General features: G+C 44.8%; 1 protein-coding gene across 2 annotated transcripts; it reads right to left on the bottom strand.

The window, feature by feature from the left end:
• Positions 1 to 23,168: 23,168 nt before the first annotated feature.
• PSD3 (pleckstrin and Sec7 domain containing 3) lies at positions 23,169 to 130,205 on the bottom strand (the record flags this gene model as incomplete). Of its 2 annotated transcripts, XM_082301004.1 has the most annotated exons (16): positions 23,169 to 23,381; positions 29,685 to 29,828; positions 32,948 to 33,092; positions 33,936 to 34,093; positions 39,823 to 39,893; positions 42,341 to 42,534; positions 50,384 to 50,427; positions 72,965 to 73,054; positions 76,660 to 76,718; positions 79,663 to 79,775; positions 88,833 to 88,913; positions 89,018 to 89,224; positions 102,145 to 102,525; positions 103,957 to 105,021; positions 117,875 to 117,987; positions 130,185 to 130,205. In XM_082301004.1, the coding sequence occupies 16 exons, from the start codon at positions 130,203 to 130,205 to the stop codon at positions 23,169 to 23,171; spliced, it is 3,099 nt and encodes a 1,032-aa protein (XP_082157130.1). The 2 variants fall into 2 exon arrangements, with proteins under 2 accessions (XP_082157130.1, XP_082157131.1); XM_082301005.1 differs by lacking the exons at positions 72,965 to 73,054; positions 76,660 to 76,718; positions 79,663 to 79,775; ... (4 more) ...; positions 117,875 to 117,987; positions 130,185 to 130,205 and adding an exon at positions 61,100 to 61,258.
• Between the last annotated feature and the right edge of the window lie 13,974 nt (positions 130,206 to 144,179).

Genomic DNA, 144,179 nt, shown 5'->3' with positions numbered 1-144,179 from the left:
CATTTAGGCATGGGCTAAAATTACATTGAAGCCAAAGGAGTTGAAGTCATCCAGAATCAGCAGCCAGAATCATTGTAATAAAATAATTTATCCATGACAGAAAGTGGATTTAGGCAGTGGTTTAGAAGAGATGGATTCATTTTCCCTCTCTGCCATATTATTTCCTGCATGGGCTAACACTCCTGGACATAATAGGATGTGTACCTCATAGCCTAGTTGCTCTAATGCTACTTCAAGTCATTGGTGGTGCAAGATGAACCATGCCTAAATGTACTGCTTCATTTCAGGTCCAGTTACACCCTTCCAGGAGATGGACTGGGCATCTGACTACAGTAATGTCTTAAGTCACCTAAACTTAAATTAAATCCATATCATACAGAGAGTGCAGGTTAGCAGTGTTTGCATACTGCCAGGATAATAAAGCAGTATGGTACTAGAGAAAACACAAAGACCCTCATGAGCAATGGAGAAAGTACAAAAAACCCTCCCTGGATGCAGAGGGAAGAGGAGCAGAAAAATCCCCCTTTTCCTTGCCCACATGGCAACCTGGCAGAGCCGTGGCTCACCAGAGCTGCAGCAGAGCCCTCCACTCAGCATCACCATCCAGGCCCTGGGTGATGTACCTTACACACACCCATCTCCAGCAAAGGCACTGACTCTCAAGAGCATTTAGGCACAAGCTCCTCACGTTTAAACAACTGTCTGCTTCTTGACAGCATGTCGTGGGTAACCCAAAATGTTACTGTACTCCCTACCTACCTGTGCCCAAAAATTTTTAGTCTCTCTAAGATCCTGCAGCCAGGAAATGGAACTGGTGGAACTGGGTGGGGACAGGGGGCTGGTACTGTGGGTGCTTTTAAAGTCTGCTCAGGCAAGCAGCTCGGCTTCTTGTGCCACGTGATTTTTGCTTTTTCACTTATATTTACTCGTATTATATTCATTCCTTATTGGTGAAAAGGGATTGGCTGAACCTGTAAACGGAGGCGGCTTATTTGAGACTGTTCTCCTTTAAATTGTCTAAAACCAAGACATAACATTATGGGCATGAAAATTCAGGCTATTCCCCCAATACTACCTCTGCCCAGCTGTTCTGCCCAACAGTCTACCAATCTTGTTCACCTGTGAGGCTTGCCAATGTACTGCCTTGTGCTGACATTTACAGATGTGCTGAACTGCCGACAGACTGAGCACAGCACCTACTGCAGTTCAGGAACTCACTTATGATCTGGCAACACCTAATTAATTCCAGGAGGGAGATGACATCAGCTGCAAGCTATCAAGTATGCGTCTCCCACTGAGAGACCAAAAATCATGCATGTAGAGACTTCTCCAGACAAAACTGATTGCTTCTCATCCAGCCTTTACGAACAGCCAAGCATGGGCTCACACTGATTCCTTTGCTGCCACGTATTTTTCCTGAATTTGGGAAAAGATTTCAGTTATGATGCAAGAACAAGATCTGCATACCTCAGTTCTTTGGAAAAAACAGGAATAATTAGTTCAGCACAGTGCCAGCAGAAATAATATCACCCACATATTTTCATCGCTGAGGGCAAGAAGAAGCTCAGGGTCATCCATCTGGAGCAAATTCACTCAGAGACCACCATGGAGCCCAGAAAAATTGCAGTTCTGCTCTGGCTATCAGCACCAACTATTAAGAGCAGTTTTTTTGCCTCTGCAAAGTCTCTGCAGAGAGGCAAGGGGCAGGACAAGAATTGTAGCTCTGCACCCCATGTGAAGGACACCAAAGGTGTAATAACTGTGTCTGAGAACACTGTCCTTTAATGCCCATGAGTAGGAACATCGAGAAAACTAGAATGGGCATTTCAGGCTAAAATCAAAGCAGATGCCTGGTACTGAGAAATGGGGAGAGCTCAATCTGTTTAGCTCTTCAAGAAATAACTAAATAGGCCATGACGGCAGTGCAAAAGCACCGCTGCAGGACAGAAAATTCTTGATCCTGACAGGCTGTTTAATCAAGCAGAGAAAGGTACAATGGGAACCAATGGCTGGAGATGGAAGTCAGATATTTACCATGGGTTTAGAAATATTTATAAAATGAAGGAGAAATTAACCATTTGTGGGAGGTAACAAGTACAGCATATTTAGACCCCTTCTGGGAGAGCAAAGCTTGCTTGGCTTATCCATGCACATAGATACTGACATGCACACTATTGAGGCAATGCAGGCAATGCAGTGCAAGTCTAAATAGTATCACAGCACCTCCATTGCACCTTCCTCACCTTTGATTTCCTTCACATTATGCACCACGGGAAGTGAGTGAGGCTGGACTAGTTCAGTAGCACCACTACCAGCAAGTTTCTGTTTAGCCATTACAGACCACTGGAGCACTTTTCAGTTACAGCATGCCATCTTCTTAAGGGAATTTTTTCATTTCTCTTCTCTCCTCCTTTTTTAAAAGGCTAGGACACCTCCTGGAGCCCTGGAGTCTTATTCATGGTTTTTTTGCTCATGGCTCTTGCTATGCTTTCCAAACTTCTGCTCTTATGAGAGCAAAGCTTCATTCCCAGTTCAGCCCTAACAAGTGAGAGAAGGACACCTTCAGCTAATTTACATCTAAGTGAGCATTTGTCAGAGTAAAGAATAAAGGTCTTACTGTGCATAATGGTTCCTGTGGCAGCACTAATCAATAGCTGCTTGATGGATTGCCTGCCAGGAGTCTTTCAGGCACATCATTTCAGCTGCTAGACTTTCTGCTTGCTCACTGCTTAACAAAATAAATAGACATGAATCATGGTATTTAACATAAAGCTCCAACTCAGAATCAAAGCTGCTTAAAATGCACAGTGGTTTGCCCCACTCCATCCTTCCTTTCCCTTTGCTCACAAACAATGTTAAGTCACAGCTTTTCTGGAATAGGCATAAAGCTTGAATGATAACCTCTTCACCAAGGACTGCCTTTTCTTCTGCAATCAGTGATTGCATCCCCAATACAGCATTCCATTCCTCATTGCCTTCTGAAACAGGAGCCATTTGGAGAGAAAAGAATGGAGATGTATGTCTGTGTGGCTGATGGGAGGCTGATATTTCACATATGGCTTTCTTAGCTGCTGTGATGCAACAGCACAAACTGTTCCCTCTGCTCCTGCACTCCCTGTGCTACAAATCTGTGTGAAAGCTCCCACCACTGAACTGTCCCCACGTGCAACTGCATCAGATTTGAAAATATAAGAAGCAACAAGGAGACGGGTTTTTCAGAAGCAATTGGCTTCTCAATAATGAATAAGTGTTTGGCTCCCCAGAAACTCCCATTTCTATTCAGATACATAGTTTGTTGCAGATTTTTCTTAATCTGACTTTTAAATGGATAACTTTTTTTTGAAACCCTATATGCCTACAGCCCACTAATAGCCTCAGAAAGGGTGAATAATCATAGCATCAATTTTTTTTTGGCCAAAGAGCAACATCCAGCTCCATCTAGCAAGTTCTACCCCCTCTTTTATCTTGCCAACCCCATCAACACCCTGTGGCACAACTTGATCAGGTGGGAAGCTTGAAGTGAGGCAGGATGCATATTCAGGCTCTGAGTAATGAGTCATGCCTTGCTGGCACCAACACCAGCAAAAGACTTCCAGGCCAAGGCTTGGAGGAAAGGATGGAGGTGCCTGTGTTTCTCTCATCCACCTCCTGCTTGACCTTGTCCCTGCACTCTTTGTAAGTCTCCCCTCCTGCTCCCTCATCCTCTGACAGCCAGGAAAACTTGTCATGCTCCTCTGATCCAGATTTCTTCATAGCACTGAGTTTTGATTCTTGCCCACTTCTCAGTGCTTCAGCCCATTCTGCCTTTCAAGCCCTTTCATGGCAGACTTCCCTTGCCACTCTCCCAGAGCAGCACCATCCCTTGGACTGTAACCAGGATTTTTGTATTCTGGCAGGACATTTTGAGCTCTGCTCTGGCACATTTAAGAGGCCTTTTCCTCTCCCTCCCCACAGACATCCACGGCCGGAGTCACCAATCCCTCATCCCTGCCATGCCAAACAGGCCCATGCAGCCACACAGAAGGTGAGGTGATCTGCTGCTGGGGAGCATCAGCCACTACTGCTCTGATCCTTCTGACTCTTCCAGCAGCACCGGCAGAGCAGCACAGGCAAGTGCCAGGCAGGGTACTCATTCTGTGAATGCTGCAGATCACACAGTCTCCTCCCTGCCTGGCAGCTGAGCATGGGGAAAATTTCCCAGCCCTATGCAGCTCAGGGCAGGTAAGAGGGTGCCACTAGTGGGGGAGCTAACAGGAAGAAATTTGGGGGCTGAATACTGGAGCATCAAAAAGGATGTATCCCAGTAATCTGGGCTCAGATGAGAGCAGACATCTGAGCAAGAGAGCATTGCAGCTGTGCACCCACAGAGAGAGTCCAGGTAGCTGGGAAATCCACAGAAGAGTGATGAAGAGTTCGGTAGGAAAGAGGGGCTGCACCCTGTTGCAGCTCAGGGTTTTGGAGCAGAGCACTACATGCTGGCGTGCTGTGGGGCAGCAGACACACTACCTGGATGTTCCTGGGGACATGTTTAGTGCTGGGGGCAATGTTATTTTGGAAAGTCATGGGGGAAATCTGACTTGGAAAAGTTGATGGGTTACAGACATAGCTCAAGTCCACAAAGGGGCAAGAGGGACTTTCAGCTTGAAAGCTCTTCCTCTGCAACCACACTTCACCATCCTCCACTTACGTGGGAGGCAGTCCGGGGATGCACATGGATAGCCCGTAAGAGCATAGCACTGGGAGATGTCAGAACTATGCATTTTCATCCTGCTGGGTGGAGTTCTTCTCTTGTTTTTGAAAGTGCTACAAATACCTTATGGCTACATGGTGTATGAAGAGCACAGCAAGCATGGCACCTCTTTTTCAAGTGAAAAGCACTTTAACTAGGCACAAGATGGGTCCCTTGAGATATTTCCAAGCTTTCCAAGCTCAATTGTGTGGGAACTACAGGGTGATGTTTTCTGGAGCAGCCTTTGCGAAAGCTGGGACTGCACTAAAGCACAGAGTGCAGTCACTCAGCTAATCTGTTATCATCATGCAATGACAGATAAGGACCAGTAATAATAACCCCATCCAGCACTTTGCAGGCTGAGCAGTGCTGGATCTATCACATTATCAACAAGGTCATTCTTAACCATAGTATCAGGGATATTTTTTTATTTGCATCTCCCAAGGAAAAAATCTTGCATTCAAAACACTTTGTTATAGTTTTGGGAAATCCTTCTGTTTCCAGTATCCTTGTCCCTCTTCCTCAGCTTAGTTGTCATCTGACATATCCACATTTAATAATTTCTGCGTTAGCGCATTCTTTAAATTATACATAAAGAATTCAAAAACAAACAGAGAATAATTTGAATATTTCATGTTAAAACTAAATGCTTTATGACTGCTTATAGAGTGAAATTAATAAGGAGACTGTGCCATTGCTGTATAATTTACGCCATGCTTAAGTAGAAAACCAGAAAGGCTCTAGGGCTTAGCTTTGTTTGAAGTTGTGCTTTCCTTTTCTTATGTGGCAGGATGGAAATGCTAGGGCAGAACAGCTAGGGCAGAGCTAACCTCCACCCTCAATCAAAACAGCTCCTGTTTTTGTTTATTGTGAGTAAAACCAGCTTTAAGAACAGTTATCAGAAACAATCATCTGATCAGGGGCAAATAGCCACAGTGTGCCTGTTTCTTTATCTTTGTTTTTCCCTCTTTCCTAACTATTTTGTCTGCTAATATTCAAGCTCAGCAGCCAGTCAGTGTGCCCTGACCCTGCAACAGCAGACCCAAACAGCGAAAGTCCAAAAAACCTCTCACCCTTGAATTTCAGCTTGGGCATAAATCTTTGGAACAAATCTGCAGTCTGGAGGCATAGGAGGCCTACACATTGCTTAGCATAGCAGAACTCTGAACTCAGATGATGACTGAAGCACAGGTGACCACAAATATATCTGTTCATTCTACTGCTTGGTCTGAAAATGGGGTTTTGCACTGAGCTAAGACAGCTGCACATATGCTAGAGGTGTTTGTCAGAATTGCAGAGATTCAGCCAGTTGCTGAAGCCTTGCCTGATGACAATTCATAATTAAACAAGCTGAGAGCAATAATGAAGGGCAAGACTAGGAAGGTATGATCTTCATAATGGAGGTGAAGTTGTCAGAGTACTGGAGGTAGCTAAAAAAGGAGTGTGACACAAAGTGATTCACTGCTTTTTCTGGAAGAGGGGAAATCACCTTCCAGATGTGCTCAGAAATTCCTGTGTGACCCTGTTACTTAGGCTTTATGTGCTTTATTTTCCCTGCAGAGGACATAAGGACAATAGCTTGCGGAGAAGATACAACATGATGTGGTCAGAACAACAGTAAAAGCACTAAGGGGCACAGACAAGCAAAGAATTACATCCTCCAATGACACCAGTAATACCAGCAGGCAGAACAGTAACAGTAAAATCCACAGCAGCATTACAACATTCAAGGTGAGACAGTGCAAGGACTGCAGAAACTCACCAGGCCTCAAGGTGTACATGCTGAGGAAAAATGGAATAAAAGTTGTACTTCAACACAAGGTACCTGAAGGGAAAAGGAGGGGCATGGACTTTTTTTCTCCCTTCTCATTTTAGTGTCCTTTAGCAAAATCAGGGTTCCATGGAGTGGAATGAGAAACCTGAAAATCCCACTACATGGGGCTGGATTTGGTTTTCTTCATCTTTTAAAAGCCATTTACATGAGAGACAGACGGAGCAAATGAACAGGGGAAGTTTTTGGGGCTTGGCACCCCACCGAATCTACAGTTTTTTCCCCAAAATGCTCAATTTTCAGCTGATGAAAGCTAGTAGATATTCTCTGCCTTTAGCACATTAGTGATTATTCCTTGAACTTGTGGGAGCTAGGGTCAGTTGCTCCCACTGTGATTTAAGCAGCCAGAATTTTTAAGTCAAAATCCTTAATGCTTGAATCAAGTGGATATTTAAACCCCTGAAATTCAAGGAATCAGCCTTGGTGAGTCAGAGGGAAAAGACTGCTCCTTTGATTGATCACATTAGTGACTCAAAGCCAAGTACACGTTTGAACAAGCTAAACTGTCCCCAGGGCTCATAAAACACCGTGCCAGGTGTTTTGCATTAAAGTGGTACCAGTCTCTGAAAGCCAAGCAGCTTGCAAATCATAAGAATTAATACTTATTGGTATTGAATGTACACAGCCAAAACCCCTACCCTGAAGTATAGGCAGAACTGTCAGGCACACATGCAGCTCTAGCCCTGGTCTGCTCCTGGGGCAGCTGAGTATGAAACCTCTCGGGCTCTTGGGCACAGAGGCAGATCACAGTGCAGCTGTGCTGGAGCAGATAGCTCCTACCAGGAGCACCAGCCCCTTCTCTGTAATCATGAGAGGCTGAGCCCCTGACTGCACCGTCAGCACATACGAGACCCTGCAGGACTTTTGCACCTCCTAACGCTTGGCAAAGAGGCCCTGTCAGTCAGGCTGCACACTGAACTAAACATCAAGACACGTTTGATGAATCACAAGTGCAGCAGGAACCCAGAGGGCTGCAAAATACCTCCAGAGACTTGTTTGTGCCAGATTTCCTAAGAAGTTTGAATTAGCTAAAGTTGTGAATCAAATTTCTGTGGAATTTAAAAAAGAGATTGAGCTTTTATGGCCATATTTTGAGAAGAGCATTATTTTGCCTTGCTCTGGAAGCCACATGGAAGCCACCCTGCCTCTGAACTGGGAGGTCCACACCAGTGTTCAGTGCAGTGGAGCTCACCCATTTTAAAAGCAGAATTACCTCTCTTGAGGTGTAGCTATCCAGTCAAACCCTTTATGGTGACATCAGACACGGGAGTGGGGCAACATTGACTCAGAGCAGAGCCCAGCCATTATGTTCATGAAAATTGTCTCCACTGAATGCCTGCTGTGGCTCCAAAGGTTGAACAACTCACCTTCCTGTGTATTGTTGAGCCCTAAGAGAAACGATGAAAAACCAAATGAAAAGTGAGCAAGTCAGTGTAAACCAAGAGTGCCCACCATGACAGGCAGACACATATCCTGGGAACAATGCAACAGCCCCCAGTCTTCACACACATGGCAGTGTAAATGCTACAGCTGTGAGATCTAAGCACCAGATTGATTAGAAATGTGACGTCTCAAATCCCCCAGCTCCAGCGCTTGTCAGCCCAGTGCCCCAGGATGGAAAAGGGCAGAGAAGCTCACTGAAATAAAGCCCTACCTCAAGTCATAGATGGAGCACCCAAGAAGGCTGAAGCTGGACCAGAAGAATGTGTTTTACTGGCTGACTGGGTTCTTCACAGAAGAGGTTTCCCATATACATGCAAAAATTTCCTTTATGTTGCTGCAGCCTAGCATTTTGGTCTCTTGAGCACCTCCACTGCATTCAGAGGGTAATGTGCTCACCAGCAGGGGAACAAGCAGATGGGATTATGTACCTTGAGCAGCTACCTCTGTGGCTTCACACGTCTTCTCAGTTCCCAAAGTTGGATGTTCAGACCCCAAAATGGATCTAGTGAAGGATGGCCAGAAAACTAGCATGAAAGGAATTTGGAGAGAAGAAGAAAGCAGCAGCAAAGGAGAACACAGCTCTCCACGGTTTCAATGTACCAGGTCCCCATCATCTGCCTACATTTTGCCCACACACCGTTTAATCAGTATGCCAGGGAGCCTGGCTCCCTGCCAGTGGGAATGCAGATTCTGACAATTTGTCCAAAGTGCAGTCAAAAACCGCAGCTAAAAGGAAAGAGCACTGCATTTTTTAATTCCAAGTGTGTATGTATATGGACTTTTTTCCCCCATGAAACAATTACAACCTCTAACTGCCGCCCACACTTCAGTTGCCTAAGAAACGCAGCGTGGGTATGGCTGTGGTAACAGGACTCGGGTTTTACACCATTCTTGCTATCATTGGCTGGCTGCAAGGCCCCCACAAAACTGTCCCAGCAGCCAGACATGGAAAGTATTCCTGTCCTAGGCACAGACCACAGCAAATTCCTGTCAAGATGAGCATCTCTAGTGTCTTTATTACTCAGATAATTATGCTGCTAATGGCATTGGCTCCATCCACCCCTGTCTCAGTACTTGTACTTACAGGGTGCTCAGCACAGTTCAGCCCAGGATGGGATGGGATGGAACAGGAAGCAGAGCACACCAAAAGCTGGGTATCACACATGCACTTCTGACTGGAGAGGAGCATCTTCCACACCCACCCTCATAGCAGCATCCCTGCCACAACCTTGATCAAAATAATTTCTATTCAAAGGACAGGGCACATGTCTGTGCTGAAGACTGCACTTGCGACAAGGGTTCAGCAACACATGTCTTGGTTTACAAGTCCTGACTGGAATTACCCTGAAAAGAGGGAGCGTACCTTTTTGGACAGTGAGGAGACATTTGGGCATTGAGGAGAAGGTTGCGCAAGCTGACTAAAAATATTCACCTTCCAAAGAGTTGATGGAGCCTATCTACACTGCACTTCTGAGCGAGATACAGCAGAAAGATGATTTCTGGCTGAACAAAAAACATTTTCTTGGAGAGGAAGAAAGCAAACCATACCCACCCACCTAAACCACTTATTTTGAACAATCTTAGTATAGCGATGATGGAAAATGGGCTTCAGCTTGCTTTTCTTTCTGTCCTTTCTGCAAAGACACACCCCATCCAACAGAGAGTGCACAACCCCAGGGATGCTGCTGTCTTCCAAGCTACCAGGTGCAGGAAGGAGTATCTACCTTGGCTAACTCTGAGTAGTTTCCCCTGAAGGCCAGTGCACAGCATGCTGTTCTGACCCTATGGCAAGCCCTGGCAGTGTTCAAAATGCCTCTGCAAAGAATGGGGGAATAAGAACATTTCACCAAAAGAGCACTCTGATAAAGGGAAGGGTTAGGCAACATTCACAAGAGGCTGCTCCCCTCCTATTAATGGATTGTCGTTTCCAAGTGATAACTGAATCTGTGTACTGTTCAGTTGCCTCCCATGCTTTTTCTTTACAGTCTTGTTCAGTTTTTGTCTTGTCTCTGGCTTTCAAACAAATACTCTCCCCTCGGGCAAGGCCTCCTTGCAATCTTCTTTCCCACAGAGTTTTCAGTTTTTGATGCTATATTCTGCTTCCTTCCACAGACTTCTACCCATCTGTACATCTCCCCAACATTTTAAAACTGCACATCATAAAGATAAAGGCCCTTCAGTACCTTTGCACATACAGACAGTGTTAGCTGAGACAACAATGCTCGTGCACTATGGAAGTCCTTCCCTGAGATTTTAACTCACAGACCTCGCTTTCCCAGCATGTAATTTTTATGGCGTTTGCATTCTCAAGATTCATCCTATTTAGCTTGTGGCCTGTGGTCACTGGCATAATTCAAATATTTACAAACATTCCTGCAAACGTCCTTACAATGGTCAATGTGCTGAGGCTGAAGCAAGTTAAAACTAGGTAAGAAATGTTCTTTCCCCCAGTATAACTGTTACTTCAGGAAGCAACTCCCTGCATTTAGATTGCAAGATCAAGATGTAAGTGCTACAACAAAATTACAGGCTTTAGTGATTAAGCAACACAGTACTAAGGAACTGGTCAATCTATTAAGTAATCAATATACTGATTATCAAACAAACACACCACTGCTGCTAATCTGAAATTATGCTATTTTCCACCTTATTATACACAATTATAAAAGTGCTTATTTCACACTCTTAAATCTTATGAATCACATACATCAACTGTTCACTTACAAATCCATCACTTTTCCTCTTTACATGACGTATCACCACAGTGGAAATCTATCCCTCTGAAGCCCACCCTCTCACAGCAAGTTTTTCAGACACCGTTGTGAAGGGAATTCCTGGTCGATCAGGTTGCAAATCAGTGACGCATCTGCAGGCACCTGCACTCCTCCTTTCAGAAGGCTCCCTCTTCCTTTGTTTTTAATCTGATTTTTTTGCCTTATTCATCACTGTTTCTATATCCTGGAACAATCTTTTTGCCACTCCTGTGCCTCCCCTTCTCTGCCCAGGTTCCTCCCTAAGACATACCCTTAGTTTATCCTCATTGGCCAAATTCAGCAAAATCTGTACCAAAGTCTGGACTTCCCAAGGTTGTTATTGGAGCAAACGCAGCCTATTACTGATACACCTGGCCTGGGAAGAGGGGACCAAAACACACCCATGAACTTCCAGTTCGTAACAGCAACACATTACCTTCCACATTTTCCAAGGCAAATAACTTAGTCTTGATTCCTTCACCTGATCCCAGTTTAGGTCCTTGTCTTTGCATCTTCTTGTGAAGAGCAGACCAGCGAAATGAAAACCCGCATCATTTATGCACTGATCTATCAAAAAACTAGCTGTAGAATGGGACCAGAAGAGATGTCCTAAGATGAACGTGCTATGACACAGCAAACCCGGCAAGATGGCTAGCTGTTGTGCAGTAACTCATATTTTCTAGGATGGCCCTTTTTCTGGGACAAACAGCTAGCATAGTGGCTGACATAATTTCTTCTGAGAAACATCAATTTAGTAGCAAACACGGAAAGAAACAGACGGAATGTGGAATGACCTGACAAATGAGAACCAGGGTTATCATCACATGATTCCTCTTCCAGCTCTACCTTAAAAGCAACTGGGTATTTTTGCCCTTACCTTACACATTAGGAGGCCACTGCAGTAGATTAGTGCTCTGACAGGTAAGAACTTTATTCTCATTTCCAATCTAGAGATAACCATGACAATTTCAGACCAAACTGTGCATCACTTTGGGCTAAGTCTCTTTCTTGTGATACATTATTTATAAATACCCAAAGAGATGTGTAGTTGCTGCAGACTGGAGGTTTCTCCTGCATACACAAACTAACCCTTTCAGTCTTCCTCGATAATTATATTCTGTACTTGAACTGAAAACGGACAACGAAGAGAATATAAATGCATCTGTCTTTCACTTTGCACCTGTTCTGTCATTTTGTTCTAGCTTATTGCATTGTGAGTAACGTGACGTGACTAATGATTCCAGGTAGAAAAATCACCAGAAAATGCCCAGCGTTGACTCTGTCAGCTAGGAAGAAAAAATAAGAAAAGATGTGGTGAGCAGTACTGACATTAACATTCAGACACAATTCAAACATTCATTTGGGCTTAGAGGAGGCATTTAATACATCTTTTTAAAATACTCCCATCCATCCTTACCAGCACTTTGTTTAGTCTTTTCATTAAAGACATATAAATCCAGAAGCATGCATTGGAATCAAAAATACCAAGTGATCTGAAGCAACCAGGCTGGAACAACAATGAAAAAATCTCATAGCCCAAGGCATAGTGTGAAAAAACAAACAAACACAGAACTACCTCAGGTGTGAAAGTCTTACCATTCATCTAACGGCAGCACACTGAAAAAAATATAAAGAAACAATCACCTCAAGATAGTCAAACATTCACAGAAATCTTAGTAAGAAACACGTCTTCTTTACTATTGTCTCCAAGCACAAGCTCCTAGCCCTGTTGTGAAGTTTGGGCATGCCCTACATGTATTGGACACATTCTCTCCATTTGCCTTGTGACTCACTCTCCACACAGTGTACTAACTTCCCATGTTGAACTTTGTACAACCCAAGAACTGCAAGCACAAGGCTGTTTGTTGTACCGACTATTTCTCGTTATTTTGGATAGCTGTAGTTTCTTAACCACTCCCACCCTTGCCTTTTTGCACTCCATCATTTTCTTTAGTGTCTGACTCTTCTGCCTTTCGTGGGTCCTTCTTCCCATCCACCATGTCAGTAGCAATTCCCAGCCTCAACAATTTTGAGATCAACTCCCAATCATTTCTGAACAGCTGTTGGCTGCAGCCTCTTCTGGTCCATGTGCTGGTAAACCCATTTTAAATCAGTTAATTCTCTTCTTGCTGTCTCTTCACAGCAAGCAGTGGTAGCTCTGCAGGCTACACACCCTGAAACAGCTGGAATGGATACCACCTAGATGCAGAAGGAAGAGAGCTCCAGCTGCCCTCACACAGGACTAATGTGCACACAATGCCACTGGTTCCATGGGTTAGCCCCAACCACAGGTCAGATCCAGACTGTAAGGCAGACAGTACATGTATGTACACAGCTAAGGAAAACCTTGAAACTACTTAGACTGCCAGGAGCCAGAAGCAGGACTGTCAGCCACTGTAAAGCCACTTTCATGTTCTTACTTGTAGAACAACTGTCAGGGCTCAAATAAAAAACATTCAGCTGCAGAACGTGAAATACATTTGGTTTATTTCTTTCTAAAGTTTGTACATATACATATATCATTATACATATGTGAGATCCTTCAATAGGGTTGCTTGAGTTCAATGACATAAAAATTATTGGAAAGCTTGCAGGCTCATTGTTGCCCGTAAGCAACATTTATTCCAACTTATAAAAACACAGAGGAACAGAGTTATAGTCAGGAACATGGACACAAGAGAAGTCTACTTTATATCTCACAGTTTCAATACATCAAAGGCAAATTATTTGTCTGTATACTGTAGGCTTACTTTATCAGCAATGATAAAATAGAGGAAAATATTTATGTACAGTCACCTCAAGTGAAAAATAAAGCAATGTAAACTTAAATTCCAAAATATTATTTTAAATGATATAACAATATCCCCAAAAGTCCTTCTTCCAAGGGGAAGAGGACTGATTAAGTGCCTTCATTTATCAGGAAATGATCATTCTAGTACCAGATACATGAAGCAGAATAAGGGAGGGCATCCTGTGATACCTGTAGAAAAGAGTGACAACTCTGCTTCAGGAAAGCATCTCTGTGTAAGCAAGTGTATGTTTGAGTCCTTATGGACATCAGCAGCGCATGGAAAAATCTCCCATGAACCAGGGCTTGACTTAAGTCAGCACAGCTCTGACTCCAACCACCCAGTATGCTTTTCTGGCCATGCCTATTCCCAGGGACAAAACAGGGTGTCCTGGTGGTAGGACAGCATCAAACCTGAGATGATGACCTCCTCAAGAGTCAGAACAGCAAGTTCCATGCTGCTGGAAAAGATTTAATGGCTACCTAAATGTTGTTGCTTCACAGCAGACCAAGAAGTTACCGCAAAGCAGTGAGACTGGGACTGTGTCTCTACTATGTTACATGAAAAACACTCCAGCAATTCAGTGATGAGAGTAAACTGAATTCAAGGTTACCAGAAAGAAGGTTTCTACACATCACAAAAGCAATAGGAGACCACCCAGAGGAAAGGTCTTGCAAGGACTGCTGTCAAGCCCTGTAAGGTTAGTTCTGCACACAAGAGATGTATAAGGTGTATGTACACGCATGTGCAAAATGTTTTACTGCACTACCACTGCTGAGAATTATGCTTCCCATATGGCTACCAAGCAACATCGTCTGAAAATTCAGTCCTCTTTCTCAGCCTAAGGGAAAACAACATAGCAACAGTTCAGGTGGAGGGTAAATGACACTTCTTAACTGTGACTCTGAAACTGACCGTACTCAGCCACATCTTCCCATCACCATGGGGGGGCAGGAAAGTCAAGGGGCGAAGCCCAATACCTGAAAAAGGATTACAGGACTACAGCTTGCCCAAAGCAAGGTGATGGGGTGTTCCCCTTCATTTCATTCTGAGCAGTTCACTTGCGTCTCGGTTCTGTATGACACAATCACTCTGGCTGTGGTCCAGTGAAGCACAAAGGCATAGTTCCACTGAAGTTGCTCAAGTGCTTCAAGCTAACTGCATGATAAACAGTTTTATGACTCCAGCTAAGAATCACACCCTCAGGCTTTGCTCTCTCTTTCCAAGAATAATGCAGATCACACTACTGTTGCCCTGACTAGAGCGCAATAGGAAAACCCACTGGGTTTCCCTATGTCATTTTACTCAGACCAGCAACTTGTTAGAAGGTTGTTTAATGCTCCCAAGGGAAACCTTGGGATGCCCAAGAGAGGTATTTCAGCCCTGCTGCTCTTTTCCCTGCTGATGAGCCACTCTTCAGGAAATTTGTACGTTGCAGAAAAAAAAAACCCTCACTACTGCTGTACGGCTGTATCTGCAGGAGACATCACAGGCACCTGTCCTTCTTGGACACTTTGGACATGATGTCCCTTTGCTGAATTTTCACAGAGCAAGGTCAACATTTTCAGAAGTAAAGCTGTGTATTAGATCCCCAGAGCATGATTTTCAGAAGAAGTCAGCATGGATGCTCCTGGTACAGGCACCAGCTGACATAAACAGGGAGAAAGTCAGCCCAGTGTTAAGCTAGCAGAAAATCCCACCCACTAACTCTTGCTTAGACTCTCAAGTATATGTCTTGCTTTCAACATGCAGAACAACAGGCAGCCCCTGGTGGACAACACACGAAGATCAAGGCAGCTCAAAGGATACCTTTAATCTGCAAAGCTCTGATAGCTGTTTAAACTCATTTGAGAACAATCAGAACAACAAGCAACCTAACAATGTTTGCAGCTGCTGAAGTGCTTTGACCAAAATAAGCCTCAGAAAAGAACAGCAGGCTTTGTAATGCTGAGCCATAGAAGCCATACTTTACTTAGGAAATACATACAGACATCTATAGGCATCACTTAAACATGTTCACCAGGTAATCTAAGCCTCAGAGTGTACCTCACACAGAGAGTAGTGACTTAAAGGTTTTTAAACAGCCAAAAAACTCTGTCCTTTCAGCCAAATTATAATTCTAGACTCGAATAAGAGGACACAGTTGTCATGAATATGTACAAATTTTAAAAAAAAACCCAACCACAACCCACCCCTGCTTTCATCCTACAGTCTTTCAGAATTTGACAGCTCTGAGCATGAGGTTTTTGTCAGAGTGTGAGTTAAGACTTATATTACCAACAGAGTTTGCCCTGTGCAGTGACACAGACTTGATAGCATTGGTCTCCCTTCTCCCAGAAAGAGGCTAAGGTGAGTTGGAGGATTTCATGTGATACAAGTCTCCATGGCAGCTTAGCTAGCTGCTCTGTCACTACACCATAATACTCACTTGGCCCAAACTGAAACCTGGCCTGTTTAGACAAAATGTATCTTCTCATCCTGGTCTCATTTAGATGAAATTACAGACAGGACCACTGCTATAGAGTGCCTACATAAACAGCGGCTTATGTCGGAGAAAAATCCTGCCCTTGCGGCTTGTAGCACTTTCAGTGCTTGCATTGCTAGGTGTGTGCCTTTACTGGTCCAAATAAACCTCTGGCCTGTACCCCAGCTGGTTCCTGGCCCAGATTTAAAAGCACAGGCCATGGGAAGTCCCTCACTGTTTAAACATTTATAATTTTTATGGAATAATTAAGTGTTCAAAGGCAGAGAAGAGATAACGCTTTGGGGATTAGCCTAAATTTGCTCCTTCTGACTACAAGGGCAAAGTCAGGCCATTGGTGCAGGCTTTGGGAAAGTTCTTGCTTGCATTTGGTAAACGAAGGGCTCTAATAAATAACTAAAACCCAACCTTAATGCAGCTAACAAAATGTATGAGCAAGGGACATTCTCTCAGGCAAGGCTGGGCCTGCCTCCTTTCAGTGTTCAACTGGATGCTGCTATCAGCAGAGCAGATACTCCCAGGTGGCATTCAGACTTTTTCCAAAGACCTGTCCTCCTTGCTCTCATGAAAACCAGTCTCCTCACAAAAAGACTGCGGTACCCCTGGATAAGGGTGCTGCTATCACAAGGGGGAAAAGCAGCAGGTGTTAGGGACAGTTCCTCAAGCAGCACAGACTAGAGGGAAACGGGAGGGGAAGGGGAGGGAGAGGAGAGGAGAGGAGAGGAGAGGAGAGGAGAGGAGAGGAGAGGAGAGGAGAGGAGAGGAGAGGAGAGGAGAGGAGAGGAGAGGAGAGGAGAGGAGAGGAGAGGAGAGGAGAGGAGAGGAGAGGAGAGGAGAGGAGAGGAGAGGAGAGGAGAGGAGAGGAGAGGAGAGGAGAGGAGAGGAGAGGAGAGGAGAGGAGAGGAGAGGAGAGGAGAGGAGAGGAGAGGAGAGGAGAGGAGAGGAGAGGAGAGGAGAGGAGAGGAGAGGAGAGGAGAGGAGAGGAGAGGAGAGGAGAGGAGAGGAGAGGAGAGGAGAGGAGAGGAGAGGAGAGGAGAGGAGAGGAGAGGAGAGGAGAGGAGAGGAGAGGAGAGGAGAGGAGAGGAGAGGAGAGGAGAGGAGAGGAGAGGAGAGGAGAGGAGAGGAGAGGAGAGGAGAGGAGAGGAGAGGAGAGGAGAGGAGAGGAGAGGAGAGGAGAGGAGAGGAGAGGAGAGGAGAGGAGAGGAGAGGAGAGGAGAGGAGAGGAGAGGAGAGGAGAGGAGAGGAGAGGAGAGGAGAGGAGAGGAGAGGAGAGGAGAGGAGAGGAGAGGAGAGGAGAGGAGAGGAGAGGAGAGGAGAGGAGAGGAGAGGAGAGGAGAGGAGAGGAGCATTCTGCTTCTATATGCACTAAAAATATCCTTTAAAAGGCACAAGCTGCAGACTAGCTCTTTCTGAGACAGCTTCTATGGTTCATCCCTCTAGGCAGCCTAGATACCAGATGTTGAGAACACATGCTGGGGAGCAATGATTGTGCTCTGGTGAAAAATGTGGACTTCTTAACTGCCCCCTCAGAGCAGATGTGACATCCCAGAGCCTGGGGAGAGCAATACTGGAGAAAATTTAAACAAACAGCAAGATGAAAGATTGCTTGACATAAGATGTGTATACTGCCTTTGCCCCTGCAGAAGCAGCCAGCATTTCCAACAACCTGGATACTAGAAGAGTAGGAATGTTGCAAGCGTCTGGTCTGAGTGTGGGAGGGGGAGCTTTGCATCCCTGCAGCATATGACTACAGGATCATGGCAGTCTAAAACTTGGTCTCACACCTCCCAGCTATAACTGTGGCTGGAAACACAGGCTACCGACAAGCAGAGTGAAAAAGCTGTTCACAGGGTTATCCATTCAATGCAGCACTGCTTCAGAGCAGGTTTTCTCAATGCAAGATGGGAGAGTCAAATTTTCTGGATTTCTGCAAGCATGGAAGGAAACAGACCTGTTATACAGAAGCAGCTGAGGTGCTAAGATGACAGACAAGAGCAGCTTGACAGAAAAGGAGGAGGAGCTGTCAGACTAACTGCAATAAGACCAAAATTCATTTAGAAATGGAGAATGCAAACACAGTAAGCAGTATGCCATCTGCAGAGAAAAGCCTTTCCCACTTTCAAGGAGAACATTGTCATGCAATGCCTCCAAAAAGCCTGATGATAACCCTGTCATCTCTGACCTTCTCCGCTGCCATAATCACCTCCTTACCAAATGGCCTGCTCTAGTCAAGCAAGAACCTCATTTCCCCACTGGAGAAAAGCAAGAATTTTGGCTTTTTCAAGCAGGAAAAGCAACCAGCGGTGTTACCCAAAGGCACTGGAGCTGTGAAAAGTCACTGAACAATTCCAGTCTCTGGAGGTCTGCTAGGCCAAACTCCTCCCCAAAGCAGGGCTGTGCTGAGCAATGCTCCCTAGGAAAGCCCCTTAACATGGACAGACTGCAACCTGGGAGCAGGCAGGACCAGAGGGCAAGTATTTTAGTGATGAGCTGTTACTAACCATTAGAAAATTTCTGGTAACCATTTACAAGTGACTGGCTACAGATGAAAAACTCTCTGGGTCGGCAACACAGCTGAACAGCATTCCCACACAACTATGCTGCATTAATCACTCTGCTGGCTGACTTATCTCTCTACATCAATTGAAGACACAACATAAATACTGGATTTAGAAGCTGTAGGCATGTTCACTGGTTCATGCGTAATTTATCTGCAAGATGCACACAAACACACAGTCAGTCCAGGGAGTCTCTTTCACAGCCACTAATCAACAAAAACCATCTCAACCAGTCCCCTGCATCCTGCTGACTCATGGAGAAGAGTGTGGTTTTGGCTTCAGGAGAGTATCTCACCTGCTTTGCTTGCTGAGTGGGGAGAGGGGAAGGCAATTTTCCCCTTCTCCATCAGCTCTCTGCTGTCAGGTGCAGATCAGTGAGGCCCTTTCCTGTCTCTCCTTCCTTAGCTGGGGATAGTAGATGCTTCAGCCCCTGCAGGGTGTGCAAACCAGCAATACTTCAGAGCAGGGTGGGTCCCTCTAGAACCACTGTCTGTGCATTAAGAAAGGAGAAGCAAGGAGGTGTTGGCCCCAATCCTGCTCCCCTCTTTGCATCCCCACTCTCTACATGCAGGCAGAGGCTTTGCCTGAGCGATGATAGCACACTGGAGCAGGGAGGGTGACAGGGAAGGATGACACCTCCCTGCATCACCAATGCAAAGGCTCTCTTGCACACATGCTCATGGCAGCCAGCCAGTAACTCCTGCTTGCACTGAGCACACCCAGCAAGCTGCAGGCTGCTCCAGCAATTTGCAGCTCAAGTCCCAGGCTGCAAACAGAGCTCCTGAGTCTCTGCAGTCAAGCACTGATTCCTCCTAAAGGCAAACATTTCAGCAAAGAAGGGAAGAGTGCAGGGTACCATACAAAACTACCTGGTCAGACTCTCAATGGTGCTACTCAAGGAGATGCACCACTTAGACCTCCTGAGAACCTGCCCCACCCTTTATAGTATCATTAGGAGGAAAAGTCAAATTACAGTACTGATTGGTAGATGATCCTCTCCCAAGGGAGGGAAGGAGTCTAAGATTTTCACAAGATCACAAATTTTTTTTTCATCTCCAAAGTGTGCATTTCTACATGGGTGCCTGGGATGCTTATAAACTGTAAAGTAACAGAGGAAAATGGCATTAATTAAAACTGGAGCAGAAACTATAAATTCTGGGTAAACTAATCAGCATGCCTCAGCAGTCTCAGCAAGAGTGCTCTAAGCTCAACAAATGTTTAATGACAAAAAAAGGCAGTGAGAAACTGCATTTGATACACCCAGATGAGACCTAAAAAAACCCCCTAATCTGTTTACAAGTATATATGGAAATAGGTAATAAATAATGAAAAAAATTATCTTTTTTGCAGTTCACTTTTTGATTTTTCCTATTGCTTCAAATCATCTATTTTGCAATGACTTTGAAGAGGAATTATCCAGTTTCTGTGTCAAAGCTGGAAAATGCATTTAACAGGAGTAATTTCTTTTTGAGCTCAGCAATTTAACTGGAATTTTCAGCAACCAAAATATTTTAAAAGCCAGGGAAGACGGAAGTTAAATGTCACCTCTTTGCCTTTTGAAGCACTGCACTCCATAACCACAAGAGGTTTGCCAAGCATGTTCTAGCCTGCCTTCAAAAAGATCTAGTCAACCCAAACTTGACAGCCAAGCAGGGTCATTTACAGATCTGCACCTTTTTTGAGTTTTGTTTCTGCTGCATGTATCCTATTGTCATAAAAGACTGTACTGGTTCTGGCCAGGACAGGGTTACATTTCACAGTAGCCAGGCAGGGCCATGGCTTGGACCTGAAAGTTATTCTATACCACCTCATGTCATTTTCCAGGAACAGGGGAAGATGTCCCTTCTGGGTCAGGGTATTGGAAAGTGAGAGGTTGGGTATTGTTGGGCTCTGTGTGGTGAGTGTTCTCGTACACTCTGTTATTAATACTGTTGCTGTCACCGTTCATTTTCTTATCTCATTACTATTTCCAGTAAATTGTTCATATCTCAGCCTATGATCTTTGCCTTTTATGCCTCCAATTCTCCTCTCCAGCCCACTGCAAGGATGGGGAGGGGGAGGAGGGAACTTGCAGGCAAGGACCATGTAATTTGGACAGTCTCAGTGGGAACACTAAATTGGGGAATACCACCACTTAATCGTAAGAGACAGGTCAAGTTTTCTTCCCAAATGTGCATTCAGCGTTCCCCAGTTGAATTTCTTCTCTCTGTTCTGCTTCTTTATCTTCAACCTCCAAAGCATGGCAAACAGCTGCAGGGATCTGTCTTTGTTTCTGCTCCATGAGCTGTTGATCTGCCACTCTAAATTACTCCAAACAATCCCTCCCAGTGAGGACTAGCATGCATCCCTACACTGAGTCTCCCCACACAACAAGCTGCACCACGTCACTTTGGCTCCAGCAGCAGAAGGCATCTCTCTTCTTCAGGAAGAGAACTAAATGTTAACTCCACCTTAGTAGGAATGCACAACTTCTAAAGCCCCAGCACTTGGAAGTGCTGCCAACTTCTATTCAGGACTCTGCAGCTTTTAGCAACGTTGCCAAGGTTAGGAGCCAACCTTCTGACTTTTAGCACAGAGCGGCCACTCTCAGTGGCAGATGCCAGATGGATGCGCATTCCAACACCACTCGTGAAAACAGTCTCATTGATTTTGCCGCCAGGCTGCAGCTGCAAGGATCAATTTGCTCCAAAACCTCACATCTGAGAGTGCAACATCTTTGTTAACAGCCAACAGTCAGCACAACATCAGGAAAGCTCTTGCATGGTGGTACTCGGTGGGGGAGGCAAGTCATGTGGTGCCTGTTAAGGGTCTTTTCTCTGATCACTCTTCAGTTCTAACCACTGGACTGGCAGCCCAATAAGCTAGATGAATTGACTTGGACCCTTGGGAAGCCTGACAGAGCACACATCCACTCAGGTGGCAATTTTTTTGATGTGTGGCCCTTTGACTACTTGGGCTAAAAACACCAGTGCATTTCTAAACAGTCCTTGCATTGATCTGGACATTTCTATATGCATTAAGAATTGCATTCATCAAGAAGGCTATCCTGTGCCAGGCACAATAGAAAGAACAGCAAGAAACAATTTGCAACTGGCCCTCAACATTATCTCCCCCAAGGTGCTCTATGGGAAAGGCCAGTTTGGTTGTACAACTCCATATATGGAAAGGGCAACACAAAGTGGGAGAGACCTGTCCAAGCTCACCCTGTGGGCCAGTATCAAACCCGAGACTAAAACTCAGGTAACAGGTTAGGTAACAGGACAGCCAGCACTCTCTGCAGACCCATGACACTGAGCCATGACAAGAGGGGCTGGGAAATTTATTTCTATGTCATCTTTCTGCTCTCTGTGCCTGAAAACTGCTGGCCACCCCAAGGGTCTATGGCACAAACAGTGGGCTTTCAGGTGGGAAAAGATCTACCCGTAGTGGTCTCTCCCCGTCCTGTGCTCCCCTGGAAAGCCTGGCACAGGGTATGCAGGAACTGTGAGGAGGCACCAGCCTCTTCCACCTATATGTGAGCTAAAGAAGGAAAATGGAGAACTGAGGAGAATCCCTTTCTGAAGAAAAAAGGCAAAGTGCTTTGTCACTATGAGAGGAATTGAAAGCGGCTCTCTGTGCACACCAACAAGGAAACCCCTGGAAGGGGAAGCAACAGGACACAATATATCATAAGGCTCTATATAGCAGCTAAGTGAGAGCGTATAGTTAAAAACTACACAGAGGCCCCTTGTCTTTAATATATATAATTAATATATAATGCTAATGGCTGACATCTACAGCAGCCTTCTCTGCAAATAAATGTGAAGCCCAGATAGCCATTCCAACTGGGTAATCCCTAATCTTCGTAACTGCAGAGACAGCATGGGTTTGGATGCCTTCCAGCCTGCAAACTCAGGAGAAGGCTCTCTGCTTGGAAGGAAGCAAACAAATTATTCCAATGCCGTCATCCCAGCATTGCCAGAGGTTTCCAGGTTTCTTTCCTTCGCACTCGTGTGTCCAGGGTCAATGCAGTAACAATAAGCAACAGTGACTATTTACTGTACCACCTGCTGCTAAGTACCAGTACAAACATGCCCCACATTGTCAGGAAACTAGTGTTCCCAGCACCTTAGCCTCTATCAGCCTTCTGCAGCTGCATGTTTGCACAGCTTTTCTCAGAGCTACAGCTCACATTCACAGCACTGCAGCACTTGTCCAGTTATTTTTCCCACCCACCACGTAAATAAAGTGACAAGTGACTTGAGAGATGAAAGCCACATGCCGATGGGAGGAGATAAATGGGGAAGGGACAGAATAAACGTCACAGCGCTCTACCCCTTCCCCAGCTCCTTTAGAAACAGAACAACACAAAGAAGTCCCGATGCTTCAACTGCTAAATGATAAATTAACAAAGCAAAGCAAAGCAGGAGCAAAGACATCTCCCACAATCTGCACAGAAACAGCAAAATATACAATAGAAAATGTCACTAACACCCCATTCAGGCAGATGCACTTATTTTTTGTGAATGACAGGTTATTAAATGAAAAAATTTTGACCACCGGTACTTTGCTGCATGGCTGTTCCCCTAGTTGTCATTTCCACCTTAAGTGACCTTCTGCTTAATGCTGGGTGTTTCTGGTCTGTAGTCCTTCCTCTCCGACACATTGCGTTTCACCTTGGCACTAACTGGAGACTCCTGATTCAAAGAAGGACTTGAGTGGGATTTCTTCAGTCCTGGCGCATCGTTCTCTCCTCCGCTCAGCAGCTCCTTCACCCCTTCTTTCAGGAGGCCAACATAAATCTCATAGCGATTTTTCTGGGAAATGAAAAGAAAGGCCCAAATCAGTCTGGAAGAAATTCTGCAGGAGCACTTGAGAGATCACCTGAGTAACTTAATGCTTTCTGCTGGCCTTGAAAGCCAGGAGCCCAATATGTATGCGAACAATGGTGCCTAATGTGGATATGAACAACAGTGGCTAATGTAAATTAAACAAAGAAGATTTCAGGCAGACTGAGTCCTGGGATGCTGTGTAATTAGAGGCACTCAGTTCTGCAGCACACAAATTCCAATGCTCTGCTGAGTGGTGGCTCCCGTTCCAAATAACACCACCGAATGAAAGCTTGCTACCTTAGTCATGCTGAGACCTAAGCTGTGCTCATACATACTGACATCTTATGTGCTCAGGCAGGCATGGAGATAAAGTTCACTAAACTAAGGGACAACAAAAATCCTGCTCTGGTTGTCTACAGCTCTCCTGTGCAACCCTCCACTCCCACCAGCAGGTCCTGCTTTTCCAGCTTTTCTTATCCACAGTGGAGAAACCAAAGCAGGGTCTAACTTCAGACTGTACCAGCATGGCCACCACTAGGCACCTGAGAGAATCTTCTGAAAGGCCAGACCTTGACAAAAAGGAGCAGATGAGAGGGCTATGACAGCAGCATGGCATGTTGCCCTGCTAGGTCACTCACAGGGAATGACGAAGGTTGCTGTCTGTATTTTTCAAACGGAAAAAGTTCCCTTTACTGTGGCCCATGCCCACTTGTTCTATTCCTTGTCTGCACTTTTCCCTCTCCAACAGGAAGATTTTGCTCTGTTTGCCACAATCATTCACCAAGAAACAACTCAGCAAGGAAGAAAATGAGGGTACGGTAACAGAAGAATCCTGCAGGGTCTCAAAAACAGATGTTGGGGCAGGAGGTCCTGCGAACAGAGCAATCCACTTCACAGGATTTATTTAATAACCTGCCCCTGATATATCCACTAAAGATATGGTGCAGGCATTGTAATTAGAGAGATGTCAGTGTGCTGGGGGTGAGGGAAGGTGGATGTAAACATCCGTACTGATTGTTAATTTATATTTCAAAGTGGCAAAACAGCAGCCAAATTATTATGCTCCTGAAAGAGGAAAAAGTATTTAAATTTTTTTTTCTGTTTTCTAATAATATAATAAAGTTCTAAGAAAAACATTTATTTTAGGGCAGGAAGTCAAAAAGCTTGGTAATCACTTTGAAGTGTGGAATATAAAGGGGGGAAAAACAAGAAGAGAACGTGACTGGCTTTTGAGAGTCCTTTGAATAAACAAACCCTCATAGAGGAGAATCATAACAGAATCCACCTACAAATTAAATAAGTAAGCATTCCTATGACTTCCATATCTGGAGCTGCAGCTCCACAATGTGAGAGACAAACACATGAAGCAGGTAAGATGTGTCATTTAATAGAAATGGAAATGGAAACAGCAAGAAGAACCCTGATGATGATGCACTGAGCTGATGGATGATTCATCACAAAATGAACCAGACACTTCTGCAAAAGGCCAGCCAGTGCTCTTAGCTTGGCAACAGCATCATAGCATAAAATTCAGAGGGGGACTTTACTGCCGTATGGATTTCTGCTTTATACTGGTCCAGTAAACACCACCAGAGTCTCAAGACTCGGCAATCAGAATGGAAATCTAGGACCTACATGTGTACAAATGGCCATGTTTCCCTGGCCTTTGTGAGCCCTTGGTTTCTATTACAATTAATCAGTGCATTTCTACTTAGATTTCAAGCACAACAAATTTGGTCGTTCAGTGACCTGACATTTGAAGTTAGGTAAAAGCTGGTGGGAATTTTGCCTTCAAAGAAATTAATTTGGAAATTTCTGTCAAGAAATAAAACCACAGAAGTTGAAACCATTCAAAAGCTTCTGCAACATTATCCCTGAAGAATGAATGCATATACTAAAGAAGGATGAGGTAGCCACACACCAGTGTTCTGGCTTCACCTCTCATCTGACAGCACTCAGAAGATCTTTCTCTAACTATAAATTTTCTGCAACTAGCAACAATTTTTTTTACAGTCTGATGCAGTACCTCCTCAGAGAGCAGGCAATGAGAACTATTTCTTCTCTGGTGTGTATAAGCAAAGACACCATCAAAAAGAAATGCTACTGGCTGCATACCTGAACAAGGACCTCCTGGTTCACCTCCCCTCCATCTCATTTGTCTTTCATCAGGAACAAGAATGAAGGGATCACCGGTGTACGAACAGAAAGGAATTGTAAGGACCTACAGAAAAGGAAAATGGCTTCTTCCTTCCTAATGATATTATGTTGCTACCTTAGGGACTCACAGGCTCTTTTGGTTTGTTTCTCAAGATGTATCAACATGGCCTTTTGCACACAGACACCCGGTTTGGTCTGAAGTCTCAGTCTGAAAGAGACAGCTACAAAATCCTACCTCACCTCTCACCATCTCCATCCAACCCTGACAGGACATTATTCTAAAGGCAAGGTTTCCATTCACAAAGTTTCCATTCACAATTTTCATACAGCTCAACATTTCGGTTTGGTTTGGGTTTTTTTACTGCCTCACAGAATAATACAATAAACTGAGTTGGAAGGGGCCCACAGGGATCATCCAGTCCAATTTCTGGCCCTGCACAGCATCATCCCCAAGAGTCACACCATGTGGCTGAGAGCATTGTCCAAATGCCTCTTGAGCTCTGTCAGGCTGGTGCTGTGACCACTTCCCTGGGGAGCCTGTTCCAGTGCCCAGCCACCCCCTGGGTGAAGAACCTTTTCCTAATACCCAGCCTAAACCTTCCCCGACACAGCTTCAGGCCATTCCCATGGGTCATCACAGACAGATCAGTGCCTGCCCCTCCTCTTCTCCTCACAAGAAAGTGGTAGACTGCAATGAGGTCTCCTTCAGTCTCCTCCAGGCTGAACAAACCAAGGGACTTCAGATGCTCCTCATATGGACCTGCCCCTAAGGCCCTTCACAATCTTCACTGCCCTCCTTCAGGAGCTTTTGGGCTTTATATCTTTCTTATACTTAGGGGTCCAGAACTGCCCCCAGCCCTTGAAGTGAGGTCACCCCAGTGCAGAGCAGAGCAGGACAATCCCCTCCCTTGCCTGGCTGGCGATGCTGTGCTTGATGCCCCCCAGTTCACAGTTGGCCCTCCTGGCTGCCAGGGCACTGCTGACTCATGTTCAACTTGCCCTTGACCAGGACTCCTTGACCAGGTCCCTTTCCACGGCACTGCTATCCACTGTCTCGTTCCCAGGCTGTCCATACAAGCCACGTTGCCCCAACCCAGATGCAGTATCCAGCACTTGCCCTTGTTAAACTTCATACAGGTGGTGACTTCCCAGTCCTGTAACTTGTAAAGGTCTCTCTGCAGGGCCTCCTTGCCTTCAAGGGAGTAAACAGCTTCCTCCAGTTCTGTATTATCTGCAAACTTGCCTAGTACCCCTTCCATTCCCATGTCCAAGTCATTTATGAAGATCTTGAACAGCACAGGGCCAAGGATGGAGCCCTGTGGAATCCCACCAGTGACAGGTCACCAGTCTCATGTCACCCCATTCACTGTAACCCTTTGTGCTCAACCCCTGAGCCAGCTGCTCACCCACCACAGGATGTCTTTATCCAGCTGTGGACTGGACATTTTCCCCAGAAGAGTCCTGGGAGAGACAGCATTGAAAGCTTTATGAAATCAAAAAATATAGTAATAACTGACTTCCCCTGATCAGCTAGGTGGGTTACCCTCTCATAAAAGGAAATTTGGTTGGACAAGCAGGACTTTCCTCTCATGAAGCTGTGCTGGCTGTGACGATGGCTGCAATGTCCTCCAGATGTTTTTCAATACCTCCCAGAATAATGTTCTCCGTAACTTTACCAGGCACTGAAGTGAGATTGACAGACATGTAGTTTCTAGTGTCATCCTTTTTGCCCTTATTGAAAATTGGGAAAACACTAGGCAGTTTCCAGACAACTGGGATCTCTTCAGACAGTTCAAACATCATTGAGAGAAGTTTTGCAATGACATCAGACAGCTCTTTGAGGTTTCTTGGATGAATCTCAATAGGTCCCATATATTTGTAGGGATCCAGCTGGCGCAGCTGATCTCACACAACTTCAAGGTTAACCAGGACCTGAACATTCTCACAGTCTTGGTCCTCTAGCTCAGTGCATTGACATCCCCCTGGTCTGTCATGCATGAGGATGAAGACAGAGGCAAAGACTGCATTAAACACCTCTGCCTTGTCCATGTCCCTGTTTGCAAGATGACCATCCTCATCCTGTAACAAGCTGATGTTATTCCTACACTGCCTTTTACTATTAATATATTTTAAAAAACTCTTCTTATTGTCCCCCACAGTTCCGGCCAGCTGCAACTCCAATTGAAATTTGGCCACGTGAATTTTCTTGCTACAGTGGTGAGCAGCATCTCTGTATTCCTCCCATGTCACCTGACCTTGCTTTCACTCAGCATACACCTTCCTTTTTTTGCCTTAGCTCCGGAAGAAGATCCCAATTAGCCTTCTGCCTCATCTGTTTGACTTCTAGCATTTTGGAATTGCCCCCTCTCAAGGCCCTTGGAAGGGTGTCTTGATAGTTCAACATGGCCTGTGAAATCTGTGCTAAATGTGAAGGTAACACAGCATTGCACACCAGCACTCTGAATTACCATTTTTCACACATAAGTGAAGCTGTTGCCACAATGTGCCTGCTTAGATAATCATTCCTGCAGAGCTGATCACTTATCTCAACTGCACAGCTCAAATGCTGTTTGAGACTCTCACTAGTGAAGATGACACCTTTTGTTTCCTGGGCTACACTGGTTCTGATTTGTACTGAGGTACCTGAGGAATATCTCAAAAGATCACCATGTTAACACTGACAGGAAACAGAAAAAAACCCCACAACAATCTACTCCCCCATCAATCTTCCTAAAAACATCTAATACTCCAGCCTACATTTCATCCTAACTCACCAAGCTTCTAAAAGTGATAGAAAATAAACTTTATGTCAAGAACCCAAAGCTAAGAAACTCGTTGATCTTCCAAGTTTTACAAGATCCCCTCCAGAGAGAAAGTGTGTGGCTTACTCTGTACATCTGAGTGCTCTGTTCAAAACTGACACTGTGCCATTGATGACAACCCTTTGATCTCAATTGTTCAGCCAAACCACCTCACTGTCAACCTCCTAATCCACTTCATCAGCAATGTCAGCATTCTTGCCAAAGTGAAGAACAAACAACATCCACTGCTATCCCCTCAGCCATCACACCAAACATCTTGTCCTAAAAGACTATCATGTTGGTCAGGTAATGACTCCTCCTTCACAGAGCCATGTTGATTGACTGCTATGGAAAAGTGAAACTCAACACAGTGGTTACAACCTTCTGCAAAAGCAGAAGTATGCAATGAGTTAAGTGCAGGAATAAAAAGAGTCCCTCTAACAGAAACTGATAGCATGGGGCAGAAGGCTTACTTCAGTTCTGGAGGTTTGTGCTCTGTTGCCTCCAGCATCAGCTCTGGAGGTCTCATCTGTCTTATCTGCTCTTCCTCTTTTTCAGACTACATATTTTCCTTGCCAGGCAGTGCCTATTTAGAGTAGGATCCTTTCAGACCCAAGGCAACACTGACTCGCAGTCCTGGGGGAAAAAGCTCAAAGGTGTAGTCATAACAAGTACCAGACATCTGCTGGGTTGCCGATTCATTCCCACATAGTCCTACAATGTGGCAGACACCATTACGGATAAAAGCTGATGTCAGATACTCAAAACAATCTCCTAATGCATCTGCCTAAGCTGCACCACTCAATCCTGTGATCTTTAATTCTACTCTTTTCCTTCTCATCTTGACATCCATCTCAGTGGTATACAACACAAATGGCTCTGATGAGGCAGCCATGTCTATGACAATAATTTTAGCCTATCAGTTCTTTCAGAACTTACCAGTGGAAGACAATTACCATGATCTCCATTACTGCAGAATGCAATAATTCTCTAGAGACTTGAGGTTTCAGTACACTAGGCAACAGTTTTACAACATGAGACAACTTCGTGCATGAAGATCTTATAATCTCTTCAAACAGATACATCAGGAAGGACAGGGGTCTCATTTCTATCCTCCATGTTACAGACTACGAGCTAAATTCAGAGCTAAGGAAGTTCTCATCAGAAAGAAACAGCCACATTCCAGCTTCTGCAATTGCTGTGACTTTTCTGTCTAGTAAGAACACACTCCTTAGGGAAGTAAAGTGAAAAATGGAGAACTTCAGGACTGTAACCCAAATATAGACCACCCACACTCAAGAAGTAAAGTAATAATGTGTCCCATACATACCTCAAACTCCAGATAGTGATCCTTCAGTTTGTAATCATCTACCTCCTTGCCTTTGAGCTTCTTGTCAGGAGGATAGGAGCGATGTTCAGCAAGCTCAGTGGAAATCTGCTTCAGCTTAGCTTCATGGGACTTCAGCTGTTCATCCTTCAGAAACATATTATGTACTTAAGTAACAGAATCTAAAATATCCATTAAGCAAAGAAAAATACAGAGGTTCCTGTACAATAATACCTCATAGCTTCTGTTTCTTATACTGGTAAGATCTGTTATCCCAGAGCTCTGTCACCAACAGCTCTCTCAAAGGCACTCAAAGTGGCCAAGCTTGCAGAAAAAACTCAGCAGCCAGCAGATGCCACTGGGAAGGAGAGCAAACCTGTCATCCCTCGCCTTGCTGTGAGCAACAGAAGCAGCTTGCTGCCGAGCATTACTGACAACATGACACTTTTGCTCTAATAAAATTTTTGGTAAATTAATTAAGACTGTTGTGTATGCAGACAAGCCAAAGGCAGAATGAGACAGGCAAACATCCTGCCTCAGGTCTTTGCAATGTAAAAATAGTTCCTTCCAGGACAGAAGAGACATGGAGTCAGTGCCCCTCCTTCTATTTCTGCACTGCCAAAAGATCTCTGGTGTGTGGTTTCTACTTATTTAGAACAATACAGTACATTCAGAAGAGGAAGGGCTGTCCAGACCCCAAAAGGTATCTCATTTTGCTAAGCTGCTACCAGCTTTTATCCCACTGTGCAATTGGAGAAAGTGAGGCACTGCTACTCCCACTTTCTAGGCTATTTCCTTTATCATAATCCCAGGCCCACTCACTTCCTCCAGTCCATCTGTCAGCTAACCTTCCCTCATCTCAGGTTTCCATCTCCTGCAGGATAGCCTTCTGTCCATTTTTAGGCTTGAATCTGAAATTACGTTTGAATTAGGTAAGTCCAAAATAAATACATAATCATGCAGATATTGGTGAATTAGCCAAGAGGTAGTACCCAGGTCAGCTCCTGTGTAGTCACCTCGCCTCAGAGGAGGGAACAGCTGCCAGTGTTGTCCCTCAGTGGTGTGCCCCTGAGTGCAGCCCACAGCTTCAAACCTAGCTCAGACAAACCTGCTCTGCACTGAGTCACACTGGGGACTGAGCCTCTTGGCTCACTGAGCTGGAGCTGTGGAAAACAGCAGAAAGGGGGAAAACTTCTACAGATTATGATAGCTAAGCCCCAGCTAATCTTGTGTTTCAGCTCTTTTGCAGGAGAACTGAAGAAAGAAACATGTGGGATAATTTGCCTCCGCCTAAACATGGTAGGGCTGAAACCACTTGCTACTGATTGCCAAAAATTCTTGTTGCTCTTAGTTACTACCCTAGATGTGCATGCTCTCTCATTAGTGCCCAATCATCCTTTACAATGCGCTGATTCCCTGGTCCCAGGGACATCCTGTGGTAGTGGTTCTACAGTCTGATGACAGGAGGTCTTTGAGCAGCTATTAATACAGCACTTGTCATTTCCAGGGCACCGGCTTTGGGGCTTTTCTATGTGCTGCGCATTCTCAGAAAAAAAGAAAAAAACCAACACCCTAGTAGATCTTTTCTAGACTGGTTGTTCCTTTATATATAGCTTTGTCACATCCCTCTTTGGTTGGACTAACCAAGATCAGATACTGCTCTGCTTTTGAAAGAAAACCTGGTACAATGATCTTGCACAACCTGTCATCATGTCCAACCTCTCTTCCTCACCCATATTAGGTCCTCACTGCACCCTGACTTCTGGCTGACCAGGAACAGACCTTCTGAAGTAGTGTCCATCATGATTCATCCCATAAAATGCTAAACAGCAACCACAGGGATTTGACAATTTGTATTTTTTTTGTCTGCCAAATGAGAAACAGCCTGCTGGCAGCTTTTCCACACTGACAGATGAAAGCAGACATGTTTCTGCTTGCCTTTGAATTTATCTACTTTGAACGCTTAACATTCTTCTGCCTGTCTAAAACAGCTTATCTTATTCCACTTTTCGTGTCACTCCTTCTTCAAGATACAAACCACAGGGCTGTGATCTATCCTCTTCCTTCCCAGATTAAACGGAAACAATGATACTAGGAAACAATGTGCTAAATGGAACAATCGCACAGAACAACAGTGAGTAAAAAAGCTTCCTTTGCTGACTGGGGGTAAATTATGGAAGCCCCATACTGTATTTTAAAAAAGGTATGCATAAGCAAAAGGTAAAACCACAAGGATGAGACAAGTTACTGTTATTCTTTACATAACATGCTTCAAACTTTAACCCAGAACAGAAGACGGTAAGTCGGTCACCACATTGTAAGAAGAAAGGCTACTGTCATGGAGAGAGAAAAAGCAGGGGCAACCTAAAAAAAACCCACACCCTTAGAGAAACACAGATTTTGAGACAGTGGTTTCTAAGGATAGTTAGCTATCAATAGTAAGCTATGAAGATGGTAAAAAAAGAACCCCAACAAATGCATTTAAGAAGAAATCCAGCATGGGCAGATCACTTTAAAAGCTACAGGAGGATGTCACTCTGTTAAAACCTGATCAATGCCATCAGTATCATGTTCCTGCCAGTGAAGGAGGAATTCCAGGCATGCACTGCATCTCCCAAAGTACAAAAAGCTATGGGCACAAGCATCTGACACAGCCAGTCTGGGACAAGCAGAAATATGTGAGTTTGTGCAAGAAGTAGTAGAGCTGTGCAACTCCCTGCCACAGGATGCTAAAAGCTTGTGTGATCACAAGAAAGACCAAAGACATTCATATAAGACACATTTTTAAAATATATATTACAAAGGAAACCCTATAGCTGGTAAATGGAGTCTGGAAAATCTAATGGGAGAAATATAATTGATGCTTGTCTGCTGCATCAGCTTTCACCTTTATCAACTTGGTAAGCCAAAGACCAGGAGTATGTCTACTTCTTCTGAAATGAGTGGCTTTCGTGAACACTCAAATTCAAAAAAAACCCATGAATCAGTATTTGAAATGTCCTCTGCAGGGCCATAAGCACAAGAAGAAAATTCTTTATCTGGTACTATTTCCTTAAAAAATATGAACCAATTGTATTTGAGTCCGTTCCTTCTCTCCCCACACTTCCAATCTTCCACGAGGAAATGAGCAGAGATTTATTATGCAAGTCTTCTCCTCCTAGGACTGCTAGTGGCAACAGCTATAAAACAGTGACAAGGACCACCACCCAGTCTCCAGCCAGAAAGAGAAATCATCATCACCTACCCTCTATATAAAAATGTCTCACCTGAGATAGCTTTGTCGTGGTGGCTGGCAGGAGTGGGCGACTGAACTTCTTCTGAGAGCCAATTGCTGCTGGAAATGGTGGTGCAGAGAAGACAGCAGCCACACAGTTAATCTTGTTGATCCAGGTCTGCATTTCTTCTTGGCTCCTGGGGAAGAAACATGTATTAAGTACTTGTTGGCTCAGCCTCTTCTACTTCTTTCTGCCCCTTCTACAGCATTTTAGAAGTGACAATAACCAAAACTGGACGAGTCCTAAAGTCTGCTCTATATTCCTGCCTATGTTTGCGAGCAGTTAATGCTAAGTAACTCAGTCACAGGCTGGCTTGTGGTTAGATCCACACCTCACCCTAGCAGACATCTTCTCCTAATCCAATACCAATAACACAGGTGGCAGAGCCAACCAATGCCCTGATTCAGACATATGTCCTAAGGTCTCAGTTGTGCTGGATATCACAGATCTCTAGGAGGTTTCATATGGATCTCAGTAGAGAAGAGCTCAGAAGCAAAAGGCAGGTCATCTGTTTTGTCTGGATATCACAGCATGAAAAACTTAATCAAATCATTCTTGTATTAAGTAGTAACTTTGTTTCTAACCACAGCATATCTTCTAAAAGACATCCGGCTAGGACCTGATGACATCAGGAGACAGGCAATCCAAGACTGTCTTTGGTCATTTGCTTCACTGATTAATCACCCTGACTGTTGTAAGTTTGTGCCTTGTTTCCAAATTGAATTTTCTGGAGCTTCAGCTTCTAGCTGCTGCATCTTGTTATGCCTCTCTCAGCTAGATTAAAAAGCCTCTTAAAAACTGATGTTTGTTTCTCATGCACTACTTGTGCACTCTAATCACATCACTACTTAATCTTATTTCTGATCAAATAAACAGATTGAACCTTTTAAGCCTCTGCTTTAACTTGTCCAGGCAGGAATTCACCCCTCCTTCAGCACTGCTTTCTTTCCTCAATGAGTGGCATGAGGAGAGCACTTACTGGGCTTGGAAAAGCAGGACTCTCCAATCTGCTGTTTTAAGCTTGAGGACATTGGGTTTCTTCTCATAGTCTGTTGCCTTGGATGCCAGTGCATGGTGCACACTAACCGCATTCTTCAGATCTTCCTCTGACAAAGCCTTTTCTGGCTTGTATTCATCCTGCAGGAGATAGCAGGGGGAAAACGGCATTTTATTTCTGCATGTGATACTCCTTTTTCCTTAGCCTAGGGAAAAACCTTGTTCCACAGTTCAGAAATAGTAATAAAGTATATGAACAGAGTGCAACCTAACTTGTGCACCTGCAGTTCCCACTACCTTTAACATGTTTCCCTTTCTCTTTCTTTCTCTGTTTTGATGTCTTTCCAGGGCAGAGAAGTAGTTCCACTACCTGCTTGACAAGAAGAGATATAAGAAGGAAGTATTTGACTATGACAACAGCTGTGGATTATTTGTCTTCATTTCAAGAATCTGTCATAATCAGCCTCCACTGCTCAGCTACTTGGGTTCTCAGCCTCTGCTGCCTGATTTTAACTTTTCTCAACCAGCTACCTTTGTATGTTTTCCTAGGCAAGCCCTCAGACACTGTAGAAGCCTCCTCACCAGTGTCCACGAAGCAAATTACAGCAAACTCCCTTAAATCTCTCTGATGAGGGTCTACAAATGGCAAGCACAGCTCTGTCTGGGTTTCTGACACAATAACAGTACCACTCCTAACACCAGATGACAAAAACAGGGAGTCAAACTTCCCTTGTGTTGCAAGCATCAGCCTGGAAGCAGTCTTTGATCTCATGAGTGACAGAAGCTGGACAAGGGCATAATGTAGCCATAAGTTCCATTCAGAGCCCACATTACTATAAATGGCTTGGAAAAGCCAGGAGCTTTTTGAAGGAAAAGTGATTTGCCAGCAAGGCTGCATCCTTTTGTTTCTGAAGGGCAGGCCAAAGCAGTCTGTAATTGACTCCATTTCTCCCCCTTAGTGTATCACAGAAATCAGTCTCACCTGGAACATGCACCCACTGTGACGGCTGCAAAGCAGTGAAGTAACTCCCTGCAGGCATGATAACTATTGATCCTGCACTTGAACACAATTTACGAGATGAGGTTTAGCAGGAAACACAGTGCAGCATGCAGAGCGTGTGCGGGATAGCACTAGCTTCAACACCCAGGGAGGCACCCGCACGAGGGAAGAGCCGGTTAATGTGCATGAATACTTTTACAGAACTTCTCTGGCAGCACACCAAACAGCATTGCAGCCAGAGGAATCTACACCACTGCCAAAGGTATCTGAGTTCTCAGCCAGGCTGGGCTGGGGCTCTCCACATTGAGTTTCAGTGGATGGGGGAGTCACCAGCAGCTACCCAGCAGTCCTGCCACACCACCACCTCCACCTGGAGCCAGGCAAGGGCACAACCCACCACAGGTCTGGCAGGCCCAGCAGAAAGAGCATAACTGCACGGGTGACCAAAGGGCAGCCTTCAACCTAAAGATCTGCAGCATAAGGGGTTTTCAAGGGCTGACAGTGAGCGAAGCCAAATGTCCTTCCTCTCTCATAATTCGAGACTCAGGAAGATTTGGAGGCATCTGTCTATCTTGAACAATTTTGCCTATGCCCACTTAGGGCATCCTTTAAACCTTTTTCAAGGAGTCTGGCACACCCCACCCTGAAGATGGAGGAGGCAAGGCCTCAGGTCAAGCCCCTTCCTTCAAGGGTTCACAAGCTGATCAATTTGGTGGTAGTTTTGGGGGAAATGACAGGCTCCATTGTCCATGAAGACTGGGAAAAACTCACAGCCAGAAGCGAACAAAAACCTCAGGCCTCAGAAACATGATATTCTATCTTTCCTCGTATTAGCGCCTAGAGACAGTGTCAGCTATCACCCAGCTTGTTGCTTCCTAGCTTCCTCTGTCAGTTGCATCCAATGTTCACAACCTGCTCTGGTGTCTAAACCAGTTTCAGAAAAAGTCCACATTTGGGCAGTCCCAGAAGCAGTCCTGGCTGAGAACCCCTTCCTTCCAACAGAAAGCATTCATGGTAATCCTTGCTAATCCCACCAGATCAGTTGGCTGCAATCTACCTTGACAGCTGGGGCTCTGCCAGCTTCTCCAAAGGCACTGATCAGCATACCGGAAATGTCTCCACGTAGTTTGCCAGCCTCAGAGAAAGCTGTAAGGACGTGAATGTGCTGCCAAAATTCCTTCTCCAAGGCCTTCAACTCTTTTTGACTGGTAGGGAATGCTAGGGGAGTAGGAACATCCATTTTCGCCTAAGCCATCAAGGACAGCATGTGCTATGATGTGCTGGTGTCAGCGTGCAGGCTGAGCTGAAACGGAAGGCAGTTCTCTAAAGTTAGACCTAGACAGTGGCAAGAAATATATATGGAGCCAGAAAGGAACTGTGACCTGTCTGTCAACTAAACGCTGATAGGAGTACTGCACACAATGCAATGGCATGCTGAGTTCATCTTTCTCAAACTCCTGGAGAATGACCTTCCCACATCCTGCTGACCCAGAGTCAGCACATTTCCAAATACGTTTTTGGTAAACCAGAGAATGATATTTGTCTTTTCTTATCAGTCAATGTACCATGGATGGATATCTCCACTCAGATGCATGTGACGGCTGCAAAACTCTCAGAAAGTCTCATCACCAAACACTTTACATCAGTCTTGCCTTTCTCTATTTTTTTTTTTAATTTTTAGTAGAGGAAATTTGAGAAAATTTATACAAAAATACCCAAAGCCTGCAAGATTATAAAGTGCCACATCAAAGAGCAAAGATGTTGTGAACCTCACAGAAGACTCTAAACAAAACATGAAGGTTCACGTCCTGCACTGCTTGCCCAGAAGCAATTTCTAGCAAGGAAGCGAGGTCAGCCTTATGTCCTCTCCTTATAAGCTTGTCTTGTGTATGCACATCACATCCCATTGTCAGTCTAGTGAACAGACATTCTGTCAAGCTCCTACTTCACAATTTCCTCTTGCTATGAACAGAGGGCAGGAAATTAACCTTGGCCTGAGGATGCCCAGAGACACAGCCAACATCCCAAACATGTCAAACTTCTTATTTTATATAATACTGTGCAGGCATGTTTAGTTGGATAATTGTGAAGGTTTCCACTGAGCCCCTCTGGTGCTCTCTGTGCTCACTAATTCAGAAACCATCTCTCTTAAATCACTCATTTAAGAACAAAACAATATGCAGTACAGGAATTAGCACTGGAATAATTCCAATGGAAAAAAAAATGTGGGCAGGGAGACAAGACTACCCAGAAAAAGTCCTCAGTAAATCTCAAGTGACCACCATTTACAAAACACTCTCATACATGGACTTTGACAGCAAAACAAGGAGAACAGGAATGCAGAGTGACAGCAGAATTGGGATGACACTGCCCACTGGGGGAATCACAGCTGCTACGAACAATTAATATTTATATTACAGCAGTGTCTTGAGGGAATAGCTGAGTTACAGATGAACACAGAAAGCAATATTGCAGAGGTTTTTACATGTGTTTGTGTGTAGACAGTACCTGTACAGTGAGATTTTGCTCTATCCTGCTTGAATAGCATTCAGTGCAATGAAACCACCATCACAGATGTCATCTCCACAGATATATAGAGAATGAGAGAAAGAGGAAAAATGTGTGTGCATGTGAATGCACCCTGCCCTACAGCACTCTATAATCAGGAGAGAAGGTGAGCTGAGACAAGGCAATCCTTTGACCAAGACTATTGTCAGAACCACGCATTTCTGTAAAGAAATCGAGTTGTTCTAAAATGCTTCAGTACTTCCTGAAATTAGGATAATTTCAGTCCCTAGTATACGACAGAAGGAAACAGCAGCTCAGCAACAGTTACAATAACTACTTGGCCCAACTATGTACTTTTTAACTCTGGCACCTTCACCTGCTATGATACTACATCCCTAACAGAGTAAAGTTTATTTGAGTGCTGAAGGAAAGCCCTGGTGGATCTTCTGAACCTGAAGAGAAATCACAGGCTTTTTCACAGCTGCAGCATGTGGCTGAGCAGGGGCCAGAGACACCCTGGGAAGGCTCACAGCTGTCCCGTCGCTCTTGGAATGAGTTACTTCCCATCACACCCTTTTGTCAACCTCTGGTAGCACTAAAGCAAAAGCCTTGCTTGTCAGTGTGCTACAGTAAGGTGGCTTCAAAGCAAATGGGAGAATGCAGTTTTGCAGAGTACCGCCCTGTAATCACTGAACTCAAGTGCTCCGACAAGTGCAAAATACACAAATGACAAACAAGTAAGAACAAGAACTCCAACAATGCATTTCATTCTGCTAAGATTCAGTCATATGTGAAATTACTCCCTGCTCCTGAAAGCATGGAGGGTAGGAAGGGGGCGGGCAGCATTCTGTGGAAAATTTGCATGCTACATCAGCATCTCTACATTTTATTAAACAGAAAGCTTTTTAAACTAATATGCCAGCAATACTCACAAAAATATTTAATTTAAGTGCTAAAATAGACAGTATCCTCAGTTCTTTCCCTTTAATATCAAGTAAGAAATTAATTATTGTAGTACAAACAAGCCCTCGTATTTCTCAGAGAACCATGCAGTCTTTTCAGATGAACATTAAAGATGACTTACTTCAGAAACTGAAAAAGATGAATCCACTTCAGTCAGAAAAGGACAAGAACAAGCCTGCTATGAAGGCATTTTAGTAAAACTTGAACTTCGTCCCAGCAAAAGGACTTGGGATTCAGCAGACTTGGTTCTAGGCTCTTGCAATGGCTCTGAGCATATCACATCCAACTTTCAGGCCAAATCTTCTATCCTGACTGCAGATTGTTTTGTCTGTTTCAGGATTTCAGGCCCCTCAAAAAGGTACTGCACCCTGAGCATTCACCTTGTAAACCTCATGCTGTTAACAATTTGATCCAAATCACTCTTTCTTCTCAAGAGACTATTCAGGTTGGCTCCAATGAAACCAACAACTTCAGAAAGCCACAGCAGGGGAGGAGGAAACAGCAGTATGTACTTTCACTCCTGACAGTTACAAAACAGAGTGGAAATGTAAAAGAGCTTTCAAAGAAGCATACTTCTGCAATACAGGGCAGTCTGGACAAGCAGCATCTATTCCATGAATATTTCAACTATACTGGAGGGCAAAAAGCCTTAACAACCTACTTAGCTGCTGCCATTTATTTGATTTTGAAAGTTCTCACTCATATGTTGCATTTTATGTTCTAACAGTATAGTTAAAAATGTACTATAATATATTTAAGCTTGCAACAAAAGGCTTGAAGGGTTTCATGTGACATTTTTTTTTTAGACATCTTGCTGTCAGGAAGCACATTTTGTTAGAAACCAGTCTTTTCCGGCTTTGTGGAAGGAAAGTATTCTTTTATCCTTCAGTTTTGCAAAGGAACAGAAGCTGCAGATTCCTACCAAGGCCAAGCTGTTGTTCAACTGTTTTGCAGCTGGTCTTGCAGGCACTGCAGAAAAGTATACTATGAAAAGGTGGGAAAAGAGGACAACCTTACAGAAGGGGAAGTCATACGTACGAAATGCGAAGTTAAAAGCAGCCTAGAGGAATGTGAGCACGACACAGAGAGGTGACACTGTCTTTGCTGGCGAAGCTGGCTATCTTTTTCAGCCGTGTGAGACAGCAATGGTACACACTGGAACTTACAGGGTGCACATAGATGGGGACAGTGGAACTGAACATGAAATTGTGAAAAGGGAGAGGCTGTCAATGAAAGGATTCATGCCTGAATGTGTGTGTTAATAGGGTGGGGGGTAGGGAGATCAGTCATGCTGTGCATCAGAAGGAAAGGAGCCTGGAGGTGGGCTGAGAGAGTGGAGAGGATGCATGCTGCTTTATCCCTCTTTAATTAGTTTTCAAAAGACAGTGATTTCCCCTACCTTCTGTAAGTACAGGACTGTTCCCTTCAGCACGGCATAAAAGGTTTTCCAGCCTCGTTTTCCCCGGGGAGCTGGAAAGAAAACAAATGAAAACCCATTTAACTCAGATCCATTTTTATACTTTGTCTAGGCTACAGGAGAGCTACATTAGTCCTGTGTTAAACCTCCTTCGTACTATCTTTTTCAAAGAACAATGCAACTTAGCACAGTGCCTGCACACACCTGCTGTGAGAGAGAGTAATACAACAACCCTAATGACAGCCCTGAACTGGATCAGAACTGAGCAGCAGCAATGCAGAAAGCAGGCCACAGAGATCCAGCCTTTGTGCTTTTGCAAGATAGGGAGACACTGCCCCTACACAACTATGTCTGAGCTCTGCACCATGGCAGTTTTCAGAAAGAAACAGTCTTTTTACATGCCACAGTGCTGGCAGGCACTGCTCAGGACCAGTGGGATACTACTCAGAAAGCAGTGTCTCTCCAAAGCATCCTTCCCCTTTACTGCTAGTGCACACCCAAGCTAGCACTGAGAAAGGAGAAGGGTGCCAAACAAAAATCATGTGAAAAATACCCAATCCCAAAAGAAAGCTAAAGTCAGTTAGAGATTGAAGAACGTAACAGAGACAACATATGACAACATATCTAGCCCATAAATTCCTAGAGACAAGCAGTGGGGGGGAAAAAAGTAAATTCAGCATGAAGGCTGAAGGATCCAGTCTGAAATTCAGGTGCGACAGAGGGAGAGAACTAGGCACAGGCTGTATGGTCACAGCGTCAGAGACTGGAAGCCTGCATCTGAACTCACTCCCCACCAAGCATACACGGCTGACCAGCACCCATATATGTATATCACTGACTCCATACTGGAATTAATAACCCGTGCCCAACTAAAGCGTGCAACTCAGGCATCCCACTCTGATCTGAAGACAGAAAGCGAAGACGAAGGGGTTACAAGTCCCTTGTCCCAGAGGTTAATCATTCTCATCTCGCATAACACGCCTTATTTCTAACTGGCATTTGTTCAGTTCAGCTTCCAGGCATTACACCCTTCTCCTCTAAGTGCCTAAGGACTTCAACCCTCAGAACTAGGTTCCAGAGAAAGTAACAGATGAGCATTCTAGCACATCACTTCATTAGAAATCCTGCACAAGCTAATCTTTGCCCTGCAAAAACTCCATTAAGAAATGAAATATGAAAAGAGACCGTCTAACTAGCTTAAAAAAGAAAAAAAAAGTTATGTTTTATTTGCGCCTAGAAAGCCAGAATGCAACTTTTTTGAGAACTGCATGACAGTAAGGCAGACCTTTAAATTGTACAGGAACTTCTGAAAACATGGCCCGAATTATATTACTCATAAAAGAGTTATCCCCAAAATGCCAGTGTCCAGTGTGCTGAACAATGAGCAATTCTGGTATTTATAATTAAAGAAATAATTTAATAAAGGCAGCTGGATACAATTACTTATTAAGGCTAAATAAGAAGACGTTTAATAAAGACGAATCTATTTAGAGTACTCAGACATCACAAAGAATTAGGTCAGCTTGATTTTGACACCTCTGTCTGGATCCAGTTGCCCAGCTGTCAGCTTCCATCTTGAAAATACTGACCTCCTGAAAATACAGACTAGCAAAACATGTGAACAGCAGAGAGCTTAGCCCAGCTAGGAGAGACTGGCTGTCACTGGAAACCCATCATGAAGCCAGACTTTTGTCTTTGAGATTTAACCCAACAATGAGAACCATGAGTAGGCAATCATCAACAATGACTGGGGAAAAAGCAGATGCTCTGACTAACCTCAGCTTTTTCCAAGATCTGTAGACAACAAATGAAGGTATCCAAACAACAAAACACACACACAGGTGCATCAGAGGCCCTTGATAATTAGTGCATTACAAACAGAAGTAGGAAAATAAAGGAAGGAGATAATTGAAGTAAGTAAAAGACACAGCAGCATTATTACAAGAAAGGGGCAGGGTGAAACTGCATAGTAAAAAGCAGGCTGGTGCCAAAAGCTGCTGCCTTTCATTGGATATGTGACCCAAGGCTGGGAAAGTAGGGAAGGGAACAGTTATAGCATCTTCCAAACAGAGGTAGAGAACAGCCTTTCTTTAAAGACAGACCCAGAGGGGAGGGGAGATTTGGAACAATCTGGTGTTGGAAAGGAAAGGAGAATTATCAAATTACTGCAGAACAGCTACTGTAATTCACTTGAAATTGTTTTCTATTCTGCAAACCACTATATTAATTTTCTTTTAGCACAAAAAAATTCACATTGCTTTGCTGTATCACATTATTTCTTATACTCATGCATTAGAGCTGCTGCAAATGGGACTGCGCATTGTAAATTCTGGCCTAACAGTGAGAGTGTGATAATCCAGTTGCTGTGTTGCCTGTTATTGCTGCTATTTCCCCTAATGAAGCAGCACTATTCGCCTTGAGAAACACATGGGCTCATTGGTAAGTGGCATTGTGGAGACATAACAAGAAAATAACACATTAGGATTGAAATATTACTCACTTTTCTTTCCATCCATATCTGCATGGATTTTCCGAGCCAGAAATCCAGTTTTATATACAGCAGCATTGGGGTCATGAGGGATGTCCAGGAACGGGTTATTTGAGTTGCCAATTCGACTGACAGCCTTTGTCTGGCTCCCATTATCCTTTTCATCTGTACCATCCGAGTGAGATTTTTTTTTCTCTTCTTCATCCCTTAAAAAGCAGTAAAAATCATGCATGAATGCTGGACTGACCAGCTAAGTTACATTTCAGCAATTTTTGAACACTCCTTGTCAAAACATACCTCTCTCATTACAGGGGGACATAATTAGGGAGAAACCTAGAAATATACCAAAATATAGACATATGATAGCAAAGCTTCAGTTCACCTACTTCATCAGCACAGGACACAGATTTTCAATAAAGCCCAAGTTTCGATGACTGTCTCAAAAGAGAAGACTTCAAGAGTGTTCTGTGTCTTCCAACTTCACCTGTTTTTAACTCCATGTATTTGAGTGCTAAAACAGGAAACATTTGCCTGCTGGGTTCTCCTGAAAAATGCCCAATACCTCCATGAGGTCATATGTTGATGAAAATAATTAGAATACTACAGATCACTCTGGCTCACCCCTTCACTTAGCATACGAAACACAGACTCTACCTCTTTTTTTTGTTTCCCCTCTGCAGATTAACATAAAAGTAGTAATTTAAAAATAAAAATAAAAACTACACTAGGTGAATTATGTTATCTTTACTTTGGAAACAAAATGCTGCTCAAAATGTTACTACTAGGGCAATGTATTCAACATAGCTCTTGGGGATAACAATGCAAGTTACAAGCACTGTCTGACTAATAAATACCTTTTTGCTTTTCACAGGCAAAGGGTAAAAAGGACGAGGCAACCTAGAAAATAAAGGGTGTCCATCACAAGAGTAGGACAATGGTTTTCAGAGAACAGGCCAGATTACAGAGCAGCCCTTCATCCTTTGAAGTCTACATATACTCCTGTCCAGGTGACTAGAAAAGGTGTGTCAGGGAAGATGAAGGCTGTCACTGGAAAGTCGTGGTAGCAATACCTCCTGAGACCAGCATCTGACTTAAGAAAAAAAATTATCATTTAAGCATAATGATGGCTAATATTGCCAACCCACTGTGGGCGGACCTCAAGTTGCTGCACCTCACTGGACCCAGATGATTAGCAGAGAGAGCAAGCTCAGGCAGACATTCCAAACACATGTTCAAAGGCATGTATTATGTGAGGATTAGCAAGGCATACATCAATCCAGAAGCTCCTTTAGGGATATACTCCTACCATGGCTACTTAAGGGAATGACCATTCAAAAAATGTCCTCCAAGAACTGCAGGCTAGAGCAACAAACCTATGTTATCCTCAGCTCTGCCGAAAAGGAGGCTCATTATCACTCTCTACAACTACCTGAAAGGAGGTTGTAGCCAGGTGGGGGTTGCCCTTTTTTCCCAAGCAACCAGTGACAGGATGAGAGGACACAGCCTCAAGCTGTGCCAGGGGAGGTTCAGGTTGGACATCAGGAGAAACTTCTTCACTGAAGGATGGTCAAGCACTGGAACAAACTACCCAAGGAGACGGTGGAGTTACCATTCCTGTAGGTGTTCAAGAAACAAACGGATGTGGCACTTAGTGCTATGGTCTAGTCGACAAGGTGATGTGCAGTCAAAGGTTCATCTGACGATCTTGGAGGTCTTTTCCAAACTAGATGATTCCAAACAAAATGGTTCTATGATTCTATGAAATGGTCTTCTGGGGAATAACTTAATCTAAGAAGGTAAAAGGACAAGAGACTGGTTTGACAACAAGGAAACCAAATCAGAAACGTAGGGGCTGTATTAGAGAACTCTGTAGTACCAGGCAATGTTCCCAAGCATTTGACTTTCATCACCTCATATTAATTATAGAGATATAGTGAAAGAGATGCATCATATCTTCATGATGTTGTCTTGAAAGATCTCCTAATTAAGAGGAGCAAAACTTTTACTTTAAGACCCGATTCCTGCGAGGAAGAGCAGTTCTTTGCATCTTTCAGTCTATTGGTGTGTGCTTTCCCACTCCAGCACAGAAAGTTCTACAAAAATTTTTTATTAGTCAAAGCAGTAGGGACTTCTTCAAGTATGCTTTGGTTGAAGCTCTCTCACAACTGAAAAGGTGTAGGTATTTCTGACAATTTTGTTTGTCCCTGCCATTCATGTGTCTACTACACCCACTAGTTGCTGGTAAGCCTGAACCATTGTGTGTTATGTGCTTCTTAGATGTATGTCCATTCCAGAAGCAAATTCTCTCAACATGAGTCTGAGGCACTTAATCCAGACTAATATCTCTCAAAGGGCATAAGCACTCAGGCTGATTTGTCACACAGAAGTGCCTTCTGAATTCTGGGATTTCAGCCAAGGACACTGCAGGTTTCTCCTTGTCAGCAGAGACCAACTCCAGCAAAAGGCTTAACATTTTTTTTGAATAAACTATCTCCTTTGGAGCTGTGGGAGTGAGCTATTGTATACTGATCAACTGTCCTGTGGGAACATACCAGCGCCCTTAACCAAGCAGCCAGAGTGGTGTGATAAGCAGTCCTGGGGAATCCTGGACACTTCTAAGTGCTAGGGGCAGTGCTCTTAACTCAGCACCTCTAGGGCAGCGATTAAAACAGGAATTCCTCAAAAGACATGGTGGACAAGGACAAAATAGCATCTGTTGTTACGACTGCTGGTAGCACTGAACAAACCTTTAACTGGTCTTTTGTTCTATCATGAAAATGGGACATCTCTGAGACGCAGAAGTTTCAGGCATTTCTGAGAGCTGAGTGCTCTGACAATATGCACGAGGGCAAGATGAACGAGTCACTCCGGAAGAGGCAATGAAGGGAGCCAGAGAGGCAAGAAGGACTCATTACAAACAAGAACAGGATGAAAACCAGGAGATCTGGGACTCATTTACTCAAATAGTCCATGTTGCTTCAGTGGTCAAACACAAGAAGAAAGCAAGCCGATTTGGAGGAGTGTCAAAGTAGCAAGGAAGTTCAGGTATTAGCCTTTCTTGAGGTATCTTCCAAAGCTGGCCAAATAGATAGGTCCCGAATACTGTTTATCAGGAATTGAACAATCTGAGCTTACTTCTAACAAGCCTTTAGGGTACTTTTGCAAGAAAGAACTGCATAAAATTCAGTGGGCCTCTGGGTACATAAACCTGAAAACTGATCTTTGTTTGAAACCCTAAGCAGTGGGGAATGTGACTATTTCCACATCCTCAGATGGGTGTCACAGATCATCCATGTGCTGTAACATATCCAGTGCAAAGGCCTCCAGGGATGTGGGGTAAGAGTCAGTGGGTGAGGTTCCCTGTGCAGGTATGTTCAGTCATGGATGTAGTGTCACACAGGCATAGCTCATGTCCTTTTAAAGGGCAGGACTGCTACCTCTCCTTCCCATTTGATATAGGAAGTAGCAAAATCCTTGGGCCTTTGGGGGAAAAAATCCACAGTGGTTCCAAAACACCTTTCAGTAGTCAAAACACCATCACAAGGGTTCAGTTAGGCTTGCAGAAGTCTTAAGAGATTTTCTGTCCCTGATCAATAGAGGAAGATCATTCCTGGCTCTGGGTCTGGAACCAGTTCCTCTGGTGACCCCTCCGTGATGACCGAAAAGCACTGATAGCTGCAAAACATCTTTTATCTCCCACCTTTCCATCCAAAGGAAATAGGAGTTACAGTGTCTCTGCTCTGCAGGGTCCTGGTGACAGGAAAAGGTTACCATCTGCAGAGCTTCTCCAAGACTCTGGTTATGGCACATGATGTTTGCAAGGCTTTCCAAAACAAGGAGGTTCAGTTCCACCTCCCTAAGCCTGTCTCTTTGGAAAAGGATCTGCAGAGATAGCAGTAATCAGCCCTCTGGCTGACCATGAGAACCAGCACACCAAAGCCAGGATCTGCTTGTGCTATTACTTACAGCCACAGCATTGAAACAACGTTTTCCTTCCCAAGTACATGGTCACTGACAACTAGAAAGAGCTTGCTTCATATTCTTAGACACATAGATGTAAAAAACATAAAAATCCCCATGTTGCCATTTTGGTGAAGAAAAGCATTTTTTGCCTCTTCCAAAAACACCCTATACAACAAGTCCCATTTTTGTCTTCTGGGAGAAAAGCACCATCCGATTCTCTCAGTAACAAAATTATTTCTGTACACTCTATGGTCTGATTTGAGGCTCTGCCTTGGAAAATTCTGAAGTCACTAATCTGGAATGATGTGGTCAAGCCCTTCCATTTTTAAAAGTCTGCTTCATCTCTACATTTGTTCAAATAGCAAACTTATCTGACATAGCAGAAGGTTGGGTTCACCCATTTAAATACTGCAATTGAAAAAAAAAATCAGGTTTCTAACATGCATCTGTGGAGCTGACAGCATCTGTATTAGGAAATTGACTTGAGAGAAGTTTTGGCATCTTTCCCAGTGGGAGGAGGGAAGAATAGAGAACCAGGTTGAATACCACTTGAGCCCACTCTAAAACCAATCAAGAAGTTGCAAACAGGAAACATCCTAGAACCTGGGAGACAAAAAGTTAATTATAATAGGGAGAGATTTCTCACTTTGACCTAGAAAAAGGTGAACTTCAGCACAGATGTCTTTATAACTACCCTGATCTCAGCATCACAGTTTGATTTGGCAGCATCTCTTTCCCACCATCACTGTCTCAATGACCTGTTTTCTTTTGGCTGAAAGGAGATAATTTTTCAGTGTAGCCCAGAAAAACAAAAAAATAATGTATCATGTCCATGTAAACTTCTCTGGAAAGAAAAGTCTATCACTGACTAGCTAAAATCCAAATGATTCTCTTGAAAACTACACTGTTCTGCTGAAAGGAGGCTTTTGGGACACAACTGGCTCAAATGCAGCCATTTGGCCTTAGCCATTTTGTAAGCAGTGCTTTGAGAGTTCATATATTAATTCCAGATCACCTATTTTAAGATGATGATTTTTTTTTTATTTCTCTTACCTTCAGCAGGAAACAGACATAGTATTACAAACAATGGAAAACAATAATGGTCACCACCACATTTCCATGTAGACATCATGCAAACAAAACATATTTAGCTCTGGCACCTTTGTAATCAAATGGATTTTTCTTTTTCAGCTTAAAGCTGACAATGGTCAGTGTGAAAGCCAAAGAATGACAAACACCTAAAAAACTTGAGATACAGTATTATAGACAATGGAACTGAAGGGATGTTAGGAGGCCAGCCAATCTACTTCTTTGCCTCTATGGCTGGATCTACTCTTCCTAAGCCATTCCAGATAGAATAACCAGTTCACAAAAACCGCCAATGAAAGCACTTCTCTAGTTTATCCAGGCAAACTTGTGTCCTGGTTTAAAAGGCTTATTGCTAGAAAACTTTTTTAAAGGTTGATTTCAAAATTTTCCCTTGTTTCAGATTTAAGCACATCCACAACGGATGTGAAGAATAATTCACACCTTTGGGGTGTGCAGCATGGAGTAGAAGTGTGCTTTCAGGATCCCACAGCTACCAGTTCAGGGTAAATTCCATGTTAGATCTCTTTATTTTACAGATTATGGTATGTGATTCACTTTTAACTTTGTGGTGAACTTGAAACAGGCACTACTGCAGAAGAAGAGCTGTAATGCAATTCTCTCTTCAGGGCTGTACTCATGCTTTCCCATTCAAAAAGGATAAATGAATACTCCTACTGAAAGTCTCTGGAGAACATCTGCTGATTAAGGTGTCACTTCTTGTGATTACAAAATTGAAGTCAATGGTAGCCTTTTCTTTGTGTGGGCTTTGGATCAGACTATAGTTCTACTGGAAATGTACTGCAAACTGTTTAAGATGATAACACACCTAGCTCACAACTAGTAAGATAAAGACTGGATAGCAGTCTTTCCCTAGCTTATGTTTCACCATTACCCTCTCCTGCCTATGGTCTTACTGAGAGCAATTAATTCACTAAATAATGTACTTCCAAAGCAGCTCTTAAACCTTTGCTTAGCTCATGAGCATCTTAGATCCTCAACGGATTCCTGGCTGGAGGAAAGGCATTCCTTCAACATGCCAGCGTTGCAGGAGAGCTTATACTGGGATTTGCAGTCCTATCTTCACCTTTGCCTTAAGTCCCACTTCTTACCCTGCCAAGTACATCAGGGAAGCAAAGGAATAATTTTTAGAAGGGAGAGGGGATCTTCCTTGGTCCCATCAGAACAAAACTGACCATGTCTCCTTCCCATTCAGCTTTCTCTGCACATCACAGCAGTAGAGCAAGAGAGCTATGTGCCTCCTCCCTCAAGCTCAGCCAGCCCCAGGGCTTCTTGGGATTATTTCTTTACACCAACCACACATCTCTATAAAAATGAACAGAAACGTCTTCACACTCCCTCTTCCAGCCAGTACTCTCTGCTCTAAAGGTACTGACTATGCCCAGAATGAGCTTTGTTTCTCATCATGGAAAGTAATTGTAACATCGGTTGTAGCTACATGTCAGTCTCAGATTGGAAGAAGAGACAACTGCCACCTTTGAGCATTCTCCTGTAAGGAGGCAGCTTTATATACCCACCCAAAGTTTTATCTACAAAAGAGTCTGAATTATCCCTCTTCCAGCCTGCTTGGAATTTTCCCCCAAACAAAGGACATGGACTAGACTGTGTAAATGCCAAAGCAGTTACCACCTATACACAAACAAGCTATCTCATAAATCACCTTGACTGAGGTTCATGGGAGCAGAGCCAGCCATGAGCCAGTTCCCACTTGGAGGCTACCCAAGTGTATTAGATACGATATGGTGTTTTGGCAAGAGCTGGAGGAAAATTTTGACATCGAGAAAGTCACATAATGGATTCTGCTGGTTCTAAAGTACCTGTTACAGTGTCTGGCAAACAGCTTTGGTGTGACACATAAGATTCACACAGTGTGTTCCAGGTCCAAGACAGAGTCTGCGAAAATGTCTCCCACCACAACTTTTAATGCTCATCAGAGATGGCACTCCTTGCTGACTCCCCTTAATAGCACACCTTCTTTACTACTCTGACATCACCTAACACATTTCTGAACTGGGACAGCAATTCCACTTGGAACCAGCAGCCCTTGTGAGGCTGCACACACTGACAAGAAATTGGTTTGCAGATCATGATCTTAAAACAATGAAGATCAGAAGCCACTGGGCCTGCAAGACCTGTGGCAGTTGCTAGGACTTCTAGCACAAGAGGTGCATGAGCATGCATTCCAGATAAGGTGTTCCCAAGAAGGTGACATTTCAGATATGTAAATACATGCAGGGAAACACCTTTTTGTAGTCAAAATACATAAAAGACATCATTCTTCTATTTTATACCAAAATCCACTGTTCTGCAAGTGGCAAAATCAAAAGGAGACAATTCTACCCTTTCCTGACATAACTAGACCACATGAAACCTAAGCGCAGAGAAATGTCAGTTTAACATAACCAGAAATTGAAGCTTTTTCTTGTCTGCAGCATTTCCATAGTTAACAACTGTTAGCCTGTCAAAATCAACTAAGGATTCGAAGGGGGGGGATATCAGACTTTGTCCAATTTATGATGTTTCACATCAGGTTGTTGTTGTTATCCATAGTTAATCAGGAGACAAACCAAGACAATAAACCAACAGCAGGAAACTCAATCCAAGACGTGTGTTTCTATTCAGCAGTTCTGACACAATGAACAGAAAGATAAAGGGAAAAGTCAACTTCTGTTTTATTTATACAGTCATAGAACAACAGAGGATTTAATTTCTCTCTTTTCAGGCTGAAGTTTCCAACTAAATGAAATGTCCTCTTTCCTTACAAATGTAGTTGGCTCGTATCAATAACAACTCCCCTTGCTGGAGAAACAGATGAGTCTGTATTGCCAGGTCATTCATTAGCAAAAAAGCAAACTCATTATGTACGCTGGCTATCTTCTACAGGCTTTGGAGCTCACACAGATGGTGACATAGGAGGTATAAACAGATTACTACACAGGTACTATTTTTAAACTCCTAATTTCTACACAGTAGAAGTATACTTACACTGCCCATTCCAGCTTCTCATTCTTGATTGAATTGTAGAGGGCCTGCAAAGGGAGAGAAATGAGACGGAATTATTGTCTGACGCCTCCTCCACATACACTATTATGTTGAGGAAAGATACCCAACTAAGATCAGCATGCAAGCTGTCTCAAGAAAGTACCACATCTGCTAATACTAATGTGAGAATCTTCAGCAGAAATTTCACCTAAGGAAAAAATACTGAATGCATGTTTTGAGATTACAGTCATTTCCTCAAGCAAGTTTTAGGGGTTTGTGGTTTGTGCCTTTTTAAGAACAGAATCATGGAACAGCCATGGAAAGGACTTTAAAGACCATCTAGTTCCAACACTCCTGCCATGGGCAGAAACACCTTTCACTAGGCCAGGTTGCTCAGAGCCCCATCCAACCGGGCCTTAAACACTACCAGGATTGGGCATCTACAACTTCTCTGGGCAACTTGTCCCAGTGCCTCACCACACCCACAGCAAAGAATTTCTTCCTAACATATAGTCTAAACCTATTCTCTTGTAGTTTGAAGCCATCGCCCCTTGTACTTTCATTACATGCACTTATAAAAACTACTTGCAGGCTGCCTTCAGGGACTGGAAGGCTACAACCTGGTCATCCCAAAGTCTTCTCTTTTTCAGACTGAACAATTCAAATTCTCTCAGCCTGTCTTCATAGGAAATGTGGTCCATCCCCATATCATCTTGGTGTTCCTCCTCTGTACCCACTCCAACAGGTCCCTGTCCTTCCTGTGCTGGGACCCCAGAGCTGGATGCAGTGTTCCAGGTGGGGTCTCACCAGGGCAGAGCAGAGGGGCAGAATCCCCTCCCTCCCCTGCTGCCCACGCTGCTTTGGATGCAGCCCAGGGCACGTTTGGCTCTCTGGGCTGTGAGTGCCCATGGCTGGGTCATGTCCAGCCTCTCACCCACCAGCACTCCCAAGTCCTTCTCCCCAGGGCTGCTCTCCATCTGTTCATCCCCAGCCTGTGCTGATACCAGAGGTTGCTCTGACCCAGGTGCAGCACCTTGAACTTGGTCTTGTTAAACCTCTCGAGATTCCTGATTTTTATCTTGTCCAGATCCCTCTGGATGCCATCTCATCCTTCTGCTGGGTGCCATCTGCATATTTGCTGAGGGTGCAGTTGATCCCTTCATCCATGTCATTAATGAAGACATTAAGTAACACTGATCCCCATATGAACCCCTGAGGGACACCGCTTGTCACTGATGTCCATCAGGACACTGAGCCATTGACCACTACTCTCTGGATGTGATCATCCAACCACTTTCTTATCCATCCAGTGGTCCACACACAAAATTCATCTCTCTGCAATTTAGAGACAGGCATGTTGTGGGGAACTCTAGAAATCCAGATAAATGACATGTGTAAGCCCTTCCCTTGTCCACTATTACTGTATTCCACAGCCATAGGGAGGAGGAGAGAAGATCCAGCAGGCAGGAATTGTGCAGCAAGATTGATTTATTTAATTATTTTACAAACTCTTTTATAGACTTTTTTCTTCATAGTCTAATTGGACAAAGAATCAGCCACCCCCGGGGGTGATTGGCTAGAATCTTAAAACATCCATTGTCAAAACATTTTTCTACTGTACCATAAACTTGTGGTACAGTAGAACTGTGGAACTACAAGATCACAGGTGTTCATAGTTTACAGAACTCTGCAAATATCTTCATGAGAGAGAGAAGTATCTCACAGACTTAGAAAGAAGCAAGAAAATTTCTTGCTAGCAGCAATAATGTATCCACAGTCCACGGAATGTGGTCACTCCATCATTCAAGACCACTGGGTTGATCAGGCAGGATTTGCCCTTGGTGAAGCCATGCTGGCTGTCTTGGATCACCTCCCTGTTCTCCGCATTCCTTAGCACAGCTTCTAGAAGACTCTGTTCCATGATACTCCTAGTCACAGAGGTGAGGTTGCCAGGGTTCTCCTTTCTACCCTTTTAAAAGATGGGTACAATGTTTGCCCTCTTCCAGTCACCTGAGACTTCACCAATAGAATGGTGAATTCATGACTACCATGACTACAAATACCATGGAGAGTGGCTTGATAACTGCATCAGCCAATTCCCTCAGGACTCTGGGATGCATCTCATTGGTTCTCACAGACTTAGGTACATTCTAGTTCCTCAGGTGGTCATGAACCTGAACTTTACCTACAGTTTGCAAAAGACTATGGCCTTGAAATTCAAAGCTCAGTTTAACTCCTGACTCTCAGTGACACATTTTTGTCAGTGATTTAAATGGGGATGTTAAAATTTCACCATATGGGCTTACCTGTGAAAATTTGCCAGAATAGCTATCCAAAGTCCCTGAGCCTCACAGACACCTGAATGCTTTCCCAGTCATACACCTAAACATAAACACGTTCAGTTTCTAAGTGCAAAACAGAAAATGAATGTTAAGCAACTTTTGTGCTTGAAGATCACCATCTTGGACTGCTGCCCACTAACACCGTTTCTCTTTCAATTCGTAGGAAAGGTGCCAGTAGGTTTGACACCAAAGGTAACAGCTCTGTTGTTGAAACAAGCCTGCAAAGAAAAGGGTAAGTCAGTCTGAAGGCTGACTTAAGCCTGGGTGAGTATCAAGACAGCTGGGATGGATTTTTTTTGAGAGAAAGTACATACATCAGTTGGATAAGTATGTCTTATTTCAGCCCTCCAGTAGCTGATGTATACAATGGTTAAACCCCTGGTATTACTACAAGCTAATGGAGTTCTTCAAATAGGTCACTTAACTGAAGTGAAGTATTTTGGTATGGAATGTCCCTGATTCTCACACGTATAATCCACATTTGTAATTCACCTTATATACATAGCTAGATTTACTCTCTCTGGCACATAACTCCTACACAGCCTCAAAATATGTTAACGTGTAGAAGAACTGTTGATGCACATGATTAGCAAAAAGTAGCACATCAAGTATGAACAAGCCTGAAAATCACATACTATAATAGCTATGACATGATGCTCAACAGAAACAGTAACACTTAGATAGCCTTAATGTTGACCCAAACTAAAAATAATTTGGAAACTGAAGCGTTGAAATTAGCCTTGTGCATATGCCACAGCTGAATTTGCATGAGCAACACCATAAGCATATCCCACTCTTCATCCTGTCATCCACTGGCTCCTTTCTGAATCTGGAAATCTTATTTGAAGATCCTTGATATTCAGCTCTGTGGACATCTGGCTTAACTGAACCATACACAAGCAGGTCAAACATACTGGTGTAACTCACCTCATGCTGATGCTACACAGGCAGCAACTCTCGGTCACAGTGTTCCAAAAAACGTAGGTTTCTCAGAGCAATACAGCAGATATGCACACCAGGAATAATCATGCCTCATTCTACTTACACTGAGCTAGCAAAGAGAGGTCCTCACCACTAACTGGGCTTCACTGTACCATTCAGAGAAATATGATGAAATATTTCCAAGTCTGGAGTTTTCACTATTTCTAAATAACCTGTCTTCTGTGAAGTTGTGTAAGGAGCTCTGAACCAAAGGCAAACACCCAAAGGTGAAGGGATGGGCATTTATGGCAACTTGTAAGCAGTTGCTTAATTTTCAGTGAAAAGCTATCAAGAGATTTTAAGACCACTCTGCAGAAAGAAAGCAAAAGAAAGAGCTAGTATTTTCCTCCTGCCAGTTCAGCAGAATTAGACACAACTCCATTTTCCTACACAAACCAATGCTGATACTGGTTCCTGGGGTCATTGAACATTTCTTATATGATTTGGCCAAAGCTCCTGTCTTATTCTTTGACTTGTTCTTTTCTTCCTGTTATGACTAAAATATTCTCTTACATTTTCAGCCAGAAAATTACTTCCAAATACAAAGCAAAGAGGTTGCATACTTTCCCCAGTTGCCTCCCATTTTTTCAGAACTAGTATTTTTTTTCCTCATCTAGCTGAATGAGTTTTTGAAGCAGCAAAAACCTGGCTTGGGGAAACACATTTGTTGCTCTCTGACCCAAATGACTACAAGACTGGGTCAAAACCTCTGAAAATTAACACCTGCCTTGTACAGGTTTTTATGAGATATCCCTGCTAAGCACGTCTCTAGGGATCACTGCAGCCAAAGAGCAGAACACATAAAAGCAGCAGTACAGATTGGTGCAGGGACAACAAACACCCCAGGCTTTTGCCTTGTGAAAAGAGAGGTATGTTTGTCCCAAACTTTACTAATGAGCCAGACACTGTCTTCCTGCTTTAGGGAGTAAAGACAGCCAGTCATATGGCACACATCTGACCAAGGACATGGTGTCCCCCACAGAGCATCAAATAGAGCCTGTCAAAAAGTTTATGGTATTTAAGAAACAGAAAAACTGTAGAGAGCATTCACAACAGCTGTATACACAGCATGTTCCGTGTGTCTACCAGGCATGTTCACTGAGACCTCAGCAAGCAGAGGACCTCTCCAGGGATGCAAATACATGAGTTCTCATCCCTGTCCCCCAACCCACCTCTCTGGCAGAGCCTGCTGCAAGGCTGTGCACTTGCTGCTGGACTCACTGGCCTTTCAGAGCTGCTTTATGTCCCTTCTCCAAAATTCTCCAGTTATTCTCCAAAATAACTGACACTTTAACATTTTCCTGATGTCTACCTGGGCTCTCAGATGTTCCAGAGAAGTAAAATTTCCTCCTGCCATGTTTTGCAACTAGTAGCATATGTGTACAGCACCGCACCTGCCCCCTGATTTATTTCATGGCTGTTCCCCAAGGCCCTGATGCAGACAGCAGCTCTTTTCAGCAGACATTTCTCCAGAGTATGACTAAATCAAACAAACTTGGAGACAAGCATTTAAATGCTTCACTAAATTGCAACAAAACTCATCAGAGACTATGGCATGGCCATGACTTCCACTGTATTCAGCCACCTGCAAGAACAGGTTTTTATTTACTCCTGTTTTCTCCTGGGAAATGAAAAAAAAAAAGAAAAAAGAAAAAAATTAAAAAAGGAAAAAAGGAAAAAAAGCTCCCATTTAAAGCACTCTTACAGACTGACAAGTCACCATTTCCTACCTGCTAGCCTGGAAGTGTTTGGCAAATTCACTATGTAAGCTAGAGAACAGGAGGCTGGACCACAGCAGTGAATGACAGAATGAATATTGCATGGGTCTCATCTTCCAAGCTGGACCCATACCAATCAGAAAGGGGAAAGACTTTCTATCTCTTTTGTCACCCAGGGCTACTGTAGACAAGATCCAAACCCCCAGATATCAACCACTCACCGGTGTCTGACTTCAATGCTTTGACTTTTTATCCCTATTACCCAGAACACAAAGACCTAACTCCTTAGAGTTTACAGCTTTCCCCTTTCTGACAAGTGTTAATCTCTAGGTGCACTACACCTCAGGCCAAGCACTGCTGTAAGCTTCTTGGAGAAACAAGTGCAATTTTGGAGGCAAAATAAAAGAAATCGACTGCTACATAAAGCAGAACAGTAGGCAAAATCCTAGCCACCTTTCTTGTTTTAACTCCAATGCTGTTTCCTACAGCTCCAGTTTGACCCTTAGAAGACTGCAGTGTAAAAAAACCCAGATTTGTTATGTGTTTGTGGGATTTGTTTGTATTTGTTCATAAAATAGGCAAGAAACACTTTCCTATTTAAGTGGAAGGCTGTAACTCTAAAAAACTGCTGAATTCCACCCCCATTCTCCCTTTGGTAAGCAAGTAGGTCCACAAAAACTCCAGATTTTCACAAGCTCTTACTGGCTGGTACTTTCAGTCCAACTGGAAAGAAAAGCAAAACTATGGAGAGAATGCTTCTGAAAATTCCTGTTTATTTTACAGAGCTACCAAGGAAAAAAAAAAAAAGTCATTCACCACCCTCACCTTCCTCAAAATCTTGTCACATGCACTGGACCCATTTAAACAGGCTGCTCTTGTCACCTGCCGACTGCCAGTGATACTGTGAGTCAGCCTCTGCATGCAGAAGCAATGGTACAAAAGAAAAGCACAACCAGGTGTGTACACAGGGACAAAGACCTAGCAAATTACCCAGATACTGATCTTGGTAAATCATCTAAATAGCAAGTAGTTGCAGGGCCCCCAAAGCCCACCCAGCAGGTGCAAGATGCTTGAAGAGATCCCAAAGCACTGTACAACTCCTCCCCTCAAAAGGCAACATAGGGCTGGCTCTTGAAGCAAGCTACTGACTTTCTGTTTGCACTAGCCCATACAGAAAAGCGTGCCAAGAGGGAAAGGAATACACCACACATTTCTTACACCTGCTCCACGCATAAAAGAGGAGCCAGAAATACCTGCTGTGAGACGGTAAATTGGCAAAGCCAAAACTAAGTTCATAGAGACAGCAGGGATGACCCAGACTGTCTTCAGTTCTTGTCTGTCATGATCTTTCCTTGCACCCAGTTTCTCCCTGATTTTTGGAGTCATTGTTGGAGGAATGATCTGATCATTGCAGCGGATAGCCTGGGTGGCTTTTGATGCCCCCAGGACAGGGCTGCACTTAGGCTCTGAGCCAGGCCCTTGCCACACTTCCCTGCCATTGCCAGAAGCACCCCTGCCTGGATACATTTCTTCTTCACCTCCAGCTGCTAATGGCATGGTTGATTCCAAGCAGCAAGGAAGCGCCAAATACACCTCTGGGCAAAGATGTGCTCAGTCTTTGCAGTCACAGCATCTCCTCCAGTCACTCAGCAACCGTCCATCAGCCTTGTCCTTTGGAGCAGAGCAGCTAGCCAGGCATCAGCTCCAGCTCCTGCCATATGTACTTTACTGGATGGAGAAAAAAACAACTGAAGTAGCAGAACTCTACAAAAATAAAACAGGTTACAGAGGCAACAGATACTAGACATTCCAGGTGTCTGCACAGACTCCTAATAGGTGTTAACGTGCTCCTCCTTTGGACCAGGGCGTAGCTCTGAATCATTGCCTTCTGACAGGTTTGGATGGGGAGCAACACAGTGCTATATATCACTCATGGCTTGCTGCTTGAGTGACTACCTGAAGGCTGGCCCTCCCCCAGAATACAGATCTATACTACTTCACCACCTGCTGTTTGCCACCTTCCCTCAAAACCCAGATCTTGACATTTTCTCCTGTCCTCATGCACAGATCTGTAACACCTGGCAAGGCAAGGATAAGGGTTCTGATCACTGAGTGCCTGTAGCTCCTTGCCAGATTCAAAGCCCACACGCCCACGATTTCTCATGAATTTTCCCCCCTTCTGATGGGGATGCAGCAAGGATGCCAGAATAGTACCCCAAGAAGCCTGTGCATTAGTGCATGGCATGGCATGTCTGCTGATACTGCTCTCAATTTTAAATTCCACTGGTTTGTACAACAAACGTTCTTCTAACAAGCCGGCATACATTATTCATAAAACAGCACAGAGCTGTTCAGCAGCATATGGAACCGATGAATGTTGTTTTGGTGTAGGAGGAGATAGGGTTGATAGGAATGTTTTAGGGGGAAGGAAAGGAGATTATTTCACCCAGGGAATTTCAAGTGCGTCACCAACTGGAGGAGAACATTTCGAAGAGAAACTCCTCTGTTAAAAATCTGGTTTGTATGGAGAAGGAGGAGGAGGGGGAGAAAGAAAAAAAAGGAAAGAAAGATTGTACCAAATATATCATCATAAAACAGAAAAGGATGGTTGGCTGTGGCTCCTGAGAGCCAAGAAATTAATGCCACACAAGAAATGCATCCTTTGTACTGATACACAAGGCTTGCTTGAAAAGATTTTTTCTGTACTTGCTGAAGTGTTTCATCAGTGTTATTGTAAAGGCAGCATACTGAATTATTACAGATAAATAGGGAAAAGGCTAGAGAACTGCTTCTTGATAGTGGAGCACCTACACAGCCTATTTCAACAGTTTTAATGGCTCTGTGCATTTGCAGGCAGGACAGGCACAAGTACTTGGCAATTCAGCCCCTGGCTGCAGAAAAGAAGTCTGTCACAAGAAGAGACTAGCGACCATGCTGGGTCACACGGATGATCCTAAGCTTCTTTGACTCACCTTGCATGTCATCTGGACTTGAGCCTGCTCTCCAGAGAGCAATGGTACATAATTCACAGTATCCTTTTCACAGGTTCTCCTGCTGCCCTAAGGCTATGGTACTTGCCTATAATACACACTCAGGATGCAGCCCCCTAGTGAAGCCTCTATACACACAGAGGCACTACCTGATGTGCGTCAAAGAGATGATAGGTACTTGGGCTACCTAGCTTCTCTGACACTGGCAGCAGGCAGACCTCATCTGCGGGCACCATGTTGGTGCTTTGCTCATATTAACTAAAGCATGACGATACATAATACTCTCTAGCTTAGCAAAAAAGGCTGAGTCACATCAAGTGAAAAGTAGAAGAGAAGTATGTTTCTGAGGCACAAATGGTTTAAATCTGTCTCCTGTCCAAAGTCAGCTGAAGCAGTCACAGAAATGCATCTTGAGCACTGTAATCACTTTATATGGGGAGCAGATAAAATACAAGGCAGTCTAGACACAAAGAGGGAAACACACCCACAGAAATATGAAGAGGACAAGTCTACAAACCAAGCCTTACTTAAGACTGAGGAGATCTACAAGGCATCAATGATCAGAACAGCCTGGCCTAGAACTGAAGACATTTCCTGAGAAGTGATGCACGAACACATATGCACAGAGTTACACTGATAAAAAGACCTCCTTTGCCACACTACAGATTAACAACCTCCAGGTTCTTCCACCAACACAGCAGTATCAAAGAGCCAAAGCTCAATTATAAATCAGTCCTCCAGATCAGTGACGTCTTAGCAAAATAAATGGGCAGACAAAGATCAGAATGGGGAACAGAGAGATGGAAAGAACAGGGCTGTCCAAAATCACGAGACCAATCACTTGCAGAGCTGCTTGTCATCTTATCAGCCAGGCAGGCATCACTGAAGGGAATGCAGGGATCTTCTCAGCCCTCCATAACACAGCTTTTACACATCTTAGATGCCCTACAGATACAAAAACCTTTGTGTGAAATAAGAAAACAGCACAACTGAAACAAAGCTGCAGTGTTCTTCCCACCTTATTGAGATAAGCAGGAAAAGAAGTGGATACCTCTCAAACAACAACCTACAGCACTTAGCAGGCAGAAATGTGAATTCCACAGAGGAATGAACACAGAGTTTTCATTACTGCAGTAGTTAACAAACTGTGTCAGACACCATCCCTGGGAAAAAGTCTCTGCCCTGTGGACACTCCACCATGCATACACACTGGACACAAAGCCTGTGAGAGGGAAGACATACAGATTAAGTAATTCACCCAAAAGACTTGAGTTTTTACCATAAGCAGGAGAGCTTTCAGGCATAAATCCTCCCACTGAATACTATGCAATTATTCCCATGCTTAGGGTAAAAGTGATCACAAAAGCAGGGTCCTAGAGCACCTGCACAATGCAGCCTTTACTTTAGTATTTGTTGGAGAAGCACACACTGCATCAGCAACAGCCTGAAAATGATGGCCATGCTATTTCTCTGCCCCAACTCAGCAATACACTATTTCTTGGATATGGTTAATAAGGTCCTGAAAACAGAGGCTCATTAAATTGAACTGAAAAAAATACTTACATTTATTTCTGTTTGCAGTACTCTGTGATTTAAGTTACACAGCTCAGGCTCTGAAATGCCATACAACCTGTAAGCCAGCAGAGAGTGATCTGCTAGGAACTACTGTGCAGCACTGGGATCTTTTCACCATAGCAGAGGAGACTTCTCACAGAACAGACAGGAGATTCAGGGAAGGGACAGTACAAGAAGATCCATGCCTGTGACTATTTTGCATGCACATGGAACCAAGACATAGTTAAATGCTTGGCTGATGAACTGAAATATTTCATCCTGATTCAACACACCTTTGCAAGTGGTTGTATCTTCTAATCCCAAGGGCAGAATCAACTGGCAATAAGAATGAAATTAGAGGCACATTTTGGTCACTGTATAAAGTTCATCCAACCCTTGGAGACATGGAGCACCTTTGAGAGGGAGACGGCTACTAAAGCACTTGCCAAGAGTTCCTGGGTGCCTCTCAGTTATTGTGTGGGAGTGCGGGATGAGGAAAAAAAAGAGATGCTGCATGGAGTGGGGGGTTGTTTGCTTAGGAACTGAATAACTGGGCTGGGCTGGGTGAGGAGATGCTGCACACAGTCACTGTAGCAGCTGGGCACAGCCTGTGCTACCAACCATTACCACACACTAACATATTCCTACAAATGCACAAGCAATGCCTTCCTAATAAATACTTAACAGCAGTACTTAATCATGCATGCAAGTGGGACAATATTTTCATCTAGCACCCATGCCTACTAAACCACAGAGCTGTAGATAAGGAGCAAAAATTATTTTTCTACAGAAAACAATCTCTATTAAAAAGATAATCCCAAGGACATCACCTGCCAACTCTGGCACCTTTCCCAAGTGCAGAGCTCCAACTAGCATTGTCACTAGCAAGTTTTCTGTTTACTATTGCACCAAGCTCAGTGCCAGGGCATTCAACTAAGACCTGATCATTATAACACCAGAGCTCTTCCACCTTCAGGTCTCTCCTTAAATGCAGAGATTTTTTTTTTTCCTGACCTGACAGCAATTCTATGATCACTGCAGATCATCCGGAGCTCTTAACTCCTGCAAAGCGTAACCTTTTCACAACACCAACCCCATGCCTAACCAAGCAAACCACTATTGATATTTATTTACCTTGCTTTCTTTAGTAGAAAACTCAGAGGAGTTGGAGATTTTCATAGATTTTGACCGATGGGACTGCCGCCAGAGAGATTCTTCTCGGGAGTATTTCACCGAACCTGTGGCTCTCACCCGGACTTTGCTGGTGCTCTGAACACTGTTAACTCCAATCATTTCCAAAAGTGAGCGTATGGGATGGGAAGGAAGAAAGCTAATGGAACTTCCCAATCCCCTGCAGAGGAACTGGAAAAGATTACGTCTGGAGAGCCCAGGCTCAAGCAATCAGTGTTTGCTTAAAGCACACTAGGCTGTTTTCTCCAGCATCTTCAGGCACACTGTTTGGAGCCAGCCTGATTGTTCCAGGCATTGCTCACGTCACTGGACGGGAGAAAAAAAAAGAAAAAGAAAAAGAAGAGGCTGATAGAAACTCCTCCCCTGCTCTGCTCCGCTCCCCGCTCCAGCATCAACTCCCCCTTCATACACACACTAACAGTGAGGGGGAGAGAGGTGGAGAGAAAGATGCTGGAACAAATGCCAGCAGATCAAGCAAGGTATTCATTTTCAGTTCACGCGGCCACACTTCCCTGCCTGCAACAGCCTGCCATGCTCATTACTGCCTGCAATGACAAAGAACACTGTAAAAGAGTCTTCAATCACCTGCCAGCTACAGGCTTCTGAATGTGAGAAATACTGATGGATTCCCAAAGCACCAGAGAAACGAGTGAAAACCCACAGCACCATAACGAAGTACTGGCAAGCCCCAGAGAGACGAATCAGCAAATTTCCACAACTCTACGTGTTTGCACTCATTAGCGAGAGTCCTCACAGGGTGCCTTCCCAGGGTGCAAGAGAGAGCAAGGCCACTTTCACACTCTAAAAGCAGCTTAGGGGAAGAGAGATGACTTTCCCAAGGTGATCAGTGCACACCAGCAGCAGAGCTGTGAACAAGCAGCTAGGGACTCATCTCCCCACTCAGCAGCCAGGAGAGCTGCAGCCATACTGCTCCACAAGCAACCTGCATGTTCCAGTGGCTGCCCCACAAGTGATGCAGCTCTGGAGTGGCACCCTGTTTCTCCCTTGTGGCAAACCCATACAGCCTAGTGATGAGAGGGCCACTACCACTGCCAGAGGCACCACTCCAACTACAGGAACCTGGTTCCAGAGGTCAGGCACTCTCTCAGTGCCCAGAGCCCCATTCGTCCATGCAGGGGGCATGGGGAGGCTGACGCTAATAGGAGCTGGTACTCTTACTGAGGGCTGGATGCACTGCATATGGGAAAAGAGAGATGTTTACCTCAATGTTGCAAAAGCACCATCATTTCTGGCTCCCGGAGACCCAGAATGCAGCAGACTGTGCATTGCCATGGCAACATGCTCCTATGTGAGAGAGACTGCTCTGCTCTACTCAGCACAGGATCGTGACAGCTGCCGACAGACACTGGGCAGGTAGAGTAGCTTGTGTGAGCAGCAAGGCAAAAGTGGACAACGGGGACATTGTCCCAAACCCAGAAAAGGCAAACAGTTTGTGCAGAGTGAGCACGAGGAGCTGGAAGACTGCAGCAATGCTCCCATGCTGCAGGCTAAGACCAGGTACAGCAACCTGCCCCACACCACCGTATCACCAGGCAGGGCAAGGACAGCAGCAGTGGTGTTGGGGTCTGGGAGGACACAAGAGCTCTCATTCCACTCACACCACGACACACAGGGAGCAAGTCTGTGCACATACACAGCAGTGAGGCAGGGCTGCCCTGGCATGCTGATGTTAATGTCCTGTGCTGAGATACACCAGCCAGTCAAAAGCTGGGTGAAGAGGCTCCAGTCTCCATTCACATCTCAGTCCCATTCTATTCTGCCAAGCCATGCAAAGGCAAAGTGAGAGTTTGCTCACCCTATGTCGTCTGCCCAACAGCACCCAAGGCTAAATAAGATGCACATTAACTGAGTGGACTTCCCCCCTGGTTACATCTTCCCAGTCTCTTGCAATCAGGAATTTACATCCTTACAGGGCAAATGGCTAGACAGCCACATGATGGTCCTAGGTGCATTTTTGCTCATAAAAGATGCTGCTGTCTTCCCAGCATGCAGCAGCCTCTGACAGCATTAACCCTTTGCTCATGTTGCCCCCAAGGATGCTACAAGGTGCATAGCCTTCCCACAGACTGCAACAGGTGTGGGCCACGCTGAAGGACAATGGTCAGCGGAACGGGGAACAACTAACCTAAATATCAACACAGAAACTGTCCCCGGGGTGAGAAACTTCTGATTCCTCACAGATTCTGCCTCCATCCTGCTTGAGGCACAGATTTCTTCCCTTCTGGCCAACAAGAAAAATACATTTTCATTTCCACAACAGTCAGATCTAGCAAGCCCATCCCTACCTCACACATTAAGATCAAATCCCAAATGTGCCCCTTTTTGACACAAACCTGTCTTTGCTAGAGGATAACTGAAAGGAACCCTTTTCTCTAGCAACAAGCATGCTCTAAGTTACTTCTGCCACTTTCCAAAAAACGTTTTATGTTACTTAACCTGTGTGAAATTATCCACTGCTTGCAGAAAAGCTTTTCAAAGAAAATCTCTTCTTAGAGGAAATTTGCACTGCAGTCAAACCACTCCAGATGAGCTAAGCAGCAGGTCCTGACAGGTGCTACGTAAATGGCCACAAATCGCTTTCTATCCTAGCAGTCCCCTGCCTAGCAGCTTATTCTTGCTCTCAGAATAAGGCCAACTCCCCAGGCACCCTCAACACATCTAAAATAATTATACTCCCTAAATATCACACACAGACCTAGGCCAGTGTCAATTACACAGAGCAATTTTATTATTAAACACAAGCTAGACTGAATCAAAGCAGTATTTCTCTTCTGTCACCCACAGTACCATCACTGCTGCCTAATTGTAGCACTTCATCTAAGCATTCCCTGAGCTGAAATTAGCAGATCCTCAGGTAGGACTTGTTCCTTACTTCAGAAAGGAATAAGTCTGTTTCTTGGAGTCCAAAGCTCCAAGGGCGAGAGAATGTTCTTTCTTCTTTTTTTCAACTGAATACAGAAAAAACTTCTCGGCTCACACTCTCCCAAAGAGAGCCTCCTGAGATTATGCATTTGAAGCCTTAAATGTCTTCAGATGTGTGATTTAGTTTAGATTTCATCAGTGTCCCTAATTTTCATCTGCAAGTGATAATACAATCTTGTACTCCTGACTGAGCCAGTATTCTGTGTACACACTGACTGTGTCCTGGGGAAAGACCATTCTTCGACATTTGAGAAGACCCACCATTTTAGAAATTAGCATGTACACAGGATTGATTTATGTCTGTAACTGAGCAACAGGGATTTCTGAGCCAGAAGTGGGCTGTTAACATAAATAGAGGGATAGAAGGGATGTTTTTAAAGAGGGGCTGAATTAGCTGTGCAGTATCAGAAAAATCAAAGCTGACCACACCCAGGGGACCCTCCAAGTGTGTCAAGAATTCATGATCTTTCTCTTGTTCAGAAGTTAGCAAAGAGGTGGTAGGAAAGGGGCAGAATGTAAATATTCATTTAGTCAGTGACACCATTGGGGTGATCAAAAGGATTGTGACCCTATCTAGGGACCTTCCCTATCAGTTCCTCTGAGGAACAAACCATAAACCAGCAGGAATATTTTGAACTGAGGGTCAAAACAGATGCAGGAGCAGAAAACCAGAGTCTCTATTATTCCTTCCATATCATCCTTTTAAAGCCACACAAAAGCTCTTCTCTTGTCACATGGCACTAGGTCAGACCCCACTACCCATAGAGGAAACGCGCAGCTGTTCCAGCTTACCCTGAAATAAGCTCCCTTCCATCTGCTCCTCCCACCAGTCAAGTTTTCCGGGGAGGCAAAACATACTCAGTCCTTGCTTGGTGCTCCTAATGTGATTCGGCAAATCAACACCACAAGAAGAAAAACTGTAGAATTCAATATTGGCTTTTGGGGTACAAACCTAAGGACCACCTTACTGTATCTAAAGAACTCCAATGTCATCAAAGTCACAGGAATCCATTAGCATCATTTAAGCCTGTCAATGACAAATACAAACAACACAAACTGACAAAATACATAAACATAGACATATCAATTACTTAAAATATACCCTCAAAAGACAGTAATGTATTTGTGTAGAACAGAAAGGTAGAACTATTTAATGCTGCCACTAAATACTGTTTGTAAAATAAACAACATTAAATCTTTCCTTCATCCTTCACCTTTCCTTCTTTCTTCATCTTTTTTTTTTCTTCTCCTTCTTGGAAGGGGAGGGGAAAGTTAATTCTGACAGATAAGCTACTCATATACGATGGCTACAGAACTAGAGCTTAAAACTGATCAACAGTAACATTCCTGTAATATTAAGATAATGATTTCTTAGGTCTGCTGACTAGGGGGAGCTGACAATCAAGATTAAATCTAAATGTCTCCTGTGAGCAGCAGAAATACTAAAGCAACGACTTCATTTCTACATGCATAAGCAACCAGGTCAACAGGAATCCTAGCAGGGTAAGAGCTGGCATGGTGGGAGAATGATGGATGACTGCATGAGGGGAACTGAACTATCTCTGTTCTAGGTTACATGAGAAGAAGGCTAAAAGCACATCCACAACCAGCAGGCTCATGGTCACAGCACAAGCCTTTGCAACTGACTTTTTACATCAACAAGCACCTAGAAGTGAGAATGACAAAACCACAATGGCTGGTGGAAAATCAAATCAATCCTGGTATCACTGTATCTCTCTGGGATCCGTGCTCCATCTTGCACCAAAAGAAACCACTCCTCAGGTAAGTGTCCTGCTGAGAATGATAGAAGACCACAGGTTTAATGAAAACAAGCCATTGGATAACAACAGGGATGCAAAGAAATCCTGCACCCTGTTATCCTGATTAGCACTGCAAGTGAAGAGATCCTTTAGCCATCCTCATGTTCCTTGCAGCAGATCTGAAAACAGCTGTTTCACAGACTAGCTGTTCTACTTCCTGGCAAAGCACTATAGTATCCAAGGGAAATAGCTCCTCCTCTTGAATTCCTCCTTTTAGGAATTATCATCTGGTGCCAACAGAGCTCACAGAAATTAAGTGAGCCATATAGTAGGCACCAACTAACACAGACCACCAAGTTCCTTAAGTTAAAGCTGTCAAATGTAGCTATAGAAAACAACAGCACTTCAAACAAATCCATAAAAGCATCAAACCCCTAAAATTCTGCGTAGCTGTGACAGAAACCCACAGGAAAGTGATTCAAGAACTGCTGCAAAGCCTACAAACCATCTCAGATCAGCTGCAAACAACCTCTGCCTCTGTCCGTTCAGAGAGGTGAGCATGCTTAGAGTCAACACCACTGAAATGAACCCCTCACCATTCCCCTAGAGATCCGCATTAAAAACAAAAACATGAACAAACAAACAAAAGAAACCCGACCCAAACCAAACCAAAACCAATCACCCTCCAAGGCTTCTTACAAACATCAAACACAACAAAAAGCAAAAGGGGAAAAGAAAGAGGAGGACAAGGAAATGGCAGGGGAGTGGTGAGGAAGTGGGGGAAGGAAGGAAAAGGGCAAAAGGAAGGGGGAAAAGGGGGAGAAGGGGGAGAAGAGTGGGAGAGGAAGGAAACTGAGGCCACTCTGAGATCCACACAGGTTTTAAGTGGCTGCCACCTGTGGCTGTAGGCATTGCAGTGAAAGGAGGAAAAACAGGCATAGCCTTCGACATCCCTTTTCTCCACAATTCCATCTGCCAATGGAGTCATGTCCAGCTATCTTGCACCAAAAGCAGGTGAAATCCTTTCTACATCTCATGACACTTTCCAGAACCCATCTGCCAACAGGACAGAAAACTGGTGCCTTAGATTTGCCCCACTTTTGTACAAGGATCTTGTGAATACTTATTAATCCAAGAAAGCAACCTCAGAGGAAACTAAATATTCCATTTAACATCACAGGAAAGGAGAAAAAAAAATCTAAATTTAAGGACCAGCCTAATGCTCTTGTTTGACAGAAAACAGTGTAACTGGGTCAGAGAGAGAAGAGTCCAATGTTATTGGAAAGTGTAGTGACAAACGGAAGGAATAACAAAGATTTATACAGCAATATAAATATAAAGGTGGTGGAAGGAATGTTCTCTCCTCTTCTTTTTTTTTTTTTTTTAAATATGGTATAAATTATATTCCTACTTCTCCTTCCCTTGAGATGCAGCACAGAACTTAAATTTCAAGCAGATCAGTGGGTGGAAGATCAAAGAATGTTTTTCAGAATTTGTTGTCTACCTACATGGAGGTGGGAGTAATATGTCATAGGGACCAAAATGTATGTGTGACATTGTATTAGAGATTTCCCAGCCTGAAAAGAGCCCAAAATCCCTATTTTGAAGTGGCAAAGTGCATCATTCCTGGAGACTACCAGTCTGTATCCTCCACACTTGACAGCTGACATTCATCCTTGGGAGCTGCTATGCATTTCAGTTACAGTGGGAGACAAGTGACAGCCTTGGCTATCTGACAGGCTGGAGAAGCCAAACATCAAATAATTCCCTTGTCTGATCAACCTGAACAAGACACTAGAGAGCTTGCCTCCACGGATGAAAATGAACCCCCCAAACATTCATTATGAATCTGGTATTGAGCCACATAATTGCAGCCAGTAGTAATGGAAATTCTTAGCTGACTCTGCTTGGGTTTCATTCCTTGCTGACACAAAAGCCCGGTAAGCTAGGTGAGATCTTTTGAGTAACAATTGGAAAGTAAAGAGGTGAAAGGTTGAAGGAGCAAAAATAATTCAGAGAAATGCGATTGTGAAAGCAGAAACAGGTCCATCCTGAAATCCAGCCTGCCTCCTAATAAGATAAGCAATCCCTAGTACCACCCCTGGACTTTTGCAGAGCAATCCTTGTTCTTGGATCACCTTTACAAAATTTTATATTTTAAGCCTTGTTTAAAGTTCTGATTTTCCTGCTCAGAGACACAGTTGGTATTAGGCTCTTGCTATTATGAGGCTTTCTTCAACTCAGTATCTGGGTTTATTTGACTTGAGAAAAAAATACATAGATTACAGATTTTTCTTTTTATATGCATTGAATTAAGTTCCTGAAATGCAAAACAAAAATATATTTGCATTTCAGCGGGGCAGGAGGTGTCAGGAATCTATGTAATTCGAGGGACACAAAGCAAAACACACACCATCATAATCTGGTCCAATTCATAGTTCTGCACATGCACGCTTTAAGTGGGTATTACTCTTGAATAGGACAAATAACAACACCCAAAAACCTCTAAGCTGAAGGAAACAAAGGTTATCATGGCAGGAAGGTTTGCAGCAAGGATGGGGAGGAGTAAAGGCAAGCTGGGTGTTCCCTCCAGTCACTATAGATCTGTGGCTCCTCAGAGAGGGAAAGTAAAGTATGCTCTCACAAACAACGGTTTAAGACAAGGATTAACGATTTTGTCCTGCATTCCCTGACTTTTATACTGCCAGATTAGACTCTGTTGTCTCCTAGCAGCTGAAAGGGGCCTTCGGTAACAGATCTTCCATTTCATACAGATAAGAAATAGCCCAGAAATACTATTTCCAACAGAAGTATTGTTAAGAGGATAAACTTTATTTTGGGGAAGAAAAAAGGAGGCAGAGCTCTGTGTTATTCAGTTGAGCAAAGACACTTGGTCCTCTCCCTCCTCTGCCCACTGCTGCAGGGTGTTACAGCAGCCAATGCAGTCCTCCTGGGGCCATTTTGGCTTGCTGTCACATGCTCTCATCTCTCCAACTCCATTAGGTTTCCCTCGAAGGTGGAAATTTCTTGCCAAAAAAACACAAAACGGATGAAGTACGAAGACTGCTGATGAGAGCAATTAGGGTGTACACAGCAGTCCAATTAGTGTGAGTTCCTCTCTGTAAAGGGAGGGCTGAGGGTGGTCAGGGAGAAGTTATCCACCTGATGCTCATTCTCTTCTCTCCGCTAAATACCTGAAATGATTGGAATGGATGAAGTAAGATGCCAGTAATTGTCTTTAAATTGAGTGTTTGCTTTGGAGGGCTTTCAAAGGGAATTAAAAAAAGAGAGGGAGAGAGAGAGGAGGCAGAAAGACAGTGGCAAAAAAACCCCTTAATTAAAGTGCAGGGAACTGATAGCAATATGAGATAAATCCTACTTCACAGCTTCTACAGGAAATTGTATATCCCAGGAATCCTGATCAAGAATTCAGATTGTTTAGGAAATTAAGGAGGACTGGTTCTTCAGAACAGTTCAGCACCAGCAACTCCAAGTTAATTTGGTCACTTCATTACAGTGTTTCTGCAGGAGATAAGGCCTACCCAAAAAACAGCCTTTGAGAAAAAGCAGGTCTTTTATGCAGGATTGGCATTTTATCTCCATCAGCAGCCCCTGACAGGATGACTCTAGCCAAGTCCCTGCAGAGCATCCCAAGTACCTCAGCATGATGGAGGTTCCCAGAGAGTACAATGGGTCAGTGAACAGCTACCACCTCCTACCAGAAGACTTCCCCACATCCAGTGTTCATGTCACAGGGCAGCACTACCACCAGTCAGCCCATGTCAGCGGTTGGGTAATGCCCCTGATTCCACGAATGAGGTGTCTTGGACACTGTAATTGCAGAGGACATTTACTTATGCAGAACAGGTGGTACTTTGCACACAGCCTAACAACAGAGTACCCCTTCCAGAACACTGCCTAACAAAAGCAGGGATCCATTTCCTCAGTGATGCCCTCTTGCAGGCTCTCTGTGGACCACAGAAGACATTTTCTCTCCTTACATATGAAAGGCCTTGTTACTGCCACCTTCCTGGAGTGGACTCCCACACACCTTGTCTCAAGATGGCAAGAGGAAAACATAGTGGCCAGCACCATACCAGCACTTTATTTGTGGGGACCACACTGCCTGCAGGAACTGAAGGAAGAATGTATGGCCAAAGTTAGGCTGTTTCCAAGCGAATCTCCTTCTCATTCCAGAAAATCTTGTGAAGTCCACCTTTGAAGAAGGCTATGGTCACACAATACAATTCCCTAGCATATCACTGTGAAGATGGTATCACTACAGCGTGTTAAAGCTGGTGTGAGCACATGAGAAAGAAACCACTCCTACACTGTAATGAGGTTCTTGACGCTGCCAAAATGTCAGACTGATTTTGTTCTCTTTCCAAGGAAGGAGATTCTAGCCATGGCTTCTCTTTCTACATATACATATATAGATATATATATGATGAATACATGAATACAAGCAGACCCCATGGGGAGAAGTGCACTTTTAATCACAGTTTGGCACACTTGCCTTTACAGGTTCCAACTTTAAAAGCAACCTCAGATCTGACTAAAGGAGTGAGGAAAAAGGAAAGGCAATGAATCCTTGTGCAGATGGGTGTACAAAAGTGAAACTCCTCTCAGGGTTAAATGAACAGACAGCAAGATACAAGGTGAGCAAGATCATATTAGCATTTCTCATTTCTACTTTCACACCACAGTGAAATATCTGTTCTCAAAGCACAACTAGTGACACACAGAGAATCAGGTTGTGAAGACCTTGTGGTTTTTACCAAAAGTGTTCTCATTGTTGGAAAAAAACGTAATAAAAGTTAGCTCTCCCCCACAGAGGTGGAAAGAAAGAACTAACTTGATCTAATGTCCCAAGTTTTCTGAGACTGGTCACACGAAGTGTGTCCCTCCTCACATGCTGATGGATGGCCCTTGGTGTGCTATTTTCCTACCGAGACAAAACACTCAGGGCCACACTCTGTACTCAGGGTGAAGGGATTGACTGAAGGCAACGTTTGACTGATGCCTGTCAGTCAGCTGTCCTGGATAAGCCCAAGCATTTGAATTTGCACCCCTGAATCTGGGAACTGGATCCACAGAAAATGCTGCACAGAGCTTCACAAGCCCTGGATAAACACTCAACTCTCCCTGGCCCTCCTTCTCTTCCACCACTGCTCAGCTTTGCTCAGGCTCAGCAGAGTTGCAGAGCTTCATACAGGGATGCAGCAAGGCCACAAAGAGTACACGGGGAGCCTGCAGAGGCAGAAAAGCCCACTTGCTTCACCACAGGTCTGCATTACTCACCAGTGGGTGCTCAGGACCTCACTCCCAAAGGGACACACTGCCACCCTGTGGAAACCACTCTTCCTCTCCCAGGCGGCTGAGCAAGGATGCAGGGAGAAGGCTCCGCAGCCTCACTGATGCTCAGTGGCTACACTGCTAATGCAGCAGCAAGCCACACACACTTTGCTGCTGTGGAGCAGCGCGCTGTGGATTTAATTTACTGAGATAAATGCAAAATTAATTTCCACTAAGTCTTTGTAATCGCACATTTAGTGGCAGCATGGCTGCTGTGAACACAGTAGTTCACACACAATCACTCTACCCACTCCACTACCCTCCACTGATAAATGAAAAAACAAAGGTCAGTTCATTAAATCTTCAGACAAGCCAGATGAGAAACCAAAGCTAGGCACCACCTCTGTCCCCAAGACATCAAGGCAGCACACAGAAAAGTGCAGAAAGCCTTAAGCAAAGTGGGACAGCAACACTGAACTTCTTCCGTCTGTCTACATCCAAAAAATCCTGAGTCCTGGTATTTGCTTTGGGTGAACAGTCAGACATCCCTAGCATTAGCAGGTGAGCACTGAACACCAAGGTACAGCCCCAACTGCATAATTCTGTAAGCATGAAAACAAACAGCAGGTGAGCACCAGTGGAAGTCTCTTGTCAGTACACTTAGAAGGTTATTTAAACACAATCTGGAGATCTATTTATTCAGTAAGGGCTGTAATTAGCCTGCAAATTAATCTCAACATATCCCTCTATGGCAAACTGAGAAATGAGATTCCTTGGGGGAAAAAAAAATTTAAGTGTGGCTGCTGACAGATGAATACTCTGTATACAGATTCAAAAATTAAAGACATTAAAATAAAGGGGGGGTTGAGTTTATATTTCCAACTGCTTAGTAAGAACTGAGGCAGGAGGGCCCAACAAAGAGCTCCCTGAAGAGGCTGAAGAAAATGAAGATATTACCAAGACTAGAAGACAAACTCTGCCCCATTCGCCTATGCAGGTACATCTGTATTTCACAATGGGCCTGACACAAAACTCACAGAAGAGATGGCAACTCATTTGGTTTACTTCAATAGGCATTGGGTCAGCACTCAGATGCACCAGCTTCTTATTTTTATTTCCACTACAACAAAATGAATAAATTATGAACTCCAGTGTATGTACACCTGTCTTCATTCAAAGTGCTGTTTCACGCTACCAATCAGACAAAAAAAAAGTGAAACATTCTCATTATTATTGACAATAAAACAAGGTTTGTCCTGCTCAGCCTCTTCCCGCATTTTTCAGATTTAACTCCTGGCACAAACTTAATGAACAAAAGCTGAAGCAATGCAGCCTGTGCCAGACAGCACATTATAATCTGAAATTACATCTCCAGCTCTAATGTGAATACCCCAGAGCACCTTTGATGAAAAAACACACACGCCTTCCAGATAGTACACAGAGATCAGACTTAGCCCTTATGTATTCGCAGGCAGAGCCAACTGGCTGCTTCTGTCCACTGTAATCAGGAGACAGCACTCTGGGTTGGCCTAGCCACAGGAGTTTACAAGGCCCACAGCTCTGAGGCCAGACCTGCTGCAGCTCAGTCTTGCCCCTCTGTGCTGCAGAGAGTCTCCTTCACTATCAAATCAAGGCAAGAGGGAAAACAACAGAATAAACACTGTATATATTATGTATGCTCTGGGAGGAGAAACGTGCCCATCACTTGTCATGTTTGACAATTAAGATTCAGAAAATGCAAGATGGGTGTCCTGTTTTGAACCATCCTTCAGAAAAAAATGAAATCCACATTCTGCAGTTAATTCCTTACCTTCAAGAGCCCTCTTGGGAAGTCTTTGCCATCGTTCATCCCCTGGAGGTTAGCAACGAACTCTTGGCAGGTCATCTTTTTCCCAATGTTCTGAAAGGGATGTCAGAGAAACACAGCATCATATTCCTGCTGCTTTCCAAAATAACAGGAATGAGCAACATCAAATTAAATACATCTTCCTGCTCTCCTTTAAGCCCAAGGTAGGCAGCAATAAGAAAGCATTCATTAAATTACTCATAGATGAGCATCTTTGTATGCATATAGCTAGAAAAGGGAAGGTGCCTTTGCACCCAAAGGCCCACACACAGCCCCAAAAAAACCCCAGCTTAATGCCGGGGGTAATGAACAGGACAGTGATGAAACTCTCCGGTATCTGCCTGGTGTCTTATATCCCCATGTCTCCAAACCTTACCCATCTCTGACAGGAAAGCTCTACTTGAATCTGCTGTGGGCACAAGGAAACATGTGACTGAGGCCCCTTCCAAACACTTCCCTTAAAATTTGCAATGCTCCCTTTCAGTGGCAACTGCTCTGAGTTGGAGTGCGATGCCCAGGAGTGGCCATTACCTTTTCTGATTCACAGGCTGAGGCTGCTTGGACATTTCCATAGGCTTGCTCTCTTTTCTCTCTTCCTAAGTCTCAGACTGTAAGTTGCCCAAACAAGCCACAAATGGGAAAGGAACAGTTATGTCCCTGTAGGAGCCAAACTACATCCAGATGCCTGAGGCTGCCCTAAACTACTCTTGAATCCTAGTCTCTCCATCATCCCTCAGAGGAAGCATCTGTACTTGGCCCCCCAGGTGCTAGAAGTCCCCTGCTTCACATGTGGGAACCTTGTGAGTGGGCAGCAATTACAACTCTGCACTGATGAAAAAGGACACCAAAGAATCTGAGGAAAGGAAATCAGCCTGAGATGACCTGTGAAACATGGTAAAGACAGAGGGAAAAGTGGGGCTCTGTGATGGTCATGGTATCTTTGAGGACGGCACCACTGTCAGTCAGGAGATGGAGGTGAAGACAACTTCTCCACTATCAGGACATGCTTTGTCTGCAGAAATACAGCAGAAGAGCTCTGTGTGAACTTTGTCTTGGGCTAGGAGCAGGAGCCCAAATTAACACAGGAGCCGAAGAAAGGCCACCAGTTGGTAATACAGGTCACTTGATGTTAAGAGTTACATGATAGCACATCCTGTATTTCCCTTCCATAATGTATCATCAGGAAAGATGGAAAACCACCAAATCTTGACCATCAGCCTCACCTAGCCAATAAGGAAGATCTCATAGCCTGCAGCCTGCACAAAGCCACAGAAAGAAGGCAAGCAGTAACCCTGGAACAATGCATGACTTCCCACAACAGGATGGCTCCTGACAACAGAGGCTGGCTGTAACCCTGCCTCTCTGCTTGCAAAGCTTATAGAACACAGCTCATAACTTCAGTCTTTAGGTGCAGGCTGGAGCTGGTCTAGTAGACTTGCAGGTACTTTCCTTTCTCACTGCAACTTCAGCCTGCTTCCACTTGTTTCTTCCACACAACAGTTTGCAGCTTCCCCCTGCTGACCAAAACCAACAGCAATGTGGTGGCATTGGAGACAAATGGCTGTTTTGCCACAGGACCAAAGCTAGTATCTCCATACAGTGCCACAGAGCTTCCAGAAGATGTGCCTGGTGGTCTAGAGATACCTCAAAACTCTCTAGCACCAGAGTGGGTGACGGCCTCCGTGCAGAGAAGCAAGCATGCATTTCCAAGACACACCTAGCAAAAATTGTTTAGTTACAAATAGAACAAAGTGTGGCAAGACAGGGAAAATAGAGGGGGAAAGTAAGAGTTCGTCTACAAGAGTTAAAGGCAAGTGTGAACCCTGAAGGCAGAGCAGCTGCATTACAGCCCTACAAGCAGTGGAACTTATTGTGAAATGGAAGTGTCTGTGCTTATGATCAGTATGTCAGTAACAAATAGAGCTCAGTGTAGACAAGCCCTGTGACTCATTTGCTTCCTGCTCTAGCAGAATCCTGGTAAGGATGGGGCAAAGCACTATCTTTGTTAGGAAACAGGCAATTAGGCATATCTGCAAGGGCTGCATTCCAAGTCAAAAACACTGAACTTACCACCTATGTGGAAAAATGCAAAGCAGTAAGAGGAAAACCAAAATTACAGGAAATCAGAGGGGTTGGAGGGAACATGATGACACACCCATGGACATAATATGAGCAGTCTGGCAAATACTACAGCTGCATACACCTAACAACACACTGTCAACTGCCAGTGGGATGAGCCTCCAAAGTTACACAGTGCAACAACCAGAGTTGGCAGCAGCAGTGACGGGACAGTGCCAGATCATTTACTCCAGTACTTCTGAAGACAGTAGGGCCCACTAAAGCACTGCAGCTGTCAGGCTGATGCGTGACCATTTGGTTTCCCTCCCTGGACTGTGAGGCCAGGCGGACTGGAAAGCAGGAACCCCAGGCTGCTCATTGCTCTGGGGAGTGGGATGCCTGTGCAGAAAGACTCAGGTGTGCTCAAGAGAAGCCATGTGTGCTAAGAGACAAACTGAGGCACATTCTTGCACCCCCAATCACCCTCACAAGTGACTGACACACCATTCAGTAGGGAAGGCTAAGCCTACAGAGAAAAAAATTCTTCACAACTCCCTTTCCTCTCCTGCTTCCACAACCTTCACACAAAGGCATTCAATTAATGGGAGGTAGGTCTCAAAACTCCTAGTGAACATGCAAGTCTTGGTTCTATTACCCGCACCCACAGGGGCTGAGCAGCCCTTTTAGACAGACCCAGGGTGCCTCCATGTCCTGCTGCCTGACACAGCACCCTCAGTGTGTAAAAGTTCCCAAGGGATACCCTCCTGGAAGAGCCCTTGCAAGTGCAGTGGATGGCCAGAGAGAAGCCCTGGATCCACCTGACTGAAGCCACTGCTTTTGCACACTATCATGTCATGCTCCCTGTGTTTTTACCCACTTCATCCTAACCCCAGGGCAGAGGAAGCCTCCCATCAGCACGGGAATACCTTGCATAGCAGGTGTATTGCACCATGGGTGCTGAAATATCCATCCTAAGGCTGCTGGCACCCTGCAGCAGCGTGACTAAGAGGACTCAAACCGGAATGCTATTTCCCCTGAGCAGGCAGTGGGTAGAGGTGTGCAGTGCAGGAACACATGGCTGCCACTCAGCATGCCCACATGCCCCTTTCCACTCTCTTGGCTCTGAGTACACCCATGATTTATCTGTGCAAAACTCTGGTTCCACCAGGTCTGCCCCCTGCAACTGGATGCCTGCAAACATCACTTTCCCTTTGTGGCCTTTCCCAAACTTCTTCACCTCCTGTCTTTATTCTGCCTTCCCACATGTTTATACATACTGTAAAGGGGAAGCTAATTCCAAGCACAGCTTCCTGGTCAGAGCCTGCTGCAGGAAGGATGGTAAGCAAACCAGAAAGATGGGCCTGAGGACAAGGAGTATGCTCAGGCATTATGGCAAAGCCAGGTAGAATGCCAGCTTACACATGACTGATCAAGGCATGCTGGAAAGGTCCATCCAGGACAACAGTCTGGGAGTGCAGCCTTCTCACTGCTTGATGTCTGCAGGGGCTTTAGAAGAAGGCCACTAGAACAGGGACTGCCAGAAAACCACCCCATCCCAGCATGGTGTGGATAGAAGTCTACACAAAGCTGTGCATACTCACATGGCCATGCAGGTCTGTGTTAAGCAGCATCATGGCACACGTGAGACAGTGAACTCCATCTGCAGAAAGAGACATAACCAGAGTCACATGCAAAACCACATATGGACCTTTAAGAAGCTGAAACTGAGCCTCGTAGACTAATTGAGTCTGTTCCTTTTATAAGAATCTATTTTATCAAGAAATACACATAATTAAATACATGAACAATGAGGTCATCACACAGCTGCCAAACCAGAATTGTCTCTCTTTTATCTTTTAGTAACTGTCAAAACTGTCTTGCAGCACCCACGGATGAAGCAAACAAGACAGGAAATCATGCTATCACTCTTAGCTTGCTAATACCAATACCACAGTCTGAATGAACACCTTCTTCATTTACTTCAATGCAGAAAGGGAAAAGTAAAATACATTCATTCTTGTGTCAAGAGTGGGTACAGCAAGGTATTCTGTTTTTCTTCCCCCCTGTCTCAGTCCTCATTCAGAGCTGAATTAGACTTAATTTTGGAGAAGCACAGTCAGTTATTTATGCTGCCTTGGCTCCATGTTGGGTAGAGAGGACTCCAGGGGTTTCTAAGCCCGTGGCCAAGGCCCACAGCAATAAGTCAGATTCATAGAACCAGAGAATACAGTTAGTTGGAAAGTCTGAGAGACTGAAGGTCTGAGAAAAGAATTATTTCTGACTCAAAACAACAATGTGTGCAATGTGTGTGTAGAGGGAGTAGCTCTGAAAATAAATGGGATGGTGCACTGCTCCACATGCTACCCCTCTCTGGAGCCTCTAGTCCAGAACTTCCACCAATTGCTGGCACACTGAAAGCAATGCCCAACACCCTGCCCTGGAGCCCCAGTCAAGCCCCGGGGTGGCCAGATGACGGGAAGCCCCCACTGGGGGTTGCTTGCCACAGGAGGCCAGAGCAGACCCCAGGATGTGTGATTGTGTCCCCATTGTATTTGGATTTTATGGAAGCTGAAACCACCAAGGTCCAGGGCAGTAGCTGTATCTTGGTTTTCTCTCTTTCTTTCATCTCTTCTTTTCTACATGTAATTTCCATTTTCTGAAATATGGGTAATTAAGGTTGGATGAGTAAAGTTTGCTAAGTCATGCTCTGTGAAATGCTTTCTTTTTATTGAATGTTTGTTTTAAATTTTTCCAATTTCCTGATCTTCTAAGGTTTGCTAGGAAAGTTTGGTTTTGAACATCCTAGGAACTTTGTCAAGTTCTTCTTTGTGCCTACCTCAGGGAAAAGTACTAGTACTTTAAGCCCTTTTAAAATAAACTTTCCAAGCAAGTTTAGAAGGCACCCTACAATGATCATGGAGTCCAGCTTCTGGCTCTGCACAGGACATCCCTAACAATCACACCATGTGCTTGAGAGCATTGTCCAAACACTTCTTGAACTCTGTCAGGCTCATGCTGTGACTACTTCCCTGGGAGGCTGTTCCAGTGCTCAACCACCCTCTGGGAGAACCTGATATCCAACCCAAACCTCCCCTGAAACAACTCTAAGCCATTCTCTCTCACCCCTGTCACAGGTCACCACATGATCTCTTCACCACACTGAAGAGATCACTGTTTGCCCCTCCTCCTCCCCTCATGAGGAAGCTGTAGACTGCAATAAGGTCTCCCCTCAGTCTCCCCCTCTCCAGGCTCAGTAAACTAAGTTATCTCACAGCTCCTCATTTGGCTTCCCCTCTAGACCCTTCTCCATCTTCATATCCCTTTTCTGGATACTTTTTGATAGCTTTGTAACTTTCTTACACTGTGGTGCAATATATATATATATATATATATATATATATATATGCATATATATATATACATATATACATACATATGTTTATATATGCATATATATACACATATATACATACATACATATATATATATATATATATATACAAAACAGCACCCAGTACTAAGATCCTGGGCAAAGTGTGCAGGATCTAAATGCTTACTCAGGGTCTGAAGTCACAATTTCCCTCTTGCACCCTGGACTAGAGTAAGGCAGCCACATCACCAGGCAAGTCATTATTTCAGTCTGGACATGATGCACATAATTCTACCCGACTGCCTACAGGGTCTTGAAATAAGAAAGGCAATAGGCAGAGGAAAGAGACAGCGCAGGAGCAGATCCTGTCTTACTCTATTCCCCTCCCCTGCAGGACAGCCAGTAAAGCTGAACAGGTACAAAGTGCCCAAACATCATCTCACTGCAACAGGGGTAGGTCACAAAGCAAGGGGTAAGGAAGCGCAATGGTACCTCCACATGTAGCAGCTCTTTCTGACACTTGAAACTAAAGGTACAGCCTAACCCATGATTGCCTTTTTCAACCTCCTCCTTCAGCGTGTGAATAGCGTGTGCTGCAATCACAGGGCCACGTGGCTCTGCCAGCATGTCTGGCTGAGCACAGCAGTTACGCCACCAGACAGTTTGTCCTCTTCTGCATTCCCAGTTTTCTCAGGTTTGATCTATGTACTTGTTTGTTTCCCTCATCTATTTCCAAGCTGACTGAAAACATTGGCAATGAGGATAACTCTGACTGACGTTAGCCAGTCGAGATGAAACCATGCCAGGGTGTGAATACAGCACCCAAAATTCACCCCCACAACTGGCAAGGACTGGCACGCCTGATGCCAGTGCATGCAGACACAAGCACTGAATGGAGCATGGAAAGCAAACAGCTTCTCTTCCACCTGATATGGGACCTATTCTTGTCCAAATGAATGCAACCAGAGTACAAGTACCACACACCAAAGTCAGCGAGACCAGAAACCACAACTGAGGACATTCATACCTGGAGGGGCTACAACTGAGGATTTATATTGAGGAGGTCTGAACACCTTTCCTGATGAGAGTTTCAGTGCTTACTACAGTCAGTCTCTAAAGTGTGGTACAGTACTACATAGTTTCATTTTCCAGGCATACACCGTAAGTGCTATTGAAGGTGAGAATGAAGGACGACACCACCGAGCAAAGACCTTTGTATCAGAAACAAAGTTACCTTGAGAAGAAATAGTGTTTGGGTTGCACTGGTAGTATCTGCTGGAGAAGTGGATTAAAACTCTCTCTCGCTCCTGAGTTTCTCCAATAAGTGAAAAGGCTTTAAAGAAACTCCTAAAAGAGCAGTGGGGAAAAAAAGTGAAATTAAGGTAGTAAATCTCTTTTTCCTTCATACAGTGCACAGAGCAAAGCACACATCACAGCAAGAAGTATATAAGCACACATCAGACATTCAGTTCCAAGGAGCCTTTCTAGGAAACTGGGCTATCATTCCGTGTGCAATTAACTCCAACATTATAGTAAATGAAGGAAGACTTAAATTACCACTGGTCTCAGCCAAAGAATATACAAAATAATAAGTAATTCCACCATTTGAAAGAGCTGCTCTTACTTTTAAGTATTTTTTTCTTTGGGCAGGGAATTGGAACACATATTCTTTATGCACGACAAGACATCCAGGATGTTCTCTATCGTCTTCTAATTAATTGCCCACCACTCCTGCACCTTTTTTTTAGACTTTACTTCATTGGTATTGCTCTCCAAATCAGACAAGCTACTCCAGGTGCTGAAGTCAAGCAAGTGCACAGCACTCACAGCTAACACCAAATGTGTGGTCACTTATCAGAGTGGCCAGAACCACATCAGTCAGGGAGGAATGTGACTACCCAACCTACAGAAAATATCTGGGCAAGAGGGTGGAAGAGTCGCAACATCTCCCACTGACCTTCAACAGCAGGAGGAGTAACTTGGCCCTTCTGAGGTTCTTGCTTGTGAGAGCCCAGGGTGCCGGGCTGGTGCACAGCCTGGCACACTCACTGGATATAGCCAGCAAGCCTGTGCAGAGAAGTGGGGAGGACACACATCTTTTTTCCCTTTTATTCTCATAATTGACCATCCCTCCTCTTAACCACATTGCTGTTCTTCCTGATAGAAAAATATGTCTCACAGCCAAAGATGAACTTCTGCATTCATTTATCAGGATGCTTCTAAGAAAATACTGAAACCACAAAATTTCTGGATCTGAAGTAAGAACACATAGAGAATGTGTGTCTAATAGACAGTTTTTAAATATCCCATGAGACTGAAACTAACACCAGATCTGAGAGGCATGGAATATATTGCTGGAACATTCACATCTATCTAGTCTTGATGCATAAACTTTAATTTTTCTCTCTGATGTAAGGTCAGAGACAGGCTGTACTTGCAACAATCTCACACCCTTACAGAGTGTGATCTGCCTGGTAATAACTTAATTTCACACGTAATGTATTGCAAGTAACCCAATTCACAAGTAACTACAAGTGAATCTTCGAAGGGTTTCTCTGTCCTTCCTACTTTGTGTTCCTATCCTGATTCCAGCCAGGACAGGGTTCATTTTTAATATAAGGCCTGATGTTACTTCTGATCCTCTTGAAGGGACCTCTAGATCACATTTACAAGAAGTAACACATACTATTACCAGAACTACAGACCCCAATCAAGTAGAAGAAAGGGACAACTGGATCTATTGGACTGTGTGGATCCAGTGCCCTGGCACATCAGACACACAAGAGTGTAAGGCTTTAGTCACATGAGCACATGATGTACCCTGATACCATCAAACTATGTGGGGACAGAAGCCATTTCTTTCTGGGGTTCCAGTGGGATCCCAACAGCTGACTGTACTGGAAGCTGGAGACAGCATGATTGGAAATGAATGGCAAAAGCACCCCATTGTGACTGGCTCAGAGGCCCTGTGCATCCTTAGCATAGGTTACCTCAAAAGAGGGTATTTCAACCTAAGAGAGCTTTTGGGATAGCTGCTGTGGAGACAGGAAATTAGACACCTTGCCTGGTGTCTCAGAGGTCCCCCTGTTTTGGGACTGCTGAGGGTCAAAGAACAACAGGTACTGGTCGCTACCACATCGCTGCACCATCAATACTGCACCACCTGGGACTCTGTGACCCCCATCCATGAGATGATTCGTGAACTGGAGAGCCAGGGAATGGTCAGCAAGACTCATTCACCCTTTACAGCCCTATATGGCCGGTGTGTAAGCCCAGTAGAAAGTGGGGACTGACAGACTGTCATAGCCTGAATGAAGTCACACCACCACTGAGTGCCACTGTGCCCAGCATGCTGGGACTTCAGTACAAGCTGGAGTCCAAAGCAGCGAAGTGGTGCCACTACTGATATTGCTAACACGTTTTTCTCCATCCCTTTAGCAGCAGAGTGCAGGCCACAGTTTGCTTTTATGTGGAGGGGTGGGCCATACACCTGCAACTGACTGCCCCAGGGGTGGAAACAGCCCCACCATTTGCCATGGGCTGATCCAGACTGCACTGGAAAAGGAAGTAAGGAAAAGGGTGAGGTACTAGAATACTTGCTATATATTGATGACATGATCACGCACGGCAACACAGCAGGAGTTTTTCAGAAAGAGAAGACACTCCAAATCTTCCTGAAGGCCAGTTTTGCCATACAGCAAAGTAAAGTCAAGGGACCTGCCCAGAAAATTCAGTATTTTGGAGTAAAATGGCAAGATGGATGTCATCAGATTTCAATGGACATGGTCAATGGAATAGCTGCTATGTCCCCACCAATCAGCAAGAAGGAAACACAGGTTTTCCTAGGCATGGTGAGTTTTTGAAGGAGGCATATTTCAGATTGCAATCAGATTGTAAAACCTCTCTACCATGTGATCCCAAAGAAGAACGATTTCAAGCAGGGTCCTAAACAAAACCAAGATTTTTAACAAATTAAACAGGAGAGTGTTCATGCAGTGGCCAGTCAGGACAATACAAAATGTAAAAAATATGTTCCATAGTGCAGCCAGGGAGAATGGTCCTTCCTGCAGTCTCTGGCAATAAGGACACATGGAGACTCGAGAATGACCCCTGGTGTTCTGGGGTTGGGAATACAAACATTCCAACATAACAAGGATCTGAGGCCAGCTACACCCCCACTGAAACAGAGACACTGGCAATTTGTGAAGGGGTTGCAGCTGCCTCAGAAGTGACTGGCACAGATCCTCCTGGTGCCCCAACTGCCAGCGCTGGGCTGGATATTCAAAGGAAAAGTCCCTGCAACACAACAGGCCACTGTGGAGTAACTGGACTGCTCTAACCACACAGTAAGCTTGAATAGGAAACCCCAATCACCCAGCAATCTTGGAAGTCATCACTAACTGGCCTGAAGGTGAAAATTTCAGACCACCATCATCAGAGGAGGAAGAGAAGGTGACAGATGCTGAGGAGGTCCCACCATACAATCAGCTACCTGAAAATGAAAGCAATACCTCTCTTTACTGACAGTTCCTTTTGTATCACAGGGACAAATCAAAAATGGAAAGCGGCTGTATGGAGCCCTCTGTGACGAGTCAGAGAAGGTACTGAAGGACAAGGTGGATCAAGTCCAGTTGCAGAGCTGAAAGCCGTCCAGCTGGCTTTAGGTATCACTGAACGAGAAAAGTGGCCAGCAATCTACCTCTACACTGACTCATGGGTGGTGGCAAATGCTGTGCTGGGGTGGCTGGGCTGACAGAGACAGGTCAGTCGATAGTACAGAGGGAAACACACCTGGGCTGATGAATCGTGGCAGGAAATTGCTGCCCTGGTAGAGAAGTTGGCTGTAGAAGTACATCATGAGATACACATGTGCCCAAGACTCAGGCTGCTGAAGAACATCGCAACAATGGAGAGGTGGTCAGGCCACCAAGATTAAAGTGTCTCGGGTTAATCTGGACTGGCAACGTACGAGTGAATTATTTCTGGTTCAGTGGGCTCAAGACACCTCAGGTCATCAGAGAAGAGATGCAACACACATGTGGGCTTGTGATCAAGCCATGGACACTGTCTGCCAGTTATCCGTACCTGTGGAACATGAGCTGCGATCAAGCAGGCCAAGCGGGCAAAGCCTCTCTGCTGTGGTGGATGATGGTCAAAACACAAACATGGGGTGGCCTGGCAGATCAGTTACATCACACTGCTGCAAACCCGCCAAGGCAAGCACTATGTGCTTACAGCGGTGGAAAGAACCACTGGATGTCTGGAGATGAACCCCATGCTTCACACCCCTGCCCAGAACACCATCCTGGGCCTCGAGATGCAACTCCTGGGGCAACATGGTGCCCCAGAGAGAACTGAGTCAGAGAGTGGGACTCATTTCAAAAACAGCCCCACAGACACACGGACCAGAGAGCACAGCACTGAGTGGGTATAACATACCGCCCATCATGCACCAGCCTCTGAGAAAACTGACCAGTACAATGGAGTGTTAAAGATGACATTGAAAGCAATGGGTGGTGGCACCTTCAAAGATGGGGATCTGCACTTAGCAAAGGCCTCCTGGTTAGTTAACACAAGACGTTCTACCAATCAAGCTGGCTCTGCCCAATCAAAACTTCTATGCACCATAAAAGGGGATAAAGTCCCTGTGGTATGTATGAGGAATGCGTTAGGAAACACGGTCTGGACTGGTCCTGTCTTTTTGCAAAGGCAAATTCATCCATGGGATATGTTTTGCTCAAGGATCTGAGGGCACTTGGTGGATAATGCATAGGGACAGGGAAACATGAGGTGTAGCTCAAGGGGATTCAATTTCTGGGTGAGAATGGTCTGTAATGTTGAATTGTATGGTACTGTTTGCTGAATGACACTGCCACTGTATGCCATAACTACTGTGGAGAATGAACATGGACTGCTCCACATTCATCAGTCATGAGCTCCTGAGGCAGATTGCAACCAGCCAACAGCACAGCAGCCCTCCTGTCCTGGAAGACATCTAGAATACATAGAACCTACAGTCATGGACTAAATGAACTCAACAAACTTCTTGAAAGGACAGCCACTGACTATGAAAATTACACTCGTGCTAGTGTTTATATATATACACACACATATATGTAGCTGGGAGGTGTAGGACCTGGACGCAATATTGATGGTATAGCACAAGGGGTGGAAAACATCCTGATTCTGGCCGGGACAGATAATTTTTGCAGTAGCCAGAACAGGCATGCCTAGGAGCCTGAGGTTATTCCATATCACCTCAGGTCATGCGCAGTGGCTGTGGGGGAAAGAGTCCCTTCTGGTTGGGTTGTGCGGCAGAGCAGTCAGGGTATTGCTAGTTTCCACATGGTGAGCACTTGCATGTGAATCATTCACCTCTCTTGTACACTCTGTTATTAATACTCTTGCCATTACTGTTTGTTTCTCTAGTTTCATTTGCTGTTTCCAGTAAATTGTTCTTATCTCAACCCTTGATCTTTGCCTTTTGTGCCTCCAATTCTCTCCAGACACCCCAAGGACAGTGGGAGGGGGAAAGGAGCAAGTAGCACATGGTTTGGAGTGTTTCAGTGGGAACATTAAATTGGGGAATACTGTTCCTAAATCCACAACAGCTCCCAAGGCACATTTTGAGAAATCAGCCGTCTTTCTGTCTCCTACCCCAATCTGGGCTCTTTCCAGCAACATTCCCTGCCCATGCCAGGCACCAGTGACCTACACCTTCTCCTCCTCCACAGCACCTTTAACCCTTGGAAGCTGACTTGGAGAGGCAACTGATGAAAGAGTATCTGGTAAATAAACAAGGCAGTTTCCTCACTCTCACAGCACAGTGCTGCAGCCAAGGGCCACAGGGATGAGTTTCTGCCCACCAGGAAGACCAGAGAACATAGAATACCCTAAGTTGGAAGGCACTCAACAAGAATCACTAAGTCCAACTTCTGGCTCTGCACAGGATATCCCTAAGAATCACTCCGTGTGCTTGGGAGCATTGTCCAAACACTTTCTGAGCTCTGTCAGGCTGGTGCTGTGACCACTTGCCTGGGGAGCCTGTTCCAGTGACCAATCACCCTCTGCGTGAAGAACTTCTCTCTCATGTCCAACCAAAACCTCCCTGACACAACTTTAAGCCATTCCCTTGGGTCCTGTCACAGGTCACCAGAGAGAAGAGATCAGTGCCTGCCCCTCCTCTTCCTCTTGTGAGGAAGTTGTAAATGCAATGAGGTCTCCCTTCAGTCTCCTCCAGCCTGAACAGACCAAGTGACCTCAGCCACTCCTTCTCTGACCTCCCCTCAGGCCCTTCACCATCTTTGTAGCCTTGTTTGGATTCTTTCTGATAGCTTCGTATCTTTCTGATATTGATGGCACCAGAACTGCCCCCAGCACTGGAGGTGAGGCTGCCCCAGTGCAGAGCAGAGTGGGACAATCCCCTCCCTTGCCCAGCTGGTGGTGCTGCGCCTGACGAACTCCAGGACAAGGTTGGCCCTCCTGGCTGCCAGGGCACAATGACTCATTCAACCTGCCCTCCACAAGGATTCCCTGATCCGTTTCCACAATGCTGCTCTCCAGCATGTTTCCCAGTCTATCTCAGGTGCAGAATCCAGCACTTGCCCTTGTTAAATTTCACACAGTTGGTAGTTGCCCAGGCTTCTCATTCATCAAAGTCTCCCTGTAGGAGTCAATGGCTCCTCCCCAGTTTAGTATCATCAAACTTACTTACTATATGTTCGAGTCTTGTGTTTAAGTCATTTATGAAGATGTTGAAGAGCACAGGGCCTCAGGTGGAGCCCTGTGGAATCCCACCAGTGACAGGTCACCAGTCTCATGGCACCCCATTCACTGTAACCCTTTGTGCTCAACCCCTGAGCCAGCTGCTCACCCACCACAGGACGTCTTTATCCAGCTGTGGACTGGACATTTTCTCCAGAAGAGTCCTGGGAGAACAGCACTGAAAGCTTTATGAAATCAAAAAAGATTGCATTAACTGGCTTCCCCTGATCAGCTAGGTGGGTTACCCTCTCATAAAAGGAAATTTGGTTGGACAAGCAGGACTTTCCTCTCATGAAGCTGTGCTGGCTGTGACCAATCACTGAACTACCTTCAGGTATTTTTCAATACCTCCCAGAATAATCTTCTGCATAATTTTACCAGGCACTGAAAAGACACTGACAGGCCTGAAGTATCCAGCATCATCCTTCTTGCCCTTCTTGAAGGTTAGGCCGTTTCCAGTCAATTGGGACCTCTCCAGATACCCAAGACCATTCCAAAATCATTGAGAGAGACCTCACAATGACATCAGCCAGCTCTTTGAGTATTTCTGGATGAATCCCATGTGGCCTCATAGACTTATGAGGATTCAGATGGAGCAGCAGATCCCACACAAGTTCAGAGTCAGCTGGGAGTTTATCATTCTCACAGCCACGGTCCTCCAGCTCAAGGCACTGAGCCATTCTGCACTGCCTTTTTCTATTGACTTATTTTTATATCTTTTTGTTGTCCCACACAGTACTGGGCATGTACAACTCCAACTGAACTTTGTGAGCTGGAATTTTCTCTTTAGAGTGGTGAGCAGCAACTTTGTATTCTTCCCACATCACCTGACCTTGCTCCCACTGGACAAACACTTTTTTCTGTCTTAGCTCCAGAAGATCCCTGGTCATTCCAGTTAGCTTTCAGCCTTGTCTGCTGACAATCCAACATTTTGGATTTGCCTGCTCCTGTGCCTTACGAGGTGGTGACCAGCACTGATGGATCCCAGCACCTTCAAAAGCATTTTCCCAGTGAAACCTACTAACTAGTTCCTTGGGCAGCCTGAAGACTGCTCTCGCCATGTACAGGGTGGGACTCCAGAATGGACACTGAGAAGAGCTGGAGCAGCCACACCAACTCCTTCCCTCCAGTAGTCCTGCAGAGGCTGCGAGAGATGCACACAGGAAGTGCATGGGCAACATGGATCCAGGGAGTGGACAGTGAAGGAACAACCCTTCCCAGGTCTCAGACTTTTCCCTGATGCTGCACAACAGCCTCCCACAGCTGGGAGGTAGCACGGATCTGGGCAGCTGCCTCCAAAGTGCTAAATAAACCACAGTTTGTCAGCGAGCCAGCAACAACAGCAGTGTTACCTCTCACTCTCTGCCAAGCGCAAGGCAGCATGCCTCAGTTTCCCCAGGCTTCAGGATGATTCTTTGTCCCCAGCTGCTGCTGTATGTTCAGGGCATGTAGTCAGCAATTACTGCAGCTACTCTCAAAACCTCAACAACCCCTGGCTTGTTTAAGTCCTACATGAGCCTGGGCACATTTTAGAGAAGGTCATAACTATTAATATTAACAGGAGATCTAGAGGGAGCAGAGACCTCCTAAATATGTGCCACAAAGCAATTATGTGTTGGATTTCACAATTTAAAAGAAGGGTATATTTAGCATCATGCTTCAGGGGTGCTAAAACCTGGAATGAGCAGCAGACCTCCCACTGCCCAGCAGCTCCCACCCTGTGCTGAGCGGGTGCTCTACTTTGGCTCTGCTCCCCCTGTTTCAGGACCAGGTGGTTCATGCTTGTGCAGGCATGTTCCACTTCCACCACCTTCAGCTGGCAGGTGGTGCCCTGGATCTGCTATAATCTCACGGTATCAGACTCCCGCAAATGCATTTGCAAGGGGGCTAAGAAGTGCATGCACACCTCCTGGATTTGTATCATAAGAAAAAAAAATCCCACTTAAGTAACCTCAGTCAAATGATTTAAACTCATTTAAACACCAGCAACTGTGCTAACAGGCCACTGCTACACAAACTTGGTGTTTTGACTTTCAGAAAAAAAGTACTGAAAATAAACAGTGTTGAGGCCTGGTTCCAGTGTAAAAAGGAAAGAAAATTGAAGGGCTGGGTTTTCAAACACCCACACCAACAGTCACCAAACTCAATGCAGCTTTTTCCACATGGAAGCTTTTGCTGTTCTACACATTTCTGGATGCCTCAGGGAGACACAGAGAGGGGTGCTGCCAAGTCACACCAAACCCTGGTCTTAGTACACTGCAGCAAAGCAGAGTAAGCTCCAGAAAGCATCAGCCAGAAAGTCTGCGCAGATCAGCTGTGAGCAACACCGTAATTCCTCAGAAGCACCTGGCAGACTACAAGTCCCCTGTTTTCAGAGTGACTGGACACTTTTCTCCAGTTCCTCTGTATCAAGGACCATCTCTAAGCAGGTCTACCCAAATACTTCCCTCTCCAAGTGCCACCACTCCAGTAGCACTAGAGTACGGCAGCACATCAAGCCAAAGAGAAGAGGAAAGCTCTGTCCCCAAAATATATCACAGTCCTCTCTTCACCTTCTTACACCCCAAAAAGGACAACCACGTAAATCAGGACAACACTAGTTACTAAAACAAAACATAAAGTCCACAAATGGAATTTTACCTGAGCGAATAGTCCAGCGTCATGCCTGTGAAGTCAAAAAATTTAAGATACTCTTCAGCCACAAGCTTGCTGAATTCATTGCTATAGAAAAGCAAAGAAATAAGTAAAGGTTATCACTCAAAAGTGAAGCCCTCCAGAATCAGCAATAAGAACAATGTGGCCAAAGGACTCATATCATCACATACTTTTTACCCAAATGTTTTGCCACATCAGAGCGTTTGAATCTGTCCAGATGGTAGAGGCGCTTAGCCAGGCGCCTAGCTGCTTCCAAATTGCTGCTGCTGCCATTGCTGAGATCGTGGCCAAGGGCTCCAGTGGCATCTTTCTCCTGAAGTTCATTGCTCCCCATGGCTGCACTGGAGTCTAACACCACATTCTGTAGTTCAACATTGCTATGAGATGAAAAAAATATGGAAAGAAGAAAAACAAGATAACATTAGAGTTTCCTCTTAGAATAGCATACAATTAACTGTATGGAGGCAAGATGACACAATGTAACAACATCCACTTAATTGAAGGACCAGTGTAGAACAGGGACATTGACATCGCAGCCAGCAGAAGTTAAGTGTGTTTAACATAGCCAAATACAGACAAATCCTTCTGACTGTGCTAAGGATCCTCAACTTGGGCTCACTTGAGAGTGAGCTCTTTGCTATTATCAGCCTACAACTGCACCTGAGTGCTTCTTGCATTAGTATTTTTTAACCCAATTGCTTGCTTGGCTTGAAGAGGCCTCTGTAAAAGTAGGCAATTAACCATTTTTCAGGAGAAATGCAGCAATTAAGCCAGGGTGATCAGTTACTCCAAGCTGAGTCAGAACAAGTCCCTTCCTCATTCTTCCCCAGTTGTCCTGGAAACAATACAATTCCTTAAATCTAAAATAGTATCACCAGAGCTCTCAATGGCTTCTGTATCACCCGTGAGCAGCAGACATCCCATGGGAAGGCACTGCTACAAAAAGCAGGACTCGGAGCAAGGAACCCAGTTTGGATTATGAGAGACATAAGCCACCCATGCCAGCCAGGGGAACTCCTTGCTTCCCTCCTGCTCCCTCATGGTGGCAATTATTTCCCTCACCAGCTGCTCAAAGTCAAGATGTTCAGCATGGCAATCCCAGGGCACTTTAGATAAATCATGCACTTACAGATTCCTCCCACCTCTAGTAAAATAGGAAAGCTCTGGCTGAGCTGTGCGCCTGTTTTGCTTCTGCTATCAAAGACAAAAGAGCCCTCCACACCAAAAAGCGCATCCCACCACACACAGCCCTGCACAAAGACAGGCTTTTAACTTTAGAAAAGCATTTCTCTGACAATGGCACGAAAATTTTTGCAAAATCTCAGCTCTGTGTATGTGTGCGCTTGACAGCATTTCTATTTTTATTTCTGTGTTTTTGTACTATATAGAAATTCTTTCTACTAAAACTCCGTTTACACAGGGCTAATGAATGATCAGCAAGGGTCATGCACAGGGCAGATATGAGTGGAATGAGTTAAAGATGACTTTAAACACACAGCACTCTAAACAACATACCACGGCTTCACACACCACTGTAATTTTCAGACTTGACAGGCCATGGTTAAAACAACTGATCGCTGTGCTCCAGTAACAATTGTCTAGCCATTTACTCAGATGTCTGCTAGCCACTTATTAACTCCTTAAAGATGAGATGTTCATATAAGTTGAGCTTAAAATGGAAATATTTAGTATTCTGCATGCCACAAATCATCACCTGCTTCCTACCTCTCTTCTCATCCATGGTTTAAAAGAAGGACATGTACAGAAAGGAGATTTTCCCATTTTACCTCTGTTTCCATCCTTTCAGTGCTGCTACAACATCAGAAATATCATACGTCTGCCCTGTGGGTACAACTTCTTTATGAAGTATCCAGGGAAAACAGAAATCTAACCTGTTCCTGCAAGAACTAGGGATTTGCATTGGTTTGCATTTATTTTAGTGTAAATAAAAAGGTGCTATAACAAAAATGGGGTCGGTCTCAATGCTCTAGTAGGAAATTAATACTGTAAATACAATTCCAACAACACTAACATTACTGGCCATCAGTTATCCCAGAAAAGAAAAAAAGCCCCTCCTGACATCATTGTTGTGGAAAATGCCTCCTTGGCCCTTTCCAAAACTAGTCAATGTCTGAAGTTCTCTAAATTTGGCCCTTTCCAAACTTGTGAAGAAAGCAAATGACAGAGTACCCTGACACATGCCCCATGCAATACCTTGTCCATCCAAATCAGACACAACTTGTTGAAAATTCTCATCTCTAACAACTGACAAGAGCAAGGGAACACCCAGGTGAGCTAACACATCTACAGAGTCTTTCATGTACAAATGCTGCATCAAAAGTCATGCCAACTCACAGAACCTCACTATAAGACACAGTCTTCCTTCACCATTGCACTTCATTAAAGGTAGTATTTATAGCCCTGAAAGATGGCCAAAGCTGACAAGGAACATCTGTACTCTGCTAGGAACCAGTGCACTACGAGAGCCAACGCTACCACAAACCACCACAAGTTTAGAAAGAAAGGAAATGCCAGCATCTGCCACAAAGTGAAATTAGCAGTACGGCAGCTCCCAGCTTCTGCTTTGCCTCTCGGAGCTGTGGCTGGGATGTGAAGGAGGAACACCCAGCAAGAGGGAGGATGTGCTCTTTCCCCTGCTTGCCAAAACGAGTCAACAGAATAAGAAACCTTATCTTTCAACTTCCCTGATTAAAAGCTTCATCCTGACTGATGGTGCCCATACATGCCTCGAAGAATAAGGGATGCTTCTGCTATTCCAGTAGTTAATTCTGACAGTTGATTAGCTTATTACTTAGTACAACGGGGGGCTAAGTAAGTACTTTTTGTACTTGGTACAAAAGTAAGCACTAAGTGAGTACTTTTTGTACTTGGTACAAAAGTACCAAGTACAAAAAGGTTGTCAAATCAATACAGGTTGCCTGTAATGTAAGCCTCTTGTTCAGGGGAAATTATAGATTCTTAGCATTAAACTGAGACTTCAGTTCTCAAGCATTTTAGGTGGCTTGAAGACTCACTGCTTGTATCCCCGAGGGCTTAGGAAATGCAGATGCCCTGTGCATGGCTACTGTGCAAACTGCCTTTAGGGCAGGATATTTTAGCAGGGTCCAAGTGGTGTTACTCAGGGAAAAGGCTAATATCTCCTCTTACTTTCAGTGCTTTCCAGGTGCATCATTTTCCCTCCATGCCTCAGTTTACCAATCTGCTGTAATCAGTAACACTTGCCTCCCTCTGTAAAGTGCTATAACGAATTCTAATCAAGAGGTAAGAGCAACCAAGGCTGAAAACAGGTCTCTCTTCTGCAGTCTACAGTTTCTACACATAAAGAATCCACAGCAGCATTACCATCAGAACAGTGCCAAGAAAGGGCTTTGTGATACAGAGCAAGGCTGGACACAGATTTCTCATGCAGCTTTACTATTTATCACATAAAAATGAGAAACCTCCACTGAAAAAAGCAGGTTGAAAAATGTAATAGATTATATTCCCCCTAATCCTAGATTCAAGGCCAAAAGGGATTATAATGGTATTACTGGTAATTGCCTGTCCAGCAATGGCTGCTGATTTTTATCCAGAGACATTTACATTAATTTCTATTAGAAAACACAGAAAACAGAAGCTAAAAAGAAACTCCAGACCTCTCCAGTCTCAGCAGCACATGGGCTGTGGCCAGAAACCAGGTCTACAGACCTTGATACTTCCGTCCCCAGCAATGCACTCCTGATGCATCCTTTCTCCTTCTGTCAAAGCATTCCCAGACCAACATGGAATGCACCAAGGCTGTGACCACCATATCCAGCAGAAATTGCACGAATTCAATAAGCAGCTGCTGTGGTTAATGCAATACTTTCTAACAGCAATAGTCACCTCTCCAAGCTCACAGATGAAACATGTAAGCTGTAGACTGTAAGCTCTGCCAGGCTTTCCAGCTTTCCTCTAACACACCATAACTGCTAGGCAGAGTCTGAAGTATGTTACACAGTTTTCTTCACTTATTCTATTATCAACCAGTTCTACAGTGATTTAGCTCCCAATGCCAAGATATCTCAGTCTTGCCATGCTCAGCACTTAGCACACTTGATCTGTTGGAGAATATTCTAGATTCACTTATTCCCCTCTGTCTCCCATCCCAGGTACCACCAAAACTGAAACTCTACACAGCAATGTTTTGATTGAAGAACGGCTGCAATTTCAGGAAAAAAACACAGTAAGGCCAGTAACGTAATAATATTAATACAGACACCTCATATCTCAGTGGTCCACTCTCCCAGCCAACTAGGCTGCAAGAGGAAACCTCAGCCTGAGTATGAGCTTATGATGCCTTAAACCTTGGTATGCTCTTCATTTTGCAGCAAATTCATGGAGAAAAAACTCTCTGCTTTGTCCCAAGGAAGAAATGCAGATTAGCATTTTCTTCTGTGGAGTAAAAGCACAGAGCAATTGGCCCAGCTGATAACAAAGAAGTGATGCTCAGAGTTGACACCGAGTGGCAGGGTGTGACAACTCAGCCTAAGTACTGTCCTCATCCCAGCCGCTTCAATCATCACAGCTTGCTGCAGCCTGCCACTTTTACCAGACTGATGCACAGCATATGCTCTGTGGCACATGGACTCCCCTGGATGCATATGTTCCTTCCCCAAGGAACACTAATTCATCCAGCATACGTGTCCGGAGGGAGTGCACTGGTTGCACTGATGGTAGGGGGAGCTTGGATAAGACAGGGCTGGAAACTTCACAGTCTTCTTGGAAAAAGAGGAGAAGGGAATAGGAGGAAAAGCAACTTCTCTCAAATAAGTGTGCATGCCTTTAACATCAGCTTTACTCCAAGGCAGGCTGTGTCAGGCATTTGCCAGCAAAATCCATCAGAGCAATGACTAAATTAAGGAAGGGTGGAGAGACATTCTGGCATGCTGAAGCTAGGGCCAGAACCGATGTTGTTTTCAGCAGGAGTAGAGCATCCACTGGGGAGCCACACTGAAGCTGATAATCACCCTCTGCAGCACAGTGCTGGCCCTGTTGTTTTAAATGCTTTCATTCCGAGCCTTCTCATGCCAGTTCTGAAGCACGACAGCACTCCCTCCATAACCATCAACTCTGTCCATGAAAAGCATGCTCTATTACTAGTTCAACACCCCCTCATGGGAGGGAAGCATGGGAGGGACAAAGCAGAAACAGTCAGGTGTCTGCCCCCACTCCTCCCCTCCACCCCCTATGTCCTGCCCTGAGGAAACAAATCCCTGCTCTACAACCCTTCAGAGAGATGTGGCTGTTCAGTGAATGATACCCTTTCACATTTCAGAGCAGACCAGACATAAGCAGTGGCACTGTCTGAATTTTGTTTAAAGGGACCTGAAAAGCTGAGCTTGAACAGCCTGGCTCTGAAAGGAGTAGCCCCACTGAAGAAAGTGAAGAAATCTCAGAAGCAGTGGGATGTGATGACTCAGTTCCTGCTACAAATGACCCGACCACACAAACAGACTGGGAACGGCTGCGCTGCAGCTTTGCTGCAGGTCCAAACCAGATTCTTCAGGGCCAGGAGAGAGTGAACACAAAAGCACTTCAAGCAATGATTTACCTTGCCAGTTACCTTCAGCTCCAGGGCTCTTCCAAGATACAACTGTAGGAAGGGGAGAAAAATAATAAAAAAATAAAAATAATGCCCTTTCCTAGCAGATGACTCAGTGTGCTGTTTTACTCCAAATGGTTTAATCAGCTTTGAAGTCCTACGTATGGATTCTCTTCAAAGAGATGCTTTGAAGTAGATCCCTCTTTGAGGATTGACACAGCTGCACTTTGCTGCAACTCAATTCAGTGGGTGTCTCACAAACGCAGCATCAGCCAGGACATACAAAGCAAGGATGGTGTCCGCAAGCCAGAGTAATCACTAAGCATCCATGATAAAGTACCTCAGCCTTGTCACATCACAAAGAGAGGAGCAAAGTTGAAAGTAACAATCCCTGTAATCCCCTATTGGTTATCAATACAATACATATGCAAAGTCAATTTCAGGGGCTGAAATGCACACCGCTGTTCAAAAATAACCTCTTCCCTCCTGTAATAATTTGTCTTTTCCTTTGATTAAAAGAATTCCTACCGATTGTAAAAAAGGGAGCTAACAGCTAAAGCATTCAGAAAACGCCATTTCTGGTAGGCTTGTATACAGCAAATTCAATCGTTGTCGTTACAGGATCACAGCATTAGAACAAGAAGTCTCGCCACATGCAGGGACAGGATTGCAGCCCTTCCGAGAGACAGCCTGTACTTTATTACACAGACATGCTGGCCCGTTGCCACCTGAAGTGCAAATGTCTTGCTAAAAATACTTCAGGTTTGATTCCATTTCGACCTCAGCCTCTATACATTGCTATGGCAAGGGTTAGTGGTTGCAAAGGGACACTCACCACATTAATGTCACCATGCCTAGGAAGTGAAAACCTGGTCCTCGCCAAAGGGGGTATCCAAGGGCTCTTCCCTGCAATGGATATTTCTGACATGCATAGACATACAGACTGCATTAGGATTGCCCCACACTCGGGATCTGATCCACCTGCCCCCAAATATAAATAAAAAACAGATGCACGGCACACCTATGACCTTGCTCAGACAACACCCAGCCCCTACATGTTTCAGGAACCCTCAGGCTCTCCCCTCAGAGCCCACCTGCTCCAGGTGTCAAGAGCCACCCCTGTGTTCAGCACCCACATGACCTTCCTTCCCTATAAGGCTCCTGCGGGGTCCTCCAGGACAGGACCAAAGCTGGGAAGTCAGCAGAGTACTCCCCCCCTGTGCTTGGGCTTAGTTTAACTGTTGGGAGACTGGCTCAGGAAGTGCGTATTAACCAGGCAGCTGGTCCTCCCTGGCAGGGAGCAAAACACATCCATAAAAATACATGTGTTTACACCTTTCGGTTCAGGCTTCCCTGCAAATGTGCAGATGAAGCACTTGAGCACTGGCACTAGTATCACACAGGAGCTTTACACTGAAACCATGCAGCAAAATGAACCAGCTGTCCTCAAACATAATAGTGAGTAAAGAAAAAACAACCACTAACCAACCCACAGCTCACCCAGCTGTGCTAGCAAGGAGTCTGCATGCTCTGTGCCCTGTTCTTCTCCACCGCTGCTCCAGCATCACATCTGAAGACATGCATGCCTCTATGCCGTCCTGCCAGCTGCCAGGCTCTGTCTCTCTCTATCCCAACACACACACAGAGGAAGAAGAGCCTTAACCGGCAATAACGTGGAGAGGGGCTTGACTAACAGCCAGTCATGGCTAATGGATGAGACAGCAGGCTCCACTTCAGGACCAGCTCAGAGCTGGCAGAGACACCTCGGTTTTGGTGAATCAAGGCTTCCTGACCTAAATGGCTTTGACTTTAATGGAGATACGCCAACAGATGCCAGCTTAGAAGCTGAGCTGCTGACAACTCTATACTGAGGCGCTTTGTGTAGCAAACTGATCAGCTGCTCCACTTTTTTTTTTTCTTTTCTGTCTCTGTCAGCTCCTGAATTTTTGTTTTGTTTGTTTTATTTTCAGAGGAGGCTGGGAACTGAAGAGGCGAAAAGTCAGCAGCCCTTTCTTCCCTAAAACAACAGTTTATTTAGGAACCAGAAGCAGCTTTACGAACTCTCACTAAACTGGTGTTCCAAGCACCTCATTAGCCAGAGCAAAGGCAAACTCTGTACAGCGTTATCTCCAGAGCCTTGATAAACTGATGACACCTTCCTGGAAGGCATACCAAGGTCAACACTGTAGCATAACATTTTAGAAATTACTAGGCTGTGTAATAACGAGGCAAATCCTCAGCTGTCAAAATGCAAGTAGTGTCAGAAATTTACCCCCGTGAATTCTACCACTTCATCTTTACCTGGATTCAACACACACCCATGCCAGCATATTGTGGTCAGCAGCAGCTCAACAACTGACAGATGCATCAGCCCATGTGCCAGCAAATGGGATCCAACACTTGTTTGTTTGCTCACCAGCTGCAGATGAATTTGATGCATTTGCTCTTCTAGGACAACAACCAATGCCATCCCTCTGAATAACCTTCCTTATCCTGGACATACGGCTGGCAGCAAGTATGAAGTACCATGTTCTGACTGACCTATCTTTCCTAGGTCCCAGAGTCATGAGCTGAGGCATGTGTGAAGGTGAAAAAACATCCACTCAGAAAAACAGGAATCCCAGCAGATTTCACACTAAATAAAAAATTCAACCAGGTCACAAAATGAATCTTCAAAGTGGAAAAAATTCTACCAGACCTCTGTCAGACAGACTAACAAAATGAATGTATAAAGGTTACATGTTAGATTTCTAAATATTGAGTCTTGTAACTACATTGAAAAATCAAATACAAGCTACTTTGGACAAAAATACCAGTGTGCAAACTGAAAATTATAATTGGCATGCAGAGTACTGACAAACTGGGAAGAAACTTACAGAAACAACCTGGAGAAAGGAGTCAAAACTGGGCTTATCTGTCAACAAAGTTTATTGTCTTAAAGAAGGAATAAGCAGAGTGCCAACTAAGAAACTGCTGGAAATGACCCACACAGAAGAAAAATACCCACCACAGAAAGTACTATAAGATGCCCCAATATCCGCCATGGGAAGTACTATAAGATGCCTCAACAATTAAAAGTAACCTGGTACCCAATGGGAATTTCAGGCTACATTCTTGTGAATTTATTCTGAGAATCACCAGATTGCTTTAGGGAGTTTGTTTTCTTCCCCTCTTGAATACATATGTGACTAAATTTGTGTTTGCATCTCTAGGGGAAAAAACATAACAGGACTTGCAGAATTTGCTGAGCACCAGCAGTTCTTTGAAGATGATGGCAGGTGGCAAATATTCAGCATTTTTGAGGATTAGGAGCTGCAATACAGATTTTTTTATTTTCTCTCTGGATTTAGAAAAATCTTGGGCAATGTCCGACCAACAGGGACCATACTTCCCAAGACAACAGGAAAAGGCACCTATGTCAGGAAAAGAAATGCTGTAAGTTTTTTTGTTTTGTGGGGTTTTTTTAATTTTCTTCTTCTGACTCTAGCATACAAGGGGAGAGGGAATGGAAAGCATACTGTGAAGTGTGCAGTAAAAGAAAAGACTAAAAGAAGTCCAGTCTTTAAAGCCTGGAATTATAGAGATCATCACAGAGGTAATTTCACACTTCACATGTAGTCATGCAGGTGCTTTGTCTGCGGTATACACAGAAAAGATAACTCCTTTACCCCTCAGGTACACCTTACTGTTTTGGAAACACAACCCCTTCATCGCACTCTGATTTGGATCACCAATTTGAATCAATTTGCAAATGATTACACCTAGCCCAGGCAATGCAAACTCAAGCTCAGTGTCTTGATAGCAGCTTGCAAACAGTTTTCCTTACTGCCTCTAAAAGTAAGACTAAACTCCCAGAAAGGAGGGCTGAGCCTTGCTCGTCTTAGCGCAGCCCACTGGCATGGGAAGGGAGGAGTACAGCACCTGGGGTGTGGGTGTGACAGTGGGGACTGCATGCCTCTGCAAGGGTAACACAGAGACAAGGGCACCAAACAGGGCACAAATGTAACGTCCTTATTGTTATTACAAAGTTTCACTACACTGGCAACCTGCGGCTCAGCGTGTTTCATCGTGCCATGACACACAGCAAGGCTGTCGCTCAGCTCTGCAACCTCACACAGTACCCCTCCTCCCCCTGTTCTCCCACCCCCTCCTGTGGAAATTTAAGGCTACTTCAGCTGCACAGTTTTTTTTTCCCCTCAAGGGATAATCACTACAGAATTACAAAATATTCTGAATTGGAAGGGACACAAAGGGATCATCGACTCCAACTGTTAAGTGAATGGCCAACACAGGGATCAAACCCGCAACTCTGGCATTATTAGCACCATGCTCTAACCAACTGAGCTTATCTCAGAGAACTGAAAGAGAATAAACTCCACCCCGAAGACACGAAGAGTCCCAAAGGAAGGCAAGCTGCATGCCGCTCTCCCCCAGCCATCCCTCCTCCACTGGCCAAACACAAAGGGCACCTAAGTTATGCCAGGAAAGGACTACTTGCAAAAGTAAACCAGCCTGCTCTGCAGGAAGACCCACGGAAAGCTGACATCCTCCTACCCTAAGGAAGCACGGCAGGTGACTGTCAAAGCAAGCAGGTCCACCATACAGCTCTCGCCACGACTTACTGCGCTTAACCACGGCCAGCAGCTGACAAGGAGGACAGCAGGGATGAAATCTTCAGACACCCAGAAGCTCAAAGGAGCTTGCAGCCTGCAAGCCTTTAATAATTTTTTTCCTCTTTTTTTCAGTTCTGAAGGCATGTGACCGGCCCTCACATACCAGAGCTGACCCCTCCCAAAGCCAGCAATTTCCTAAGAGCGGAGAAGGATGTTACCCTCACGCTTATTCATTACGAGGCCAGGTTTCCTTGTCCTTATGCATCAAAACCTCAGTCCCTGTGTGAGTTACCCTCCGGACAGGTGCCAAAGGTGCTGTGGTGCTCAGCTACCAGCTATCAGGAGGGCATGACCACGAGGAGCCCCGGTTCCTCCTTTCCCACCTGGCACACGGCTTTATTTCCAGGTGTAAAATCATCAGCTCTTTGCTCTCAAGTCGGCCGTCCCGTTCTGCACTGGGCCAGGAAGAACTGCACGTGTTTCACACTGCTCCCCCATTAACTAGTGCTGGTACTTGGAAGAATGCTCCCTCCCCAGCCACTTTTTATATCACCGAAATGCTACAGCACAAGGCACTGCAGAGATTTTGGTTTCAGTTTTTGCTCGCTCGGGTTAGCAGCACCCTTTCCGGAAAGGGGGGGGGAGGAGGGGGGTGTGTGTCTCACGCTCCTTGCTGTCCCGCACAGCCACACTGCCCTGCTCTGCTCCCAAATGCTCCGCACCCAAACTCCCCCCGCTTCCCTTTGCACTTGCCAGTATCCACATGCCGCGCCCCGACAGCAACCCCCACCCCTCCGGGAGGGGCTTCTCCCGCCGCTCTCCTCCAGGCGGGGGCGGCGGGAGCGGGGCAGCCCCGGCCGGGCAAAGCGCACGGAGCGCTCGGGCGGCACCGCGCAGGGCCGGGCACTGCACGGCGGGGCGGGGGGCTTGCCTCCCCCCACCCTTCTCCTCCGGGAGGGCTGGAACCGTGCGGAGGGTGCCCCCGCTGCTCTGCAGCGCGGGGCAGGCACTACGCGTGAGGAATTGCAGCCCCAAGCACAACCGCAGGCTCAAGGCACCGTAGGAAAAGGGGGCTTCAGCAGCAGGCACAGAGGTGCCATACCCGCATCGCACACGCAGACTTAGGTAAACCTAAGTCTCGGATCGCTTCGGGCAACACAACCGCGCGTTCAAACTCCCTGAACTGCCAAGGCTCAGGAGGCTATTTCTGGCTCACCTGAGCATCACCATGACACACCGCCTTGACCTCTCTTCCATAAACCCCCCGCCACCCCCAGCACGCACACACTGCTTCTCACCCACGCACTCTTAACACCGTGGTTCCCCACTAGCTCCAACAAAATAGTACTCACGACCTGTCAGTCACCACACAAAATATGCGCCTGGTGCAATACAACATGGTATTAGAATAATGGAGGAGGAAGGGTGGTGTTGGCTGTAAGATTATTGATAGGAGGATTACTCTGTTTGGCTTACGGCTAGCCATACTGCTGCGGTGACATTCACCTACTGGCACCTACCTTAGGTGAGCCCTCAAGGCTTGTCCCTAACAAACCCGCTGCCACTCCTTTTTTTTTCTTCTTTTTTCTTCTTTAAATTCAGTGAGGAAAAAAGAATTTTAAAATCTACTGCTGGTTTATCAGTATGGCTGCAGAACCAAACTAAAATTAATTCCAAGTGAAATCCATATTAGGCAGGCACTTGATGTGCCTCATCTAAGCACACCTTGTCTTTGTGATAATTTTTGTCTTGATGAGCCAGTGTGGGCCTTCCTTGACAATATCTTTTACATACTAGATGCTGCAGCTACAGGGTAACAGAATCAGGACCTGAATGTGCTGCTTGTTCTCCACTGTCCAGTTTTATGTCAGTCTTTCGTTTTGGTGTAAGGAGCTGTAGGCCTCAGGACTGACCTCAGTTTCTGGCTCCATACAGGTTATTGCAGATTAGCAGTCACTTATTGCCTACTGGCAGGCACCATGCATGTACAAGATTTAAACACCTTTTTTACTATATGATTGAGGGGAAAATATTTTAAACTGCTAAGTCCTTTTGCCAATTGTTTTAAGAGCAAACTGTACCTTAATCCGTAAAGTTACTACTTCTGCTCAAAGGACTTACTTCATTTTAGCAGAAAACAAATAAAACAGATTACCCTTACTCCCCAGAAAGCTTGAACTAGACTAGGTCCATCTAAGGGAATAGTCCAAGGACTCTTAGATAGCATCCTGTCCCTGGAAGATGGAGACCAGAGGCATCTTTGTCACTCACAAGGTCCTTCACCACTTTGTAGGTGAGTTGCACATTCAGTGCTCTGCTTCTAACTCAACCTCCCACTTTGTCTGTGGCTGCTTTTTACTGTAGCCACTCTCTTTGACAACACACTATGAGAAAAGTTTGCACATAGAGTGATTTTCTACAATTGTACAGTATTTTCTGACCACTTAGCCTAGTTTTTGCTTCTCATATGACTCTTTCTTTTAATAGGTTTTCTCATCCCCCCCTTTACCTAAACATTATTAAATTATTAACGTTTTTGAAACGCTTGCTCCTCTTTCAGTTAAGTGCACAAATGAAAGAAGAAGCTAACCTGTGAATGTGGTGGGAACAAAATCCCACCCCAGATGAAGTAACGTTCAAAACTCCCACTGGCCTCAAGAGAGGAAAAGCTATGCCCAGAAACAGATCTTGAACATCCGTATCACAAACTGCTTTTGGACAACTCATTTGTGTACACAAAGTGTTACCGCTGCTAAAGTTGCTGCCAATAAATTCAGGTAGGAATTGGAGCTGAACAAGGTCCATTTGTAACCAGTAACTAACTCCTCCAGGGACAGGTCCCAGAGATGTGATAATACCAGACAGACTTTTATCAACACATCAGCATTGCCTAATAAACCTTCATAATATAAATTTGCACTTTTCTTATGAATGGCAGGTTTGGATGGCTCATTTGTCTCCTCCAGTCACCCTGGAAATTATTCCCTGCAGAAAATCTGCAGTGTTAAAAGAGGCAAAGCTACACTCTGTGACAGTACAGAAAAGTAAACAGAGACTGGGGAAAAATCAGCAGGCACACAGAAAGCTCACACACTTTTACCTTTCCAGATGAGGGACTTCTGTGACATCTCCTTTGAAGAGTGTTTCGCTTGCATCCCTTAAGCCATTGGCGATGCCTTTACCAGATCCCTTCACCTCCCTGTCAAGGACATCTGTGTGCCCCAAGGCTGATGTCCTGTCTAAAAACTGTCCACCCTCCTTCATGCGCTGCTGGATCATGGGAGTGAGTGGCATCTCAAAGCTGAAGTAGCTATCGGGCTCCGAGTACAATGTCTCCAGCGATTCCGCACTGTAGTACAAAGATGCATTGTCTAGGATGTTTTCAAACTGTGAGCTGTACAGATCAGTGGAGACGTCAGAGTGCCTCTGCCCAAGGAAATCTTCATATCCTCCTGTGGCTACTTCCCCCTCCTCCACCATCCTGAAAATTAACCAGAAACAGCTCATTTCAGCTGGGGGGCAAGGTTTAGACTTTGGGCAAACCTTCTCACCTTCCACCTTTCTGAGCACAAAGGTCAACGCAGCTTTGCACAGGAGCGGGCACTGCAGGTAAAATGCTGGTTTCTCCTTGCACCACCTCTCTTTATGACTGGCATCATCTCCCTCTCTGGGGACTTAGAAACAATTTTCTGGGTAAAAGAAGAGGTCTGGGAGACAGCCTAATATTGTCTATCAGATAACATCAGCTGCTTATGTGCAAACGAGAAAAGCACATGTAAGATCTATCCTAGCACCAGTGCTGTGCCATGGGGCTGCACATGTTGGAAACGTGCATCTGGATGGAGCCTCTGCCCCTGAAGGATAATTTGCTAGCTCTGCAGTCCTAGGACTGAGGTCTTCAGCAAAAAGCTGAAGGAAATCACGTCAAAACGAAAAGGGAAGCAAGTGCAATTATAAATATGGAGCTTGAAGAACCAGATTTGAAAGGAGAAGACTCAGCCCGCTTGCTGATGCACAGGGAAAGGTATAGCATCCCCCTGCCGCGAGTTTTCTTCTCTTTTCTGCACCAAATACTGTGGGGCTCCTCATGATGCCAGAGGTTAGGGTAGCCAGCCCAAGTAATCCCATGCACTAGCCAAAGCAAAACTCCACAGATCCAGAGGCACAGAGGCAGGAGAGCCTCCCTTGGAGAGATCCTGTTGTCTCAGCAGCGAACACCTCTCCAGGTCAGAGTGGGCATGGTTTGCTCAGAATGCCCCAGTAGAACCCTTTGCTTTGTCAGAAATGTGTATCAGAAAAGAAAAGCAAGCAAATCAGGATGGAAAGCAGCACACCATTCTGCCAATATGTATTGCTAAAATTATATAAACACAGATGATAGATAGATAAGATAGACAGATAGATACTATAGAAAGCACATCACAGCATATCACAGCATTTATCCTCTTATGATCTACAAGGCCCTGGATAAAATGTCTTTATTATCTGACCTTTCAGAGGTTCTCACACTGTTCTTGCACAAATTCTGTCTGAAAACAGAAAATCTGTTCAGGTCCATATGGCCAGGCCTGCATGCCAACTGTATTTAATTACACATGTCCAGATCCCAACTACACCTGCAACAGATGCTTCATCACACAGACACTACTGTGAAACAGCAAGACTTCTGATATTTACGTTTCAAAACCTGAGATGGACTGCAAACTTCAGTAAGATGGTGTGGAGTGGCTTCAGTACCAACTTCAGGCACTAACCAACCACCAGCTATAAACCACTACTGTTGACACCCCACCACAGGCAGCAGACAAATATTTGCTGTTTCTCATTAGCTCCTAAGGATGTAGGCACAAGCCACATGCCTAGACAAGAGAAACCCCACCTGACCCCTTCTCCCCACTTAGCACCAACTCACCTGGCCTGGCCTCTTGCAAGCACAGCCATCTCCTCCTCACCACAGTTCTTCCTGTCCTTCACAGAAACTTCATCCTTCCCGCTTTCATCGAGCACTGCCAGAGGAGTGGCTCCAGAGGCAGAGGGTCCCAGCCTTGGGTCCTCACAGACCTCACTCCACGCACTGTCTGGCGAGGAAAGCAAGCCTGGGGAGACCATTGGCGACACAGGGTGGCTGGATGTTTTGAGGAATGCCTTCCTCTCCACAGACCCAGAGTCCAGCAGTGAGTGCTTCTTTCTTCTCTGCTCCTCGGCTTTTTGCAGCCATAAAATCTCCACACCTTGAAATTCTACATGTTTACTCACAGCTGCCTCTTTAGCAAGCCTCCTCTCAGGACCTGTTTGCATTTTGCCTTGACTGTACTCTGAAAACTCCTCAAAACGTGTCCCCCTTTCCATTCTGCTGACTGCTTCCAGGTTTGTTGCAGATGGTCTGTGACAGCTTGGTTCCTGAGCTGTGTGGACCTCCTCTGCTTTATTACTTATGGCTTGCGAGGACTCGGACTGCTTTTCTCCAGCCCATATTGAAGCCAGATCTTTCTCTATGATCAAATGCTTTTTTTCCTCAGCTGTTCGTTCAGATGGAAGGAGCATGTCTGAGAGTTTTTCTTGGCCTGCTGGAACTGGTTCTCTGGCTGCCTGCACATTTTGGCTGCCAGTAACACTCTTTTTTTCCATTTGCGTCTCTGAATCTTGAGAAGTATTTGCTCTCTCTTTCACCTTTGTTGCTTCTAGCCGTCGAGAGATTTTCATAATCTCTGGCAGATTACCCGCAGGTTGCAAACCTTCTTCTGGGGTGTGAAGCTGCACTTCCCCTGCATCAGGCCTCAAATTATCTGCAGGAGCTGCACACTGAGGAATGGGCCTGATGCAGTGGTGACTGTCCCGTCTTTCTGGACTGCATGTTACAGGCTCCGCCTGGTACATCAATGGAGCCGTTGGCGCTTGTCTGCTTGACTCTACAGTGCCATACTCTGGAAATTCATTGATGATGGTATGAGGAGGCAAACTGCTGCTTCCACGGCCACTACCTGCAAAGAAAAAAGAAACAGACCCTGGATTTGGCTACCACACACACAAAGGAAAAAGCCTGACCTCCCTCCTCAGCCCACTCCTAACAGAGTAACAATGCTCTCCCCTGCAGGGAAAATACTGTTCAGTTTAACTCACTTCTGCACGCTCTCACACTGGAGTTATCCAGAGCTGGTCCTTTTACACAGAAGTTTTTGGGCAGTCCTACTTTGGGAGTGTGGCCTACAGAGGAAGGAATGCCAGAAATGTCTGCTACACTTCAGGAAAGGTCCCAGCGGCCCACGAACAGTCGGAGGCCACAGGGCAGGCGCACAGGCCTAAGAAAGCAGAGTTTCGTATGTCTGACATCCATTTGCAGCATGCACCACACGTTTTACTTTAAAAAGACACCACACATGATGTTTTTACGTTTTTAAGTAATTTGCACTTGTAAAGGTGAAACACTGGGAAGATAATCAGCCACACCCCTGATGTTCTACAGCCTTGACAAAGCTAATTAGCTAAATTACAAAGCAATTAATGAGCAATTCAACTCTCTGCCAGCACTACCCTCTTCCTTTAACAACTCAGGTAGCTGAAGGTCATGTTGCAGTGATGGACGCATACCTAGCAATTCACATTTTCTACTGCAGCAAATACATTGCTGCAGAAAAACCTTGCTACCCCTCCCTTCCTTGTGCTGCTTTTCCAACTGATGTAAACAAAGCAGGAACAAAAATGGATGATCCCGTTTTCCAAGCACCAAGCACCCAGTGGCTCCCATTGTTGTGAGGTAACAGAGAACCATCTGTCTGGAGGGACCTCAGGGATCACATAATAACAGATAATTGGCCACCTTATATCACAGCCCGAGGAGAAACTGAGCTTTTGGGGGAAAAAAACACCCAAAACAACAACAATAAAACCAACCATCAACAGTTGCATTTGTCCCACTCGTTTGGAAAAAAAAAACTGGCCTGGAGTATAAAAGTGTTTTAAATCAAACTGCAGGGTGGCCAGACCCAAACACCTACTCTGAAAAGCACCAGGAGTAACAGCTCTGAAACCAGACACCAGACACCAGCTTGCATTTGGGTGGTTTGGTCCCAAGGTGTGTCTCTAGGTGCTACATTGCAAACTGATACCCACCTCTGCTCCAAGCAGGCCGGCCACAAGTCTGTTTTTGAGGCAGAAGCCATGTAGCTGCGGTTAATGATAGGCTGAGTTCAAGGCGAAAGAGGATAATCTAACACGAGTTCAGAACTGCATTAATGTGGCTACCTATGTGCAAGTGGCTTGTTAAGGTAGCCGAAGCTCACACCTGCCAGTGTATCCCAGTATATCTAGCCACAGGGGAAATATCGCACACTGGGTGTGGTGTAGGATCAAACTGACAGTCTTGGACCCTGCCAAGCCTCAGAATCTTCTCCAGTAGGATCTCCAAACGTTTCTATGCCACTGACTTAATTACTATATAGCAAAAAATTCAGCTTCATCCAGACAACTTGGCTGCTGTTGAGGACAGTGACTGGACAAAGCAGGGAACATTTCTCTGCTGCAAGGTCTGAGCAAGCTGTAAGAAGCAGGGATGCCCTATCCACAATTGCATCACCAGCCCATCTTCATGGCAAGATTTCCAACATACAGGTGTGGGGGCACCCACAGTGCTTTTCCTAAGTGTCTAAAGCAGCAGACAAACAGTCCCCTTTGCACACAACTCAGCCACACAGTGCTTGGGTGCATCTCAAGCCCACACTTTTCATGGCACAGGCACTAGGTTGCTACTGCGGGACACTTCTGCCAGGACAGACTCACATATGACTGCGATGCTCTGTGGTTACAGCGTCCCTATACCTGCACCAGAACAACCCCAAGCACGCAACCCCAAGCTGCTTTCTCATCCTAGAACCCTGGTCTGCTCTAGTGTAGAAGCTTTAGTGCTTGCTGCTCTCTCAGCATGGTCTAGAGGTGGGATTTCTTAGGAGAGGACTGATAGGGAGACTACAGATGCTAACATAAACCCTTCTGGGTGGACACATCCATCCACAGAAAAGCTCAGTGGGTGTGCTCAGCACTGTGGGACACTGCTCAGCCAGGCCACTGCCTGAGCCACACTCTCTGGCTGCCCTGCCTGAAGAAAAGCAATACATAGTGCCCCAAGAGCTGGGACCCCCGTGCCTCACTAACATCCCGCCTTGTTGGAAGGAAGCCTGGAGTATTGGCCCCCAGCCTCCTGTGGGGCTGGGAGGCAGCCAATGTGCTCCGGAGGCCAAGCCCTAACAAGGCACCGCATACAGACTCTGCCAAGGGGCCAGGCTTGTCTCTGCTAATTGCTATCTTAGCTTCTGAACCAACATGAGGGAAACAGAGGGGGCCTTATTTCTCGTGGTGAATGCTAAATGCACTGCTGCGCATCCCCATCTGCCACCGACAGCCACTGATGACGGCAGAAATAAATCCTGAGTGAGTTTCTGATTTACTTCTCCTCCTGAACTTCATCCCAAGCAAACTTTACCCTCTGGCAAGCACATTGGGCTCCAGAAGAGGTACACATACAGAGCACATAGCTGCACATGCAGGCACAGAGAGATGTCCAAGGGGAGGGAGAGTGCTAACAGGTACTCCCCTCTGCTACACCTGCAAGCTGTGTTCCATCTGGGCAAGAGAGTAGCACTATCACAGTAGAAATGTAAGGCCTTTTCTACAGTGAGATGTCAGCAGCTGTGCTCAGGATGGACTGCTGCTGTTGCTGCCGCCATATGCTAGCGTAAGTCAGTGGGATTCTTCCCTCATCCAGGAATAATGCCTAATTCTCTGATTGAAAAAAATTTCATATACGGCATCAAAGCAGTGTTCTGTTGCCATTATGTTAGGTACCACCACGCACATGACTGCCAAGGTCTCTATTTCGTGAGGTAAACCACAACCAACACTCACCCCCCCCCCACTCCCCCCCCCCAAAATTGCAAAGCCTTTCCCTTTGCTCAGAGAGCTATTTCAGGTACAAGAGCTTAGGGGAGCTTGAGCTCTTTAAGGGAAACTCCTCCCTTATTCCCATCCACCACCACAGCATCATGTCTTGCTGCAGCTACTGGCATATCCTGTCCAACCCCATCCCCCAATATGACTGCATTACAAACCAGGCTAGAAAGACAACAAAATTTAAGGACTGCACTGAAGATGCGCAGGGAAAAAAAATACCCATCACCAAACAAACAAAGAAAGGACACACACTTTCAGGTAACACAAATTTCTACTTTGCATTGAAGGTGGCTTCTTTCAACAATTAAAAAAAAAAAAAAAAAGAAAGAAAGAAAGAAAAGAAAGAAATGGATAAGGAAAAAGCTAAAATAGAAAGGGGGTGAGTGACTAGAAACCTGAGACCGGGCAAATATAGCCTAACAGCATTTGGCAGCCTTTCTGATGACTAGACGTTGAAAGAATTAATGACTTAAATCAGGCATAGATATGATATTTCATAGGTAAATAACCATTCCATGTCAAGCAAGCTTGTCTACAGCATAATAAAAGGAAATTCTAGGAAGCAAAACACAAGTTAAAAGCATAGACAGACATTTTGTTTACAGGTACATTTTACAAAAGAATGGTGTGAGTGTCTCTCTCTATACAGTATATATATATATATATATATAATCTAGCTCGAGAAATTAGATATATTTGCTTGAACAGTCTCCTTACTCACAGAGGTTACTGTAGCTCCAGCAGTTACCCATTGGTCAAAGAAATAAAATGCACAGATCATCAGTTTATCTATAGCGATACCAGCTAATTCAATTGCTGCTGTTCCAGTCAACTGGAATCAAAATAGTTTCAAATTTCCTGGCAGCTGCTGCCCTGCACTGCACACAATGATGTAAATGGATGCTTTCTGAGTATTATGAAACTGATGGGGGAACTGCAGTCTCATTCAGTCTATCGCAGGAGCTAAGGAGTCCACCTTGGCAGCTTGCAGGGGGAAAAAAAAATTTCCTCCAGCAAGGCTGCCTGACGGCATGCCAGGGATACGTCTGTGCTTAGCAGCCGTTTTTGTAACTGCATCCGTAAGGGGAGAATCAGGCAGAATGGCGATGCTGAGAGTCATGTGCTGGTTTCGGAGCACAGGATGCTTTATGGCATTTCAGCATTAGTGAGCTGGAAGCGTTCTCTAAGCAGCCCAGTCATCCTGCATTTTATTTCTCCACAGCTCCTTGCGCCGATCACAAGTAGCACATGGGTGAGCTTGCATGCAGCATTGTATCAGTTACGCTTGCCTGGTATTTCTTGCCACTATTTGTAAAAAGCAAATTAGGCCAAGTAAAAAACAATGCATGCATTAAGATGAAACAAATCTCTAGGTGACAGAGTTTAATGAATAAATCACAGGATTTATGGTATTGTATCACTGCAGCCTGCCAGAGAGGAGGGTTACATATATCTCCCTGTCCTGCACTGCATCATGTTAAAACTTCTACGGTCACTAAAACTATTCCAATTGATAAAGCAGCCTGCTCCTGCAGAGATGGAGTGGCCATCCCCTGTGAAAGGGGAGGGATGCTGCACAGCCTCTGGCAGCCTTGTGCAGCAGCCCTTTTTCCAAATGATGTCATTCTCCATGCTGCGATAGGTCCTGCCTGGCCAGCACAGCCAAAGCCAGGGGATTAACATAATGCAAACATGGGGCTTTTGTAACTGGACTGCAAACATCCACACCGGACTGGGTGAAGGATCTTCTGCAGCTTGCAGACACTCCAGGCTTTTGGGCAATTTGCTTGCTCCAAAAAAGAGAAGCGGAGCCAGGTCTTCATCCCGTCTAATGTTACAGTGGCATTATGTAAAAACAAGTTGGTGGAAATGGGGAAGCTGAGTGAAAGGGAGAAGGAAGCAGAAGGAAGAGGGTGGGGAGAGTTGCCTAGAAATAAGTGAAATGCCTCTGTGACTTAGCAAACACGCAGGGAAGGTAGAGGGTAACAGAGGTATAGCAGGGCCCATGCAGAAAAACTGACTGTGTTGGCTGAGATCCCTCAGCCCAAAAACAGAAAACCAGAGGGAGTCCCTGCTGTGGTCACTGGGAGGTTTGGCACAGAGCCCAACAGCATGCACAGGCAGCATGCTCTTTGCAGTCACCATGCTTGAACAGCCAGACAGTGGTGTGACAGCCAGTGGCTCAGGGTTACTCAGAAATTAAACTAATTGGTTCTGTGCAAAAAATAATTCCCCTGCAAGCATCCAGGAGCAGTGTGGTGCTCAGGAAATCGTACACCCACAGCTTGCTGCACACTGGAAGAGATTCTCAAAAATGTGCTGCTCACCACTCTTCTTGCATAGTTCCCCAAATTCTGGGAGTTTGGAGCTACCAGAGGCTGTGCTAGATGAACCTTCAGTCTGCCATAGGACAGCCATGCCAATGCTAGGTAAATCTGTCATGAATCTCTCTGCTAGCCAAGTCCCAGCACTGGAGTCTGGTAGTAATGTGATGCCCAAGTTGTCACTGGTTTGGAAAACAGTGAGAAAAGCTGCTAGAGTAAAACTGTACATCCTGTGCATTTGGAGAACAATGACCATTTAGAAAGTATATAAAATACACGGGTCACTTTGTGCCTCTCTGAGTGTGTGGATTTTTTTTACAGCTGCACAAGTTCTAACCCTATTCCTGCATTATGCAAGCAATGCTGTGATTTGGTTGCATATTTTTCCCCACAGATTTTAACTAATTCCCAGTGGTAAACAGGGTTTGGGACCACTTGCATAACCTCAGCTACCCTGAATTAAGTGTCCTTCAAAGAGCCCTGTACCTTTGCCCTGGTTGCAAGAAGGATGGCACCTTGCTGCAGTCACTCACAGGCCTACAGCAAGCTCAAAACAGGACAAAGTCCAAAACTAACATGCAGCACGTGCTGAGAGGATTTAGAGTGAGGGATTATCCACTACAAATTGCTGTATGGGCCACAGATGGTCAGTGAGATAGCTCAGTCCCAAGAGTCATTACCCTGGAAAGCAAAATGGTAGAGTGGAACAGCTGCTAGCATGAGCAGGAACAGGAGGGAATACAAAGGGAGTATCTAGACTCCTTATCCTGACATAAAAGTGCAAGTGGGTCTTAGAATATTTAATGCACTTTTCTTCTTTAAAGTCCCACACTCTGGAATGACATGGCTATGAGAATCTCAAGGTTTGGTTGAGGACTAATGTTTGGAAACGTCTTAAACCCAAAATGTAAACAACAGATTCAGAAAGAATCTGAAATTTTCTGGTTTTCTGCTGCTGTGATTTATAAAGAAAGCAGCTAAACAGGTGATTTCCTAAGTGTAGATACACAAAGTGATTAACAAGAATTACTTTAAAAGCTCCATAAGAGCCTTCACCTGAAGAACAAACTTCTGAAGCGGTGACAACTCACAGCTGCTTTGACAGTTTCAGCATCTACAAAGACTTTATAGTCTCTCTAAATTCACTTGTAATTAATGTTATATATTTAAAACACTGTATTTTTAAAGAATCCTCTCAAAACCCTTGGAAAGTTGCTTTGAGCAAGCAAAAATGGCTTAAAAAAATCCCTTACTCCTAAACACAGATCTCAGAAACTCTGGATTTTTGTAGATCCAGAAGCTAGGCACACCTGCAGAAAAGGATGTCCTTCGCTACATTTCAGGGATTGGGACCAATTAATCAAGCTAAGAGTAGGCTTGCTAGGCAATTCTTAAAGCACCCTAGGAGATGGGTATCAAGTTATACGTCCAGCTAAAACAAAAATAGGACACAGAAGGACATGTGTGTCTCCCAGCTCCAAGTATTTGTTGCTAAAGGTACAGCTGGACATTGCATAGTAATTTTTCAGCAGGCTCTCGCAGCAAATGAGACTCCCTTCCTCAGGAAGCTGGATGGAGTCAAATAAACAACGCAGGGATCTAAGGCAGAAGGTACTTGTTAAAGCAGTGAACTGTGAACAGGAAAAATACGTGTGTGCTGTACTCTGTGTTACACTTTTTCAGTTCAATACCAGGCCAGAACTGCATCTACCCACAGAATTTTATTAAAATGCCTTCTCTGTGTGCATTATCAGCAGCCAGGTAAACATGCACGATTTCTTTCAGAAAACTTCAGAAATGAAGCAAGGCTACAGTACAACAGAGGGTTTGTGTTGATGTGCTGCAGATCTCAGCAGATGATGGGTCTGGGGGAGGGGAGAGCGGAGCGGAGGCAGTGGTGACAGGTAAAAATGCAGCTGTGCCCCACTGTACCTGCCTACAGCCAGCCAAGTCAGCTGGCTGAGCCTCTCCCATTGTGCCCACTGATCTGGATGCCCCATTTTCTGTCTGCCTGATGGAAAGGGATGGCCTGACTGCCTCCAGGAAAGTGTTGCTGAGTCCTGCCAGCTTCAGCCGAATTCAGCCTGTGCCACATGTCCTCAGAGCATCTGATGTGGCCAGACACTGACGGACTGCCAGCACCAGCAGGTCCCCAAATATTTGTGTGCTCACGTCAGCATGGCTCTCAGCTTCAGCCAACAGCCCACACAAGGGAGGCAATTACTGCCTTAACTCTGGCATTTCCTAACTTCTGAGTGCTTAATTCTGCGCCTTTAAAAAACAATAAACAAACAGCCCATGTTTTAATTTTGTACTAAACCCTTGGCCTTCAAACAACTCTGTTGTTTAGCAAGTCGAGGATGTGGTAATCTCCTCCCTACAGCTGTAGGTTATGACAACTTGAACTATCCAGCTTTCAAGTGCAGGTCACAAGGCATACAATTTCCTCCTGTGGAGCAAGGGACTTAGCATAATGCCTTGTGCCTCCTTTAGTTTTCATCTCCCCTCGACTGGAAACCCAGACATCCATCACACCACACCTGACAGCTCCAGAGCATGCCTCTGCTTCTCCCAGCCCCAGGAAGTGGGACTCAGAACTTCAAGGGAGACAGCAAGACAGCTCCACCTCACGCAGCCAAGATGCAGAGCACAATGGAACCTGTCCTCCTGCACCAGCATTTATTTTTCCATATGCACAATTCTCTACAGCACTGTAAGAGCTTGCTGCTCTTCAGAGCATCCAAAATGATCTGGTTTACTCCATGTTGGAGTGAAAGAGGAGCATTCAGCATGGCCAGTGAACATGTTGGTGCCAAAGAGGTAATCGCTTCCTACAGCGCACAAACTCAACTGGAAAAATACCTTCTAATACAGCACCTCAGGAGACTTAAATTTTAGAAGTTAATCTTTTTGCATCATTGCCAATCAGCAATGCCAAACACCAGAGATATTTATGAGAAAACTATTGATTACACACTATGATTTAAAAACTCCTGCAGGTCTTCTGCATGTCAGAAAACGCAGTGGGACACCAGAAACAACAAGAAGCTGATAAAGTCAAGTATGCACAACAGGATGACGGAATTTTAGCTACAGGGGAGAGGGGTGCCACAGCTCTGAGCTTTCTGTATTCCAGCCTTGTGTGTGTTCCTGGTAAACGTTGCAGGACATATGATGTGCCAATCCTTCACCGTAATTAAGCAAAATTTATGTGAAAATCAGGCAGTCCTCCAAACCTCAGAAAATGCAGTTTTGCACCTTTTAAGGAAAGCAGAACTGCAGAGGAAGATACCAGACCAGGGAACCCAGACTTTCAGGATTGCCTGGAGATGGAAAGAGCAAGAGATGAAAACATGGCAAAGGGTGGTGCCTCAAAATGGAAAGGAATGGAGTTGGAGCACTGGGCAAGAGTACAGTCAGCAGTCTGGGCTACCGTGAGAACAATGTAATGAGTGCCTTTGGCCTAAGGGCAGTTCATACAGCGAGGATCAGGAAGGTGACACTTCCATGCAATGCAATGCAAAGAGGATGCAGCAGAGCTGGACATGCATGCCTCGAAGTAACAGAGCAAACAAGTGAAGCAGATTAAGGACAACCTACTATATCAGTGATGCTCACTTTACACAAAGACACTGGGATAACTTTCTTAAAACTGTTTAAATCAGCAGCAAAGGACCCTGAAAAGGCTTTACTTTTACGAAATAGCAGCCATTGTGTTCTTTCTTTGCTATTGAAACAAGCTCTAGAAATTCTGAAGCAAAAGCAATCATTTCTATGATTGAGGTTCAGGAAGGGGTATGTTGCACGGGTCAAAGTATGTGTTTGATATTCTTTCACGTGTCAGATCTGGCATTGTTTGACCCCTTGCAGAGGTGATTCAGCACACACTGCCAGGAGAAAATAAGCCTTTTTTTTTTTTTTTTTTTTTAGAATTGTTCTTTTGGCAATATTTTGGGGGTTTTGTTACTCAGTTTTTGCTGGCTTGAGCTTGCTAAGCACACAGATGAGCACAAGAACTAGCATGAGACAATCCGTGGCAGTGTGTGTCTGGGACCATCTCTTTTGGCAGAAGCAAGCTGTTAAATGAGCTCAGTTGCCTCATGACACCTCACTGAACACAAAACAGCAAGTGACAGGCTTTCCAAAAAGCTATTTGTTTCACCAGGAATTCAAAACCAAGCTTCCTCCAGCAGCTGTTGGGAAAGACCAGATTTGCATAGCAACACAGGCAGTATTTGTACAGGGCCTTTTTGTGAAGGATAAACCTCTAGTACACAGGAGGGATGAAAGCTTTCTCCTCTCAGAAGCATCAGAAAAAAGATGGTTTATTAATCTTAAGAAGCTATTTTCTTCCTAACAACGGTCTTGGATTTATATTCTCACATGACAGGAATTATGGGGTATTTGGCCTTCGTGTTTACTTAAGGAATTATTTTGTAGTATCCCCCATTTTTTTCCCCAAGGAATCACTTTTAAGACTAAGTCATGTGGCCGTGACTTTTTTTTTCTTTTTGGTATTTAAATGTATTAACAGCAAAGTCATAAAAATCAGGCCTGTAGCACAGCCAAGCCTAAAGAAAAGTCAGCTCAATAGAGATCACTGTTTCCACGGCTGTTTCCAGAGGAGGAATGTATGTTTCCACATACAACAAGCACCCTTTGAGTGAGTCTGAGAAGAGGTCTTGTCCAACCCAGCTAAATTCAGTTTCTAAAAAACATTTTCTTTTGCTTGAAGGCAGAAGGCTGGGGTTTCGCTAACGAAGGCGGCCAGGCTGTGCAGGGGCGCATGGACGCGTGTGGTGCATCCTCCCCACTCCCACAGTGGGACGGGTCTGCAGGGACATGTGTGATCCCAAACCGTCCCACAACACAAGGGTCCCAGGGGCTTGGACTGCTCCTGCTCAGACTAATGCATCCAGGGCAGGAGAATGGGGAATGGACAAGAGAGGAGAGGAGCCAGACAAGAGGCATCAAGCATTAAAGACAAGAGCACATTAGGGTATCAGTGATCACAAATATCCCACATAAAATCAGACTGAAGACAGCAAAGGAGAGAAAATGTCTTACATGCGACAGCTTTATTAGCATTTGAGTATCATTGATGAAACACCTCTTCTAAAGCCATCTAACTTTTTATTTTCCCCCCTCTCATGTGAAAATGCCCAGCAACTTCAACCTGGAAGGTAACCAGCACGGGAGCTTATTGACAAAGGCTGCCACCTCCCACCTGGGTAAACAGAAGTGTTTGCCACAGTGGCCCCCAATTATTGTTCCTTCTTTGTGCATTGGCTGGTCTGATTCAAGTGTACTCAATCACGAAATGTATACCCTCAGCAGCATCAGCAGGGCTGCAGTAACATGGCTGTGGCCGAAAGGGAAAGGATAAAGCAGAAGGCAGTAGTAATTAAGCCGTTCAGCAGCTTACATGCTAGGTTCTGCTTCTGAGGCCAGCCACAGCGCAGGTCAACTGCTCTAGGTTAGATAAACTAAAGTTCAGCCTAACTGCCCGCAGTGACGAGTTGTTCCCTGGATCAAGTTTAAACACCAGCATTTCTCCTGGCCCTGCCCCTGTCACTCACTTGCTTGAAATATTTCATACTTTGACCCCTAAAAACCATGTCTTCTTTCTTTTAAAGGAAACTTCAGAAAGTAGCATGTTTATTTGGATTTTTGGTGGTGTTTTCTCCCTTCCCATCTAACACAGAGAAGGACAGAGAGACTTTCAAGCATAGCTGCTTCCCCCAAAAGCACGTCATTACATATTTGACATACATAAATCAAAAAAGCCCAGATTTGGTGCACAAAGCCCAGGGTTTGTACGACTGTCCCCTCACTCACCCTGTCCTCATTCATCTCTGGTTAATAAGCAGTTAAAACCTGCTCGCTTGAAGAAAAAACTAGAAGGGGCAGAACCACTCTCATTTATCCACAGTGGTCAAACAACTTGGAGGAGAAGGAGGAGGAGGAGGAGGATGCATTTATCTGTGACAGCATGAGGCCAGTCTAGGTAGGCACAATGTCACCCAGTTTTCGGGTACAATTCACAAATGTTACATGTTAACCACTGTTAAATATTCACAAACCTGCCTGTGAGGGTCCCTTGAAATCATTCCCATTTTGCTAATTGTTAGCCCCCAGTGGTAGTTTCTCATTAATAAAGGAACAGGAAGAGATTCAGAAATAAGGCAAGAAGATCCAGAAACAAGGCAAGAAGCAGCACAGGGACAATACAGAGAATTAGGCACATAAGGCAATATATCTGGCTTAATCTTTGCCACCCTTTATTTTAGGGCTCAGTACTTGGCTCGGAATACCCATTATATTTGATAATTGTTTTGGCTGGTAATAACAACAGATTCACTTGGATTTAATAGACACAGCATACTTTATTTAATACCAATCTCTGGATTTGTACCAATGCCTGCTGACAGTGCTCTCACATTGTGTCTTTCCAAGCAAGAAATGAGGTCACACAACTCATGTAATAATCTGATATACATTTTGTGGCAATTTGGAAAAGTTTTTAAAATTCCTAAATGAAGACCTTCTGGTTTTGGTTTTTTGGGGGTTTTTCTTCCCTTTAAGGAAATTTGGATTTTTTTCTACTTTTTAATTAGGATTTCCCAAATGGAAGACCAAACTTCATAAAATCCAGGAAGAAACTGTTTACACACTCTCCAAACTCCAGTTCTGCTTCTTTCTTCTTTTTTTATTATTATTATTCTTTTTTTCCTTTTCTTACTGAAGTGGAGGAGCCTACACAGTTTGTTTCTGAACAAAGTACTGCCCTTTTCTGGCAAGAAGGGAGTCTTCTTTTAATTAAGTGACATTCCAGAAAGTTTGCAATTAGAAAGGATCAAGGTACAAAGAGAACACCCTGAGGAAATGCTTTTGCAAAGAGGGCAGGGCTTGTTGATAATTTTGATGAGGCAAGAGGAATAGTTAAAATAACTACATTTATTTTCTTCTAAAATTAGGCTCTGAAAAGGTAGAAAATGCCCTCTATTTACTAGAAGACAACAGGAACAAGACAGATCCTTAGGCATAACATTAGATATTACACGTGGACTTGTGTAATTACTGACTACAGAGGGCAGAGCAGTTCAGGTACCACCTCAAGTATCTAAATTAAAATCTTACCTACCTCTAGCTGTAGAAAGAGCAGCATGCAGATCATGAAGAGCATTTCTGGAAGGACCTCCAGGCAGAAATGGCCATGTTTCAGCATGTACAGTTGCAGAACTCATGGCTGAAACAACTCCCCTGCAGAGAAGTGCAGGGACTCCTTCCACCAGTGTCTCTCCAGCATATGAGTCCCTGCTGTCACATGATGGTGGCCCACATGAACCAGAAAGAAAGGTGGGAGTATAAGACAAGGGACCACTGTCATTTTCTGGGGCCAAACCAGCAGGATCCTTTGGTCTGGTACTTGCAAAGAGCAGCGTAGCACAGTGAGCTAGCCCTTACGGGATCATTAAGGGAGCAAGCAGCTTCTCCAAAACTTTCCTGAGTGGCTTAAGAGATTTATTTTTTTTTTTTGCACACAATACTAATAAATAGCACTTACCCGTTCCTGAAGGCTTCTCTTCTTCCAAGCCAAATAAGAATTCATATTTGGCCTTGGCAACATTCTGGGCATGAGCCGATAAGTCATCATCCCGCACAAGCGCTTCTGCCTGTAGAGTCAAAATAAACAAAGCTTATCTACCTTTTAGTGAAAAAACAGCAGAAGGAACATGAAATCCCTTCAAGTGCACTGTCAGGTAGCATTTTAAAGTATTCATTTCAGTCTGTCACCACCAAGATCATTCAGAGAAGACATGGGCCAACTCAGAGCACCTTTGAAGAGCTCACCTCTCTGTCGTTGAACTCAAGCATTTCAGTATTGAGTAGAGATGTTAGAGCACTCAACCACTCACTTCTTTAGCCAGCTTACCCACTAAAAGGCCAGCAGCACTGGGCAACTATCTCAATAATAACAGTTAGGGTTAAAAATATCAAGGGAACAGTATCAGAAATAGCAAATTTGAGTATGATGTATGTCATAAAACTGGGACCCATGGGAAAACCATAAACGGGACAGGCTGTTTATTTGAAAACAGAGTGGGGTAGAGAAAGTGAGGAGCAAGGACCACAACAATGATGAAAAAAGGGAAAAAAGACAAAGTATGCAAACATGTGGGAGTACTGTCTAAGGGTCCCTGTTGGGCAACCCATGCATGACCACCACTGTGTACATCAGGATAAGAGCCCAGCTTGGTTTTACAACCATACCACACAAGTCAAACCTGCTTATCTGGCCAGGAGGCAGGGAGTGGGCACAGGGTGGTGAGCCCAGTTATCAGGGGAACACCCAGAAGCGTGGATGGACAGATGGAATGAGCAATCCATTCTACTCAGGCCTGGTGCCACCAGCACCTCCCCACTGCTCCCTTCTTGTAAGAAATAGTTTGACAGAAGTTTCTCAGGTCCAGTTTCTCAGAAGAGAGAAAGGCTACAGGATTGAGATCAAAATACTTTTCTGAACAGGTAGGGAGAAAACAAATCTCTAAGATAAAGTGCACACCAGCAATAAACTGTAGCGCAAAAACTGTCTAGAGTCAGCATTAAGCTTCTTCTCAGCTGGGCAAGACGGAGCCCGTAATTCTTCTGTTTGAAGTGACAGTTAAATAACTCACTAACTCTATAAATTCTTCAGTAAACTTTATATTTATATGAGGCAGTCAATTGTTGTGGCATAGCAAGTCATGGCATGGTTCACATTGGTGAAAGCATTAGCTTACAAAAACACTCTTAAAAAAAAAAAAAGTCAAATGGAACATTCTGCCCCCCAGGACAACAATAACTTTTATGCATTTCTATCAAATACCTTAGGATAAGCATCAGCTACAAACAGAAATTCAAAGTACAAGGGACACATAATTCACAGGAACACAAAGTCACGGCTCTTTAATCAGAGATAGATGGAATCACAAATCCATACATTCCTCCTAGGCCATCTGTCCAACAACTACATTTTCTTCCAATAGCATATTGACAAATAGCTATCTTGCCCCATGTCCTAGAACAGTTTTGCTCCAGGTGTTCTTGCCTTTTACACCCATTTCTTCTCCTACTTATCTACACTGTGCCAGTTCTGCAAGACTTAGTCCAACACCACTCTGCCCTAAGCAGACAGAAGATCTTACACAGGGACAGGGGTCTTGGACTGATTTATTTACCATTCACTAGTCCAACTACTCAGCACTAGGGCTTCCAGTACTTTGATGGATGTGCTAACACCAGCCTACCAAATCCTTTAGGAAAAATGTGATGGAACAGATAAAGGGCTTTCTAGCACAAAGATGACTATCACAACCGTGACAAAATGAGCTTGGAAGAGATCTCCATGTCTGTCTTGCCTTTACAGGGATTCACTGGCAGGGAGGCAGGAAGGGTTAGAAAAGGAATAGCTGGAGCCAGAGCACAGAGGAGAAGGCTCTTTGTCTGCAACAGCTTAGACAGGAGTAGCTTACGGAGCCAGACAAAAATTCAGCCTACTCAGACGGATGTGAAGGGATGGGACAGCTAACAACCAGCTGGTGCCAAATCCCAGTGACAGATAAATGAAATGGAAAATAAAATTAACAGAACAGTCCAGTTCCTGAGCAGTCAGGAATTTCTGATCTATGCCCCTCTGGGACACAGCTTATCCATCCCTCAGCCTTGCTCTTTGAGATTTCACAGACATCTGCTGTACTGAGCTTCCCTGCCAGCAAACACATGTTCCAAGGATCTCTATTTGCCTGTACCTTATTGTAAAGCAATGAAGAAGATTCCAGTTCACAGCACCCTCTGCATCATCCAATAACAGGCACAAATAAATTGTTAAATTAATGGGGTTTCAGTGTATAGGGCATCATTTATCAGAGTTAGGTGCCTAAGCAGAGGCTGCAAGATCTTAGTCTTTGCACCTGAAAGGGGCAACTTGATTTTCAGAAGTGCTCAACACTGCTGATGAGAGTTACAGATACTGGCTTGTGTATGGGAACAGCTGTATTTAACATCTATTTAGGTTGTCAGAGCAGTAAAAGGATGTGTAAAGAAAGTCCAGATCCAGGCTTAAGGGTAAGGTTGTCATATTTCATCCAAACAATAAATATTTAAAAAGAATGCAAGAGCAGGAAAGAATGAGGATGCTCTGAGGTCAGAGCTAGTTTTTAAGACTATTGCTTTACCAATGTCCAAATCAAGAGACCACATGGGCTCTCCTTTCTTTCTTTCGATCTACCACTCACCTAAGCCTTGCAGAAGTCAACATGCCCCGACACCAGCAGGCCAGAAATGGGCTGGACAAACATTCATGGTGCTTTCAAGTTGCATTAGCAAAGATTAAATACAAGCAAGATTGAAAGGGATATAAAATTCCTGTTTAAGCCTTCTCTCTCAGCTCAAGGACAAAGAAATCTGCATCCAGGTCAGCTCATTTCATAATTGCTTCCCTCAGAGGGCTTTAACCACCACCTATGATGCATCTCGTCTTTGTCACTGCTGGAGAAGGTGATGCTTAGAGCACCAATCCCCTTAAATCAGCTCAGCTGTACATACATTTCTCATGAGGCATATACATATTATCTTTCAGTCCAGTGATGCTCTGGGCAGAGAGGCAGCAAGCTCCTACCCATTTGTGCATCACTCTTGCAGTGCCTTCTGCCTGTTTGAACATGTTTGATCAAGCCTACTTCTCTAACTCATAGCTCTTGGTCAGGAGTTAGGAGGGCTGCATTTGTCTCTCAGTGAATTTTAGATAACATTTATGAGGCTACATTGGTTTGGAGTTGGTAGTCCTCACCCCTCAGACCTCCTGCCAACACACTGGACTGGTTTCTGTTGACCTCACACAAGGCACCGGTATGGGTCCACAGAGGTCCCACCTTGCTGGCCTTCTGTTTCATGCTTAGGATAAGCCCGTGGTGCTCATGGTGGTTTCAGGCCAGCACAGGAAGCGAAGCTGCTGAATCCGTGTCTCACCGCTGAACTGAACAGCAGCAGGGTGCTAAGACCACAGGGCTCCTGCTACTCCAGCAGGAGCTGCCAAGGACAGATAAGTCAGCCCAGCAAGAAGCACACACACTGCCTCTGCTCTGCTGTCTGGATGTGCAAATGGAGCAGCGGGTCAGTATCTGCAAGGAGAAACTGTGCCCACAGTTCAGCCTTGAGAGGTGTCTTTAGGCAGGCACTGGGTTGATGAGAGCTGGGTGCTGCACAGTTTCTCTCTCTGGATGAATTTCATGTCTACTCACAAGCTCCCCTCAAACTGCCGTCCAAAAATCCCAGTGGTTTTTAGTGAGTCATAGAAAGCTGAAGAAAATGCTTCTCCTTTCTCCACAGAAGAAAAGTACCAAAGCATCCTCTTTTGACTTGCACCAAGGTTCTGGTTGGGACCTTTTTTGGGGACAAAGTGTTTTTGTCTTTGGGCCTTTTTTTTCCTTTTCATACCTACATGTAAGAGAGCTTTAACTGAAGAATATCAAACTCTTGCTATCTCACCACCATTTTCAGCTGAGTTGACAGGAGAGCTGGTCTCCATCTCAGTGGAACGGGATAACATTGTTCACAGCTGCTATGACAAGAAATGTCTGAGCACAAAGAACCAGTATGAACCCATGCCTCCTGAAGCATTCACACTTAAGGTCATACATTTTCTTTGAAAATGTCTAATAAGGAGGAAGTACTCAAAGGAGCAGATAATTAAATGGCAAATTTCAGTCTGGAGTTTTTCAGACTCCCTGAGAGGACAGATGCTGTTAAGACAGACTGACTCCTTTCAGAAGACCTGGGAAAACAGTGCTTGAGAAAAAGCAGAACGGGATGGGTTCTCAAGCATGAGTCTTCAGGGAGTAAGAGTCAACCAAAATTCTGGACAGCAAGAGACCACTCATGCTAAGGGCAAACATCAGCAGGAAGGGACCTAAGGACCATTCACAAAGAACTGTTAGCTAGGACAGAGAGGTCAAAGCGTCCTTAGGCATGTCTCCACAGCTAAGTCGTACCATGAGGAAGCCTCAGTTTTACATGCTTTTGCATGTGCACAGCTCTGTTTTCCAGAGCTGACTGCCTTCCCCCTCAGCCATACCACCACTGGATGTCAGCTTCCTGACAGCAGGCAACAACCCCCGCACGCTGGCAGCGCCTTTTGGCGGTTTCATTGAGGCTACTGGAGAAACACTGCACTATTGCAAGAAAGCAAAAAAAAGTCTTTAAGAATGCCTGTAAATCACAGTCTACTACAGAGAACTTCACAGCCACATCTGGACCATTTCTAATCCCAGGCTGTGCCTGTTCCATTCTCACTGCTTCACCAACATCTCTAGCAGCAAAAACCACAATTGCCTGTCAGCAGCTTCTCATATACCCCTATACAGTGAGTTTATGCTCTTAGCAGGAATGATGGATAGAAGGTTCCCGCAGATTTTAAAACCATTGCAAGTTGCAATGTCATGGACAAGTCTTTACAGAATCCTGCATTGAGAGTCCTGCCTCTACTGTCACACCATCCCTGCATGGCCATGAGCTTAGCAACCTTCACTGCTTTTGGCAGATCATACCAATTGTTCTGAAAAGACTATGCCTGCTGAGCTTGCCTTAAATCACTTTCTTAAGTAACAGGATTAAATGCAGAAAGCTGGCATTAAAATAAATTTGCTGACTGGTGAAATCCAGTGGACCGACATCACAAGGAGAGTGCAGGTGCCCACAGTAAGACCACTAGCAAGAGCTGTAGTCTTTAATTCCATGTGACCTCATACATCCTATTTGTGTTTTCCTCATACCTCCCCATACTTAGTTTGCAATTCTTGAATTAAAGCATTAGTAAAATAGATTAAAATTCAAAAGAACAGGAGCTTTGCATGGCTAAATCTCAGCTGGAGCTGCTAAAACTAAATGCTAGCCAAGGTTTTGAAAGAGAGGAAATCTCAGCCTGGGTTTTAAACTAATTCCTAACTATCAGGAGTTGCAAGGAGATGTATAGAAAGCCAGAGGTGGTGAGGAAAGAAAGGGCTTGTGTGAGACCACGGCCTATAGCTATTTTCCAGCAGAGAAGTCTGGATTTTAGAGAGGGATAACAAAGTCATGTAAGACTTTTCAGCTACAAGAAGGAGGCAAGTAAGAGATTGGCAGAGGTACTTGCAGTGATAACGGGTCTGAATAAGGCAAAGAACAATAAGTTATTCAGCGCCTCTTTTTTTAATGCAACAGCCAGAGGACAACAGAAGAAGGTACTGGGAGTCAGCATCACACCAAAGAGGACATGGTTCCTCGTACAATTTGTATTCAAAACCACCAACCTCCTTGCAAAGCAATGTCACAGCAACCAAAATACTGAGGGACATGACAAGGAGGGTGAACAAGCTCAAGGGATACAAATCCCCAACAACATAGAAATCACACCCTTCTCATGAATCTCTAAGCTGAACTCTTCCAGGGCATTTGCCGACCTTCATGACCACACACATGCTCCTAGGCTAAAGCAACCTTGAATCCAAACCAGTGCAGTGAGTCACTATTACCTGCTCACCAGGCTTCGGCTGGCCCTGGACTGGACAGACCTCAGGCAGTACCATCCAGCCAGCTCCTCTTGAGTCCTCACCAAAACATACCCCACAGCCTACCCCACGGATTCACCAAAAGGCACCAGGGCACTGCCGGTTCCCCATGCCATTATTCCCAGCACTACAGGATTTGTTTACTATGAGCAGCCTCACAACAAGCAGTCAGGCTGGAGAGAGCAAAACTGACAGGGTGCAGATACTATCAAAGCTACTCTCCCAGCTCAAAGGCAGACTTCACAGAAGTTCAGTGTCTAAAGAGAGGCTCAGTTCACAAATGAAGCAAAAGAGTTGCTGCTTAGAAAAATACCTGTCACTGGAAACAGTGACAAAAAAACTCAAATTAATGCCTTAGCAGCAGTATCAAGCAGTTGCAGGTAAAATTTGTTTCCAGTCTGGTCACCTTGCTTTATTTAGACCTGCACTTGAGTTTTTCTCCCCTTAAAGAAATGCTTGCTTTGTTGTTTGGTTGAAGTTGTTAGGACACAGTCAGCTGTTATATAGAATGAAATGTTTTTTATTATGCAAAGGCTGACGCTGTCTGAGCTGTAACTGCATGGCTGTGAACAGCGTATTAATTCAAAGTCTGTATGATTATACTTTACCATTAAAGGTCACTCAGCATTTTGTATTTGCCAAGTCAGTGATTTTTGATGCATGCTCTATGGGCCTTTGGATGTCTGTGCATTATTTCTAAGGTATGTGTGAGAACCAAAACAAGCCCTCTGAGAAGAAGGCTTTAGCTCACTGCTTGAACCACCGCGTTCTTAGACATAACACACAGAGATAACGAAAAACACCCAAAACTTTTATAAAGCCACAGTGCAAGTATTCTTCCCAAGTGATGTCAAAGAGCATTGGGGCAGGAGTGTCATTTAAGAAAAACTGTGCAAATACAGCACCTTTTATCCAGAGAATTCAATGATGCATGTAGTAGACATCTTGCATTTACTGGTTTTGTTCAATCTGTTCCAGTATATTTAGCAAACTGACAGACTGCTACTCTTCAGTAGGTAATGTGCTTCCATTGTCTTTAGGCATCTCAGATGGCAGAACAATGCTTAGACAGGCTACAGCTCTGCTCCACATGAATTTCTGCTCCATGGAAGCTAACATTTGAATATACCTAAATGCCTCATGAGCCTACCAGAGGTTAGTTCTGTATCTTTAAGCAACTAAATTCTTTCCAAAACTCCAGCCAACATCTGCTATTCCTTGAAAATTTACAGAGGGCATCCTTACATCCTACAGCCTTTAGCTGTACATTCTTTATGTCCAGCTAAATATATACTGCTTTTATGGATGGAAGGACAGGGTACTGGGACAGCTCATCCTCAGTTTTCAAATCAATATTATAAACATAGTTTAAGATAGTGTCCCAAAGTGATTAAAATATTGCATTTGTGAATGGTAAAAAAAACAAAACAAAAAATCAAACCAACAAACAAAAAAACACCCCACACCCAACCATTAGACTATTCTACTACACAAGAGCCACTGGAAGAATTTACATCTGCAAAGTTGTAAAAACCTGGATTTTCTCCGTGGAAGTGCAAACCGCAGAACTACAACACAGCAACAGAGTATGCAAAAAGGGGTATGTATCTACCTCTTAGACATAGCTTATTGATTCTGCATGGTTATTTCATATGATGTATTTAAATTAATTTTACAGCTTTTACCTCAGCATTTTTTTCTGAGCCTTAACTAGATTTAACAGAAGTTTTTTGGAACAGAAATTTGACTGAAGTTTGATCTGAGCCATCTCATCTCTGGCACAATTGAGGCACAATTGTGATTCACAACTGAAGTGAGAAAACACATCAACAATTTTTTCCTGATGTGCACGTACTGGGGGACTGAAAACACAGTTGCAAGACCACTTGCTTGCTAAGAAAGTGCACCTTAAGGACTGCAGCATCCTCAGGCAGCTATGGCCCCCATGAGCAGTCAGGAACCAACAGGTAGTTTCAGCTGCAGCAGGAAGGCAGAAGACATCAAAGATGTTACATCCCCCACAAGCAGCACAGCACAGGCCAGCTGGCACTCATGTCCCACTGGTGAGGAAGTTAATACCTCTTCTCTTTTCCTCATTAAGTCACAGCAAGTCCACAGACAAGACAGCTGATGACAACCAGAACTTGCTGGTACTACAGTTTGTTTTCTCTTGAGAAAAGGGCTTCCCTGGCAAGCATTCTTCTGTTAGCACTGACATGCAGACATATCCCAGGCCTAAGTGCATCTTGCCATCACACTTGGCATTCATTCAACCTGGGAGATGCAGTTATTACTCAAATGACACTTCCCATTTGAAAACTGTTGTAAAAAAATTATGAGTACACTTTGGAGGTAAGCCACCTCTTCCACTGTGCCATTTCATGCCAAGAAGAGAAAGCAAGCCCCATTCATCGCTTCTGCAAAAAAGGGAGGCTTGTATTATGTAATCTGTGCCATTTAGGTTGTTTTCTTACTGCTCCTAAACTACTGCATCACAGTTTCAAGACGAGGGCCTCTTTTCAATCATAGAATCATAGAATATGCTGAGTTGGAAAGGACCCATCATGATCATCAAGTCCAGCTCCTGGTCCTGTGCAAGACAGTCTGCTCACCAGGCAGCATAAAGTTGCTGCAGCTATGACATGATGTTCTCAGCAAGCGTGACAGCGACCTGTGCACTTCTGCCCTGGCAGGCCAGCCTCAGAAGCCAGCTCCAGCCTGGTTTCCTTTGGCTTAGTCCAATAGTTGCAACACTGAAAACCTTTTCATGCAGTTAGCAAAGGGAGCCACAGCAAATGCCACACAGTTCCCACAGCCAGCACTGGTGGCTGAAGTACTCAGTGGAGGTGGAAATGCAGTGCTCACGCTCTGATGGACAGCTTGATCCCTGACGGACAGCCTGATCCGGTGCCCAAACAGGTTTTTTTACTTACAGCATCCAGGAAGTACAGTCAATTCAGAAGCCATTCAAGCTTCAAGGGCTAGATAATACCGAGCTCCTCTGACTCCTGATTCAACCCCATAGCAACCAAGCCCGCACCCAGAGGGCTAGCTCTCACCCCACCCTGCTTTTAAGCACCATCCACAACCTGCCTTGCTCATCTCTGTAATGTAGAGAATAAATGTTTGGATGCATTAGCATCACAGGAGTCTTTGGTCTCAAACAGGAGCTGGCAAAACAGCAAGAAACATCTCAGAGCAAGAAGGAGCTGCACTCAGAGAAAGTACCTGGAAACATACTGCAGAAGGATACTTCAAACAGTGCCATTCCTGGGAGGAGTGGAACACTTATATCCCGAATGAAAGTGTCAGGCAGACACTTTGAGCTGGTCTCAAACAGCTTTTTCATCTGACAGAAGAAAATTATTTCTAACACACACACACATCCCCCTGCCTCACATCCCCCTGATTCCATATCACTGTAAACAGAAAAATAAGGACTGGAAATAGTCTCTGTGATCATGGTGTTTGGAGGGCATGAATCCATTTAGAAAGATATTCAAAAGTTTAAGACACAAACTGCACAAGACCTAAATTTATTCATCTGCAGACCCACTTGGCTGTATGGTGACTGTCCAGAGAAGCTCCCTATCACACATCCCCCTTCTCAGCCAACCTTCCAGAGGGAAGGATCCACACACAATTTTACAATCCACCAGGATGCAATGAACCACCGAGGTCCAGGTCACAGAGCAGGTCTGGGTGGGATGGGCAGATCATGAAATCCCTGCTCCACCAGAAGCCAGCTCTCCATCACGGACCATTTGCATTGAAATGTCCCTTCAAGGACAGGGGATGGCACATGTCCCTGCTGAGCCCAGGGACTTTTCTTCCACCTTTTCTGGGTGAACTCAGCAATACTCACACCAAACAACTCTAACAGCTGCTGCATCCTGGGGATCCTCAGCACTTGCAACGCAGAGCTGATCTGAAGCAGGATACTCTGGATGGTGACTGACTGCCCCAATCTTTGAGTTTTGGCAGCAGTTCACAGGTTTGCCCAGCCTCAGCTGAAGCACAGCAGCTTGGCAGATGGCTCCCCAGTACCCTGGGGACCCATCCACCTAATCTTACTCTGCAGACACTACCCCTCCCTCCCTTTCTTGGGCTCCCTTCACTAGGCCACTACATTGTGCTACCTCTAAATTATCTTTAAATCAGCACCCAGCAGTACTCCAGCCTCCTGCTCTCTCTTAAGACCCCTGCAAGTAAACAAAGCTTCTCCAAAGAGAAACAGATGCCTCAGAGAAACACATGCCTGAGAAAAATCACTCCAGCTCCCAGGTCTGCCACCTGTCTCTTCATGAAGCAGGAATTGTTTCAAGCAATCAGCTATTGTGCACGTGCAAAGACAGTTTATCAGCCACAGCCAAAGCACCCTTACTTTGCACTGGTGCCCTTGTGTGGTGTACAACTTGGGCTGCCTCAATGCTGAATCTTCCAGAACTCGCCTTAGAACACACACCCGTGTAGACAAGTGCCTCCAGAGATGTTCTGTGGCACTCCCACAGAGAGCCTGCTTCTTCAGCCCACAGGAATCAAACCCCTAATCTTATATCAAAGCTGCAAAACCAATTGCCAGACTTCCCTGGTGTGATGGGCAAGAATAGAAAGGACCATGTTGGTGTGGAGGCAGAGAGGGGAAGTACTCTGAAAAACATTCATGTCCTTCAGCTATGCAACTTGACAACAGTAAAGAAAGATTTGCTGAAAAAAAAAGCATGTTCATTAGGATCCTCAATGATCTTTTCCTTCTCACTTTGATGGCACAGAGATCAAATTGAAAACTGGAAATAGTAAACAGTAAAACAAACAGTCCGCTTAAGCATGAATAGCACAACAGAACTACTTTCACACAGGTCAGTTGTGCCAGGATTTTCTGTGTGGATTAAGAAGTCCTGATTTTTTTTGTTGTTTCAAGTTTTGAAAACACCAGCATGTACGTTTCTTGGAATTTCTTTTAACATCACCACTACCACAAAGGATGTTCTTAACACTCCCCAATGAACCAAGGCTGCAATTGAATTGGGAGCATTTGCACAGGGTCTCCTACACGGTTTACCTCACCTCTCTCCCATCAAAAGCATGCCCCAAAACTCTCTGTCTGTGTAAATCAACAGAGCTAGGACAGATTCACTGAGAGCGTTAAACTGGTAACATCTGCTGAAACACATCAACTAAGGACATGACTGATGAAAAAGCATTTGGAATAGAAAGAGGCTTCTTTCTACTAGCTAAATGAGAAAGGCTTGGATGACTCTCAGCAGTCTATTACAATTGCTTCAAACACTGGGTGTGCAACCTCCAGTTTCATTACAAATACTGCATTTGACTTTCTCTCTGTGTTAATGACACTATGCACAGACAGAATTAAAGTGTGACTGAAGCTACAAAACTAATAGTACTTGTAGTTACCTATTACACACCCAAATCACTTCAATAACACATACGTGTGGCTTCGCCTGACAATATACTAACTGGACCCTGTGGGAGCCAGGTAATTGCTGTTTATAGCATGGAAATACTCATCTATATGGGAGTTAGCAACTTCAGTGGGTTTGTGTGAAGTTCAGACTCATTACAACTGCATGTTTATGCTCCCATTAAGAAATGTAGCTTCAGTTCCCAGGAACAAGGATGAAGATAGCACCTCAACTGCACAGGAGCATGTTTGTGTAGTTTAATATTCTACAGTTTTACACTTTTGGTGAAATCATCTCAACTCCACTCCCGCCCTGAAAGCGCAATGCTACTACTCAGCCAAAGGCTGACTTTTCTGACAACGTCTTGTTTAATTCAAGAATTTGGCTAGATCAAGAGAGTTTGTCAGTGCAGCAACAGAGCTGATGTGTTACACACACAAGTTACTTGGAGACACAAGCAAAACCAACTGCACGACATGCAAGCTGGGGGTCCCAGCCCTGAGGTGCGTGTCCCAGTGCAGCTTCACTAGTGCAGCTGGTGTCTCTCGGGATCTAGCAGTAATGAGCACAGAAGTGGGCTCCGAGCTTTTTCCCCTTATGGCACTGTGAAAAGGATCCCACCAAAAAAAAAAAAAAAGAAGGAAAAATAAAGTAAGAGAGAAAAAGAAAAACAATAAAAGGGAAGAGGGAAACGGATAAGGGAAGAAGGAAAAGAAAAAGGGTAAGAAAAAGGAAATAGAAAGAAAAAAAAATAAAGAGGAAAAAAAGGAAAAAGGAAGAAGAAAAAATGTAAAAGTAAATGGGAAGAAGTGCCCCCGGCTGAGCGCAATCCCCGCACCCGCACGGGCACACGCCGCCCCTTACCGCACCGCCGGCTCCCTCCATCTCCCATCGCCGGCCGCGGCGGATCGCAGCCGCCCTCCCGCCGGGCCGCGCCGAGCCGAGCCGGGCTGTGCCGAGCCGGGCCGGGCTGTGCCGAGCCGGGCCGGGCCGTGGTGCCCCCCGGCCCGCAGCGGAGCCGGGCAGCGCGGCGGCCCCAGCGCGGTGGGCGCGGAGCGGCGCGGGCCGGGCGGCGGGGCCGGGCCGGGCCCGGCGGGGCGGGGCGGCGGCCTGGGAGGGGAGGGCAGGGGCGATGGGGGCGGGGGTGGGGGCGATGGAGGGGAGGGGAGGGGAGCAGAGTGCACCACGTGCTCCTCGAAAAGATTTAAAAAAAAAAAAAAAAAAAAAAAAAGAATTATTTCAGGATTAGCAAAGCAATAGAGTGAAAAGCACAACGCAGACCGCGTGCCCGCAGCAGTGGCGCTGGGCAGGAGCACGTCCAAAGCCCGCGGGGGCTGGGACATGCCGTACTTTGCTCCTAAATCCCCTCAGTGCGGCTCGCAGTTGCTAGGGGAAAAAAAAAAAAAAAAAAAAAGAACAAAAAAAGAAACAGCAGAAGCCTTTTCCAGCCCTGGGGCTTTCTCTCTCAGTCCGACTTCAAAAAGCAGAAGAGCGCAGATGTCTTCGGAGTAACCCCATCTGAACACTCGGAACTGATTTTCCGCTTTTGTTTTTTTCACAGTTCGCTGGAAGCTCTCTTGCGTCGTGAGGTTTTAGAGCACTCAGCCACATCATTAGAATTTCTCTAACTAGGACCTCTGCGCATTCTTCTTTGAAATAAAAATAAGGTTTCCCTGTCAAAAGCTGTGCTTTGGAAAATACCCCCCAAATCTCATCAGCCCATTAGAGGAGTTAACTGCACAAGTAGCTGGCAGACTGCATAAAGGATGCCAGTTTCTGTAGGTTCAGTATATTTGTGTTTTGTTCAGCAGCAGCTGAAAACTTCTTTGGTTTTAACCCATCAAAATTGAGGATAGGCTTTCTGGAACAATCTCTGAGGACCAGGAGTCACTGAACACACTGTATGTTTACTTCATCCTGAGCATGGGTAAAAACAGCTGTGTGTTAGGTAGGAAAGGTTGTTTTCTAATGCTGTGCTCTTCTGAAAGGCTTTGGACAGTGCTGGCGGTAGAAACGCGTCCCATGAAGTCACTGACATAAGTGTACCACACCCAGACAGAGCAGCACCTCTGTGGAGGAGACAGTGTAGCCCTGCCTTATTCCCCACTGGCCTCACAGCTCAGTGCCAGAGCCACGCTCCCTGCCAGCCGTGGGCGACCTCAGCCTTTCTACAGCCCCATGGCAAAAAACAAATCCATTTCTGGCAGGATAAAAGTAAGTCCAGGCATAATGTGTGAAGCACTCTGGCCTGAAGCTTTCCGTGTTTGGCAATAAGACAGTAGTAGCAGCACCATCTCTGGACGCTTCCAACTTGTCTGGGAGCTCATTCAGCAGCACCTCCTCATGCTCTTCCCAACAGGGCTGTGGCATGCAGAGTCCACACTGCTTCTCCTAACCTGAACCTACTCTTTCTCACCACTTCCAGCTCCACACTTACCCAAGCAGTAATGCTCCTGCTTTACACCCACATCACCCAGCAGCAGGCTACACCACCTCTGTCATGTGGGTGCCTCAGTGGTGTACACTGTGTTTCAGAAGACATTCTGCTCTTTCCCTACAACTTCCTCTCTCCCCATCCTAAGCCTTTCTCCTACTCCCCAGCACCACAGGCTGTCTTTATCCATCCCAGGAGCAGCACAGGATCTTCCCCCTGCCCTGCTCAGCAGCACTCCAATCCAGTTGTTTCTGTCCTCTGGGAACAGGTGGGTGAAAACCTGTCTTTCCATCCTGTGAAACAGCTGGCACAGGTCCTGAAGAGGTCCCTGTGATGCAGCTCTTCCGTGCCCATCGTCTGTGGCCGGATTGCCAGGCAGGGCTGGATGATGTGCTGAAGGGCTTCACCCCTCTCCCCTAGCCACAGCTGTGATGCCAAACATGTCTCGGCCCCGCCAGGGTTTTGTCCCATCTGTCAGGCACCCTTGAGGCCCCGGGAGCCGGTGTGGGGGCACAGGCTGCAGATTCCCCATCTGTGCCACATCTGAGCTGGCTAATGCAGCGGGAAAAGAAACCACCCAGCACCTGGGTCTCCAAGGAGTTGATGCACTCTGCCTGCCTCTTCCCTGACAGGCTGAGGTCATGCGACTGCAGGCCAGGGGCAGCTGGGAGCAAAAGCAGGATGGGAGTGGGGGGCTGGTGATGTCCCTTGCAAGGCACATCCCCCTGCCCTGGGCACCTGGGTGGAGGATGCAGCCACTGCACTCCAGTTTGGAGCTTTTTCCCCCTTATTTGTGTTCAGAAAAATTTGACCTTTTCTCTCTCATCCAGGCATCTGGCCTGAGTTACCCAGACATTTAGGCTGCCAGGAATATGCTCTGTGCTGAAAGACTGGGAAAGGAGAGCATTTGCCAATCTGGGGCAGGGTGATCCTGCTATATGGGCATCTAGCTGTCGGTTAGCTTCACTGCAAGGAAAGTGATGGGGTCCTGACACTGGCACAAACTGGCATTTCTACACACTGATCATTGTTTTCTGCAGAAGGGTCATATTAAATCCTAAAACATTTCTGTGAATGGGAAATCATGCAAATGTGGTGGGTTTAGTACATTTGTGAAGGAAATCTGTATTTTTAGTCCAAAGGCTTGATATAAGTTTCCAGGTAAAAAAATCTAAAAGTCACCAAAAGCTGGCACAAAACCTGGCAGCTTGACAGTAGTTATGAGCTACATATCACAGTTAGAGAGCACTCTTAATCACTTAAGAATTTAGTTTTGAGCATACAGAATGTGTTTTTACACAACCCAAATAGAAATAAAAAAAATCCAAAAACCCACACAGGCATTCAGCCAATGTGAAGATGGCAAACAGTCAAGTCCAGCCTGTGCAGTGGCTAAGCTGCCCCGAATTCCCCAGCCATGGGCAGTGATAGGGAGCAGGGAGCCAACACTGGGCAGGTCATGTGCCTGTGCATGGGTGCTGGGCTGAGGTTGAGCAGGGCATGGGAAATGGGAGACAATCTCAGAAGCTGATGGCTGCAGCAGATAGAAGTGTGAAAGCACCACGAGGGACAGCTGGATCTCACTCAGCTTGGGTAAGGGGGATTTGTGTGAGAAGTGGCCAAACTGCAAAGGCAGTTGCTGAGGGTATTTTGGGGAGCGGAGCTTGCAAGGCCAACAGTGTTCTAGTAATGCTAAACTGAGATTGCCCAGGTAACAGTATTGAAAATACCAAGTTTGGGTATGCCCAGTAGCAAAATTGGTACCCAGGGCAAAAAAGTAGTTGTGGTGGACTACTTGTTTGCAAAGAGCCTTGAGCAGAAAACAGGAGATCAATAAACAGGAAAATGGGTAAGACAGGCAGTGTCAAGGACTGCCAAGGTATGCTTGTCAAGCAAGCCCACACTTGACCACCAGAGTGGGAACAGGACAGCAAACCAAACCTGTTTTTCTGACTCTAACAGATGGGTCAAACCTGCTTCTTGTCACAATACAGGCTCATAGGGTGCTTTCTCTCATCAACAGGGCAGCACATAGTTGGATGCATGGATTGAGAATTGCCGTGTCAGTGCCTGCTCCAGCCAGATGGCACCAATCTCTTCCCACCACTTTCTAAGACAACTTAATTGTTTGGTTTAAAAATTCACAGCTGAAAATACCCTAGCCTCACTAGCCCACCACATAATGAAAAAAAAATAAGAAGGAAAAAAAAAGAGGAGTGTATCAAAATCAGTGTTCTGCAAAGAGTAACCAATGCATAAATTATGTAATTTTTTGCCCATAAAGTTCTTGTCTTGTTCATTATGCTCCTCTCACAGGGAAGTAGTACAGGAAACTCACTTCCAAATAATCTTTCCTTATTCAAAAGACAGAAAACCACAAGTAAGCAATCATTCAGGTACTCACAGAAAATTTCTCAGGACATTGCATTTCAATTCAAAGAGACTGTATTTTGTCTTGAGGGAGAAGAAGGCTAGCGATATAAAAAAATAATAATATAATTTAAAAAACCTAACCAGAAACACCACTATCTACAGATGGAAAGACTGAGTTAATCATTTATTGGACTTTCCTCTGTGTGTCTGGGTTTTCTGGACACAGCTGGGAAAACATTTTTTTTTTCTTGTTTTACTCAGAAAAACATAATCACCATCACAACCATTTTTTTCTGAATTAAGGGCGGAAAAGAAGCTGCAACAGCACAAGGGGAACAACAAACTTGGAGGTGAGGCGCAGACTAATAAAAACTGGGCATGTATAAAGATGGTAACCTTCCTATTATTTCTTAAAAACAGTCAGGTATAAATCCTTGTAGTGAGTCTCAGGGTGACAGCCACAGCATGGAACTGGCCAGTGAGCACACTGGCTAGTTAGCCAGCTTCACTGCGAGAAGGCGCATGCTGCAAGCCATGCCAGTATCACCATTCTTCACTTGGCTTTTTCCTCACAGGTTTTCAAGTTTGTTTGGCCTTATACCCAGAGCTCTGGGAAACCTCCCTCTTATGGATTAACTAACTCTTGTCCTGCTCCTTCCCTCATGGACAATTCTCTAGTCTTGCTATGCCCAGGAAAAAATCCTGAGGTATCACTCCCTCCTCCATCTGATATGTTCAATGGGAGGGAAGGAAATGACCAACATTCCCTGTCTGGGGAGCCCTGTAACTGGCCAGAATAGACCATTTGATGGGAAATCGCAAACGTTTGTTATTCCATCCATCAGAGTATGGGGATCTCCAATTTTATATTTATTTCTAAAACCAGGGACTTCACAGCACCTCCCCTGCTGAGTCTTTAGAAATCTCCTTATTAGCCCAGGTCAAACACAGAAGAACACAGAAAATCCTGCTGAATATCCCTGCTTTGGAAGGTTCTTGGTTACCTCATGGTCTCGGCTGTCACCTCCTCTCTTAATCTTAACCCTTGCTTTTCCCTATGTCTCGCAATACTGTCTCTTTGGCCTTCTCTTTAGAAAGGGCTGCAGGGTCCTGAAATCAGCCCATCTGTAGTGGGTGCAACCTTCTGAGCAGGCTGCCATCCCCTCCCCAACAACCAACCACAGCTCCTGCATGTTCCTGTGGAACTGATGAGCCCACAGTAGAGACAGGTCATTAAATCTCTTCCTTGCCAATTCCCTCCAAAAGTGGCAGCCCAATGCAGCAATCATGGTGTAACCTAGGGACCCTACTAAAAGTTTGCCAGAGTGAAGACCATGAGGAAGGGTCCCACCCAGACTGATGTTGGCCATGTTCTTCCCAAGCATCTCCAAAAGTGACAGAGAAATAGTCAGCTGTTCCTGGGCTACCAAGTCCTGCTCCTGCTGCTTCCCAGCACTAAGGGTACAACCTGGCCTTCTCTCTGGATGGGGGAAAGCCCTCCATCCTGCTCATGACAGGCAAGCAGGAGGCCAGGTCTAGGAGTTCAGGATATTCCAGCAAGGGGAATGCCAGCAGTGGAGGCAGGGAAAAGGAAATTTCAGCCAGTTCCCAGGAGCTCAGTGTTGTTTCTCTGTCTGGATCTGTGCCACATTAGATCATTAGATGGAGGTTTCTAGGGATCAAATCTTTCCCTTCCCCCAATTTGCTGCATAAAGGGTAAAGAACAGAATCATGTTTTGGTGTATTTACAATGTCATCCATATGGCAAGAATAGATTTGGCCTTGGGAGAATATGAGGGAAGGGTTCTTTCACTGTGTCACAGTTTAAGCCCAGATGGAAATTAAGCACCATGCAGCTGCTCATTCAACCTCCTCCCCTCTCCTCCCTCACCCCAGTGGAATGGGAAGGAGAACCAAAGTAAAACTTGTATGTTGAGATAAGAACAGTTTAACAGTGAAAATAAAGTAAAATAAAACAAGAATGGTAAATAATAACAATGATAATAAAAAAAAAAAAAAAAAGCAAGCCATGCACAGTGCAATTGCTCACCACCCACTGACTGAGCCAGACCTCCCCTTCCTGAAACCAGATCCTCCGCCCTTCCAGGTAACTCCCCCAAGTTCATATACCGGGCATGACGTTCGGTGGTGCGGAACATCCCTTTGGCCAGTTTGGGTCACCTGTCCCGGCCATGCTCCCTCCCAGTTTCCTTTGCACACCGCCTCCCTGGCAGAGCATGAGACAAGGGAAAAATAGTATTTGACTTGGGATAAACATGACTTAGCAAAAACCAAAACATCCATGTGTTATCAACACCATTCTCACTCTGAATCAAAAAAAACAGGTCTCTAACAGCTACAGAGAAGATTAACTCTGCCCTAGCTTAACTGCCTTGTACTACAGAGCATGCATCACACCAGAATCATCAGCTCCACAAGTCAGTCTGGCATCCACATCTCCTCAGATCTTTCCCAGTGGATACAGTGCCTAGCAGAAAAGCAAGGGGATAATGTAAGGAAAGAGAGACCTTTCTTTCTCAGGTTGAAGGAGCCAACCATATGCTCATCTGTTGCATCAGATTATCACAGGCCATCTCAAAATAAGTGAAAAACCTGTGCCTAAGCATGGCTACTCTTAGGAGTCTTCCACTCAGGGCCCTATCTGCCCTAGACTCACTGATTCCTTCTACCGTCCCTACTTTGTGCCTGCATTTGATAACCAGATGGATTCATTAGCAAAGTAGTCCATCTAGACTATCAGCCACAAGAGAAAAGAATGTTTTGCATAAATATCAGCAGTGATGTTCAAAAGTTCACTCAAACACAAGGTGAGGAGATAGTGTATTTGAGCAGAAGAGAAATGCTCCAGGTGGTCTTTTACCCTCCTGAATAATATGTGTGATTCTACAGAGCATTATTCTTTCTACAGAAACCTTAGCTGGTCTCACAGAAATCTTTCTGGTCTTGACCTCCAAAAGGAGATGCCAAATACTGTAACTGTATGGTATGCTATCATCAAGGAAAGCATACATTTCAAGCCAAGATATGGTGGCTTTGTGGTTTTGGCTTCCTTAGACCCTCACATACTCCTGTTGAGTCTCCTCTACAGTTCTGCCTTCTTCATTAGGGTCTTCTTTATCCTGCTACAGATGGTTCAGAGGACTGAGACTGCACATCAGATACAAAGTCAGTGATACACGAGGGGAAAAGAACATTTATTCAATGGCCTTTTTTTGGTAGGGTAGATAGCAGCTTTTTATAGGACTATCAGCACCTGGAAAACCCAAGTCAGAGAAGGACTGTTGCAGCTACAGTTGGGGGTTGCACTGACATGCAACAAGCAGGCTTCAGAGCTGGGTGAACATCAGGCACATCACCCCACTCTCCTCCCCAAAATGAGATCATTATGGCCTGTAACTTTGGCATGTTCATACAGCAGCCTCTGGCTGAAATGCTGCAGTCAAAAACAGAAACTACATTGCTCTGAAGAAGAGTACTAGCAAGATTGCTTCCTCTGCTTAAACAAATCTGCAATGGGTGTCAACAGCAGAGAGCTGGAAATGGATGGGCACAACCACATCCCTCCCCAGCTCTGCCCAGGCAGTGAGCACCCATCAGTCACAAACAACAGGTGGAAAGTTAAATGAGGACAAGCCCATTTCACTGGGACAGAGTGAGCCTAGCCAGTGTGAACAGATCATTACTGCCTTTGGTCAGAACTGGTAGGTCTCAGCTGGCAGGTCTCTCAGCAGATTTTCTAAACAGAGGAAAACACCATTCCTTCCCACAGAGAACAGGAGCCAGAACTGAAAAAGACACAAGACAGAAGTATAGTGTGTCCAGCCAGAGTGTGACACCAGAGACAGCCACTCTTCTGGTGCAGCACCATGGTAACAGCCATGGTCTGCTATGCAGTGGGCTGTATCACCAAGCATGGGGAATATGGTGTTTTCTTCTTCTGTGGCTGGTTTCTTGGGGCAGCTTGCCACACAAGGCTGCTGCACAGCCTACTGGGCTAAAATCAGGCTGGAAGTGTCACATGAAGGGATGGAAAGACTTAAGAGAGCAACAGCCCCAAGGTGCCTGGGAGGACAGAGCAAGAAGGGAAGCTTTGCATCAAGAGGCAGGGAGCATATGCCTGGCATCACACACTGAAGATGTGGATAGAAAACTGGCTACCAGGGGAAGACTCCCATCCTCTCTTCTCATGTAAATCTACAATTTCTTGCTCTTTTCCAAAGTCAGACACCAGACCTCCTTTCAAACTTTTCACCTCTCTTTCTTCCCTCCCCAAAAATCAACATCAGCATGCATCTTCTAAATGTCCACTGTCTCCCATACCACCTAATTTCCTCACAACCAAACTCTGTCTCTTACTCCTCACAGCCCTGGCTTCCTACAGCACCTGAACCCATATCCCTGCACTGGAGCTTTCAGTCCCCCTGCTCTCTGCTCTGTGGCACTGCTGCCCTATCGGCAAAGAGTCCCAGCCTCACTGCCATACATCCCAACACTCATGCTCCCTATCTCCTTAGCAATCATTTATCTTATTAATATTGTTCTTTTCCCAGCTAGTTGTTAATTACCACCCTGCCCATGGCCTGGAGCCGATACTTCATCAATGAGATGGGGGCACAAACTTGACATTTCGTATTACTTGAAGCAGCAGGAAAGATGTAGGAAGTTCCTACCTGCCCCACTCTCATTCCTTCCTACTGTTTGGCCAAATGCCACATTTAACCAGGCTCACCCTTTGCAGACAGAATGGTCTAGCCAAGTAGCATAATTTTGCATTCGAATTTTTTTTTCCGCTTTTTTCCCCTCAAATTAATTGCTGTTACCACCTTTGCTCCCCCTACTCTTTGCCTCAGCCTTACTCTTCCATCAGCAACTGGGTAAAGCAGCTCTCACCTGCTCCTGTGCTACAGCCCTCAGCATTAGTTTTCACCATTTGCGTATACCTTCCTCTGCACCCTAGATGCCTGTTCTAAAAGCCAGAGTGGCTTTTATCTGAAAAGAGATTGTCAGCTATCTCTTCTTTCCCCTTATTTCCAGAAAATTCTCACCAGGAATGCTGAAATCATGAAATGGACAATGCAATGCTCTAGAACGGAGAATCAATTTCCTCCAAAGCAGGTTTTACCTGAACAACCGAGGGTGTTGGTGGGCCTTGCCTGTCATTTTTCAGTCACCATCACTATGTGGATCCAGCGCCTACAGGTGGAACAGATGTGCTGGTCCTGACTTCCTCAAATCCAAAAATCCTTATTTGTTTTGTTTCCAAAAACCTGATTTTTTTAAATCCACTGCCATATTGACTTCTTAGAATTCCATCAAGCCAGCTTTACAACTCCCTAATTATCTCAAGTTCAAATCCAACTCAAAAATCAGCCCAAGGAAAAAAACCTGCTCAATTCCACAAGTATGCAGTCCAATCCTTCACAATTCTTTTCCATTTATATATATTTTAATTAGAATGCTATATTTTTGATAGCTGGTGCAGAAGCAACATGCTGTTTTCTTCCCTTTCCTTGATATCAGAAATATTCTCTTCTGGCTTGAAGAACTTTCTGGATTCCTGTTTTCTGTGAGGAGCAGAAGATGAAGAAGTATGTATGGTGATGAAGTGATAACTGAGACAGTTGTGGGAGATACAAGCTTTGTTCAAAGCCTGCTGGAAACGATGGAAAGCTATCACTGCCTGCCTCGGCCTTTGGAGTCTCTCTTGGTTCTTCCCAAACTTCAGATTTTCAATGGCTGTCTTAAAAGTAAATTTTTAGTCTGATTCTGATCCTACTGAGCACATTCAGCCTTCACTGCCTTAAGTACTAGTGGCAAACAGTCATCTGTGCTCAGGATAAGGCTAGTGTTTTCAAGGGCAGGACAAGCAATTCCTAATTATAGTTTTTCATACTGGTAGACTTGTCTGAAGTCCAGGGTGCACGCTCATGAATTAATCCTCCTACACCACTTGTCAGAAATGCAAGCCCTAGCAATCTGACTTCTCAGATGAAACAACCAAGGCAGAGAAGTTAAATGACCTGATCAAATCACAGATGCAAGTGAGTGTTACACTCAATATGAAAAGGCTGCTCTTTGCATGGCAATAAACCAAATGTCTCTCGGCCGCCTCTCAGTCTCTACTAGACATACGGTTCAGTCCCACTGCAGGTAGTCACATACATGAAATTAGACAGACACACCACTACTTTATAAATCCAGGACCCAAAGATGTCAGATTCACATTCATCTTTTTAGCTGGTCAAGAACTGTGTTGAATGCATCTACTACATTTGAAGTGGCCACAAAATAGCCAGCCAGCCTAGCTGCCTCAGGAGTGAGCTGTGTGGAATGAGACATCAAGGAAGGCCTGAATTTCCCCAGGTTGCCTGGGCTTGTTGGAACTGGATGGAAAAAGAAGAGAATGGTATTCCTGAGGCAGTCAGGTTTGTCCCTCCATCCCCCTGCTGGAATGGGGAAAGTCTTTCAATCAATGAGCTCAGATTAGTAAACCTGACTCACACCTTGGATTTGAGTTTGAAAGGATTTTCTCAATTGGATGGAAGATTGTTGTGTCTCTTTGCAAGTGAGTATTTGTAAATGTGTTAGTGGCCCTCTTGATACCACGAGAAGATCACTGTTTTCTGTAGGTAAAATATAAAGGCTCAGCTTTTCCAAAGAACTCATCCGGCAGTTCTTTAGATACACTATGAAAGGCAAACAGATTTGCACTGAATGTTAGCAAAAGCAGAGTACAATGGAAAATCCTTCTACTTCCCATTATGGGAATGTGATTATTGCTAAAGTAACTTGCTTAAGTAATGGCTTTGATCTCTAAAGAAAACAAATACTGCAGGCTTTTGATGACACACAACTACCAGATCAGCTGGTGGCATGACAGGAATCCTTTTTGCATTTCCTGCATTCTCCCTGCATTTCCTGCAGGGAATGCATTTTTTGAATGGAACATGTATATCACAAAGGTAATGTTTGTATTGAGGCTATGGACCTCAAGCCATACAGCTGCACTTGATGCAGCCTGAGGATTTGCAAATACCTCACCAAGGGTCTCTTCTGGATATGAAATATTCAAATACATGGAAAGACTCATTATGCTATGTGCACTGAGGTAACCTGGCAAAAACAAATTGTCAAAGGTCTTTTATACTCTTCAGGAAGCCATGTTTGAAATTAATAAAGCCAGAAGATCTCTGGGATCCAAGGAATACTTAACAAGACTTCACAAGAGTTAGACTCCAGCATTTTAATCCGGCTAAAGTGTGTGGCTGGAGATCTAGCAGAGGAAGGTAGTGGAAGTGAACAGAGGGACACAATCCGTCTCAACAGCCATTAAAATCATGGGTTTTCCTACAGATCAGAGCCCATAGAAGATCTGGCAGATTATAGTATTCACACCACACAACTCTGCCTACAACTAATGGATCTCAAGCCCCCAAGATCTTCTCTAAGACAAGACAAATCACTAGTCAAAAACTCCCTTTAGGTACTGGAATAATCCTTCGGATATGGCACTATGTATTTCAAATCAGATTGCAGTGATAGACTGGACAACTATGGGGAAAACTCATATGCTTGGGGTGGACTGGAGGATGAAAGCCAACCTGAAAATGAACACAGTGGAATGCTTTCAAAGACTAGAGCATATTGCAGTAAATGAGGTACAGTACAGACCACCCAAAACTGTTAATGTAAGTACTGTGTACCCCATGAGAAATCAAAATGTGGAGAACGCTTACTAGCAAAGTAGTAAGACCAAAGTGAACCAAAAAGTTCACAGTTCAATCTAAGCAATATTTTTTTAGAAGTCGATGTTCGACTTCTAACATGTCAATGAATCATGTGGCAAGGAAGCTAATAAAGGTGCCCTGGAAGGAAATACTTTGTACTGAGGTTCTGTGGTTCCCCTCTTGTCATATCCTGAGACCCATTGCCTTAGCTCCTCTCTCTAGTCCCAAAAGAAGGCAACATCATAGATGGGACCAGTCCCAGTCTTTCTGTGCTCAGTCCTGCCCTTCAGCCACAAGGGTGTCTTCATCTCCTTTACCCACAGTCTGCTGAAGCTGTACTGAGAGCAGTGCTGAACACTGAATCACTATCACATCAGCCTAGACAGGGAATTTATATTCATCAAAGATATAAATACAAATACTATAAATATTAAAATATAAACATATTTCTATAGTGTGACCCAAGGAGTCTGCTGGATTTGTCACCCATGGTTTTTCGGTGCAGGCTTTCTCTTGAGTGCCTAACTTGACCAACACACAGGCAGCAAAAATTTGATTAAACAGTTCTTATTTTAGCTGGGTTTTCTAAGAAAACAAAAGCTTATGGGGTTATGGTACCTGTTATCTGTTTGTTCATCTGTCTGCTTCCCATAGCATCTTTTGAACTGGTTAGCTAATTTCAAACAAATGTAGGACAGAGGTCTCAGGGAAAATTAATTTAATGGAACTTTATTTATGCTTGTTCCAAGACAAATATAGGGAGAAGTACATCTCTTTGGGCAGCACTCAGCATTGGCCAGTAATTCATTCATCTAGGCACTCTTTTTCCCTGCCAAAGGTATCTACTAGAACACAAATGGGAGATGGGAAATACTAACAGTAGTGCATGATATATGCCCAAAAGAGTGAATCGCAGGAAGAGAGACTTCACAAAATGTTGTACTCATTGTTACCGTTGGCAGAAGTTCCCTGTCATACTTGTGCCCTGCCAGCAGGCAAACAAGGCCATAGTTTGGTGACTCAACACTAACAACACAATTTGTCCCTTTCAAATCCTGCCCGCTCTAACTAGAGGATTCCTTCATTCTCTTTGCTAGCAGAGGAAAGAGCTCCTGGTTACCAAAGGGCAGCTCTTTGGTGAACACCTGAGTTGCTGCCCCAACATCACAGACAGGGAAGGAATAATGAAAAGATCAGCAGAGCCGAGTTATGGCACGGCATTCACCATTGTTCATCCTTCCCCAAGTGTGCAACGATCCCAGAAAGAAATTCTGCATGGCATACAGGGGGCAGAGCTGCATTGCAATGTTTAATCTTAAGGCATCTTTGATTGATTTGGTAGTCACTCAAGATGTAGAAGGCTCAGTGAAAAAGGACTACTGCTCTTGGCAGTAGTTGCCTGTTATGAAACCACTGTAAAAATCTTTAGGTATAAATACAAGTTACTTTCTCACAGACGTTCACGTTATCTTAGACAAGATGTATGGGGGGAACCTAGAAAGTCAAGTAGCTGAAAAATGTCACAACCTTCTTTAGTCAGGAAAGAAAAGGCTACAAGACAGTAAGCATTACAGAATATGAGGGTGATTAGCAGGGATGGTAATAAATGTGTAAATTACTCAGCATTTGGTCAAAGTGGTGACCAAGGTTTTACAAAATGGTATTTTTCCCCCCGAAATGTCAAATAATGCCTCAGAGTAGGGGGCAGAGGTAGGGGGCTAGGTGCAGACTGAGGGGTATCTTAAGATTGTTTTCCCCTTGCCCTTGCATGCTGTATGGGCTTTGTACATCTCATGGAATGTTACTCTAGTCCATATTTCATAGGATAAAGATGCTAATCTAGCCCATACCAGCTGTGTGAATGCATGAACACCATTTTAACCATCCCTATTATTTTTTGGCCTGAATATCCTTCTTTCTCCCATGTAATCTTTTCAAATGTGTCACTATCTTAACAAGTGGAAAACATCTAATCTAAATTTCCCTTCCTGTAATTTCAGCCAGCTGCATTTATCTTATCCAGCAGAGAGAACAGATAATACCTTTCTCTCCTGAAGCACTCCTGTAATTACATGAACAAGGATCGTATGACCCCCAAGTTACCTCTTCTTTAAATTAAAACAACCCTGGCTTTTGTTCAGCATTCCTTGTAAGTCCTGCTGCCTGTGTAACTTGTTTATATGGATACAGGCCTAGCAGCCAGATAAAGCATAAATGCAACAGTCTACCTTCTCATTAGACCTGAGCAGTGATTACTGAAGCTACCTGTCACCAAGTGTGAAAAAAATGTTCTGGGCTTGTAGA

Source organism: Coloeus monedula (genome assembly GCF_965178545.1).
Source record: "Coloeus monedula genome assembly, chromosome: Z".
Taxonomy (NCBI): Eukaryota; Metazoa; Chordata; class Aves; order Passeriformes; family Corvidae; genus Coloeus; species Coloeus monedula.
Note: the sequence above shows the minus strand (reverse complement) of the source record. Positions and strands in the feature narration are given on the sequence as shown.